At 37.4% G+C, this 144,179-nt stretch overlaps 1 protein-coding gene across 2 annotated transcripts; it reads left to right on the top strand.

Moving 5' to 3' along the window:
- The first annotated feature begins 40,084 nt into the window (after nt 1–40,084).
- Nucleotides 40,085–125,452, top strand: LOC128647719 (uncharacterized). 2 transcript variants are annotated; one of them, XM_053700460.1, is made up of 2 exons: nt 40,085–40,129; nt 124,280–125,452. In XM_053700460.1, exon 2 carries the CDS (start codon nt 124,297–124,299, stop codon nt 125,197–125,199), a length of 903 nt encoding a protein of 300 aa, XP_053556435.1. In that variant the 5' UTR covers nt 40,085–40,129; nt 124,280–124,296; the 3' UTR covers nt 125,200–125,452. The 2 variants fall into 2 exon arrangements, with proteins under 2 accessions (XP_053556435.1, XP_053556434.1); XM_053700459.1 differs by lacking the exon at nt 40,085–40,129 and adding an exon at nt 117,994–118,101.
- Nucleotides 125,453–144,179: the final 18,727 nt, after the last annotated feature.

The following is a 144,179-nucleotide window of genomic DNA, read 5'->3' as shown; positions in this document are numbered from 1 at the left end:
ACTGCAGCAGCTTTTTGGTTTGAGGCTCTAGAGGAGTCTCTAAAGGTTGAGACCCCATTAGATGATATTTTGGATAGATTTAAGGCTCTCAAGCTAGCTAATTCTTTTATTACAGATGCCGCTTTCCAAATGGCTAAATTAGCGGCTAAGAATGCAAGCTTTGCCATTTTAGCGCATAGAGCGTTATGGCTTAAGTCTTGGTCTGCTGATGTGTCATCTAAATCTAAGCTTTTAGCTATTTCTTTTAAGGGTAAGACCCTATTCAGGCCTGAACTAAAGGAGATAATTTCCGACATTACTGGAGGTAAAGGTCATGCCCTTCCTCAGGACAAGACTCTTAAAATGAGGACCAAACAGAATAATTTTCATTCCTTTCAAAACTTTAAAAGTGGTCACTCTACTTCCTCCTCCGCCACCAAGCAGGAGGGAAACTTTGCACAATCCAAGTCAGTCTGGAGACCTAACCAGACCTGGAATAAAGGTAAACAGGCCAAGATGCCCGCTGGTGCTACCAAGACAGCATGAAGGGGCAGCCCCCGATCCGGGACCGGCTCTAGTAGGGGGCAGACTTTCTCTCTTCGCTCAGGCTTGGGCAGGAGATGTTCAGGATTCCTGGGCATTAGAAATTGTGACCCAGGGGTATCGTCTAGAATTCAAGGATTCTCTTCCAAGAGGGAGATTTCATCTTTCACGTTTGTCTGTAAATCAGACAAAAAGAGAGGCGTTCTTACGCTGTGTAGAAGACCTATATATCATGGGTGTAATCTGCCCAGTTCAAAAATTAGAACAAGGGCAGGGGTTTTACTTAAATCTGTTTGTGGTTCCCAAAAAAGAGGGAACCTTCAGACTGATTTTAGACCTCAAAAGTCTAAACAAATGTCTCAGAGTCCCATTGTTCAAGATGGAGACTATACGAACAATTTTACCAATGATCCAGGAGGGTATCTTCACATTCCTAGCCACAAAGATCATCACCAGTTCCTCAGGTTCGCCTTTCTGGACAAACATTACAAGTTTGTGGCCCTTCCTTTTGGGTTGGCCACAGCTCCCAGAATCTTCACAAAGGTGCTAGGGTCCCTTCTGGCGGTTCTAAGGCCACGGGGCATAGCAGTGGTGCCCTATCTGGACGATATCTTGATTCAGGCGTAAACTTACCATCTAGCCAAATCTCACACGAACATCGTGTTGGCTTTTCTAAGAACTCACGGGTGGAAGGTGAACATAAAAAAGAGTTCACTAGTTCCTCTGACGAGAGTTCCATTCCTAGGAACTCTGATAGACTCGGTGGACATGAAAAATTTTCTGATGGAGGTCAGAAAATCAAAGATCTTAACTACTTGCGAGCACTTCATTCCATTCCTCGGCCATCAGTGGCGCAGTGTATGGAGGTCTTTGGGTTAATGGTAGCAGCAATGGACATAGTTCCGTTTGCTCGCTTGCATCTCAGACCACTGCAGCTGTGCATGCTCAGACAGTGGGATGGGGATTATGCGGATTTATCTCCTTGGATAAATATGGATCTAGAGACCAGAGACTCTCTTCATTGGTGGTTGTTACAGGATCATCTGTCCCAGGGAATGTGCTTCCGCAGGCCAGCATGGGTCATAGTGATGACGGACACCAGCCTCTTGGGCTGGGGTGCAGTCTGGAATTCCCTGAAGGCTCAGGGTGTTTGGACTCAGGAGGAGTCCCTACTACCAATAAATATTCTGGAACTGAGAGCCATATTCAACGCGCTTCACGCGTGGCCTCATCTGGCTTCAGCCAAATTCATAAGATTCCAGTCGGGCAATATCACGACTATAGCATATATCAATCATCAAGGGGGAACAAAGAGTTCTCTAGCGATGATAGAGGTTTCCAAGATAATTCGATGGTCAGAGATTCACTCTTGCCATCTTTCAGCAATATATATCCCGGAGTGGAGAACTAGGAAGCGGAATTTCTAAGTCATCAGACTTTTCATCCGGGGGAGTGGGAGCTCCATCCGGAGGTGTTTGCGGCATTGATCCATCAATGGGGCACACCGGAATTGGATCTAATGGCATCTCGTCAGAATGCCAAACTTCCTTGTTACGGGTCCAGATCAAGGGATCCTCAAGCAGCACTGATAGATGCTCTAGCAGTACCTTGGTCGTTCAACTTGGCTTATGTGTTTCCTCCTTTTCCTCTACTACCGCGTCTGATTGCAAGAATCAAACAGGAGAGGGCTTCAGTAATCTTGATAGCGCCTGCGTGGCCCTGCAGGACTTGATATGCAGATCTGGTGGAAATGTCATCTCTGCCACCGTGGAAACTGCCACTGAGACAGGACCTTTTCATTCAAGGTCCGTTCCAACATCCAAATCTAATTTCTCTGCAACTAACTGCATGGAGATTGAAAGCTTGATTTTATCTAAGCAGGGATTCTCTGAGTCGGTCATTGATACCTTGATTCAGGCTCGAAAGCCTGTTACTAGGAAAATTTACCATAAGATATGGCGTAAATATCTTTATTGGTGTGAATCCAAGGGCTACTCATGGAGTAGGATCAGGATTCCTAGGATTTTGTCCTTTCTCCAAGAAGGATTGGAGAAGGGATTATCAGCTAGTTCCTTAAAGGGACAGAATTCTGCTTTGTCAGTCTTACTACACAAGCATCTGGCAAATGTCCCAGACATTCAGTCGTTTTGTCAGGCTTTAGTTAGAATCAAGCCTGTGTTTAAACCTGTTGCTCCGCCATGGAGTTTAAAATTAGTTCTTTTTTTTTTTTTTTTTAATCTTTTTATTAATTTTTAAAGAAACTCCTCATGGTTACAAATTCCACAATTTGTAGGTAATTAACACATTCAAAAACGAAATTCCTTCGAACTACTACTAAATACAACACCAAGATACAGTCCAGTGAAGTGTATCATACTTCACTGGCTCACAATTCATAATCCCAATATTGCCAAATCGTTCAGGCGCCAGGACCCGGGGAGGAGAAAAAAAAAAAGGGGGGGGGGAAGAGAAAAAAAAGAGGGAGGGGGAGGAAGAGGAAGGGAACATACTATCCTATCCCGACTTGCCATAATCTTAATCAGATATCCAGGCTCTAGGAAGCCCTCCTGCTTGTATTTGCTGGAGAAACCACTGGGACTTCTTAAAGGCTGCCACTATTTGCCTCTGGGTAGTTAAGGGGAGAGATATAATCATTAGCTTCCATTTAGTAAAAAATAGTCGTAGTTGCTTATTGTTACCACCTTTTATATTATGCTGATCCTGTATTATTTGATACTGAGCTTTCCTGCAAAATTCCGAAAGCTTAAGGTCCCCCCTATTCTTCCAGTTGGTAAAAATCACATTCCTCCCTACTAATATCATTGTATTCAGAAATTTATGGTTAATTCCAGGTTTAGTGTATTGGAATAAGAAGAAGACCTCGAGCTGTGAGAACTCAATCTGGACTCCCATAACCTTATTACACCAGTAATTAACTTTCATCCAAAATTGCCTAACTTTGGGGCACGACCATAGACAGTGGATTAAGTCTGCCTTATCTTGTCTGCACTTAGGGCAATCCCCTGAAGTTACACTACCGCTCCATTTAGCTACCCGGGCGGGGGTAAAGTATGCCATATTAAGTAATTTAATATGGGATTCGTGCCAGGTAACTAAAGTTGTTGCTTTCATTGATAACCTGACACTGGTAGTAATCCGCTCTTTCTCCACTAATGGTGTCACCTTACCCCATTTTCCAAGTAATTTATGTATATGGATTTCCCCTTGAAAACCAATTAAAGTTTTATACACATGCGAAATTCTATTAAATCCATCTGTATAGAGTTGAATTATTTTACCTAGTTCTCCCTTTTCTAGATCCATTCCTGTTTCAGTTCTTAAATTCGAGATCCAGTGGCTTGCTTGCAAGTAAGCATAGAAGGATGACCCTGCTATGTTATATTTACCTTTCAGCTCTTCAAAGGACCTTAATACTAACTTATTTTCCTGGCATAGTTGGCCCAGTGAGTGTAAACCCGCTTGCGCCCACTTCGAGAAGACCGACATGTTCAGCCCTGGTGAGAAGCTTGGGTTTCCTATTAGTGGTAGAAACACAGACTTACGAAAGTTAGTTTTACATCCTATGCACACTTTCTGCCATGTCTTCACAATATCTTTAATAGTGACATATTGTGCTATATTAGCAGGTAAATCTGTCACTGGGTTGTGTAAAATAGCTTTTAAGTCAAAAGGGGAGATCAGGTGCGACTCCAGGTCATATAATGTAACAAGTCCCTTCTCAGTGATCCAATCTAACGCATACTTACATACAGCTGCGTAGTTATAAAATTTGATGTTTGGACATGCTAAGCCTCCCAAAAATCTCGGGAGTGTTAGAGTTGCAAAAGCTACTCGTGGCTTTTTCCCTTGCCATATAAATTTATTAAACGTCCTCTGTAACAATAGAATATCTTTGTTATATAAGAGCAATGGAAAATTTTGGAGGAAATATAGCAGTTTGGGAAATACAATAGCTTTTATCAGCATAATTCTAGCCGAAATGCTAAGTGGTAAGTTAGTCCAAGTTTGGACTTTTTCTTGTATCCCCTTAATACATTTAGGAAAGTTCAGTCCATACCATTCTCTAGGATTTCTACTTAGGTTTATGCCCAAGTATTGGATACATGAGGTTTCTTGGAACGGATGGCTTATTGCCTGGGATGGTTTATGTATCCATAATAATTCTGATTTACCATTATTAATTTTGAAGCCCGAAAAAGATCCAAACAACTTGAGTATAGCTAAGACTTGAGGTATGGACCGGACCGTATCACTTAAAAATAATAAGAGATCGTCTGCAAATAATGATACCACCATATCCTGTGAACCTATTCTAATCCCTTTCAACTCCTGTCTTAAATAAATTGCCAGAGGTTCTAAGGACAGATTAAAGAGTAAAGGGGAGAGCGGGCATCCCTGTCGTGTCCCTCGCCCCAGAGGGAATCTTTCTGATGTTTCGCCATTCACTATGATGGCTGATAGTGGGTTGCTGTAAATTCTCTGTACAAACTGCTGGAATGCCCCTAGTAGGCCAAATCCATCCAATGACCTGAAAAGATGCTCCCACCCAATCGAGTCGAATGCCTTTTCGGCATCGACTGTAAGGATTGCCAGGTCAGGTTTGGAATGCGCAGCCTTGTACGTTTTATTTGCAAAATAGTCTAGTATCAATTGTACTCTCCTTATGTTCTTAACTGGATTGCGTCCTATCATAAAACCTGACTGATCTGTGTGTATAATATAGTGGAGACACTTTTTGAGTCGGTTGGAAATAATAGTCGTCATCAACTTGTAGTCCTGATTCAAGAGGGAAATAGGTCTGTATGACGCAGGGGAGCTAGGATCTTTTCCCTTCTTTAAAATCAGGACCACATTCGATGCTGTGAACAGTGGAGATTGTGGATTATTCCCACTAAAATAGTCATTAAACAACACCTGTAAGAGAGGAAGGATTGGCTCACGTAGGAGTTTATAAAATTCAGCTGGCAGACCATCCGGGCCTGGAGCTTTGCCTCCTTTAAGATTGGTTATGGCGTCTGATATCTCTTTCAAAGTGATTGGTTCGTTCATCATTTGTAGGTCTTGTTTTGAAATCTGTGGTAGCTTAATCTTCTGCCAGAACTTCTCTTGTCCCTCCTGATCTACTACACTAGGGGAATATAGCCTTTGGTAATAGTCTAGAAAGATCTGCCTAATTTCTGAACTCTTAGTATACCTTACATTCTGAGAATCAATGGCTGAAATAAAAAATTTTTGTTGTCTAATTTTTGTAATTTTAGCTAATATCTTTGCTGAAATACCTTGATTCCCCCCAAAAAAGGCCCTCTGCTTCTGATCCTCTTCTACCATCTTTTGTTTAAGAAAGAGATCACGTTCCCCTCTAGCCTTTCTATATTTGTTCCAATTAAATGTCGAGGTATCTTGAATATAGTGTGCATATGCTTTTTTAAGTGTATTGGCAAGTTGTTCCTCTCTCTGGTCCCTTTTCTTTTTCACCTTAATTAAATATGATTTTATTTCCCCCCTCAAGACCGCCTTTGCAGTTTCCCAGAGGATTTCGGGCTTGTCCAGGTAGTCTTTATTATGGTTAAAAAATTCCTTCCATCTTTCTTGTAACCATGACCTGAATTTAATATTCTGATCAAGGTATTGTGGAAAATAAAAACATGCATTGGTACTCCGTATGGGAGCCCTTTGTTGTATTTCTAATGAGATAATTGCATGGTCTGATACCACGATTTCTTTGATATCTGCTTTCATATCATACTTCATCAGTTGGTTAGAAACTAAAAAGAAGTCTATCCGAGAGAAAGATTTAAATGACCTGGACTCGCACGTATATCCCCTCTGATCTGGATATTGCAGTCGCCATACATCTTTAAGAGCTAGTTTCTGGCAGAATTTATGTAGGATCCCAACTTCCCTGGTCTTTTTATCCGCTGACCTGCTATTAAACCTGTCTAGAATATGAGAAAAGGTCATATTGTAGTCCCCTACCACTATTATATTTTTACCCACAAACTGAAAAAGTTTCAGACCCAATGTATCCCAAAAATCCCTATCGGTTTTATTGGGGCCGTAAAGATTACAAAAAACATATAGATTTTTGTTTATTTCAATTTCTAGGATTTGATACCTTCCATCAGGGTCATTATACATTGTTATAATTTGATAGTCTAAGTTCTTTTTAAGAAGTATAGCTAATCCCCTTTTCCTCTGGCTATATGATGTAAATAGAACCTCTCCTACCCATTTGGATTGTAGTTTAGCTGCCTCTATCGGGGGGAGGTGGGTTTCTTGGATGAAAGCTAGATCTGGTTTATGGGAGCCCAGAAGCTTTATCATAACTTTACGTTTAATAGGTGAGGAGATCCCTCCTATATTCCAGGACAATATTTTAAGTTTATTCATTCTTATTTATTTATCATATCATATATTAAGTTATGGCAGAGAAGGGGGGGAAGGGAGAAGGGAGAGAGAGAGAAAAAAAAAAAAAAAAAAAAAGGGGGGGGGGGGGGGAGAAAGGAAAAGATAAACTGGATCCTAACAGGGATCCTCGGGTCCTGGTCATCAAAATAGTAAGACAATAAAACTTAAACTTAACACTCAGCTGGTTAAGACAATTGACATATTTCGATATTTGTTTCAGCATATACCTAAAAAAAAGGGCAAGGTTATCACGGAAATTATACAAACAAATTGAGCAATAGAACACCATAGACCTAAAAAAAAACAGCATTCTCATCATTAAGACTGGCATTGAACCAATTTTTCCATAGTCTCATCTAAGACATCTAATAACATCACAAGGCTCCATTCCTTATCCTTTCGGGAAACCCTTTGCTCACTAATCAACCTAACACAGAGCATAAACAAAAACATGGCAAAAAAGAGAAAACCAACAGCGTCCGAAGACCTAATAGCAACGACAATCTTAATATTAAAAAATAACATATTTCCAATCAAAACAGATTACTGTCTTAGATATCTAGTAATCTTACTGTATTCCATTCTTATAACAATAAGCTTTAATTTCCTCCACTTTCAAAAATGTGAGTATGGAGCCATCCTTCTCCAGCACTATTTTGGCTGGATATACTAGTCTAGCCTTCAAATTAGCATTAATCAGTCTGGAGCAGTATGGCGCCATTTCTCTTCGCTTTGATTGAGTTTCCATCGAAAAGTCTTGGAATAATAATAATCTCGTTTGGCCTATCTTAATTCCATTGTTCTTGCGGTATAATCGCAAGATGTGGAACTTGTCTTGGAAATTTAAAAATCTTATTATTACTGGTCTAGGTTTATAGACAGGATCAGATTTATCCCGGGCTGGTCCTAATCTGTGTGCTCTTTCTACTGGGATCACTAGATTTTCTATATGGCTGCCTACCATTTGTGGGAGCATAGTGGAGGCAAATTTTAAGAGGTCAGAATACTCGGCCGTTTCAGGGAGCCCAATAACCCTAAGGTTATTACGGCGCAACCTATCTTCCAAATCTTCAATCTTGGCTTGTAATGTGTGTAAGATCTTATCGTGTCCCTCATATTTCTGTTCCTGATTGGAGAGTTTATCCTCCACATCAGAAACTCTCGATTCTAGCTCTAGAAGTCTAGGGGAAAATTGTTTGACTTCTGTTGATAGATTACTAATTTCTTGTTTCAAACCATCAAACTGGGGCATTAATAATTCAGATATTTGATTAAGTAATGCTGCGGTATCGATGTTGCTGAGACTTATATCACTACATACTTCCGGCTCGCTGTTCTTGGTCTTTTTGTCCTTCTGTCTGGGTGGCATCGCTGGTGAATTAGATTTAGAGTGAGACATATATTTGTCCATGGGTGAGAAAATTTAGAAGAATCGAGATCCAGTGCACTGTGTATAAAAAGATAAGTGAAACCCAATGTGTCTTAAGAATGAATCTGTGGTATTATAAAATATATAGAGAGTGAATAAAGTGTGTAAATAGTGAGGAAAGGAGTGAACAAAAATAACAAACAACTTAAGAAGAGGGGGAAAGAAATACAAGAAGACCCCCACAAAGTTCCCCAAGTACCGATTAGTGGGTGCTTTTTATCGCGTCACCACCCGAAATCTGGACCTATAATTTCAAGACCTCCTGGCGCCGTTGTACTAGATCCCCAGCAGTTTTATCTGCAGCCTCGATTAATTGCTAAAATTTTTAACAAACAGCACAGAAACAAGCAAAAGGAAACAACTCTTAAGGAGTTATGTTATCCTGTGCCCGCCGGGCCGTGATTTCACAATTTCTAAGCACTATTCCTAAGTAACATTCACCCTAGCACTTATTTTCACTTATAAAGCTTATAACCTGTTAACCTATGGCTGTGCCTTCCACCGGTATTAAGTGCAGATAACTTTATCTCTCCTCTTCTCCTCAAAAAAAGGGGGGGAGAGGATGTACAACCAATAGAGGGGGCTTTGTCAATACCTAATAGCCCCTAGATTACATATTCAAAACCTTTAATAGGGTACATACTGAAGACAACCAAATACACATATTCCGCATCTGAAAAGCCTATAGAAGGTTAATTTGTATTCGTAAGGATATAACATATATCATTAAATAGCAATCAGTCCAGATAAAGACAATATCTCATAAAGTCTATCTGGTCAGTCCAGCCTCCCAGGGTAGAGTGCCTGGGTTCACACCCCAAACCTGACCAGGTATTGGCCCACTAAAAAAAGAAATAGGCTATGAGTCCAGTATGACTTCACTGATAGGGTGGGTATATCAAAATGGGCCAATAGCCCTATTCCTGGCTGGTTTAAATAATTTGAATGGGGACCGTGTCACCCAGTGCTTCACAGCCAAAGATGGAATTCCCAGCTCCTGTTTGAGACTTGACCAACCCTTATCACTCTGTCATATCCCACTATGTTATGTTATAGGGGAGATCCTCAGGGTCCCTATAGAAAGGTGAGGCCCGGCAGTCTAGCTAAAAGGAGACTTCAACTGCAGCCCCCATCTATGCTTCACAATTTTTGTGCCCTTTTATTATCGTATCCAGGCTTAAGGCGTATGGACAACACACTTATCTTCTGGTTACCTATCCACAAGAGGGTCCTCTTTTCCTTGTTTTTATATAGGATTGTACAGAGATATTCGCCTACTTAAACAGACTGCTTGTCCAGCCTGTTTATACAACTCTTTATCCTCCAGCCTTGAAAGAAAAAGTTAAAAAAAGAAAAATTATTTTTTTTTTTTAGTAGGCAGCCCTGGATAGTTATCAGTCCCGCTACAAATCTGGGTCACTGCCGCTCTAAGGCCACTGAAAAGGCAGGCAGGGTTCTTCAAGTTTGCAGAGGTATATCAAATATGGTAGTTGCACACACTCTTCATAGTATTGGCCTTACCTGAAGCTCCCAGCCACATCACTGATATATTACTCACTGACCAGTCCTATGTCGCCTCGAAGCTGGTAGTTGCAGTGACTCAATGCCCGCCCTTTTCTCGGCTGCTGTTCCGCTGGGTATCGGCCCTTTTATATACCGGCCAGTGTGGTACCACCAAGGGGGATAGTATCTGCCTTCGTCCGGGAACGGCACCTACAACTCCTAGCGACGCTCTTCCGGGGAGTTAGCCCCGGCACCTCTGTTGTTTTCAAAACAGCTCCACCATCTCTTCGTAACTGGTCTGGATTACTGCAGCTCTGTAATCACTGAAGAGGCAGGCAGGTCTCCCGAATTTGCCAAAAGTTATAACAGATGAGGCGGTTATGTACACTCTTCGTGATTTAGCGCAACTTATAGCTCCCAGCGAGGGCAGCGAAATCAACGGTGTACTACTCACTGCCCGTTCCTGTGTCGCCTCAGAGAGACTGTAGTGGCTCAATGCCCGCTCTCTCTCTCAGCTGTCGTTCCGTCAGGTATCGCTCCTTTTATTTGCCGACCAATGCTGCAACCAGCTGGGGTAATAGCTCTCTTTGTCAGGAGACGGTTCCTGCAGCTCCTAGCAACGCTCCTCCGGTGAGTCAGCCCCGGCAATATTGTGTGCCGTCTATTGGCGCCTCTGTTGCTTCTGACGCGGCTTCACCTGATGCTTGCTTGTTCCGGTCTTAGATCATTGCCGGCTTTCTTTAGAATAACTGTGGAGGGATAAGTCCTTAATTGAGTCCAATGCTGTGCCCTTGCCGATAGGGCCTCTAGGCAAGATTTGGCTTCTCAAGGGCAGTAGTTATATTCCGAATCCGAAGGTTTTCGGATTAAGGAATCCAAATGCCTGGGTTCGATGTAACGCTGCTCTTTTCCCTTAGAGCATGTAGCTAGCGTGTTCTCTGCTAGCTCCTCCCCAACCGGAAGCCCCACCTTAAAATTAGTTCTAAATGCTCTTCAAGGGGTTCCGTTTGAACCCATGCATTCCATAGATATTAAACTTCTATCTTGGAAAGTTCTGTTTTTAGTTGCTATCTCTTCTGCTCGAAGAGTTTCTGAGCTTTCTGCGTTACAATGCGACTTGCCTTATCTTATATTCCATTCTGATAAGGTAGTTTTGCATACTAAACCTGGATTCCTTCCTAAGGTTGTTTCAAATAAGAATATTAATCAGGAAATTGTTGTTCCTTCTCTATGTCCTAGTCCTTCTTCTAAGAAGGAGCGTCTGTTACATAACTTGGACGTGGTTCGTGCCTTGAAGTTTTACTTACAAGCGACCAAGGATTTCCGTCAAACATCTTCTCTATTTGTTGTCTATTCTGGAAAGCGTAGGGGTCAAAAAGCTATGGCTACCTCTCTTTCTTTTTGGCTGAAAAGCATCATCCGTTTGGCATACGAGACTGCTGGACAGCAGCCTCCTGAAAAAATTACAGCTCATTCTACTAGAGCGATGGCTTCCACATGGGCTTTTAAAAACGATGCTTCTGTTGAACAGATTTGTAAGGCTGCGAATTGGTCCTCCCTTCATACCTTTTACAAATTTTACAAATTTGATACTTTTGCTTCTTCTGAGGCTATTTTTGGGAGAAAAGTTCTTCAAGCAGTGGTGCCTTCTGTTTAGGTATCTGTCTTGTCCCTCCCGTTCATCCATGTCCTGTAGCTTTGGTATTGTATCCCACAAGTAAAGAATGAATCCGTGGACTCGTCGTATCTAGTAGAAGAAAAGGAAATTTATGATTACCTGATAAATTGATTTCTTCTACGATACGACGAGTCCACGGCCCTCCCTGTCAATTTAAGACAGATTTATTTGTGTGTTTAAAACTTCAGTCACCTCTGCACCTTTTAGTTTCTCCTTTTTCTTCCTATACCTTTGGTCGAATGACTGGGGGGTGGAGTCAAGGGAGGAGCTATATAGAAAGCTCTGCTGTGGTGCTCTTTGCCACTTCCTGTTAGCAGGAGGATAATATCCCACAAGTAAAGGATGAATCCGTGGACTTGTCGTATCGTAGAAGAAATCAATTTATCAGGTAAGCATACATTTCCTTATATATATATATAAGAATCTGTTAAAATCTGACAGCGCTCAACCTTGTGTCTGTAGCTCCTAGTATTGTGGGTACCAGCGCCCCCAAAAAGGTGAATGTAGTGCTAAAAATAAATACACAGAGCGCCTCCTAAAAGGCTAAGACACTAGTAGTGACAAGATTATTTAAATAAAAAATATATTGAAATTCTATAGGGGTATATAAAATATTTTATAAGCTACTTATAGCTAAAATATACAAACAAGATACAAAAGTGGATCCACTTAAAATTAACAATAACATATGCATATATCTATATAAAAAACAATACAATTGTGGGTAAAAATACAGAAAAAATACAGAAATGGATCCTATGTCTCAGGGATCAATTCATTCAAAGATATACCTGTAATAAAACAAATATAACATAGTGCAAAACTGCTATTCAAACTTAGTCAGTAATTGAAAAGAAGCTTACCATATATGTCAACGCGTTTCGGCCCTAAGAACTGGGCCTTTATCAAGACTATTAGTTTTATTACAGGTATATCTTTGAATGAATTGATCCCTGAGACATAGGATCCATTTCTGTATTTTTTCATCGTTTACACACAGGAATAACTTTTTAGGAGCATCTCTTCACATCTTGTATTCACATAAGGGTCACTTTATAAGTGTGCTATTCACTTTAACACATCCTAAATATTCATTTGGATTATTTTTTTACATTTTTTCCTTTTTCTTTTTTCATTTTTGTGTACACACATTTTTGATTATTCACGCCCACTTCATCACATCATCTTTTCAGGATTTTTTGGATATTCACAATAATTTTTTAAATTTGATTTGAAAACCACTACGTTTTTCTTTTTTACACACTTCATCATTTCACCGTTTATCGAGGGATATATAAGGATAACTGTTTTAAAATAGAATCTTCATATTGGACATTCACTCTCTGGAAAGAATTTAAAGTTTGGGACCTACATATTTATGGACACCTACTCAGTAAATTGATGTTTTTATATTTATTTTTTATCCAACCATCAACAGCTGTTTTATTGTAATTTATTTTGTGATTAAGATTGTATATTGTTGTGGTTTTTAACCACAATTGTATTGTTTTTTATATAGATATATGCATATTTTATTGTTAATTTTAAGTGGATCCACTTTTGTATCTTGTTTGTATATTTTAGCTATAAGTAGCTTATAAAATATTTTATATACCCCTATAGAATTTCAATATATTTTTTATTTAAATAATCTTGTCACTACTAGTGTCTTAGCCTTTTAGGAGGCGCTCTGTGTATTTATTTTTAGCACTACATATATATATATAAGTTCCTTTTTTAACTGTCCTTATTAGCCAATGAGAAATCCCTCTCTAGTGCTAAGTCATCCACAAAATTAGCATTGAAATAAAAATAAACAGCTCTAACCACCTTTCTCATACAAAAAAATGTTAAAATAGTGCTCTTTTAAATACATATTGCCAGTTTAATGTACCTTTAGTAAATCACTTAGGAGTACTTAAGGGGCCAGTAAACCTAAAAAATAATGTTATATAATTCTGCACATAGTGCAGAATTATATAACATTATATTAGCAGCAGCTTTATAAAACCTGATATTCCCTGTGAATTTTTATAAAAAAATACTGTTTTCCAGACCCGCTCTCTATGCTCTTCTAAGCGGGTCTGGTTTTTACACAGAGCGCATCTGGCCAGCTGTCTAGTCACAGCCTGGCCCGACCGCGCCATTACACTCAGTGCAGCTCGCTCCTGCTGTCAGACAGAGCAGGAGCGAGCTGCACTGAGTATAAAGGCGTGGTCGGGGCCGGGCTGTGACTAGACAGCTGGCCAGATGCGCTCTGTGTAAAAACCAGACTCGCTCAGAAGAGCACAGAGAACGGGTCTGGAAAACAGTATTTTTTTATAAAAATTCACAGGGAATATTAGGTTTTATAAAGCTGCTGCTAATATAATGTTATATAATTCTGCACTATGTGCAGAATTATATAACATTATTTTTTAGGTTTACTGGCCCTTTAAAGTGATGGAAAATCGAGAATTTACCATCACTAAAAATAAACAGGACTTTCAGTCATCACTTTGTCGAAAAGGTGCTAAACTTACCTTTTCTTCAATGATGTGACATTTCCATCTCTACACCAATAGCCGTGCTAGTCATATGACACTGTTCTGTATGCTAGCACAGCTATTGGTTTACAGGTGGAAACATCACCTCATTGAGAAAAGGGTAAGTTTAGCACCCAAAGTGATGACTGAAAGTCCTGTTTATTTTTAGTTATGATAAATCCTAGCATTCTTGCTATTATTTAAAAAAGTTTCAGCAGTAACAGATAACATTTGTGAAGCACTGGGAATAGGGAGCTGTTTTGGTAGATTAATAAAAATGGTATAAAATGCACAATTACACTATAAAGGTAGAAATACTTTGCACTTTGCAACACCTGTGTTGCTTTATTAGTTTATTTTATTAACGAAAACTATACATGTAGTTTGTGAATTCAAGGTACAAACTTGAACTTTATTGAACAGCAAAAGTCAGTTTAAGAGTTCAGGATATGATTAATTTTAGGCCCCTTACAAATGTGCATTCTCTTGCAGGTGCTCAAGGGAAAAGAGTTCACACATAGAATGCTTTGTGACTTGTTCAAGAAAATACCTGGAAGTTGCTATAGGATGAACTGTTATTAAAAGGTAATAATTGATATTTAATTACAGGGTTATGACTTCAAGCATCAATGAAAATATATTAAAAACGAACATTTTGTGACCCATGATCCTGTACACACCTGCACTGGTGCTTCAGAAAGTGACATATTACAAACAAAAATTCTATAAAAAAATATACTATAAAAATAAAATTCTATTATATTAATTTAGTTTGAACTGTGATATGTGTTTCTGTAACCATTACTTTAATTGAAATAATTTTTTATTGCAAAAACATATACAGGGTATATCACATCTTTTACATTTTCCATATACACATCAACATCTCCATTTTCTGAAAAATGTCTCTCAGTAAGAAGTCTATGATATTTATTATATTTCCACTATCAGAGTTTGAAGATAGCAAAGTTCACCAGTAGAGTAGTTGATGGTTGGATAGTCAGATCTGTAAGTTCTAATAGTTAGTGTGATAATACATGCGCTCCACATTAGCACCATGGATTAGGGAATGTAGCAGATCGTTATCAGAAGATATGAAATTTTCCTTGATATCCCCTTTCTCTCCATGCCACTCTGCTGCATTTTCTTAAAAACTTTTCTATCCATCCCTCCCCTTCATTGAATTATAACAACAATCAACAATAAACTTTAAACTTTCCCCTTCCCCCCTCACTCAATGCATCTTTAAAATATCAACTTGCCTGCTCATCCATTCCATCCGCCGTCGATCCGGGGGGAGAGTCCCCCCTTTCCTACACAGTTATAGCTATCTACAGTCATTTGTCTTCCTCTTACCCCTAGAATGTTATAGATCTTACCTTGGTGTTAAGTTGGTTGTATGTCTACCCTCTCAGTCTATGTCTGGTTAGTGTCCACTTAAGATCCAGTAATTCCAGATCTTTAAAAATTGCTTGTGGTTAGCTTGTATGAATGAGGCTGTTTCAGATAGTTTGTGAATTAGTTTAATTTTTTCCATAATCTCTCCCCATGTGGGTGTCCCTACCTTCCAATAACGTGCCACACATATCCTAGTAGCTGTACAGAGAATGTGTATAAATGTGTTCGTGGCTGAATTGAAGGGTTTTATATGTTAATTTAATAAAGCTTGGGTCGCGGTCAGAGTGATGTTTTCTGAGAGCACCTCACTCAGCAATTTAGATAACTTAGTCCATATCAATTGCACCCGAGGGCATTCCCACCACATATGTATATATGTTCCTGCCTCCTCGTATCCTCTGTAGCAATTTCTACTGCCAGCTTGAGTGTAGTGTGATGTGACCATTGGAGTAAGATACCACCTATAAACAGTTTTGATGCAATTTTCTTTCAGATCTGCACTGATCATACCTCTGCCTGAGCTCTTAAAGATATCTTCCCATTCCTCTTTGGAATGCATTATTTTGATATCTCTTTCCCATTTCTCCATTAAAGGAGATTTAGAAGAATGTTTGGCTGATTGTAGTGTTATGTATAGGGTAGAGATTAAACCTTTATGACGGAAATCAGCACTACACAGCTTCTCTAATGTCGTTGTGTGTTGTCTAGGTTGTTTAGGTAGGGACTTATTTATAGTAGATGCAATCTGTAGATATAGGAACCAATGCAGTTTGTCTGGTAGTATTTTTTCCTGTATTTGTTGGTAAGTAGCTAATTTCCCTTTATGAAGAAAGTCTGCTAGCCTATAGAGCCCCTTATTTGCCCATTTACCAATTAGTCTCTGATGTTCAGGGTCCATCAGTGTCCTTAATGGCCTTATTAATGAGTCAGATGTTAAAAGTTTTAGCTTGCCAGTTAACGAGTGCCACATTGACATCATTTCCCCTGTTACTTTTGAGGCTGTAGTTAGTTTAAGGATATCTTTCGGGTGTTCCCAAAGTATATCTTCTGATTGTTTATAACCTGCTATTAAAGTCTCCACCTTTACCCAAATCAATTCTTTTTGTTTTCTGCTCATTAAGGTGGTCTGTGCTAGTCTCGCTGCTTGATAATAATGAAGTAAATTTGGCACCCCTACTCCCCCTAGTTGTTTATGTTGCATTAACACTTGCGAAGGTATCCTAGCTTTTTTATGTCCTCTTATGAATCTGGTCAGATCCATCTGAAGTTTATTTAACTCTGGGAGTGGGATCTTAATTGGTAGGGCCCGAAAAAAATACAGTAGTCTGGGGAGAACGTTCATCCTGACCGCCGATAATCGGCCGTACCAGGAAAAACCTCCAGCTTTCCAACTTTTAATCTCCTTTCTAATTGTTTTATACAGAGGTACATAGTTTAATTTGTATAGGCTTGAGGTATCGTCCGACAACTTAACTCCCAAGTATTTAATTGCCCCTGTTGCCCATTCAAACACAAAATTGGTTGCAATAGTCTTTTTGGTGTGGTCAGGGAGGGCGATAGATAGTGCCTCACATTTTTCCTGATTGATCTTATACCCTGATATATCAGCATAATCTTGTAAAATACGATATAAATGGGGTAGGGATTCCATTGGTTTGGTCAGGGTAAGAAGGATGTCGTCTGCAAATAAAGAAATTTTAAATTCCTCGCTACCCAACGAAACTCCGTGTATTTCTGAGGTCAAGCGAATCACTGCTGCTAGGGGCTCTATGCATAGGGCAAATAAAAGTGGCGATAAGGGGCATCCCTGTCTTGTCCCATTTTGAATATCAATCCTCTTGGATTGGTAGCCTGCCGCTCTAATGTGGGCAGTAGTATTAGAATAAATACTTCTTATAGCCTGAACAAATGGGCCACTAAATCCTAATTTACTCAAGACCTCAAACATAAAAACCCAATCTATTCTATCAAATGCCTTCTCCGCGTCCAAGGACAGGACCAGAGAAGGCGTTTTTGTCTTATGGAGGTAGTCAACCAGGGAGATCGTACGTCTTATATTGTCAGGGGCCTCTCTTCCGGGTATAAATCCCACCTGGTCTGGGTGAATTAGGGTTGGTAGATGTGATTTGAGTCTATTTGCCAAAATTTTACTAAAAATCTTTATATCTTGGTTGATTAAGGATATGGGCCTATAACTTTGGCACAATTTTGGATTTCGTCCTTCCTTAGGGATCACCACTATCTTAGCCTGTAAAATTTCTGTTGGGATTGCCTTACCTTGTAGGATGTTGTTGCAAAATGTTACAACTTCTGGGGTTAGAATTGATTTGAAAAGTTGATAGTATTCACCTGGGAACCCGTCTGGGCCAGGTGCTTTTCCTGGCTTGAGCTCCTTAATGGCTACAAGGACCTCCCTGGCTGACACCTCCGCATTCAGTTCGTCCTTAACCGTTTTATCAATAGGTGTTAATTTAGCCTCATCTAGGAATCTATGTAGCATCTGTCTTGTCTTATCGTTTTGCGTCGTTTTGTTTCCGTCATAAAGTTGTGCGTAATATTGAGCAAAGCTATCAGCTATTTCTTGGGGATTTGAGGTACATGTGCCATTATCTTTTTGTAGGATTGGTATAGAAAAGGATTTTGTCTGTTCTCTAAGCTTATGTGCTAGATACTTATCTGGCTTGTTAGAATAGAGGAAATAATTTGCTTTCAGCCTGTGAGCTGCCCTGAGAGATGCCCTATTCATAATTGTTGATAATTCTACTCTCTTTGCTTGTAGATCTTGGAACAATGTTTCTGATTGGTCTCGTTGGTGTAGTTTTGTGAGTGTGTCTATTTGAGCCTGTAGAGAGTCTATTTGAGATCTATTAGCCTTGGTAAAAGCTGCCTTTTCTTTTATGAGTAATCCTCTAATAAAAGGTTTATGTGCTGCCCAGGTGCTAATCGGATTAGAAGTGGAACCCGTGTTTAGTGCCCAGTATTCTGACATAGCTTGTGAGATGGAGTTAAGTATACCTGGTTGTTGTAGCACATAAGGGTCATAGTTCCAAGATCGTGTTGTGCTAATTTGGAATGTTTCTCTAATGTGAATTTGGACTATAGAATGGTCTGACCAAGCGCAAGCATGAATAGTAGAAGATGCCAAGTCTGGAAGCCAGATCTGGCTCAAGTAAACGTAGTCCAATTTTGAGTACGTTTTGTGAGCATGGGAATAGTAAGTGTAGTCTAGTGTTCTCCCATATAGAGTGTCCCAGGAGTCTAGAATATTGTGGGATAGAAAAATCTCCTTTATTTTTTTTACCATAGAGTTATGCCTAAGTTGATTTTGGGTCAATTTGGACTGGTCTGCACCTTGAAATTTATATAGTTCTATATTAAAATCACCCCCCAGCAGGATTCTATCTTGTGTCCATTGGGTAAGCAGATAGGAGATGTGTGTAAAAAAAGAGATCTGCGTCTCATTGGGAGCGTATATATTGCATAAAACAATTTGTTTATCGCGCTGCCTACCTCTGACTATTAAAAACCTCCCTTCTGGATCTCTGATCGTCTCCTCCACTACTAAACCCAGGGATTGGTGTATCAGTATCGAGACCCCCCGCTTCTTTTTGTCTGTCGTTGAGTGATAGTGTTGAGTAAAGTTTCTGGCCCAATATTTCGGAATTACTTCTTTGGTGAAGTGAGTCTCTTGTAAGAAAATTATATTAGCCTTAATTTTAAGATATTGGGCCAGTGCCGTCCGTCTCTTAAGGTCTGTGTTGAGGCCCCTAACGTTATGTGATACTAAACGTATGTCAGTAGTCATTACTTACAGTTTGAAGTCTGGGACTCTCGCCCCCGGATCCGCCTCTATCAATTTTCCTGCCGCTCTCCTTAGAGATTCTAGATGGGGACCTTTGTTTCTGGGAAATTCATTTGAGTAGGAGAGACAAAATAGCAGAGCGAGAACAAAAGCAAGAACAGTCAGGTGTAACCATTACTTTAAAGGGACACTGAACCCAATTTTTTTATTTTGTGATTCAGAAAGAGCATGCAATTTTAAGCAACTTTCTAATTTACTCCTATTATCAATTGTTCTTCATTCTCTTGCTATCATTATTTGAAAAAGAAGGCATCTAAGCTTTTTTTTGGTTTCAGTACTCTGGACAGCACTTTTTTATTGGTGGATGAATTTATCCACCAATCAGCAAGGACAACCCAGGTTGTTCACCAAAAATGGGCCGGCATCTAAACTTACATTCTTGCATTTCAAATAAAGATACCAAGAGAATGAAGAAAATTTGATAATAGGAGTAAATTAGAAAGTTGCTTAAAATTTCATGCTCTATCTGAATCACAAAAGAAAAATTTTGGTTACAGTGTCCCTTTAAGGCACAAACACATGGAAAATAGGAAAAACAAGAAAGTAACATAATAAAATATGTTGCATGTCTGTTGTATGTTTATTTCAGTAATAATTCTACTAGTAATATTCAGCAGAAGAATACTTTCTGGAAAGATTACTTTCTGCGTTGTGGAATATATATCCCTAAGCACTAATATATAAGTACCCCTATTACCTTATTCAGTTATTCTCCCACATGGCGCAGCTAATAATCCTGGCAGTGACAACCGCATGAGCAGAGACAGGAGAAACCAGAATGGCGCTCACTCTGCTAAGTGGGGGAGGCTCACCAGGGTTTCCACAGAGGCTTGTAGTGTCTGGAACATGTGCAGCAGCAAAATAAGACGCTCCAGCCATAGAACTTCTAAATTGTAAGAAATGTTTTAATTAATTTATATTATCAAATCCTTCACTCCTAGCTGGTAATTGGTGGATACACACACTTGTTTCTTGTCATTGTCTCATCAGCTAGATCCCAGTAGTGTATTGCCTCTGCAGGGGTTAAACACATAGTTATATGCAAACAAAAGTGCAATAATAAAAAAAACTTTAACATAAAAGAGCATTTTCTAATTGCACATGAATCCTTTTAATATAAGAATGCACCTTGAGCTTAGCATTATAGTGATAGCTGACATGAGTTTTTCAGAGCCCCTTTAAAGGGACACTCTAGTCAAAATTAAACTTTTATGATTTAGACAGGGCATAACATTTTAAACCCAATTTACTTTTATGATCACATTTGCTTTGTTAAAAAGCTAAACCTAGGTAGCCTCATATGAAAATTTCTAAGCCCTTGAATGCTGCCTCTTATCTCAGTGCATTTTGACAGTTTTTTTTACAGCTTGACAGCGCTAGTTCATATGTCCAATATAGATAACATTGAGCTCACTCCCATGGAGTTATTTATGAGTCAGCACTGATTGGCTAAACTGCAAGTCTGTCAAAAGAACCGAGATAAGGGGGTAGTCTGCAGAGGGTTAGATACAAAGTAATCACAGAGGTAAAAAGTATATTAAAAGGACAGTCAAGTCCAAAACAAACTTTCATGATTTAAATAGGGCATGTCATTTTAAATAACTTCCCAATTTTTTTTATCACCAATTTTGCTTTGTTCTCTTGATATTCTTAGTTGAAAGCTAAACCTAGGAGGTTCATATGCTAATTAGACTATTAAGACTGTCTCTAATCTGAATGCATTTTGACCATTAGAGGGCATTAGTTCATGTGTTTCATATAGATAACATTGAGCTCATACACATGAAGTGACCTAGGGGTGAGCATTGATTGGCTAAAATGAACTGAAATAAGGGGGCAGTCAGCAGAAGCAGAAGATAATTACAGAGGTAAAACGTGTATTATTATAACTGTGCTGGTTATGCAAAATTGGGGAATGGGTAATAAAGGGATTTTCTTTCTTTTTTTCTTTCTTTTTAAACAACAACAATTCTGGTGTTGACTGTCACTTTAATATAACCATATTGGTTATACAAAACTGGGTAATGGGTTATAAAGAGATTATCTATCTTTTTAAACAATAACAATTCTGGAGTAGACTGTCTCTTTAAAGAAGTCTAGTGTATGAGAGATTAAAAAGGACAGTGAAGTCCAAAAAAACCCAAACTTTCATGATTCAAATAGAGCATGTAGTATTAAAGAACTTTCCAATTTACTTTTATCACAAATTTTGCTTTGTTCTCTTGGTATTCTTAGTTGACAGCTAAACCTAGGAGGTTCATATGCTAATTTTGTAGACTTTGAAGGCCGTCTCTAATCTAATTGCATTTTGACAGTTTTTGACCATTAGAGGGCATTAGTTCATATTTTCATATAGATAACATTGAGCTCATGCACATGAATTTACCGAGGAGTAAGCACTGATTGGCTAAAATGCAAGTCTGTCAAAAAAAATGAAATGAGGGGACCGTTTGCAGAGGCTTAGATACGATTACAGGTAATTACAGAAGTAAAAACATGTATTATTATAACTGTCTTGGTTATGCAAAACTGGGGAATGGGTAATTAAAGGGTCATGATACCAAAATGTTGAAACACTTGAAAGTGATGCAGCATAGTTGAAAAAAAGCTGAATAGAAAATATCACCTGAACATTTCTATGTAAAAAAGAAAGATATTTTACCTCAAAAGTTCCTCAGTAGCCAAATCCCATTGTAAAGGACTTCTAAGCAGCAAAACAGTATGTCTGTCCCGGGACAGCTAAGGGGTCGAGCCTTGTGCACTCTCATGATATTTCCCTATTCAGTTTAAGTAAGTTTACTATGAAATCTCATGAGATCACAGTAAAAGAGTTCATGACCTCAGAACTGCTGATGCTGATTGGCTGCTGTTCATTTCTTCAATTTTTAATTATTTTTACCTGCAGCTGGACAGCAGCTGAGTATAACTTATTGCACAAAACTTACTCCGCTTAGCTGAGGAAATTGTAAGGTAAAATATCTTCCTTTTTTACATAGAGAGGCTCAGGTGATATTTTCCTGTCAACTTTTTACAGTTATACTGCATCAGTTTCAAGTGATTTAGCATATGAGTATTATGTCCCTTTAAGGAATTATCTATCTTTTAAAACAACAAAAATTCTGTTGTTGACTGCCCCTTTAACGCAACCACACTATCCAACATTCAGATTTTAGCTTGCCCTATACTTTCACTAGAGCACTAATATATTACTCTCAGTTTATGATATGAATGCAAAGTAAAGATGCTTTTAATCTAACTTGAACGTTCTCATTGCACAATATCGCTAATATTTTTGCACTACACTTGTAATCTAGCCTAAATATTAAAAGATCAAATAGTACTATATCTAATACATTAACACTGGATGTTTTAAAGAAAAAAAAAATTCCCCCTTTTTCTAAGCTATGAGATTACTTTGATTTTAAAAGCAGCGAACAACTCAAAAAAGCTGAATCATTTACACCAATTGCATTACTAAATGTAGAGTATAAGACACTGACTAAAAGTCTGTGTAGATTGTTACAATCTCTTCTTAATTCAATTATTCACACATATCAATCTGGCTTTATGAATAATGCACCTCAGCAACATATATTAGGAAAGTTTTTACAATTTCTTCTTTTGATAGAAAAAATATATAAAAGTAAAAATAGTTATAGTCTGTTTACATTTTAATTAAAGGGACAGTCTAGTCAAAATTAAAGGGACACGAAACCCATATTTTTTCTTTTGTGATTCAGATAGAGCATGCAATTTTAAGCAACTTTCTAATTTACTCCTATTATCAATTTCTTCATTCTCTTGCTAGCTTTATTTGAAAAAGAAGGCATCTAATCTTTTTTTTGGTTCAGCCCTCTGGACAGCAGTTTTTTATTTTTTTGAATAAATTTATCCACCAATCAGCAAGGACAACCCAGGTTGTTCACCAAAAATGGTCCGGCATCTAAACTTACATTCTTGCATTTCAAATAAAGATACCAAGAGAATGAAGAAAATTTGATAATAGCCGTAAATTAGAAAGTTGCTTAAAATTTCATGCTCTATCTGAATCACGAAAGAAATTTTTTGGGTTCAGTGTCCCTTTAAACTTTCATGATTCAAATAGGGCATGCAATTTTAAAACAGCTTTCCAATTTACTTTTATCTATCAAATTTGCTTTGTTCTCTTGGTATTCTTTGTTGAAAGATAGGTAGGCTCATGTGCTAATTTCTAAGCCCTTGAAGGCCACCTCTTATCTCAGTGCATTCACACAGTCTTTCACAGCTAGTCAGTGCTAGTTCATGTGTGCTATAAACATAACATTGTGCTCACTCTTGCGGAGTTATTTGAGTCAGCACTGATTGGCTAAAATGCAAATCTGACAAAAGAACTGAAATAAGGGGCAGTCTGCAGAGCCTTGGATACAAGGTAATCACAGTGGTAAGTATATATTTATATAACCACGTTGGTTATGCAAAACTGGGTAATCGGCAATAAAGGGATTGTCTATCTTTTTAAACAAAAAATATATATCTGGCGTAGACTGTCCCTTTAAAGATACCGAAAATACTTTTGTTATCCTTATAGAGGACAATTTATTAACTTGCCTAATGGAATTTAGCTTTAGAAGGAAAATATGTAATGTATATTTTAATCAAAGAGTAGTAATATTGTTCAGGGTACAAGACAAGATTACCCGCTCTTGACTTTTGTTATTTAATTTAGTCATAAAAGTGTTGCCAAATCTTACTGTTTGATTACCACAAAATGTTCAACAAAAGTTTGTATTTAGAGACACAATATTTGCATGGAAAAAAATTAAGTACTCTTTCACGTTACAAATATTATACACAAAGAGATTATACTATATCATCCATATATACAATTTTAACTTAAAGTCATAACCATGAGCACATTTTTACAAAACAATGGGACTGGAAATGCAAAGTTAAAGGGAAAAAATACAAAGCTTTACACATATATAAAATGTCTTAGTCAGCCAATATTTAAGAAAAGCATATAAAGATAATACATCTAGGGGTCGATCCGATATAAATCGTCGCCCGCAAAAGCCGGCGACGCCAATATTTGCGCGGGTTTGGTATCACATATATGGCGTAACCTAGAAGTTACGCCCGTATATTTCTGCCGTCGCCCGTAGTTTTTTGGGCCATAGGCAGGTATACCAAACCCGCGCAGTTTGGTATCCAATATGCAGCGTAAGGACTTACGTGGCGAAAATGGAGAAAACTTACTCCATTTTCACCTCGCCACAAAAAGCAGCCGTAAGAAGCCTTACGCTGACTATTGGAGCCCGTAACTTCCTAAACTGGCTGCTAAAATAAACCTAACACCTAACGCATGCGCAATGTCTATCTCCCTGTCAACCGCGATCTTCTAAAATAAACCTAACACCTAACGCATGCGCAATGTCTATCTCCCTGTCAACCGCGATCTTCTAAAATAAACCTAACACCTAACGCATGCGCAATGTCTATCTACCTGTCAACCGCGATCCCCCCCCCCGAAATCCCTAATAAAGTTATTAACCCCTAAACCGCCGCTCCCGGACCCCGCCGTCATCTATATAAACTAACCCCCTACTGTGAGCCCCTAAAACCGCCGCCATCTACCTTATCTATCCCCTAATCTGACCCCTTACACCGCCGCCACCTATATAAAAATTATTAACCCCTAATCTAATCCCCCTATACCGCCGCCAGCTATATTAATATTATTAACCCCTAATGTAAGCCACTTACACCGCCGCCATCTCTATTAAAATGATTAATCCCTTATTTAATCTACCTACCCCGCCGCCAGCTATATTATCTATATTAACCCTAAGTATATTATAGTTAATATAGGTATTACATTATATATATTAACTATATTAACCCTAATTATATTAGGGTTAATATAGTTAATATAGTTACTATAGTATTTATATTAACTATATTAACTCTATCTAACCCTAACACCCCTAACTAAATTTATATTAAATTAATCTAATTCATTTATAAACTAAAATATTCCTATTTAAATCTAAATACTTACCTATAAAATAAACCCTAAGATAGCTACAATATAATTAATAATTACATTGTAGCTATGTTAGGGTTAATATTTATTTTACAGGTAAATTGTTAATTATTTTAACTAGGTATAATAGCTATTAAATAGGTATTACCTATTTAATAGCTACCTAGTTAAAATAATTACCCAATTACCTGTAAAATAAATCCTAACCTAAGTTACAAATACACCTACACTATCAATAAATTTAATAAACTACAAACATCTATCTAAAAATACAATTAAATTAACTAAACTACAAAAAAAAACAAACACTAAATTACAAAAAATAAAAAAAAGATTACAAGATTTTTAAGCTAATTACACCTATTCTAAGCCCCCTAATAAAATAATAAACCCCCAAAATAAAAAAAATTCCCTGCCCTATTCTAAATTAAACAAATTTCAAAGCTCTTTACCTTACCAGCCCTTAAAAGGGCCTTTTGTGGGGCATGCCCCAAAGAATTCAGCTCTTTTGCATACACATACAATACCCCCCCCCCATTACAACCCACCACCCACATACCCCTATTCTAAAACCACCCAAACCCCCCTTAAAAAAGCCTAACACTACCCCCTGAAGATCTCCCTACCTTGTCTTCACCACACCGGGCTGAACTCCTGATCCGATCCGGGCGATGTCTTCCTCCAAGCGGCAAAGAAGAATTCTTCCTCCGGCGATGTCTTCCTCCAAGCGGCAAAGAAGAATTCTTCCTCCGGCGACGTCTTCCTCCAAGCGGCAGCAAAGTCTTCATTCTTCCGGCGGCATCTTCAATCTTCTTTCTTCGCTCCGCCGCCGCGGAGCATCCATCCCGGCCGACTGCTGAACTACGAATGAGGTACCTTTAAATGACGTCATCCAAGATGGCGTCCGCCGAATTCCGATTGGCTGATAGGATTCTATCAGCCAATCGGAATTAAGTTAGAAAAATCTGATTGGTTGATTGAATCAGCCAATCAGATTCAAGTTCAATCCGATTGGCTGATCCGAACAGCCAATCAGATTGAGCTCGCATTCTATTGGCTGATCGGAACAGCCAATAGAATGCGAGCTCAATCTGATTGGCTGATTGGATCAGCCAATCGGATTGACCTTGAATCTGATTGGCTGATTCAATCAGCCAATCAGATTTTTCTAACTTAATTCCGATTGGCTGATAGAATCCTATCAGCCAATCGGAATTCGGCGGACGCCATCTTGGATGACGTCATTTAAAGGTACCTCATTCTTAGTTCAGCAGTCGGCCGGGATGGATGCTCCGCGGCGGCGGAGCGAAGAAAGAAGATTGAAGATGCCGCCGGAAGAATGAAGACTTTGCTGCTGCTTGGAGGAAGACGTCGCCGGAGGAAGAATTCTTCTTTGCCGCTTGGAGGAAGACATCGCCCGGATCGGATCAGGAGTTCGGCCCGGTGTGGTGAAGACAAGGTAGGGAGATCTTCAGGGGGGTAGTCTTAGGCTTTTTTAAGGGGGGTTTGGGTGGTTTTAGAATAGGGGTATGTGGGTGGTGGGTTGTAATGGGGGGGGGGGGGGTATTGTATTTGTATGCAAAAGAGCTGAATTCTTTGGGGCATGCCCCACAAAAGGCCCTTTTAAGGGCTGGTAAGGTAAAGAGCTTTGAAATTTGTTTAATTTAGAATAGGGCAGGGAATTTTTTTATTTTGGGGGTTTATTATTTTATTAGGGGGCTTAGAATAGGTGTAATTAGCTTAAAAATCTTGTAATCTTTTTTTTATTTTTTGTAATTTGGTGGTTTTTTTTTGTAGTTTAGTTAATTTAATTGTATTTTTAGATAGATGTTTGTAGTTTATTAAATTTATTGATAGTGTAGGTGTATTTGTAACTTAGGTTAGGATTTATTTTACAGGTAATTGGGTAATTATTTTAACTAGGTAGCTATTAAATAGGTAATACCTATTTAATAGCTATTATACCTAGTTAAAATAATTAACAATTTACCTGTAAAATAAATATTAACCCTAACATAGCTACAATGTAATTATTAATTATATTGTAGCTATCTTAGGGTTTATTTTATAGGTAAGTATTTAGATTTAAATAGGAATATTTTAGTATATAAATGAATTAGATTAATTTAATATAAATTTAGTTAGGGTTAGATAGAGTTAATATAGTTAATATAAATACTATAGTAACTATATTAACTATATTAACCTTAATATAATTAGGGTTAATATAGTTAATATATATAATGTAATACCTATATTAACTATAATATACTTAGGGTTAATATAGATAATATAGCTGGCGGCGGGGTAGGTAGATTAAATTAGGGGTTAATCATTTTAATAGAGATGGTAAGTATTTAGATTTAAATAGGAATATTTTAGTATATAAATGAATTAGATTAATTTAATATAAATTTAGTTAGGGTTAGATAGAGTTAATATAGTTAATATAAATACTATAGTAACTATATTAACTATATTAACCTTAATATAATTAGGGTTAATATAGTTAATATATATAATGTAATACCTATATTAACTATAATATACTTAGGGTTAATACAGATAATATAGCTGGCTGCGGTGTAGGTAGATTAAATTAGGGGTTAATCATTTTAATAGAGATGGCGGCGGTGTAAGGGGCTTACATTAGGGGTTAATAATTTTAATATAGATGGCGGCGGTGTTAGGGGCTCACTTTAGGGGGTTATAGATATAATATAGCTGGCGGCGGGGTACGGGAGCGGCGGTTTAGGGGTTAATAGCTTTTTTATTGTTAGACTAGTGAGGGGGGATAGCGGATAGAGGGTTAGACGTGTCGGGCTATGTTAGGGAGGCGTGTTAGACTTGTCGGGCTATGTTAGGGAGGCGTGTTAGACAGTGCGGGTGTTTTAGACTTTAGTCAGGTTTTATAGGCGCCGCCAGTTTCTAACGTGCCGCAAGTCACTGGCGACGCCAGAAATTTGTACTTGCGCAGATTTCTGGACATCGCTGGTTTGTCAGACTTACGGCACGTTAGCATCTGACGGCGACTTATATGGGATAGCTCGAGTTGCGAGCTGAAACTGCGGGCGACGCCGGTTCCCTCGCTTGCGCCGCAAACTGCGATCTATATCGGATCGCGCCCCAAGTGAATATTGCACCCACATTTTTATGTCATGTATATATCATTGAGTTGGTGTAACTAAAATAAGTTAATTCTGTTCTAAAATAAGTTAATTCAGTGGAAAAATGTTGTTTGGTTAATAAAATATCTAAGCAATCATTGTGTACTGTAAAGGATGGGTACTCAAACAATATTATAAATACATTTTTACTCTGATTTTGCTTTAGAAAGAGATCAAAAACAATGTGAGCCCTGATGGATAATATAGTCGATTGTATTACAACAAATAATAGCTCTTAAAAACATAAAGAATTGTACACTTAAAGGGGGATTTTAATTGAGAAGCAGCCATTCCAAATGAAAGGTTTATACAAATAGAATATGATCCAACCTTGTTAGAAAAAGCTAAATCTCCTAATTAGATAGTCTTAAACATTTTAGGATCAAAAAATATTTTAGTCCAGAGTTATGCTATATGGAATACTGTTAGCAATATCAATTGGCTTCCAAGGCAATTCGGCAAGTTTTATTGTGCTAAAACCAGATGCACCATGTGTAACTATGTGGCATCTGGTCATAATTTCTCTAATTATAATGGTACCCATGAATATAAGATGAAATATAAATAAAATTGTACCCACCTTTAAACTACATGAGTATTGTCTCAAAAAATACATATCAGGAGGACAAAGAGAAGTATGCGTCATAATCACTGTGCAGGTTTTCTGAAGAAGTCCGTTTAAGAATAGTAATGTCGCGAATAGTTCACCGGTGAATAGTTCGCCGGCGAATAGTTCCCGGCGAACATAGCATATTCGCGTTCGCCGCGGCGGGCGAACATATGCGATGTTCGATCCGCCCCCTATTCGTCATCATTGAGTAATACTTTGACCCTCTACCTCACAGTCAGAAGACACATTCCAGCCAATCAGCAGCAGACACTCCCTCACAGACCCTCCTACCTCCTGGACAGCATCCATTTTAGATTAATTTGGAAGCTGCACTGTCCATCCTTAGAGAGGAGGAACAGTGTAGCTGCTGCTGATTTAATAAGGAAATTGATAGCTAGGCTAGTGTATTCAGTGCCCACTACAGTACTGAAGGACTCATCTGATCTCTGCTGTAAGGACAGCACCCCAAAAAGCCCTTTTTAGGGCTAGAACATCAGTCTGTTTTTTTGTTTTTTTTCCCTGTGTAATCTAATTGCAGTTGCCTGCCTGCCAAGCCACTTGCCCAATGCCACCACTCATTTCTGGTGTAACAGTAGTGTAAATTATAAAAAAAAAAACTTTTTTGACTGTGAAACATCAGTCTGCTAGTGTAATCTAATTGCAGTTGCCTGCCTGTCAGCGTGTGTGCCAGACACACAGTGTATACTGTGCCCACTTGCCCAGTGCCACCACTCATATCTGGTGTAACAGTAGTGTAAATTTAAAAAAAAAAACTTTTTTGACTGTGAAACATCAGTCTGCTTGTGTAATCTAATTGCAGTTGCCTGCCTGCCAGCGTGTGTGCCAGGCTCACAGCGTATACTGTGCCCACTTGCCCAGTGCCACCACTCATATCTGGTGTAACAGTAGTGTAAATTTAAAAAAAAAAACTTTTTTGACTGTGAAACATCAGTCTGCTACTGTAATCTAATTGCAGTTGCTTGCCTGCCAGCATGTGTGCCAGGCCCATTTGCCCAGTGCCACCACTCATATCTGGTGTAACAGTAGTGTAAATTTAAAAAAAAAAAACTTTTTGACTGTGAAACATCAGTCTGCTACTGTAATCTAATTGCAGTTGTCTGCCTGCCAGCGTGTGTGCCAGGCCCACTTGCCCAGTGCCACCACTCATTTCTGGTGTAACAGTAGTGTAAATTTAAAAAAAAAAACTTTTTTGAATGTGAAACATCAGTCTACTAGTGTAATCTAATTGCAGTTGCCTGCCTGCCAGCGTGTGTGCCAGGCTCACAGCGTATACTGTGCCTACTTGCCCAGTGCCACCACTCATATCTGGTGTAACAGTAGTGTAAATTTAAAAAAAAAAACTTTTTTGACTGTGAAACATCAGTCTGCTACTGTAATCTAATTGCAGTTTCCTGCCTGCCAGCGTGTGTGCCAGGCCCACTTGCCCAGTGCCACCACTCATATCTGGTGTAACAGTAGTGTAAATTTAAAAAAAAAAAAAACTTTTTTGAATGTGAAACATCAGTCTACTAGTGTAATCTAATTGCAGTTGCCTGCCTGCCAGCGTGTGTGCCAGGCTCACAGTGTATACTGTGCCTACTTGCCCAGTGCCACCACTCATATCTTGTTTAATAGTAGTGTAAGTGTACATTTAAAAAAAAAGTTTTTGGACTGTGAAACATCAGTGTGCTTTTTTGTGTCAGGCTCACAGCGTATACTGTGCCCACTTGCCCAGTGCCACCACTCATATCTTGTTTAATAGTAGTGTAAGTGTACATTTAAAAAAATAAAAACTTTTTGGACTGTGAAACATCAGTCTGCTTTTTTGTGTCAGGCTCACAGCGTATACTGTGCCCACTTGCCCAGTGCCACCACTCATATCTTGTTTAATAGTAGTGTAAGTGTACATTTTAAAAAAAATTACAGGCAGAGGTAGGCCACCCCGCAGGTGCCGTCGTGGTCGTGGTGCTGTGATTCCCTTTGGCCCTAGAATAATGCCCAGTGTTCAGAGGCCATGTACCATAAACTCGAAAAGTTCTGAGGACATAGTTGACTTTTTAACACAGGACACCCAATCTTCTATAGCTTCTGCTCTGAACCTTGACGCACCATCCTCCTCCAGCTTATCTTCAGGCAGCACCTCTCAAGTTACCACTCGCCCGCCTGCCGCCACCACCAACACTAGCACCACAGCCGCTTCACTTGATCTGTCAGAGGAGTTATTTACACATCAGTTGGAAGAAATGAGTGATGCGCAACCATTATTGCCAGAGGCTGTAGATAACAGGGATAAGTCTCAGTCAGGCAGCATTACATACATGGACGTACGGTGTGATGATGATGATGTTGTACCCGCTGCAGGAGTTTGGTCTGTCACTGTGAAGCGGGCGTAACCCTTACACTACCTGATTGATACAACATCATACCTGATGTTTTAAAGCATGTTATTCCAAACAATTTAGGAATGTTAGGTGATTTTTGCCCTTGGATTAAAACCAGACTCTGCATCAACTATGTAATTTTCCGTGGGAGTTTTGCCATGGATCCCCCTCCGGCATGCCACAGTCCAGGTGTTAGTACCCTTGAAACAACTTTCCCATCACTATTGTGGCCAGAAAGAGTCCCTGTGGGTTTTAAAATTCGCCTGCCCATTGAAGTCAAAATGGGTTCGCCCGGTTCGCCGGTTCGCAAACTTCGGCAAACTGCGGGAGTTTGTGTTCGCAGTTCGCGAACCCAAATTTTTAGGTTCGCGACATCACTATTTAAGAATTGTTTTTATGCTTGTTTTAATTTAAAATTATGTGAGTATTTTTCATTGTGCTCTATGTAGTGTTTTTAATAAATTTCACTTAAGTTGTTGTGCTGGGTTCTTCCTTTGTATTTTTCATTGGCTGGAAAATTGTCTGTGTGTGGAGGAGCATAAGGTTAGGCAGTGGCCTATGTGTGCATAAGAATGGAAGAGAATATGTGGTGTATGTATGAGAGTGCCTAGGGTGTATGGTAACGGTGGAAAAAGTCAAGATGGTTGCATGTAAAATAAGAAGAGCTCCTGGAGTATCCATATAGTTGTGAAGAATGATTGCTTGTGTGGGGGAATGTAAGGGATAGGGATGTAGATATGCCTGTGAGTGGGTGTAACACTGGGAGAGGTCCTGGTGGATGTGCATAAAGATCGGAGAGCCTACAGTTTTGTGCAATTCAGGAAAAACTCTTGTGGTTTGTGTGGTGGGAGATTGCCTTGGGGTGAATGTGTAAGGTTTGGAGATGGACTGATAATGCGTCCCTAAGGGTGAGTAATCTGAGAGAGGTGATCAGGTTGGTTGGGATTGTAGATGAGGCATTGTTCCATACCCTCCTTTTGTTTGTTAAATAAATGATTTAATTTAAAAAAAATACTTTAGTTATGTAATAAACTTAACAACTCTCCCCTTCCCTACAACATAAAATTTCTTGATATCTAGTGGGGGGCACTGAGGTGTATGCAGCCTCGCAACAGTAAGAACAAGATTGTATATTGACCTGTAGCATTCCATTGCCATATATATAGTAGCTTGCTAACATGTGTCCACATCTCATAATGTTGATTGGCTGGACAGGGAGTTTGAAGAGGAGTTATATCAAGCCCAATGATAATTGAATTAATATGATTGGATTAGGAAAACTATTTAACTGTGTATACCTCACCTGTGTTAAATAAGAATGATTAAGGATCATGTAGGTCAGAAAAGTTGCTATTTTTATGTTTTGGTATTTTTTACACTTTTCAAACTTCTTTATGCTTAATTTTGTGGAGGTTTGCAGGAGGTGCTGAACTTTATTTGTTTTCTATAAAGATCCAAGAGGGTTGTTGCTGATAGTTAACTGAAAAATATTTGTAAAAATAAAATAAAATAATTTATATAAAAAAAAAATTAAAAAAAATTGAGGATATGGGTCTAGTGTCCTATCCTACCACGCAACAAAGCTGATCACCATTCTCAAGATTCACAAAATACCTTAAAGTGATAGTAAACACTTTGAAATTACAAGTGATTTTTGTTATGTGCTGTTATGTCTCTATATCAACCAGGTCTGAACATGTTAAAACAATTTAAAATGTTGTTTACTGCAATTTATTTTTAATAGACAAAGTCCACCCACCACCTTATTTTGAGGAGCCAATCTGGGCTTGACTCTGCCGGAAAGAATGCTAACTGCTGTCATATTGCTAGTAAAAAAGTGCATTGTTTTACGGTTCTTATCTGTTAAATCCAATAAGGGAAATATATGTAGCAGGGTTAGCCGTGAGTAGTCTGCAGGGTGCATTTTCAGCTCTGATAATTAGATAATCAACAATTTTGGAGCTTAATTAAATGAAAAGTTTGAATAAAATTTCTTCTTCTAGGCCAACTGCCGACATGGCAGGTCATGAACATCAAGAGCTCCTGGCTTCGATCATCTTTTAAAAGCTAAAAAGAGGATTTTGACGACATCAAGATCTATGATTTGTGCATATAGTGACAGCTCTACCTACTAATGCTTAGAAATGACTTTGGAGCCTATGGTGTGTTTGACAATGGACCCTAGGGGGCCTAGTTATCAACCTGTCTACTTTACCTGCCTTCGCCGGCCCAATACGCCCGCCTAAGCTCGCCTACCATCGCTGCCGCAGACCTGAAAAATTTTGCCTAAGTTATCAAAAAATCTGTCAAAAAGCCGCGCACCAAATACGGGGCGATGAGCAGCAGACTGTGATAGTTATCACTCATCCGATCTCGCTGCTCTTCGGCTTTTTGACAGCTTTATTGCTAGCCTGTCACTAAGCACCCACACTAAACTACACTGTTCTACCCCCTATACGTGCCCCCGGAGCCCCCCGCATCTAAATAAAGTTATTAACCCCTAAACCGCCGCTCCTGGACACCGCCGCAACTATAATAAATGTATTAACCCCTAAACCGCCGCTCCCGGACACCGCCGCCACCTACATTATACCTAGTAACCCCTATCCTGCCCCCCCCCTATACTGCCGCCCTCTATAATAAAGTTATTAACCCCTATCCTGCAGATCCCGGACCTCGCCGCAACTAAATAAATAGTTTAACCCCTAAACCGCCGCTCCCGGACCCCGCCGCAACCTATAATAAACTTATTAACCCCTAATCTGCCCCCCCCTACACCGTCGCCACCTATAATAAATTTATTAACCCCTATCCTGCCCCCCCTACACCGCCGCCACTGTAATAAAATTATTAACCCCTAAACCTAAGTCTAACACTAACCCTAACACCCCCCTAACTTAAATATTAATTAAATACATCTAAATATTATAACTATTATTAACTAAATTAATCCTATTTAAAACTAAATACTTACCTTTAAAATAAACCCTAATATAGCTACAATATAAATAATAATTATATTGTAGCTATCTTAGGATTTATTTTTATTTTACAGGCAACTTTCAATTTAGTTTAACTAGGTACAATAGCTATTAAATAGTTAATAACTATTTAATAGCTACCTAGTTAAAATAAAGAGAAATTAACCTGTCAAATAAAAACTAACCTAAGTTACAATTACACCTAACACTACACTATACTTTAATAAATTATTCCTATTTAAAACTAAATTCTTACCTGTAAAATAAACCCTAAGATAGCTACAATGTAATTAATAATTACATTGTAGCTATTTTAGGATTTATATTTATTTTACAGGTAACTTTGTATTTATTTTAGCTAGTTAGAATAGTTATTAAATAGTTATTAACTATTTAATAACTACCTAGCTAAAAGAAATACAAAATTACCTGTAAAATAAATCCTAACCTAAGTTACAATTAAACCTAACACTACACTATCATTAAATTACTTAAATAAATTAGCTACAAATAACTACAATTAAATTAAATTAAATAAACTAACTAAAGTACAAATAATAAAAAAAGCTAAGTTACAAAAAATAAAAAAATAAGTTACAAACATTTAAAAAATATTACAACAATTTTAAGCTACTTACACCTAATCTAAGCACCCAATAAAATAACAAAGCCCCCCAAAATAAAAAAATTCCCTACCCTAGTCTACATTAAAAAGTTACCAGCTCTATTACCTTACCAGCCCTTAAAAGGGCCTTTTGCGGGGCATGCCCCAAAGAAAACAGCTCTTTTGCCTGTAAAATAAAAATACAACCCCCCCAACATTAAAACCCACCACCCATATACCCCTAATCTAACCCAAACCCCCCTTAAATAAACCTAACACTACCCCCCTGAAGATCATCCTACCTTGAGCCGTCTTCAGCCAGCCGACCACCGATGGAACCGAAGAGGATATCCGGAGCGGCAGAAGTCATCATCCAAGGGGCGCTGAAGAAGTCTTCCCTCCGATTGAAGTCAACATCCAGGCGGCGCTGAAGAGGTCTTCCATCCGATAGAAGTCTTCATCCATGCGGCGTCTTCAATCTTCATCCATCCGGAGCGAAGTGGAGCCATCTTCAGACGAGCCGACTGTAATAAACAGTCACCTGGTAGAAATGTAATAATATATCCAGTTATTATTTGCATGAAAACATCCTGTGCTAAGTTAAAAAATGTGGTTTGTAGCACTGATTCTAATGAGTACACAACCTCTATAGTGTACTCACATGAAATTATGTGCATTTAATTTGAGATAGTATGCAATTGTGAGACTCTATCAATAAAATATATAGGATGAGATTTGCAAGCAACTGGAATAATATTTGAAATGAGTATGAGGTGAAACTTTCCAGCAAAATATAATAAGCTGTAAGGCTGAAATAACAACTGCAAAATGTATAAGGAGAGTATATGGAGGAACTTTCCAAAATAAGGTACGGTATAAAATAAAGTAGGTAGATACTCATCCAACCATTGGTTAATTCTCTCGACTTATCCGTTTGCTTGCGGGTGGTATGCTGTGGTATATTGAAGATTTATATTGAGAGATAGGCAAAGACTTTTCCAAAATTTGGATGTAAACTGAGATCCGCGGTCCGATATCAGGGTCATTGGATCACCATGTAGGCGAATAACATGTATAAAAAGGTTGGCTGTTTCTACTGAACTGGGAAGTTTATGAAATGGAATGAAATGTGCCATCTTGGTGAAACTATCAACAACTACCATTATGGTAGTGTGATTTTTAGATTGAGGTAAGTCTACTATGAAATCAACTCCAATTTGCTTCCAGGGTCTGTCAGATGCTGGAATAGACAGTAGCAGTCCGTAGGGTAATTTTCATTCTGTTTTGCATGTTTGACAGGTGGAACATCCTTTTATGTAGGTTGATACAGTTTCCCTTATCTGTGGCCACCAGTATGTCCTGGTTATGAGTTCCATAGTGCGGGATTCTCCTGGATGTCCAGCTAAAAGTGAATCATGATGTTGTTGGAGTATCAAGTTTCTGATATTAGTAGGAACGTAAATCTTATTCTTGTAGAAGTATAAACCTTCTTTCTTGTTCAACTTCACCTTGGAATCAGTTGGTGGTGTGATAGAAGACTTCTTAATATCAGCTAAGAAATCTGTGGTAAGTCCAATGAATCGTTCATTGGGAATAATTGATGTAGGAATATCATTTTGATGAGGTATTGTGGTTTGTCGAGAGAGGGCATCTGCTTTTCCATTCCTAATTGCCGGGCGGTATATGATCTGAAAATCAAATCTTGCAAAGTATAAACTCCACCTTACCTGTCTGGCAGAAAGAGTTTTGTTATTTTGGAGGTACTGTAAGTTTTTGTGGTCTGTGTAGATTGTGAAGGGCTTCTTTGCACCTTCTAGAAGGTGTCTCCAAAATTCCAATGATTTGCGGATGGCAAGTAATTCTTTGTCTCCAATCGCGTAGTTCCTTTCAGCTGACGTCATACTCTTAGAGAAGAAAGAGATGGGATGTAAAGGATCTTTAGATGTTTTTTGTTGGGATAAAACTGTGCCAATCGCAAAATCAGAAGAATCTACCTCTAGAATGTATGGTAAGTCGACATTCGGAAATTTCAATATGGGAGCTTCAAATGCTTGTTTAAGAAAATCAAATACTCTAGAATGAGTATGGTTCCATTGAAAATGTAGAGTGGAACCAGTGAGTTGTCTCACGATTGAAGAAGAATTCTTTATAAATTTCCTATAGTAATTAGCGAAACCTAAGAACCTTTGTAATGACTTTTTATCTGTAGGTTTTGGCCAATTCTTTACAGAGTAAACCTTCTCGGTTTGCATTTGAATTCCTTCAGGTGAGATAGTGTATCCTAAAAATGATATAGTGGTGTTATGGAAAGAACATTTTTCTAATTTGACGTATAATTTATGTGTTTTGAGACGTGCTAACACCCAGCGGACATGTTTTATATGGTCCGAAACATTGTTGGAGTAGATGAGTATGTCGTCCAAATACACTACTATACATATGTCAAGTAGGTCACGGAATATATCGTTAATGAAGTGTTGGAATGTTGCGGGGGCATTGCAAAGGCTGAATGGCATCACAAGGTATTCATATAAACCATACCTGGTTCTGAATGCTGTGAGCCATTCGTCGCCTTCTCTTATACGTATTAGGTTATATGCCCCACGCAAGTCCAGCTTGGTAAATATCGTAGCGTTACTTAATCTTTCGATTAACTCCGGAATTAGAGGTAGTGGATATCATTTTTTTACTGTCCTTTTATTTAACTCCCGATAGTCGATTATCGGCCTGAGGGAGGAATCTTTGTTGGTTACAAAGAACATTCCGGCAGCTGCGGGTGATGAGGAAGGTCTAATGAAGCCTTTCCTTAAATTATCTTGTAGATACTGTTTCAAATGATTTAATTCTGGTTGGCTCAGGGGGTACAGATGACCGACAGGTAATGTTGCACCTGGGATAAGTTCAACAGGGCAATCATATACTCGGTGGGGAGGAAGAGTTTCAGCTTCAATTTTGCTGAAAACCTCAATGAAGTCCTGGTAGGGTTTAGGAATTTGTATTTGTTCTGTGTCTGTGTGTAGTATAAAAGGTTGTGGAAAACATGTGTTTTCACAATAAGTAGACTGAAATTTAACAGTTAAATTTGACCAATCAATATGAGGATTGTGTGTTTGTAACCAATACAAACCTAGCACTATTGGAAAATGTGGAGAGGGTATTACATCGAACGTAAGATATTCAGTGTGACCATCTGTTGTGGTGACCAGTATGGGTATTGTGTTATGTGTGATGGGACCGTTAGAAATCACAGAGCCATCAATAACTTTAAGTGAGACCGGTTTTTGCTTTAACACAGTAGGTATTTTATTTTGTAGTACAATTGAATTATCAATGAAATTGCCAAAGGCTCCTGAGTCAACAATGGCGGAAGTAGACAATCTCCTAAGGTACCACTGTAACAGGAGAGATAAATTACAGTAAGATATAGGTTTATCAGAACAACTGGTATTGTTAATGTGTATGAACTTACTCTTTTTGTTCTTGTGTAATATAGGGCAGTCCGTTACTATATGGCTGGGGTTTGCGCAATACATGCAGAGGTGGTTATTTCTTCTCCTCTGCCGTTCTTCAGGAGTAAGTGGCCCTCTGATGACTCCTATTTCCATAGGGGTTGCTTGCTCTGTGTGAGGGGGTTTCATGTGAGAGTAAGTGGAGGTACTGGCTTTTAAGGGTGATTCAGAATGTCCTCGTTCTGCCTTCCGTTCTCTGAGCCTGCAGTCGATTTGTGTTGTGACTTTCATAAGAGCATCCAAGGTGCTAGGTAGCTCAATGTGAGCTAGCTCATCCTTTACTAGGTCTGACAATTCTAGTCTAAACTGATTTCTGAGAGAAACCAAGCTCCAAGCTGAATCAGAAGCATATAGCTTGAATTCAGTGATATACTCCTCCACTGATTTTTTCCCCTTGTTTAAGGCTCCTCATTTTCTGTTCTGCTGTTAGTTGGATGTCAGTGTCTCTATATAGCTCATCCATTGCTAGGAAGAAATCTGCCAATTAATTTAATAAGGGATCATTTGTTTCACACAAATGATCTGCTCAGATTCTGGGTTCAGACCTTAGGAATGAGACTGTAGATAAAACCCTAACCCTATCTGAGGGGTAAGTTTTGGGTTTTAGATTGTACAGGAGATAGCATGCGTTCTTAAACTGCCTGTAGCATTTTCTATCACCATAAAACAAATCTGGGAGACTAATCTGTGGTTCAGAACTGGGGGTTTGTTGTTCTTTAACATCCTTAATCAGTTTCCTAAGAACCTGATTTTTCAACTTGAAAGTCAAGGATAGCCTGCCCCATTTTGTCTACCTTTTGATTTAGGTTATAGACAACTTGGGGTAATTCAGCAGGATCCATTTCTTTTTATGGCTTAGTATTATGTAATAAACAGTCACCTGGTAGAAATGTAATAATATATCCAGTTATTATTTGCATGAAAACATCCTGTGCTAAGTTAAAAAATGTGTTTTGTAGCACTGATTCTAATGAGTACACAACCTCTATAGTGTACTCACATGAAATTATGTGCATTTAATTTGAGATAGTATGATTCAAGCAAATGTTGCTACTTTAGCAATATGTGCAATTGTGAGACTCTATCAATAAAATATATAGGATGAGATTTGCAAGCAACTGGAATAATATTTGAAATGAGTATGAGGTGAAACTTTCCAGCAAAATATAATAAGCTGTAAGGCTGAAATAACAACTGCAAAATGTATAAGGAGAGTATATGGAGGAACTTTCCAAAATAAGGTACGGTATAAAATAAAGTAGGTACTGATCAAAGGCAACAAGATCACTTGTAAAGCAAAGATAATGTGAGCGTTTCTGGCAATGAGAAATATTAACAGTCTAGAGGAGGTTAAGTACCTTGAGACGCTGAGAGCGTGAATGACACAGTAACAGGCAGTTCCGGTTCAGTCTGTTCAGGAAGCAGGGAGGAGACTAACACTAGGAGTACAGGCTGACAAGCAGTGTGACGTCACAGCAACTTCGGTAGCTCCGGTTAGGAACACAAATTGTAAGTAAAATATGTAGAGCAGTAGATGTAATATTTCCCAATATGAAAATACAATCCTTGGTATAGTTTGTTATAACACAGTCTGCCACTTACATGTATCCTGTGAGATGCAAAAACGAATATTGTCTCTGTACCTCCGTGGTGATCAGTCTCCCCTGAGATGTAATTCCAGTATGACAGGATGCCGTTTGACAAAGGCAGGAAATGTTACAGAGATGCTGTATACGGAAGGGAGTCACAAAGTCTTAGATACTGTGCTGTAGTCCTAGGAAATGCAGAGTTAGAGTTAACAACGATATCAATGAGAATAACAAGGCTCAGTGTTACTCCTGGTATGAATAACAAAATACTAAGCAAGGAGTGCTTAGTGGACAGGTGATTTATGGGAGTAAGTAGCTTGTGATTGGTTAATAAATAATTAAAGGAGCAGTACATCCTACAACCCTGACACCGACGCGGAGCCATCCTCTTCTTCCCGACGACTAACGACGAATGAAGGTTCCTTTAAGGGACGTCATCCAAGATGGCGTCCCTTCAATTCTGATTGGCTGATAGGATTCTATCAGCCAATCGGAATTAAGGTAGGAAAAATCTGATTGGCTGATGCTATCAGCCAATCAGATTGAAGTTCCGAATAGCCAATAGAATGCAAGCTCAATCTGATTGGCTGATTTTTCCTACCTTAATTCCGATTGGCTGATAGAATCCTACCAGCCAATCAGAATTGAAGGGACACCATCTTGGATGACGTCCCTTAAAGGAACCTTCATTCGTCATTAGTCGTCGGGAAGAAGAGGATGGCTCCGCGTCGGCTGGTCTGAAGATGGCTCCGCTCCGGATGGATGAAGATTGAAGACGCCGCATGGATGAAGACTTCTATTGGATGGAAGACCTCTTCAGCGCCGCCTGGATGTTGACTTCAATCAGATGGAAGACTTCTTCAGTGCCCCTTGGATGATGACTTCTGCCGCTCCGGATCTCCTCTTTGGTTCCATCGGTGGTTGTCTGGCTGAAGACGGCTCAAGGTAGGATGATCTTCAGGGGGGTAGTGTTAGGTTTATTTAAGGGGGGTTTGGGTTAGATTAGGGGTATGTGGGTGGTGGATTTTAATGTTGGGGGGGGTTGTATTTTTATTTTACAGGCAAAAGAGCTGTTTTCTTTGGGGCATGCCCCGCAAAAGGCCCTTTTAAGGGCTGGAAGGTAATGTAGAATAGGGTAGGGAATTTTTTTTATTTTGGGTGGCTTTGTTATTTTATTAGGGGGCTTAGATTAGGTGTAAGTAGCTTAAAATTGTTGTAATATTTTTTAAATGTTTGTAACTTATTTTTTTTATTTTTTGTAACTTAGCTTTTTTTATTTTTTGTACTTCAGTTAGTTTATTAAATTTAATTTAATTGTAGTTATTTGTAGCTAATTTATTTAATTAATTTAATGATAGTGTAGTGTTAGGTTTAATTGTAACTTAGGTTAGGATTTATTTTACAGGTAATTTTGTATTTCTTTTAGCTAGGTAGTTATTAAATAGTTAATAACTATTTAATAACTATTCTAACTAGCTAAAATAAATACAAAGTTACCTGTAAAATAAATATAAATCCTAAAATAGCTACAATGTAATTATTAATTACATTGTAGCTATCTTAGGGTTTATTTTACAGGTAAGTATTTAGTTTTAAATAGGAATAATTTATTAAAGTATAGTGTAGTGTTAGGTGTAATTGTAACTTAGGTTAGTTTTTATTTGACAGGTTCATTTCTCTTTATTTTAACTAGGTAGCTATTAAATAGTTATTAACTATTTAATAGCTATTGTACCTAGTTAAACTAAATTGAAAGTTGCCTGTAAAATAAAAATAAATCCTAAGATAGCTACAATATAATTATTATTTATATTGTAGCTATATTAGGGTTTATTTTAAAGGTAAGTATTTAGTTTTAAATAGGATTAATTTAGTTAATAATAGTTATAATATTTAGATGTATTTAATTAATATTTAAGTTAGGGGGGTGTTAGGGTTAGTGTTAGACTTAGGTTTAGGGGTTAATAATTTTATTACAGTGGCGGCGGTGTAGGGGGGCAGGATAGGGGATAATACATTTATTATAGGTGGCGACGGTGTAGGCGGGGCAGGATAGGGGTTAATAAATTTATTATAGTGGCGGCGGTGTAGGGGGGTCAGGATAGGGGATAATAGGTATAATGTAATTGGCGGCGGGGTCCGGGAGCGGCGGTTTAGGGGTTAATACATATATTATAGTTGTGGCTGGGACCGGGAGCGGCGGTTTAGGGGGTAAACACTTTATTTAGTTGCGGCGGTATAGGGGGGACAGATTAGGGGTGTTTAGACTTGGGGTACATGTTAGGGTGTTAGGTGTAGACAGCTCCCATAGGAATCAATGGGATGTCGGGCAGCAGTGAACATGAATTTTCGCTATGGTCAGACTCCCATTGATTCCTATGGGATCCGCCACCTCCAGGGCGGCGGTTTGAAAACCAGGTACGCTGGGCCGGAAAAGTGCTGAGCGTACCTGCTAGTTTTTTGATAACTAGCAAAGTTGTCAGATTGTTCCGAACTTGTGTGCAGAACATCTGTAGTGATGTAAGCTTCGATCTGTGTCGGACTGAGTCCGGCGGATCGAAGCTTACGTCACAAAATTCTACTTTTGCCAGTGTCTAGGGCTTGATAACTAAGGCAAATCAACCTCGCCACAAATACGTAGCGTATTTGAGGTTGACGGCTTGATAACTAGGGGCCTAGATCTTTAATAAGACCACAAGGCTGCTGACTATGGACGCCATTGTCAGAGAAGTTGATATCAGCTGAAAAGACTCTGAGATCTTTGAAACCTTAAGTGCCAACACACTCTCAGGAAACTGAGCACAGCTAACATTGGGGTGCTTTTCAGACAAGGCAACCATGGCAAAACACTCCTACAAGACAATCGAGAAACTTCTATCTGCTCACCTCACTCGGATTGAGGAGGAGATAATATAAGCACTATACCATTATCCACATGAGAATCATATAGTACAGATAACAGACCTAGAAAGAACCATACAGAACTCAGCAATGACCCTTCTAATTCGGAGACCAAACACATCTGATATAGCAAGCCTTGAAGAGTAGACAACTACATCGGAACGTGTACTTCTTATCGCGGCCCTCCCTAAACAGAAGCAGCAACTGTATACAATGGAAAATACAGACGTTGCATGCTAAATCCTGCACTGAGGTGGCTGATCGCTGGGGCATCAGTGGATAACTCTGTAACAAATGAGTATGCTACCAGCTATACACAGAGACAGGAGACTCCAAAAAAGCTGCTTTGGAAAACAATAGATAAAGAAGCGGTCATACTAGGTTGTAAGACTTTGCCTGCAGAGACTGCTGATCAAAGGTCTGCACTTACCCCAGTATACCCCCACTCAGTAATAGAGCTCTGTACAGAAACTGGGAGATGGATCCCTAATATTCGAACCGGTGTGGGGTGATGATAGCATATAGATATTATGCCCACTTTTGGACATTCAGGTTTTGGTTCTTACATGATTCTTGTTGCCCAATAAATATGTTTGTCAGTTTATGCACTAAACCAATTGTTAAGGCACTTGTTAAGATTCTATAGTTTATATATTTACCCAATATATATTAGGTATGAGTATTTAGCAATATTCTATCTGTGTTTCTATGATCCTCAAGATTACAAGAACAAGGGTCCAAGACGATCACTATACTGTTACAAGGAGGTCTTTAGACCTAGGTACCCTGATAACTATAATACCCCTGAGTCCACCTATAGATAGCTAACATGAGATGTTTGGACCTATTAATTGGATATAAATAGCATATAATCTGTTTCTTATTTATCAGAAGTTGTTCACGTTACCTCACCTGATACTTAAATTATCCTATTTGATTATTTATATACAGTGTACTAACATAAATTTTGTTCAGCATATATGTGTGACCACTAAAAGCAGGTGATGAGCTTCCCCTCCTGAGATTGGTGGCCTACAGCATTCAGCTCATTACAAGTGCTATAAATATTCTCCTTTCTATTTACGTCTTTAGAACAGCCACCTTACCTCATATGTACTTTTGCTGTTATATATTTTAAACATTGGCCTTATGTCCTGCCTCCTAAGTTGTGTAAAAGACTGACCTCTGTTTTTACTTAGAGACTTGCTCCTTTAGCACGTCCCAATGACACGGTTCTATACATGTGATATCTGAGATTAAGCACATTAACAAATATGCTAGTGTTTAAAAAGGTCATAAACCTGAGCCTCTGGTTTAATGTATACCTACATGTTTAATATATAAATATATACTGGTGAAACCCACCAGTCCACCCCGGCTTATAAGCTCCTACACTAGAGTTCCTAATATATGCTGGTGGTATAGTTCAGTTTTATACTACTTGTAGTATGTATTTGTTTAAAGGATATGTGCAATATGATGCTGAATGTGAGACAATATGACAATAATATGCTTACGACCTTATGTAACACTCATAGCTCTTATCCCCTACAGTTATTATGCGTAGCTGCGCCCATCTGTAATAATTTTGGATATGTTATAATCTATATGTTTGCATACTATGCACTGTAAATGCCTATTATGATAAGAGGGGTAGTACATATGTTTCTCAGCTAGGTATTATACCTTATATCTTACTAGCTATATTATAATTTGGCTTTGAGTTAACCAAGCCTTGCTACCTTTGCTCTCACTAGTTCACATACCCCTGACAGCAACATTTACCTCACCCCAAATACTGACTTTGCATAATATAAGACCCCATGAGTCGTTAAGTCCACTCGGCCCAACAAACACAATCAATCATAACATCCAAACACACCCTATTTACAAAACCCAGATTCCTTAACAATAACCTATAACTACACAACACCATTTTTGGTATAAAATTAGGCCACCCAACCAAACCCATGATGCTAGTCCAAACTCACACCAGAATATATATATATATATATTCTTTTTCTGGACACAGCAAAGGCAACCTGCTCTGTCCTTTCCTTCCTTTCTTAACCAGTCTTTTCGCTCTAAGGAACCCCATGCCCCCAGAGCTACCAAACTGCTCTCTCACCCCACGGGGAGGCCATTTAATATTAAACAAATGGCCATAATTACTCTGTGCAAGAGGGAGGCGAACTAGCACCCCCGTACTAAGCGTATAACTGTGACAATAAGGTAAATCTTAACTTTCCAGACCAGGGAGGGAGGGTGGGCGAACCTGTCACTGTCAAATTCACTGAAAACTGTGACGTCGTCTTCCCGCTCAGCTGTTGCCTGCTCCCATCTTCAGACTCTGCCTAGCAACCACCTCCCCACCAATCAGGCCTCAGTTCCTCCAGGGGTCAAAGGCCCCTTCCCTCTAAGCTAGGCGATCTTTCCAGGCAATATTCTATATAGAGCAGACAACACAAACGGAAGGCACCCGGTCTCCAACGAACTGCCTGGGGAGACACAGTTCCACCTAAAGGAGGAAGTCTAAACCTACTGAAGTTGAGGCCGGTTGGTCCCGGCCGGGGACACGCAAGTAGTGCTTTGAAGGCCATATCAGATGTCAGACCACGGATTACCCAGTGAGTTCCGAGTGAGACAGTCGCCCTGGTAGCGACGAAAAACTTACCGACAAACTCCAAACAAGACAACAGTGACCGTTACTTGCTCGCAATACCCGGCGCGGATGGGAGGTGTCCTGACCGCAGTCTGGAAGATCGTGTAGCAGAGAGGGAGTCTTGGAGTAGCGGACTGAAACACTGAACGAATCTCACTCAAGAAGCGCAAGTATTGTATATTGGTGGTCTAAGTCGGATGTGTCTGTAAAAGGGGCTATAACTATATGCACTTTTTTCTCTCTTCTCTGGCTTGTAAAACAGCAAGATACAAGGGGTTGGGGATAAAACAAAGTCTCCTGTTTATTTCAGACAAACAAATCTTAAAGGCAAAGTTGTGCAGTGGGAGAATAAATTGTAACCTTGAATATTTCCCCTGCCGGGGGGAGAAAAGGGGAAAAGAAGGGCACAGAAAAGATAACAGAGGGGATCGCCCCATTAACTGTTTTAGACTATGTTACTTTAATAAACGTGCCCTTAGTTATCAAACTTTTGAAAGCAGAAAAAGCGGCTTATACCAGTGGAATATTCCGTAGAGGGTGCACTACGGCATAAGAAAACAAGCTGTAATCTTGGAAGCTTTTTGTTTTTTTGAATATCACATGAACTTTACTGGACTGTGGTAACCAATAGAATACGCTTTAAATGAATAAGTCTTTCTAAGAAGAGAAACTGTACAGGAAAAAATGTGATATAAGTATTAACTTTACAAAAGTCAATTATTGAAGTTTGGGAGCGCTAAAAAAGCTTTAAAGACAATATGGAGATTTAAAATTTGCACAATATTTATTGCTGGTGGACAATCTAAAAACATATATAAATCAAAAAATCATAAAAAACAATAATATAAACAGTATAATCAGTCTAGGGTAGGATGAAGTAGTGCTAATATATTAAAGTATGGGACGTCTCCCTTTTAAACTTTATATTTTTGGGTTTCTCTGTATCTTAACCTTTACGTCTAGATTATTGCAACACTCTAGTTAAACAATGGCTATGTAACCACCTTAATCCACCTTATATTTGCATCTGAAAATGTAGTGTCTTTAAAAAGATATTTTCTTGACTAATTGTCAGAAATAAAATGTTCATAAAAATTGCTTTGATGTTTAAAAGTCTTTTTCCAGTATAAAAATATATTTGTAGTCCAATAAATTTCCGCTATTTCTTAGAGGGGTAACCTTGTAACACTTCAGTCTTTTTTATGCAATTTGTAACAAGTGTTTCTAATGAGCTTACCGGGTCTTCTGACACCTGCTGTGTCTGGCGGTTTGTTTGTTTATCTTACCAGGAAGATGTTTATGCCTTTTCTCTCTCCAATCTTGTACGATACAAGACTAGCCTGTAAGCTTGGTTCCTCAGAGCCTATTTCAGTCTGTGTGGCTCTGATGGTTCAGCACCTTCTGTTCAAAATATCTCTGGCTGTCAGTATTTGGCAGCAGGCTTTCGAGTCAGGTGAATACTTCCGCTACACGCTCCGGCGTGTTTGGCGGTTCCTCCGATACTTAGTGTACAAACGGCCGTTTGTTTCTTTTCTTCTTCCCCTGTACTCAAATTGTGATTGAGATCCTGCAGGGTATATGTGAGCTGTAATGGTTGCGTCTACGCGTTTCGCCGGTTGGCTTTATCAAGACGGATGGTTTGTGTTCTGAAGCCCGGTGTTTTTAAAGAGCCCTCTTCTCTTTCTGATTGGTTGATGTTTCTTCCTTTTTCTATTGGTGATCTGTTTAAATGGCTTTTACTGAGGATTTAAGGTGGACTATCGAATTGTATCTATCTTTGCAAATAGTATAGATACATTTGTTCAATTTATAAGGTGGATTTTTCATTTGTATCTATCTTTTTCAGATGGTATATAAATTTTTTGTTATTTTATTCGATTTATAAGGTGGATTATTAAAATCTTCTATTATATACATCAATGTTTCTAGTCGACTTATATAATATATTAATATATTGTTTATCAATTTCTAATGGATTTTCTATATATCCAAGCCTAAACGCAGATTATTTTTTTTATTTCATAAAAACCATCTAAAAAACATGGGAATTAAATTACTCTTTATAAAAAACTTGATTCAAAATTTATTACCTATCTTACTATCTCAAATTCTATAATGAAATCGTTAGTTTCTAAATAATAAAAAATTCAGAAATAAGTCACTAAAAATTATTTATAATTTAACAACACTATACCAAATATATAAGGACAAATCTAGTAAAAGAACTATGTAAAGAATAAAAGCTAGAATTATATAAAATAATGAAAACTATATATACAACACACTAATTAATACGATGACAAAAAATTGATGGCTATACATTCTAACAAAAGAATGGGAAAAATATATCATAAAAATGTGATAATTATATGAAATAACAAACATCCATTTTGAAATAATCTGCGTTTAGGCTTGGATATATAGAAAATCCATTAGAAATTGATAAACAATATATTAATATATTATATAAGTCGACTAGAAACATTGATGTATATAATAGAAGATTTTAATAATCCACCTTATAAATCGAATAAAATAACAAAAAATTTATATACCATCTGAAAAAGATAGATACAAATGAAAAATCCACCTTATAAATTGAACAAATGTATCTATACTATTTGCAAAGATAGATACAATTCGATAGTCCACCTTAAATCCTCAGTAAAAGCCATTTAAACAGATCACCAATAGAAAAAGGAAGAAACATCAACCAATCAGAAAGAGAAGAGGGCTCTTTAAAAACACCGGGCTTCAGAACACAAACCATCCGTCTTGATAAAGCCAACCGGCGAAACGCGTAGACGCAACCATTACAGCTCACATATACCCTGCAGGATCTCAATCACAATTTGAGTACAGGGGAAGAAGAAAAGAAACAAACGGCCGTTTGTACACTAAGTATCGGAGGAACCTCCAAACACGCCGGAGCGTGTAGCGGAAGTATTCACCTGACTCGAAAGCCTGCTGCCAAATACTGACAGCCAGAGATATTTTGAACAGAAGGTGCTGAACCATCAGAGCCACACAGACTGAAATAGGCTCTGAGGAACCAAGCTTACAGGCTAGTCTTGTATCGTACAAGATTGGAGAGAGAAAAGGCATAAACATCTTCCTGGTAAGATAAACAAACAAACCGCCAGACACAGCAGGTGTCAGAAGACCCGGTAAGCTCATTAGAAACACTTGTTACAAATTGCATAAAAAAGACTGAAGTGTTACAAGGTTACCCCTCTAAGAAATAGCGGAAATTTATTGGACTACAAATATATTTTTATACTGGAAAAAGACTTTTAAACATCAAAGCAATTTTTATGAACATTTTATTTCTGACAATTAGTCAAGAAAATATCTTTTTAAAGACACTACATTTTCAGATGCAAATATAAGGTGGATTAAGGTGGTTACATAGCCATTGTTTAACTAGAGTGTTGCAATAATCTAGACGTAAAGGTTAAGATACAGAGAAACCCAAAAATATAAAGTTTAAAAGGGAGACGTCCCATACTTTAATATATTAGCACTACTTCATCCTACCCTAGACTGATTATACTGTTTATATTATTGTTTTTTATGATTTTTTGATTTATATATGTTTTTAGATTGTCCACCAGCAATAAATATTGTGCAAATTTTAAATCTCCATATTGTCTTTAAAGCTTTTTTAGCGCTCCCAAACTTCAATAATTGACTTTTGTTTGGTTTATACTAAAAATTGGTAATCATAGGGAAGAATACCTGTGAGGGAGCTTAAGGATAATAACTTGGCGCTTATCTTAAATTAACCCACGCAACTTATCTATTCTTCCCTAGCTCATTTTTTATGAGCTTAAGTAATAGCAGCCTAGGAATGGAGAAAGATATATTTACCTGGAGAGAAGAGATTCTAAAAGAAATTATGGAAAATGAATTAAATATAATTGAGGTAGAACCTATAGACATAAACACAAAGATGGCTAAATTAGAGAAAAACATGACTAGTGAACTAAAACAAAAAATAGAATTACACTTCTTAAATAAATATATAGCAAACAAATGGGCCCCTAGAGGCCATAGAGTTAAGAAAAAATGCACATTTGATTTAAAAAAAGAATTCCAGATGGAATGGGATACAGCTTTAAATGAAACTACACAAACCCTATTAGACATTCTAAAAAGGTCTAGAGAAGAATCACTGAAACAACTAAGTGAGAATATTACCTCAATTAAAAATGAACTAGAGGAAGTGAAGGAAAACAGTGAGTTTAAATTTAGACAGAAAGAAATAATCTCCAATCTAAATAAACTGAATAAAGATCTATTAGAGACCAAATGGAGAAAATACAAAAGGGATGAAGAAGATTATCAAGAACTGACAGATGAGATGGAAACAGAATCAGAAGAAATAACAGCAGAACAAAACACTGATATAGATTCACAACACACCACTTCTATCCCTAATAAACAACAAATACATGTAAAACAAAAACAAAATTATTATGAAGATAGAGGTAACTATAATCATAGTAATCACAGATTTGAAAATAGGCTAAATGAAAGACAGGGTAGATACACAGAATGGAGAACCAATTATAATAATTGGAACTATTACCAACCAAGAGAGTACAGAAACCACTACAATTACGATAGAAGATACAATACACACTTTAAAAATCACAATCACTATGAAGATAAACATAGACCTAATGAAAGAGAAACATATAGAAGAGAATACACAGAAAAAGGTGAAAGACACTACAACCACTATAAAAACGACTATAACAGCCCCCAAAGGCAAGATAGTTATCACTATAGAGAACACTCACAAAAAGATAATCACAATGGAAATTTTAGAAATAGAAATTCTGAAAAAACACCAAAAGAAAATATAAATCACAATTGGAAAATAAAAACAAATAATAAATTTGAAAAATTAAGCACAGTTCCAAATTCCCCAAAAAATGAGGAACATTTTTTAGAATTAGATCCAACAAGACCAGAAACAACACAAAACAAGTTAGCACTAAAAGCACCACCACTAAGAAAAAGAAGCAGAGAGGAACAAGAGGAGGAAGAACAGTTAAAAAATGTCAAAAAAACAAAATAAAATCACCATCAGGTATCTTCAATCTAAGTAGTAAAGTATTAACTAAAGAAGAAGAAAAAGTATTAGAACTAGGTCTAAGTTTTGCCCCGACAACAAAAATGAATAAATTCAATACACATATTCATATAAGTCAATTTGTGCGAAAATTAACTTTGAAAAGATTCTTTGCAAAAAATCCAATAGAGAGACAAATAACATCTCATGGTATAACAAGAAATGTCATTTCAACTACTCCAGAGATTCAACACACAGACCTAAAATTAAAATCTAAATTTTATCCAAGTGCTGAGAAAGGTAGAAACCTCGAACTATTTGAAAAATTAGTGCAAAAAGATATTGCAAGTGTAAAAGACAATAAATTTAGAAATAGAAATCTATCTAAAAAAGAAAATGAAATAATTAAAAATTTACAAAGCAATAAAGAACTGACAATCAAAGGAGCGGACAAGGGAGGAGGCATAGTCCTCCTAGATACAAAAAGTTATATTAACGAAGCCAATAGACTTCTAGGAGATACAGAAACATATAGAGAAATAAAATTAGATCCAACCAAAAATTTTCTATCAAAGTTAACAAACATACTAAAAGAGGCCTCAACTGAAGGCATAATCCATAAAAAAGAGTTTGATTTCCTCTGTCCTAAATACCCTAAAATACCGATATTCTATTACTTACCAAAATTACATAAAAATCCCATCAATCCACCCGGTAGACCCATAATATCGGGAATAGGTTCACTAACTGCAAATTTATCAAAATATATTGACAGTTTTTTGCAAAAATACATAAAAACACTACCTTCATACCTCAAAGATACAACCGATATATTACAAAATTTAAATAAATTAAAATGGGAAGATAATTATATCATCAGTACATGTGATGTATCATCGTTATACACAAGTATCAAACATCAATTGGGCATTAAAGCGGCAGAAATGTATATGACGAGAGATGATACACTCAATCAAAAACAAAAAGACTTTATAATTCTAGGTATTAATTATATCTTAAATCAAAATTACTTTTCCTTCAATGGAAAATTCTATCTCCAGACAAGAGGTACTGCTATGGGCACGAGATTTGCGCCGAGCTATGCAAATCTCTTCTTAGGCAAATGGGAAGAAGAGTTCATATCCAAGCATGAGCTCGGCGCAAATCTCGTGCTCTATAAAAGATATATCGATGACATCATCCTTATATGGAAGGGGACATCTAAAGAATTGGAAAAATTCATAGCAGACATGAACCAAAATGACATAGGAATTCAATTTACATATCATATCAGTAAAGAAAAAATCACATTCCTTGATCTGGATATAGAAATTGTAGAAAAAGAAATAATAACTAAGACACACTTCAAAAAAGTAGATGCCAACAATCTAATACATTTTAATAGCTGCCATTTAAATAAATGGAAGGAGAATATTCCTAAAGGCCAATGCCTCAGGATTAAACGAAATTGTACAAGAACCTCCGACTATTTAGAACAAATAGAAATATTAGAGAAAAAATTCCATGATAGAGGGTATGACCCTAATATAATAAAGAAAGCTAAGGAACAAGTAGATCAAAAAGAAAGGAAAAATCTACTTACTTATAAAAATAAAGATTCAAATCCAAAAAATTACAGAGAAGAGAAAGAAGATAAAATTAATGTTGCATTAATCACAGACTATAACAGTGACCATCATATTTTGCAAAGAATTGTCAAAAAACACTGGCATCTGGTCCAAACAGATCCTCTGATAGGAGAAAAAATGAAAGATAATCCAACAATCATATACAGGAAAGCCAAAAATTTTAAACAGATACTCGCCCCTAGCGAATTTAAACAGATACAAAAAACACACATGACACAAAAAGATCTAACTGGAAACAAATTAGAAGGTTTTTTTCCCTGTTTTGGGTGTAGATCCTGCAAGTTTAGCAGTAAATGTAAGAAAGTTATATCCAACACTAACGGATTAATACATCACATAAAAGAAACAATAAGATGTCAGGACAAAGGGGTCATCTACATTATACAGTGCACTTGCCAGTTACAGTACATAGGAGAAACTACAAGGACCCTACGAGAACGAATACGAGAACATCTGTCCTGTATAGCTAAGGGAAATCTAGAAACTCATCTATACACTCATTTCAGAGAAATACATAAGAATAACTTAAAAGACTTTAAATTCTGGGGTATAAAGAAATTGAAACAAGAGTGGAGAGGGGGAAACTTTGAAGAAAAACTATTAAGAAAAGAGGCAGAATTAATTTACAACATGCAGACTTTATATCCATCAGGACTAAATTCTGAACTGGACCTTTCCCCATTTCTTACCTCATAATGATGAAAACAAATAGAACTAGTAAGATTCAATATTTCAACAAGACCATAAAAACCATCTAAAAAACATGGGAATTAAATTACTCTTTATAAAAAACTTGATTCAAAATTTATTACCTATCTTACTATCTCAAATTCTATAATGAAATCGTTAGTTTCTAAATAATAAAAAATTCAGAAATAAGTCACTAAAAATTATTTATAATTTAACAACACTATACCAAATATATAAGGACAAATCTAGTAAAAGAACTATGTAAAGAATAAAAGCTAGAATTATATAAAATAATGAAAACTATATATACAACACACTAATTAATACGATGACAAAAAATTGATGGCTATACATTCTAACAAAAGAATGGGAAAAATATATCATAAAAATGTGATAATTATATGAAATAACAAACATCCATTTTGAAATAATCTGCGTTTAGGCTTGGATATATAGAAAATCCATTAGAAATTGATAAACAATATATTAATATATTATATAAGTCGACTAGAAACATTGATGTATATAATAGAAGATTTTAATAATCCACCTTATAAATCGAATAAAATAACAAAAAATTTATATACCATCTGAAAAAGATAGATACAAATGAAAAATCCACCTTATAAATTGAACAAATGTATCTATACTATTTGCAAAGATAGATACAATTCGATAGTCCACCTTAAATCCTCAGTAAAAGCCATTTAAACAGATCACCAATAGAAAAAGGAAGAAACATCAACCAATCAGAAAGAGAAGAGGGCTCTTTAAAAACACCGGGCTTCAGAACACAAACCATCCGTCTTGATAAAGCCAACCGGCGAAACGCGTAGACGCAACCATTACAGCTCACATATACCCTGCAGGATCTCAATCACAATTTGAGTACAGGGGAAGAAGAAAAGAAACAAACGGCCGTTTGTACACTAAGTATCGGAGGAACCGCCAAACACGCCGGAGCGTGTAGCGGAAGTATTCACCTGACTCGAAAGCCTGCTGCCAAATACTGACAGCCAGAGATATTTTGAACAGAAGGTGCTGAACCATCAGAGCCACACAGACTGAAATAGGCTCTGAGGAACCAAGCTTACAGGCTAGTCTTGTATCGTACAAGATTGGAGAGAGAAAAGGCATAAACATCTTCCTGGTAAGATAAACAAACAAACCGCCAGACACAGCAGGTGTCAGAAGACCCGGTAAGCTCATTAGAAACACTTGTTACAAATTGCATAAAAAAGACTGAAGTGTTACAAGGTTACCCCTCTAAGAAATAGCGGAAATTTATTGGACTACAAATATATTTTTATACTGGAAAAAGACTTTTAAACATCAAAGCAATTTTTATGAACATTTTATTTCTGACAATTAGTCAAGAAAATATCTTTTTAAAGACACTACATTTTCAGATGCAAATATAAGGTGGATTAAGGTGGTTACATAGCCATTGTTTAACTAGAGTGTTGCAATAATCTAGACGTAAAGGTTAAGATACAGAGAAACCCAAAAATATAAAGTTTAAAAGGGAGACGTCCCATACTTTAATATATTAGCACTACTTCATCCTACCCTAGACTGATTATACTGTTTATATTATTGTTTTTTATGATTTTTTGATTTATATATGTTTTTAGATTGTCCACCAGCAATAAATATTGTGCAAATTTTAAATCTCCATATTGTCTTTAAAGCTTTTTTAGCGCTCCCAAACTTCAATAATTGACTTTTGTTTGGTTTATACTAAAAATTGGTAATCATAGGGAAGATTACCTGTGAGGGAGCTTAAGGATAATAACTTGGCGCTTATCTTAAATTAACCCACGCAGCATAAGTATTAACTTTAACACTATGTTGACATTAGTTCCAGCCTCTTTTGACGTATTAGAGACAAAATCTGAACGATCTTGATTTGGTAGTTGCTTGTTTTTTTTTATATATGTATTTTTTTTTTGTGTGTTGTGATAGTCCACGACGGTGGGCAACAGAGCAAGCGATTAGTAGAAACAGTAAAGAATATTGTTTTTTTTTCTCTTGTATAGAGTAAGACAGCAATAGTTAACAATATTGAGAAATAATTCAGGGTATTAATTATCTGTAATATAATTTAAACATCATCCTACCCTTCTATGTTTTGGTGAAAGTAGATACTATAGTCATAGGCCAGAACATTAGATATTAACATCAAACAGTGCCATACGTAAGGTTATGTTAAAGTTTCAGTATATTGTTTTGAGAAATACAATCGCAGAAAATATTTTTCATTGCTATTTAGATAGATGGTATTAATTAATCAAGGTATATATGTGGCCAGAAAATGCGGTTAGCATATGGGTCAATTGTGAAAAGTTGCTATTTAAGTTGCAAAGGGAAATTCTGACAGAGTGATACTATATAAGCTATCTGAGAAGGTCTGGTTCTTTATCAATTATAACAAAGTTTAATGTGTAAGACATCTAAAATTCTGTTAGACAAGTGGTATTTTCAGCTTATCAGATGATGACTTTTTGCAGAGGGCCTTGATTTGAACTGCATTTACCAGGAGCCGAGTGGTATTTTGACTCAGGGGGAATATAAGGTGGGGAAGAGGCATATTATATAGAACACACTAGCACAGATAGGAGATATTTATTGATTCATTCTTTCTTTCTTTTTTTTCACTACACAAGCTACATCACCTTTTCTGGACATAAGCTATCACAAGATATAAAGCACTGTTTTAAATTAATGCAGCATTTAATAGGACACACTTGTCTTTAAACACATTTAGATTAACACTTGGGGAGGTAGTGACTCACTGTCTAAAATGTATTAGCACAGGCAGGAGCTGCCTTTTTTCATTCACATTCCTTCTTTCCTCACTACATAAGTGATTTCAAATTCAAAACATAATTTACTATAAATTATCGTGCACTACTGGAGTAGGACGGTACCTAAAAAGGGCATATTATCTTTAAAACACGTGTAAGATAACTGACACTAAATAAGTAGAGGCACTTGGGGGTCAATTTTTTTTTTTTTTCTCTTTTTCTCTTGTTCTTCTCTTTCTTTCTCTCTTTTGCTCGTCCCCCACTTTTAGTATTAACATCTGTATACGATACCCAGTTAATTAAGTCAAACCGGTTCTAATCTGACCATCTACATACGCACACAGTCATACTGATGGAAAAATACATACCTAACCTAAAAACAAGGTCTCCAGCTATGCCAGCTAAGAGAGACAAAAAAAATAAGGCAGCACAAGAGACAGCATTAGAGGGATTGTTGGAAGCCTCAGCAGATAGTACAGAAAAACAAATCTCGAATAATCAATTAGCTGAATTAATTTTACCACAATTTGACTCTATCAAAAAAGAGATTATTACACTATCAGCAGAAGTTAGAGCTTTTTCTAATAGAATATCTGAGGTGGAAGATAGAGTATCCGACCTTGAGGATAGACTCAGCACATATGAAACAAACTGGTCAAATTATGAGGGAAAAATTAAATTAATGCAACTAAAAATTGATGACTTAGAGGATAGATCCCGCAGGAATAATATCCGTATAGTGGGACTACCTGAAAGTCCCGATATGGAGGACTTAATGTTATTTGGCTCAGTTACTTTACCTGCTTTGTTAGGGATGCAGAAAAATTCTGACAAAATTAGAGTAGAAAGGGCCCACAGAGTTGGAAACACTAACAAACAGGCAGATGGGTCTATACGTCCAAGAATGGTGTTGATAAAATATTTGGACTTTCAGGATAAATTGACTATAATGAGACAGTACAGGAAAATGAAGGCTTTCAAAGTAGGCACCAAGCAGGTGTTTTTATTCCAAGACTTTTCTGTAGAAACTTCTTCTAAAAGAAGGATGATGGCACCCTTTTGTTCGAGTTTGATAAAAGCAGGAGTAAAAGCTACATTAAGATATCCTGCAAAAATTATAATAACAAATGCAGAAGGTGACAATATCCTTCTAAAGTCAGCTGCAGAAGCTGAAAGATATTGTTCAGAGAAGGGCATAGAGGTAGCTAAGGACACAAGGTAAATAGATTGACTTTGTATGTATAGATATTTATGCCAGCAGGTAGGCTTATGTATGTCTGCGGGTACATCTTACCCCCTTCCCCCTCCGTTAAACTTTTTTTTTTTTTTTTTTTTTTCCTCTCTTTCCTCTCTCTTTCTCCCCCCTGTTTCTCTGGGCCGGACGTGGATTCACCTCCCCCCCCAGATGGTAGTACTTTAGAAAATAAAATTTTAGAAAACTCATTTTTAAACATTGAATGCTGAAGTTCGCTTCATGGAATGTTGGAGGCATTACCTCCCCTATTAAAAGAAAAAATATCTTTAAATTACTTAAACGACATCACGCTGATATTATATTTTTACAAGAGTTACATTTAAAAGAATCAGAAATAGCTAAATTAAAGGTTAACTGGATTTCTGAAATATTTGCGACTCCTTGTAATAGCAGAAAATGCGGTGTCGCCATTTTATTCAATAAGAATTTAGTCTACAAACTCATCAGGTCAGAATTAGACCCTTCAGGGAGATTCATAATTATGCAAATAGAATTTGAACAGAGAATATGGACACTCTGTACTATATATGGTCCTAATGGACTCGATAGTGGCTTTTGGGCCAAAATGGTGAATAAACTCACACCCTATCTGGGTCAAAACATAATTTTAGCTGGGGATTTAAATGCTTCAATGTATCCATTGTTAGATAGGTTCCATTTTAAAGGTAACAAACAGCACTTGAGGGAGGCAAAAATGTTAAGAGAATTTGCCAAAAAACTTAAATTAAAAGACGTCTGGCGATTACAACATCCTGATGAATGTAGTTTCTCCTGTGAATCAAAGGGCTATAAAAAATTTTCACGTATAGACATGTTTTTGGTAGAGGAAAATGTGCTCTCTTGCGATCTTGTCTCCCAGGTAGCAGAAATACTAATATCTGATCATGCTATAATTACATTAAAAGTAGAAAGTAAGGGAAAGCGAAATACTGGTAACATTAATTCCTTTTTTTTCCCTAAGTTTATGATATTTGATGAGAAATTCCATATTTGGCTTACAGAGAGATGGAAAGAGTATTACACATTCAATAAGGCATATCTATCTAGAATAGAAACTTTCTGGGAAGCAGGGAAGGCGGCCCTAAGAGGGGAGATTAAAGCATACATGATTGCAAGAAAACGCAAGTGGAAGTGCAGAGAGATACAGCTAGCTAACCAACTTAAAAATTCGTATCGTAACTATATCAGGGATCCCAAGGCAGACACATGGAAAAAGTATAGTCATGCGAAAAATGAGAGGGAGTTATATCTGAAAGAATCTTGGGCACGAGAGGATATGAAAACCAGAGCATTCTGTCAGGGGTATCAGGGCATATCTGCTAAGTATCTAGCAAAGATTATTAAATTTAGGAAAAAAAAGAACATAATTCCCACAATTAAGGAGGGTTCCATAGTACACACACAATCATCTGAAATACGGGAAGCTTTTTTTAGGTTCTATCAAAAATTATATTCCAAGGAGGAAATTGATCAGAATGAGAAAGTTAAATTCTGGGAATCGGTTAAAATGCCAAAAATGACTAGTGAAGCACTTCAACACATTAACCAAGAAATCACTGAAGAAGAAATTAAGAACGCGATAGAGAAAATTAAAGCGAATAAAGCCTCTGGTCCCGATGGCCTTCCAGCGGAATTCTATAAAATATTGAAGGAGGAGGTAGCGGGAATATTAGCCAGGCTATACAATAGCTATTTTCTGCATAATAAAATTGACTCACCTTATTTTACAGATTCCATAATCTCACTAATTTATAAAAAAAGGTAAAAATCCGGTAGAATTGGGGTCATATCGCCCCATATCATTACTCAATTTAGACTATAAAATTTTCACATCAATTTTAGCTAACAGGTTAAAAAGAACAATAGGGGAACTGATACATACTGACCAAACAGGTTTCATACCTGGACGGAATCCTGTACGTAATATGCGCAGGGTTCTAGTTATGATAGACAATTTTTATAATAGAAACCTGGATTCTAAGAAAGAGACAGTAAAGGATTTAGCCATCCTATCTATAGATGCAGAAAAAGCATTTGACGCAATTGTATGGGACCATCTATTTACTGCCCTCAACAAATTTGGTATAACGGGGAATTTAGCAAATGTAATTAGCAAAATTTACAGTAAGCCGAGATCGCAACTCCTAGTAAATGAAGAATTGTCCAAATATATTACACTACAGAGAGGGACAAGGCAGGGCTGCCCATTATCCCCATTATTATTTGACATTGCGCTTGAACCACTGGCTGCCTTGTTAAGACAAGAAATGTCTGGAGTTCCGCTGGGGGGCCAGAGGGTAACTATTTCACTTTATGCGGACGATATTGTTCTATTTCTTCAAGACACTAATGTAAGTATCGCCAAATGTTTAGGAATTATCAAGAGCTTTAGTCAGTTTTCGGGATACAGAATCAATTCCAAGAAATCGGAGTTACTCTGGATCAAGAAAATGAGGCAAAGTTACATTCAACATACATTTAGAGAAGTGGATTGCATTAATTATTTAGGCATTAAAATCAGCAAAAACCCCAAAGAGTGGTACTATTTAAATTACGGGGAATTCTTCAATAACCTACAAGGGAGACTAGAAAGATGGAATATATATTATTTGTCTTTATCTGCAAAAATCATGCTGATAAAAACAATAGTATTCCCTCAGCTATTGTTTCTGATGCAAAATTTACCATTCCTTATCTCCAAACAAGATATGGGCAGATATAAAAAAGCATGTAATAGCTTTATTTGGGGGAAGAAGAGACCTAGAATAGCTATTGAGAAACTTACACAAAGCAAGAAATACGGTGGCCTTGCACTGCCCAGTATTAATCACTATAATATTGCTGCACTTATTAAATTTGGAATAGACTGGATTGTAGAGGCAAATTACGTCACTTACTACGAGATAGAGTCTGCAATAATAGCTCCATTTGATCTTAAGGCAATCCTACATCATTCGTACCGTAGATTACCAAGTAAAATAAGTAATCTGATTACGTTTTCCAGTGTGGTACAGGCGTGGCAAAAATTCTGTACTCTCAAGGGCCAAGATTTTCAACTATCAAAGTATCTACCTATTGTAGGGACCCCAGACTTTACACCTGGGTTTCACAACGAGATATTTAAAAATTGGAGGCAAAAAGGGATAGTTTATTTTTCTCAGCTTGTGTTAGGAGATAGGGGGACAATACAAACCTTTGAGGTTATAGCTAGGGATTTTCATTTACCAACAAATAACTTCTTTGCATATTTGCAAGTCAGAAGCTTTCTATCAGAAATGTTACGGAAGTACAGATTGGTTTGGGACCCTGGAATTGAATCAGGACTTAAATTATATAAGGCGGGGAAACACGCATTATCCTACTGGTATCAGGGAATTCAGGCAGTATCAGGGGAAACATATGTGGAGAACCTAAAAGAGAAATTAACAAAGAACCTTGGACCAGTACATAAGGAGGAAATTATACAGAGTTTTAAGCGGGCCAGAGAAGCAACATCATTAGTAAGTTGGAGGGAATCTCAGTTTAAATTGATGAACAATTTTTACCTTACACCTTATAAAATTGCCAAATGGCGGCAGGGAGAGCAGAAAGAGAATTGTTCAAAGTGTAATTTTGAGAAGGCGGGGTTATACCACTGCCTTTGGGAATGCCCGAAGATTGGGCAGTTCTGGCGCAAAGTGCAATACTGGTTAAACAGATTTTTACAGGAAAGAGTTGAAATCCTCCCAAGTGATGTATTTTTTTTAAGGAAAGACTTCAGATCAATAGGGGACAGGTTACTTATAAATACGTCCATTTTGGCCGCACGGAACTTAATTTTTAGGAGCTGGAGGTCACCAGGTCCCCTTAGATTCGGAGAATTCACAAGCAGCATGAAATTTCAGATGATTGTAGAAAGACATGATCTAACACGTGCGGCTGAAAAACAGTTCAGAAGGTTCTTTGAGAAATGGAAAGAGATAGTTTTATCATGGCCAGGCGAAACTCAGAGGTAGTTTATTGCTCCATTAAAGAACTGGCCCTTGTTGATCACGCTGATTGTAGAGGAAGTGTTGCCCCATAATTGGTTATAAAAGTTAGGAGGGGGGCCCCGGCCCGGTGCGGAGGCCTCGGGGGGGGGGGGGGGGAGGTGGGGGGAGAGAGGAGATATATATATAATTTTTTTTTTTTCTTCTTTCTTTCTTCTTTTCTTCTTTTTCTTTTTCTCTTTTATTTATTATTATTTTAATTTTTGTGTGCCCTTGTTAAGAATGTAAAGTGCTATATACAGACATCGAGAAGTAATTTTGGTTTGGAGGTTATTTTTAAAGAGTATATGGATCCAAAGGATGAAAGGGATATAAAAAAAAAAAGGAAAGAGAAGAAAAAGAGGGGATAGATTGAGCAGGAACATGTCGTGCTGGTTTAAGGAAGGTACAAATTATGTTTCAAAGTGTTGTCATTTATTTTCTGTACATAAGAAGGTATCTTGTATAAGACATGTTATTTTTTTGCTCTTCTGTTGTTATTTAGCCTGTGTTATCTGATCATGTGATTTTCTTTTCTTTGTTGTTATTTGATGGATTCTCAATAAAAATGATTTAAAAAAAAAAAAAAAGCAATGTATAGCACAACACATCACATCACAGGACAGGGTAGAACATGGTCAAACATGTTTTGTATTGAAAATACTGTACTTTTTCAATGACCACCTCCAACCTAATGACTAAACAGTTCTCTTATACACCTGTATAACACCTCCCTAAGCTAATCATCCAATCATAATGACTATACTATAATTGTTAATTAACTCACCCAAAGTGAGATACAAAAGGTTAAATTATATACTTAAAGGGACAATATTAAAAGAGGAGGCATGTATAGAGCGTTTTGACAGACTCTTGAGAAGGACAAAACAAAACAAAACAAAACAAAAAAATGTGATAATAAATGAAAGAAAAGGGAATATTATCTCAAATGTAAGCTATACATTTATAATATATATACTCTCATGAGCGGATACTTTATCTGCAGCAAATAGATATAATATAGAACTATCAAATCTATTACTTAATATTCAAAGTCAGTGTATAATCATTTGGGTCTGATTTATTTTACAATCAGTTTAACGTCCCATTCAGAGTTTAGACCTCTAGGCACTCCAGTCTCCAATTGGAAAATCTAAAAAACTTCCCTTTGTCTAAGAGTTTCCTCTCTATTGCCCTCTCTGGGGTGTCTGGGAATGGCTTGGATACACTGGAATGTCAGGAGAGAAACATCTGAATTGTGTTCTTTCTTAAAATGTAGTGATATGGGGGTAGTGAACTTAGGATCTTCAATTGACCTGAGGTGCTCTAAGAAGCGATCTTTCAGGGGGCGTGTAGTGATTCCTACATACTGTTTGTTACACCCCCTGCAGGTCAGAAGATATATTACAAAAGATGAATTACAAGTGGAATATTGTTTAATCTGATAAACCTTACCTGTAACTTGAGAGGTAAATTCTTGACCAAAAAATGCACATGAACATGATTTGCATCTAATGTTGTTGTATTTATGAAAACCAGTTATTAGAGAAAGTCAATTCACCTTTTAATCACTGGTAGCATTGAAGGCGACAGCATATTACCTAAAGTTTTAGCTTTGCGAGAAATGAAGCCACAGCCTTCCTGTACAGTTTCCCTAAGTCCATCATCAACTTCCAAAATGGACAACGAGTTACGTATTATATTACAAATTTTATGATACTCACTGCTATACGTTGTGATGAACTTAGGTTTTTTTCTCCAAGGAATTTGGCTTCCTAGTTTAAGAAAACAGGGAATCTCTTTCTAAAATATCAACTTGATTTTTAGCACTTTCAAGGTTATTTTTCTTATAACCCCTTTGTAAGAAACGATCAGTAAGCTCATTAGCATGAAATTCATATTTCTCAGGTTTAGTACAATTAAGTTTAACTCTGATGTACTGGCTCTTTGGTATGGACACTACTGTGTGTCTAGGGTGACAAGAATTGGCATTCCCAACCACCTCTTTACGGTATAGTTCTACTTCAATAATTTGTTTCTCAACATTGGAATGTAGTTCTATATCAAGATAAGAGACTCTCTCCCTGCTGTGTATATGAGTGAATTTTATATTTAAATCATTTTCCTGTAGAAATGCCATAAAATGCCTCAGGACCCTTCCAAATGAACAAAAGGTCATCAATGTAGCGACCGAAATACAAGATATGCTCTCTGAAAGGGTTATCATCCCCAAAGACACGGAACAGCTCCCACCAACCCAAATAAAGGTTGGCATAAGAGGGGGCGAATTTCTAAATCTTAGTAAATCTAGTATTGCACATTTGTCAGAAAACTCGTCAGTTACTGCTGTATCTTGAACAACTACTGAATCATCAAAGGTAGTTTCATCTCGATTGGCCCCCAAGCAATGTTTCTTAAGAACTAAAATTCTAACAAACAAAGATCTATGATAGTATTAAATAGATCAAAATGTGTGGTGGGAGCAAAATTTAAACTCAATGAGAGAACACGTAGATTTTTTGTCAAAACCTGTGAGGACAAATTTACAACATTATCATAATCTGCTAAATATATCTCCTGGACTGACTCCCTCCCTTTCTCTGGGGGTATCTGTGTGTCTTGTTCTGATTCTCTGTCTGCAGAAAGGGCTGCTCTAGCGAATCTTCGCCCCCCTCTACGTATTTTTTTCTTCTTAGTTTCGAGGGGGCCCTTCTCGTTTTTTGAAGGAATGTCAGTATTTGTACTATGTGTATCTTCACTATGTTGTAATACATAGGAAGAGGATGACCCTTAAAGTATAACCTGTACCCCACTGGCCTCCAAATCTGAGGAATCATAATCATATTCATATCTGTATCTGCAAAAGTAACATTTTTGTTTGGTTGAATATTACCTCTCTTAAACTGCTTGTTCCTTCTCCTATTCTCAGAGAAGGGAAATCTGTATACTTTATCATTATCATAATCAAATTTATCCCTGAGTATTTTCTGTTTTTTAAACTGCCACAAATTAGCTTTGAATTCAACAATAACTTTCTGTATTTTATCATCATACAATTTAAATTCAGGTCCCTCTGATAAGGGATGAATAAAGTCCTGTAGTTTTTGTTTATCATAACTCAATTGCAAATGTAGTTGTTTCTTGTATTCTATCAAAATGTCAATAAGTGCTAAAGAACACTCAGTAAGAATATTATTCCACTTGTGAATAAAGTCAATATCTGTCACATGAAAAGAAGGAAATGTTCTTATCCGCAAACCTCTGGGGATGCGTTTGGCCTTTTTGTAAATGCCAAAAGTTTTGGTGTCCAATTCCAACCTAGAGTCTTGCTTTAAAAGTTTGTCCATTCTGAAAAATAAACTATCAATATTTCCATTTTCTTCTTTTTCAAGTAAATCACTATTAAACAAATCCTCACAGTTGCTGCTGTCCTCAACATCAGATTTTAAAACAAAACTAGCTGTAGCCATAGTGATGTGTGTGTGTAAATTGCCAGAAATTAAAGTGATAAATACAAGGGCTTGTTGGTGTTTTAACCATGGATAGAGCGTGTAAAGTTACATGTCAATCTTCACAGCGTCTTACAGGGCATAAACAGGAAAGTCTTAATTGCATAAACTTAATCCGTATAAATAAGAGAAATGGTTATGAGAGTTAATCCGTGCAAGTTTACCCCAGTGATGGATCAATAAAGACCGACAACAAAACAAGTAGTGCTCAGAATGTAGCTCTCACCAACAAAAAGTATCGCAAACTCCATTCAGCCGCCTTCACGATGACTGTTACAATCCAATGTAACACGCTAATAGCTCACATGGTCTCCTGCTGATGACGTCATCCACCGGTGCCACTCCAGAGCGCTCCATCAAATGCCCTCAAAAGATACAGCAGACAACACAAACGGAAGGCACCCGGTTTCCAACAAACAACTAATACAGGACTCCCAGTCCAATAAAAGCAGAAGAATTTATTAAACATCAGCAATGTATAGCACAACACAACACATCACATCACAGGACAGGGTAGAACATGGTCAAACATGTTTCGTATAGAAAATACTGTACTTTTTCAATGACCACCTACAACCTAATGACTTAACAGATCTCTTATACACCTGTATAACACCTCCCTAAACTAATCATCCAATCATAATGACTATACTATAATTGTTAATTAACTCACCCAAAGTGAGATACAAAAGGTTAAATAATATACTTAAAGTGACAATATTAAAAGAGGAGGCATGTATAGAGCGTTTTGACAGACTCTTGAGAAGGACAAAACAATGCAAAAAATGTTGATAATAAATTAAGAAAAAGGAATATAATCTCAAATGTAAGCTATACATTTATAATATATATACTCTCATGAGCGGATACTTTATCTGCAGCAAAAGACATACAAATAGATATAAGATAGAACTATCAAATCTATTACTTAATATTCAAAGTCAGTGTATAATCATTTGGGTCTGATTTATTTTACAAAAAGTTTAACGTCCCATTCAGAGTTTAGACCTATAGGCACTCCAGTCTCCAATTGGAAAAGCCAAAAAACTTCCCTTTGTCTAAGAGTTTCCTCTCTATTGCCCCCTCTGGGGTGTCTGGGAATAGCTTGGATACACTGGAATGTCAGGAGAGAAACATCCAAATTTTGTTCTTTCTTAAAATGTAGTGATATGGGGATAGTGGACTTAGAATCTTCAATTGACCTGAGGTGCTCTAAGAAGCGATCTTTCAGGAGGCGTGTAGTGAGTCCTACATACTGTTTGTTACACCCCCTGCAGGTCAGAAGATATATTACAAAAGATGAATTACAAGTGGAATATTGTTTAATGTGATAAACTTTACCTGTAACTTGAAAGGTAAATTCTTGACCAAAAAATGCATATGAACACGATTTGCATCTAATGCTGTTGCATTTATGAAAACCAGGTTTTAGAGAAAGCCAATTCTCCCTTTTAATCACTGGTAGCATTGAAGGCAACAGCATATTACCTAAAGTTTTAGCTTTGCGAGAAATGAAGCCACAGCCTTCCTGTACAGTTTCCCTAAGTCCATCATCAACTTCCAAAATGGACAACAAGTTACGTATTATATTACAAATTTTATGATACTCGCTGCTATACGTTGTGATGAACTTAGGTTTTTTCTCCAAGGAATTTTGCTTCCTAGTTTGCGAAAACAGGGAATCTCTTTCTAAAACAACAACTTAATTTTTAGCACTTTCAAGGTTATTTTTCTTATAACCCCTTTGTAAGAATCGATCAGTAAGTTCATTAGCATGAAATATTCTATATAGGCAGTATAGCTCACATAGCACTTTTCAGCTCACGTTACCCCCCCCTCCAGCCCAGAGACATAGCTTACAAGGTAAGCATAAGAAAATGCATCCCTTAAAAACCATACCTTTAGCTTTCTTCATTCCCCACAAACTCCCCCTTAGCTAACTTTCGGCTAGATTACGAGTTTTGCATTATGAGCGGTGCGGTGCTAACTTGCAAGTTATTGTCACCGCTCACTTACCTACAGTGATGGTATTACAGGTTTACAAAAACCCGGCGTTAGAAGGCAAGAAGTGAGGGTTGAACAAAATTGAGCTCCATACCACACTCCAATACCAACGCTGCGGTGAGCTGGTTTTACGTGCCCTAATCTGCTGCCCCTGACATCGCTGACACCTAAATTATACTTATTAACCCCTAATCTGCCACCCCCGACATCGCCACCACCTACATTATACGTATTAACCCCTAATCTGCCACCCCGACATCGCCGCCACCTACCTACACTTATTAACCACTTTTCTGCTGCCCCCATGTCGTCGCTACCTACCTACACTTATTAACCCCTAATCTGCTGCCCCCAACGTCGCCGCCACTATACTAAAGTTATTAACCCCTAATTCTAACCCTAACATCCCCTAACTTTAATGTAATTAAAATAAATCTAAATAAAACCTACTATTAATAACTAAATAATTCCTATTTAAAACTAAATACTTACCTGTAAAATAAACCCTAAGCTAGCTACAATATAAATAATTGTTACATTGAAGCTATCTTAGGTTTTATTTTTATTTCACAGCTGTTTGTATTTATTTTAACTAGGCCGAATAGTTAGTAAATAGTTATTAACTATTTACTAACTACCTAGCTAAAATAAATACAAATTTACCTGTAAAATAAAACCTAACTTGAGTTACACTAACACCTAACCTTAAACTATAATTAAATAAATTACATTAATTAAATACAATTAGCTAAATTACAAAAAACAAACACTAAATTACACAAAATAAAAAATAAAAAATAAATTATCAGATATTTAAACTAATTACACCTAATCTAATAGCCCTATCAAAATAAAAAAAGGCCCCCAAAATAAAAAAACCCTAGCCTAAACTAAACTGCCAATAGCCCTTAAAAAGGGCCTTTTGCTGTGCATTGTCCCAAAGAAATCAGCTCTTTTACCTGTAAAAAAATATATAAACAACCTCCCAACAGTAAAACCCACCACCCACACAACCAACCCCCCAAATAAAAACCTAACTAAAAAAACCTAAGCTCCCCATTGCCCTGAAAAGGGCATTTGTATGGGCATTTCCCTTAAAAGGGCATTTAGCTCTTTTTCTGCCTAAACCCTAATCTAAAAATAAAACCCACCCAATAAACCCTTAAAAAAAACGAACACTAACCCCCGAAGATACACAGTTTTTGAAGACCGGACATCCATCCTCATCAAGCCGGGAGAAGTCTTCATCCAAGCGGGCAGAAGTCCTCAACGAATCCAGGAGAAGTCTTCATCCAAGTGGCAAGAAGTGGTCCTCCAGGTGGGCAGAAGTCTTAATCCAGACGGCATCTTCTATCTTCATCCATCCGGCACGGAGCGGCTCCATCTTCAAGACATCTGGCGCGGAGCATCCTCTTCAATCTTCTTGAAGAATGAAGGTCCCTTTAAATGACATCATCCAAGATGGCGTCCTTTGAATTCCGATTGGCTGATAGAATTCTATTAGCCAATCGGAATTAAAGGTAAAAAAATGCAATCAGCCAATAGGATTGAGCTTCAATCCTATTGGCTGATTGGCTGAAGAGGATGCTCCGTGCCGGATGTCTTGAAGATCGAGCCGCTTCACATCGGATGGATGAAGATAGAAGATGCCGTCTGGATGAAGACTTCTGCCAGCCTGGAGGACCAGTTCTTGCCGCTTGGATGAAGACTTCTCCTGGATTCGTTGAGGACTTCTGCCCGCTTGGATGAAGACTTCTCCCGGCTTGATGAGGATGAGATAAGGGTTTAGGCGGAAAAAGAGCTAAATGCCCTTTTAAGGGCAATTCCCATACAAATGCCTTTTTCAGGGCAATGGGGAGCTAATGTTTTTTTAGTTAGGTTTTTATTTGGGGGGTTGGTTGTGTGGGTGGTGGGTTTTACTGTTGAGAGGTTGTTTGTATTTTTTTTGCAGGTAAAAGAGCTGATTTCTTTGGGGCAAAGCCCAGCAAAAGGCCCTTTTTAAGGGCTATTAGCAGTTTAGTTTATGCTAGGGGGTTTTTATTTGGGGGGGGGGGTATTTTGATAGGGCTATTAGATTAGGTGTAATTAGTTTAAATATCTGATAATTTATTTTTTATTTTGTGTAATTTAGTGGGTTTTTTTTTGTAATTTATGTAATTGTAGTGTAAGGTTAGGCGTTAGTGTAAGACAGGTTAGGTTTTATTTTACAGGTAAATTTTTATTTATTTTAGCTAGGCCGTTAGTAAATAGTTAATAACTATTTACTAACTAGTCTACCTAGTTAAAATAAATACAAACTTGCCTGTAAAATAAAAATAAAACCTAAGATAGATACAATGTAACTATTAGTTATATTGTAGCTATCTTAGGGTTTATTTTATAGGTACGTATTTAGTTTTAAATAGGAATTATTTAGTTAATGATAGGAATATTTAATTATTTATTTTAATTATATTAAAGTTAGTGGGTGTTAGGGTTAGACTTAGGGTTAGGTTTAGGGGTTAATAACTTTAGTATAGTGGTGGCGACGTTGGGGGCGGCAGATTAGGGGTTAATAACTGTAATGTAGGTGGTGGTGACATTGGGGGCGGCAGATTAGGGGTTAACAAGCGTAGGTAGGTGGTGGAGATGTTGGGGGCGGCAGATTAGGGTTTTTTTTTATTTTTTTTACTTTTTTATTATATACCAAAAAGAAACAGTTTAACAGAGAGTTCCATTAGAACAAAAAAAAACAAAAAGAGGGAGCATGGATTACAGCATTCGTGGACAATTATAGATCTACACAAGTTCAAAAACTATAAGTGCCCATCAACCCATGAATACATATCTAAACTGAACTACATTTTAGAATTCGATAACAGGCTGAAATAAAAATAAGCACCTTCACCCCTCCAGCAAAACATATTCTATATTGGCATATTTTCCAAACCTAAAATCCCACAGACAACAACAGAGCAAAACAAAATAAATAAAACAGAAACAAAACAAAACAAAAAAAAAAGGGACTCAGCTAAGTTGCCACTCTCCTCTTACATTCGCTTCTAGGATGTAAAGGGAGTTCCTAAAAGGCTGCAAGATCATTTTTTGAGTTTCCTGTTCTAGTGTCTTGATAAATATTCCCCACTTAATCATAAAAAGCCTAATATTATTGTCTATATGTACATGCACTGAAGCTTGCTCCAAGAACAATTGATGTACTATCCCGTTTTTAAATTCAGAGAATTTGGGTTCCTTATTTGACTGCCAGTATTTCAATATGAGTTTTCTTCCCATTAAAACTACTGTATTTATTAATAAATAATTCGAGCCTGCTTCCTCCTGAGTCAGCAAGAAAAAAACGACACGCCTGTTTACCTGAAAATGTTGATTCAGAACTTTAGAAGCCCAGAATGAGATGTTCCCCCAGAATCTTTGTATTATTGGACATAGCCAAAAGAGATGAATCATATCTGCTGCAAAATATTTACATTTGCTACAGAAAATCTTCCTATTCCCTTTATCCCAACGGGCCTGCCAGCCCAGTGTGAAATAACTTTGATAAAGGATCTTGACCTGTTGTTCCCTAAAATATTCACCCTTCATCGCTTTTACGACTCTGTCGCCGGAGTTTTTCATTAGATCTAATTCCACCTGATTATTACAAACTGAATCCCATTTTAGTGCTAAATACCTTAAATTGCTTTGTTCTTGAGTTATTAGTAAAGCTTGATAGGAGTATGAAATCGAGAATTTCCCTACCTGATAGATATTGATTATTTGTCTAAGTGTGGCATTATCCCATTCAATTGCCTTCATTTTCTTACACTGTTCTACATAATGACGTAGTTGCAAGTATGAGAAAAAGAGATGATTTGGCATGTTGAATTCTTCTTTACAGTCATCAAAGGTTTTAATAGAATTCTCTTCTCTCTTGAGAAGTTGCCAGTATAATTTATCCCCAAGTCTGACCATGCTTTAAATCTCTCTGAGTCGTAACCTTCCTGAAATTCAGGGTTACCACTAATCGTTAAGAAGGGTGATCCTCTGTAGTTGATCCCTATTCTAGAGCAAAAATGGCGCCAGGCCCGTATTGGTTGATCTATGATTAGCATCCTTTTTGTTTCTTTGGGGATTAATTTCGGGGGCATATGTACCAGAGCTTTGAGAGCATAAGGAGCTGCTAGGGCTTCTTCAATTTTCAGAATGGAAAATTGGCCCTTCTCGGTAAACCAGTCCCAGACAAATTTTAAATTAGATGCTATGTTATATGATTCAAAGTCAGGTACCGCCATCCCTACCACCTCTTTCCTTGCGAACAGCCGTTTAAGCACGATCCTAGGCTTCCTGTATCCCCAGATAAATTGTGCCATCAGTTTGTTGATTAATACCCGGTCCTTCCTTAGCAATAAAATTGGTAGAGCCTGGAATAGATAGATAAATTTTGGTAAGGAAACCATCCTAATTAAGTGAATTCGGCCTGATAATGAGAGGCCGATTTCTCCACCGTTCTAGATCTTCCTTGAATGCTGCAATAGCAGGTACAAAATTTAGACTATACCATCTTTCAGAATTAGATGCAAATTGTATCCCTAAATATGTAATATGATCTTTAGCCTCTTTGAAAGGGATTTCTGGAGAGTTTTTTAGTTTGATAAGCCACATAAGTTCAGATTTTTCCTTATTAATTGCGAAACCAGAGAAGGAGTGAAAAGAATCTAAGGCTTCCATAATTATAGGTAAGTTATAATTAAGATTTTGAGCAAAAATAAGAAGATCATCCGCATAAATAGCTTGATTAATTCTATGGCCTTCAACATTAATCCCTAATAGATTCTCCCGGAAGAATATAGCTAAAGGCTCTAGCGCTAAATTAAAAAGAAGTGGGGATAGCGGACAGCCTTGTCTTGTCCCACGGTAAAGAGAGAATTGCTCTGACATTAATGAATTAACACTTAATGTTGCCCCTGGATTAGAATATAGTACTGCAATAGTCTGAGAGAATTTACCTTTAATACCAAAATTGGTAATAGTCGTGAACATATGATCCCACAGTAGCGTATCAAACGCTTTTTGTGTATCTATCGAGATCACTGCTGCATCTTCTGTTAATTCTACTCTTCTTTCCTTCTTTGATTCGCAATAATTGATTGCTATCTCTAATTTCCTAAGATTATTGACAAGTGTTCTGCCTTTAATAAAACCAGTTTGATCTGGGTGGATCAATTCCCTTATCACTGTTTGAAGTCTATTTGCTAATATATGTGTTAATATTTTATAATCAGCATTAAGCAGAGAAATGGGCCTATATGACTCCATTGCTTCTCTGTTTTTACCTTGTTTATATATTAGTATTATTCTGGATTTTGTAAAATATTTAGAAGGTATTTTATTTTCCTGAAAAAAATAATTAAAAACCTTATGTAGAGTAGGGGTAATCTCATCCACAAGTAATCTCATCCACAAGGATCTTATATAACTTATATAGTTCACTGGGGAGATCATCCGGACCTGGTGCTTTGTTTAATTTCAGTTTAATGATAGAGTTTTTAATCTCCTCTTCCGATATTGGGGAATTCAAAAATTCTAGCTTCTCATTAGCTAGCTGGGGTAATTTAACCCTTTCCCAGAACCTATCTTTATTATGCCTATCAATGGGCTGATCCTGATAAAGACGCTTAAAATATTGCAGAAATTCCTCTAGAATATCCTGAGGGAGCGTGCATAATTTCTGTTTACTCTTAAATGAGGAAATAGTGCTATTCGCTTTCCTTGTGTTTACTAATCTGGCCAGAAATTTTCCTATCTTGTTCCCAAACTGCATGAAATTACTGTTCCTCTTTAGCTCATGCTGTGTCTCTTTAACCATATACCAATTATCTCTCTGTTTTTTCGCTTCTAGATAATTCCGCCAATTACATTCGCTATTATCTGTAGCATACGTTTGATATTTATTAATCAACTGTTTAGTAAGTTGGATCCAATACGAATCATTTTTCCTTTTTACTTTAGTTACATATGCTAATACCTCACCCCTTATTACTGCTTTAAAAGCTTGCCAGATCATTTCTATATTTGTTACAGAGCCTATATTATTGTTATAATATATGTTTCATTTTTCTATCAAAAATCTGCGAAATTTTAAGTTATTATATAAATATGTTGGAAAATGTAATCTATAATTCCCAGGATTTGGTTTCATAATTGACATAGAGAGAGTAATTGGGGCATGGTCTGATATAGTAATTGGCATGATTTCTGCCTTTTTTGCCAAAGAGAACAGTTTGTTACTGATTAAAAACATATCTATGCGTGATAAAGATTTGTATGCAGTAGACAAACAAGTAAATTCTTTGCCATCTGGGTGCATATTCCTCCAAATATCCAATAGGCCTAGATTGAAGCAGAATTTTTTAAAATTTTTGACATCTTTAGATCCTGTTGGGGCCTCATTCCCCTTCGAGCTTCTATCTAAGGCTCTAGAAGCTATCAAATTTAAATCCCCTCCCAAAATAATATTTTGGTTATACTCCAATAATTTAGCTTGTAAAAACTCCCAAAATACGCTTTTCTTTATGTTCGGGCCGTAGACATTACATAGCACTATTTTCCTTGCACCTAATTCCAGTTCAAGTATTATATATCTTCCTTGTTGGTCAATATCTTGTTTCAGAATTTTATACTTTAGAGATTTTCTAAACACTATAGCTACTCCCCTCTTGCGTTGTACCCCTGCTGAGTAGATTACTTCACCCACCCAGCCCCATTTAAGTTTCTGACTTTCAAACTCATTTAAATGGGTCTCCTGTAAAAAACCTATATCTATTTTAAGCTTATTGAGATATTGTAGTATTCCCTTCCTTTTGATTGGGGAGGTGAACCCTCCCACATTCCAAGAGCCAAATCTACATACCTCCACCATACTTGAACTTCATTTGATGTTCCTAGATAGAGATATATTTAAGCTGGGGGGGGGGGAGGTGAGAAAAAAGAAAGAAAGAAAAAAAAAAAAAAGGGGCAAGAACAAAAACAAAAACCCACCAGTTTATCACAACATTTATACATAATAACCCCCAACAATTTATCACCATGTTTGTGTTTCTCTTCATTAATCACCTTGGCAATAACATCTAATATACCTGCCTACGACAATAACCTGTACATCACCTACATACTTCATTGTTCTATTTTCAAAAAACTTTCCAAATCTTGAGGATTCTCAAAAATCCTGAATCCTTCTTTGGTCTGGATACTTATTCTAGCTGGATATAACAACCTAACTACCCTTCCTTCCTGAATCAAATGTGAGCATATAGGTGCACAGAGCTTCCTCTTGTTAGAAGTCTCAAACGCAAAATCTTGAAAAATTTATATTTTTTTACTTTGAAAAAAAACTTCTTTCTGCGCTCTAAATGCTTGCAAAATTTTGACTTTCTCCTGAAAATTTAAGTACTTAATAATGATTGGCCTAGGTCTATTTTTACCATCTTCTTCATCCCTTACCCTGCCTAACCTATGTGCTCTTTCTACTGTGAAATTGTGAGTCGACTCATTGATGTTTAATAAGGTTGGTAATTGAGATGAGGCAAAATGGATTAACTCCTTATCAGATATTGCTTCCGAGACCCCGATCACTCTTAAATTATACCTCCTAGACCTGTTTTCTAGGTCCTCAACCTTATCGCTAAGAAATTTAACTTGTTTCTGAATATAAACTAAATCCTTATCTTTCTCTATATCCCTATCTTCTAGGTCTGAAATCCACTGCTCAGCCAATCCAATTCTAGTTATCATCTGCTTTAGCTCCTGCGACAATGTGTCAACACTTATCTGGATTGCCTCAAATCTGGGTAAAAATAAATCACTTATTTGTTTTAATAATTCAGAGTTATTAACTACTTCTGCCGCATTATCTTGCAAAACCTCCTGGCTATTTTCAGTGCTGCGTCTAATTATCCTTTTCTCTTGCTGCCTTCTGCTCGCCATATTTGCTGATTTATTATATGCAGAAGAAAGAAGATATTTATCCATTAAGGACGGTTATAAAGAGTTTTAATCTTTAAACCCTTAGGCTGACTCTAAAGATAACCTGAGCTTAAATATACAATTCAAATTCAGATATATCGCATATTCCCATATCAAGCTAGTTTTTTTTTTGTTTTGTTTTTTCCCTTTCCTCCTTCTCTTTATTTTTCTTCTTTTCTTTTTCCTTCCCTTCTCTTTATTTTCCCTCTTTCTTTCCCTTTTTTCCTTCCTTTTTAGAGTATTAATACTCCCTACTCTGTGCTGACGAATACGGTCTATCTAGCCCACAATACCGAGTTTCATAGCAAAATAAACAAAAGTCAGGCTGTTAATTGCTCTTAGCTAAATAGAGGAATAAGCAGTTATTAAATAATGCACATAGATATTCTAAGCATTCTGATATAGATATAAAACTTGCGACTCTTGCAGCCGTTATCTTCTCCACAGATTCTTTCGGAATAGCCAGAAAATAGGAGAGAAAGATTGCTTTCTACTTGATGGATTCTCAGCAGGTGTATTATTGATCCTTATAAAGTCGCAACCTCAGGTGCCCGTGCTATACGGAGAAAACAAAAGAGAAACCGCCTCATGTGTGTATCAGTTGCTCCCCATTTCAGCCTAGTAATACAGTGCTCTAGGTACTCACAATTTGCTAAGGCATTCTATCGTGCCGCTAGACGCAGGCTGGACCTTCAACAGCAGCCCAGCTCGCTTATCACTTGGCAGTCACTGAACTCCGCTTGCACCAGACGCAGGGAGTAAGGCCATATAGATATAACAGAAAATATAAGATACGTGTGTGAGACTGCTTCTGTACTCCTATTGTATCAAGTATAGCTAACACATCATACTCACAAAAATTGCGGCACCTTAACGTGCCTATTCATGCAGGCTGGACCTTTTTCAGCAGCCCAACTCGCTGTTTCCCAGATCTCTACCATTTAACCTCGTGCAAGACAGGAGAGAGAAAAAAGAAAAACATGCGCTCCACATGTGTAAAACCATAGAGACATAGCACTGTTCTATCACTCAAGAAGTAATGCACAGGGTACTCACAAACATTGCGGCAGTGATATGCCAAGTTAGACAGACTGAGCCTTTTACAGCAGCCCAGTACGCTGTTTAACAACCGCTCCTTCTAAACTTGCCAGATGACTTTCAAATGAATATAGACTTATATGAGCCCTTTCTGCAACTGTTAATTTCAGGCGTTTAAACCTACAGGTCCCTTTTTTCCCTTTCTCTTTCTCCTTATTTTCCTCCTTTCTTTAAGACAGTCTTGAAATGTATATATTGGGGGTCATAACACATTAAAATACAACACCCTCCTTTCCACAGATCCTAATATTCAGAAAAGGGGTATCAGCACCTCTTGATTAGTGCAGTACAGCAGCTACAAACTTCCAAGAGAAAAGAAATATCTGGGAACCGACCCCTGGTGAAGGTGCCGCGGGGGTTGGCATTACACAGGGCAGTGATTGCAGAAAAGCTTACTATACTTGGCACACGCAGTCACTAATACCAAAGAGAAATCTTACTTTACCTTGAGATGCCTCCCCCACCGCAGACTTCACCTAAGGAGCCAGACTTGTATGCCTGCGAGTTGGCCCGTTTGGTGAGGTCTGTGCCCAACGGCTGTGGACCCTGTCAGCCTCAGATCTCTCCCTGCAGCCTCCTCGTATCGGGCTGTATCCCAAGCGAGAACGCCTGACTCGTGGCGTCTCGCGCAGCCCAACTTGGCGCGTTGTTGGTGCGCCTACGTCACGCTTACGTTAGTGCGTGTAGCCTGCCCCTTCCGTCTGTCCAAATGTAAGTGAGATTAGGGGTTAATAACTGTAATGTAGGTGGTGGCAACATTGGGGGCGGCAGATTAGGGGTTATTAAGTGTAGGTAGGTGGCGGCGACATTGGGGCGGTAGATTAGGGGTTAATAACTGTAATGTAGGTTGCAGCGATGTTAGGGACAGCAAAGTAGGGGTTAATAAAATTTAACTAGTGTTTGCGATGCTGGAGTGTAGCAGTTTAGGGGTTAATATGTTTATTCTAGTGACGGCGAAGTCCGGAGCGGCATATTAGGGGTTAATCATTTTATTTTAGTGTTTGCGATGCGGGAGGTCCTTGGTTTAGGGGTTAATAGGTAGTTTATGGGTGTTAGTGTAGTTTTTAGCACTTTAGTTATGAGTTTTATGCTACAGCTTTGTAGCGTAAAACCCATAACTACTGACTTTCAGTTTACGGTATGGATCTTGGCGGTATAGGCTGTACCGCTCACTTTTTGGCTGGACAGGCAGACTCATAATACCGGCGATATGGAAGTCACATTGAAAAAGGACTTTTGGAAAGCTGCGGTAGTTATGTTGCGTTACGGCCAAAAAAGTGTGCGGTACAGAAATACCTGCAAGACTTGTAATACTAGCGGTAGTGAAAAAGAGCCTTAATGCTGCTTTTTCACTCATACCACAAAACTCGTAATCTAGCCGATTATCTTCTTAGAGGTCCATGAGAGGCCTTTATCTACAATTTGGGGACAACAATTCGCTAGTTGTTTTATTATATGTTATGAGGATATATATAAATCTGTATATTGTTAAAAAATATTTTCAAAAATGAGGCGCTGTACTGGTTATTCAGTTTCTTCATACAGAATACAATATATTGAGACATTATTATAGTTTTTTTTTATTATGTAGTCCTATAACGACCCTTACAGAACACTGTGTCTTGTATTATGTATGTTGTTCCATAACATTTGTCCAAAGTGATACATGTTAAGCTTACAAATCGTATTATATTGAATATCTGTATTTCTTTATTGCCTCAATAAAAATTATATGAATAAAAAAATAAAATGTCTTTTTCTTTTTTGTTTTTTTGTTTTTTTTTTAAACTAATTTGTTTTGGTTAGTCATTTCAGTCATTAAGGGGACACCAACATTATAATTAAACTTTAATAATTCAGAGCATGCAATTTAAAAAAAAAAAAAAAAAAAAAATCTAATTTACTTTTTATACTTTATATGCACACTTTCTGAGGCACCAGCTACTACTGAGCATGTTCAAGTGTTCACAGTGTATACGTATATGAGTCTCTGATTCCCTGATGGCTGTCATATAATACAGGGTGGCAGGGAAATTGAAGGAACTTTTTAAATTTGTCAGAAAAAATCTGTTTTGTCGGTAACGACCCGAAAAGCTAACGCCGGCTTTTTTCTGGCCGCACCATAAAAATAACTCTGGTATTGAGAGTCCACATAAAGGCTGCGTTAGGCTCCAAAAAAGGAGCGTAGAGCATATTTAACGCCACTGCAACTCTCGATACCAGAGTTGCTTACGCAAGCGGCCAGCCTCAAAAACGTGCTCATGCACGATTCCCCCATAGGAAACAATGGAGCTGTTTGAGCTGAAAAAAAACCTTTAGGTTTATTTCTGTACTCAGTGCACTGATATATTTTGTATGTTGTTTTTTGACCGTTATAATAATACACATTTTACCTCTGTGATAACCTTCGGCTAGATTTAGAGTTCTGCGGCCAAAGGGGTGCGTTAGCTACGCGTGCTTTTTTTCCCCCGCACCTTTTAAATACCGCTGGTATTAAGAGTTCACAGAATGGCTGCGTTAGGCTCCAAAAAAAGGGAGCGTATAGCATATTTACCGCCACTGCAACTCTAAATACCAGCATGGCTTACGGACGCGGCCAGCTTCAAAAACGTGCTCGTGCACGATTCCCCCATAGAAAACAATGGGGCTGTTTGAGCTGAAAAAAAACCTAACACCTGCAAAAAAGCCGCGTTCAGCTCCTAACGCAGCCCCATTGTTTGCTATGGGGAAACACTTCCTACGTCTGCACCTAACACTCTAACATGTACCCCGAGTCTAAACACCCCTAACCTTACACTTATTAACCCCTATTCTGCCGCCCCCGCTATCGCTGACCCCTGTATATTATTATTAACCCATAATCTGCAGCTCCGTAAAACGCCGCTACTTACATTATCCCTATGTACCCCTAATCTGCTGCCCTAACATCGCCGACCCCTATATTATATGTATTAACCCCTAATCTGCCCCCCACAACGTCGCCTCCACCTGCCTACACTTATTAACCCCTAATCTGCCGACCGGACCGCACCGCTATTATTATAAAGTTATTAACCCCTAATCCGCCTCACTAACCCTATAATAAATAGTATTAACCCCTAATCTGCCCTCCCTAACATCGCCGACACCTAACTTCAAACATTAACCCCTAATCTGCCGACTGGAGCTCACCGCTATTCTAATAAATGTATTAACCCCTAAAGCTAAGTCTAACCCTAACACTAACACCCCCCTAAATTAAATATAATTTAAATCTAACGAAATTAATTAACTCTTATTAAATAAATTATTCCTATTTAAAGCTAAATACTTACCTGTAAAATAAATCCTAATATAGCTACAATATAAATTATAATTATATTATAGCTATTTTAGGATTAATATTTATTTTACAGGTAACTTTGTATTTATTTTAACCAGGTACAATAGCTATTAAATAGTTAAGAACTATTTAATAGCTAAAATAGTTAAAATAATTACAAAATTACCTGTAAAATAAATCCTAACCTAAGTTACAATTAAACCTAACACTATACTATCATTAAATTAATTAAATAAACTACCTACAATTACCTACAATTAACCTAACACTACACTATCAATAAATTAATTAAATAAAATACCTATAATTATCTACAATTAAACCTAACACTACACTATCAATAAATAAATTAAATACAATACCTACAAATAAATACAATTAAATAAACTTGCTAAAGTACAAAAAATAAAAAAGAACTAAGTTACAAAAAATAATTTTTTTTTTACAAACATAAGAAAAATATTACAACAATTTTAAACTAATTACACCTACTCTAAGCCCCCTAATAAAATAACAAAGCCCCCCAAAATAAAAAAAATGCCCTACCCTATTCTAAATTACTAAAGTTCAAAGCTCTTTTACCTTACCAGCCCTGAACAGGGCCCTTTGCGGGGCATGCCCCAAGAAGTTCAGCTCTTTTGCCTGTAAAAAAAACATACAATACCCAAGCCCCCCAACATTACAACCCACCACCCACATACCCCTAATCTAACCCAAACCCCCCTTAAATAAACCTAACACTAAGCCCCTGAAGATCTTCCTACCTTGTCTTCACCTCACCGGGTTCACCGATCTGTCCAGAAGAGCTCCTCTGATGTCCTGATCCAAGCACAAGCGGGGGGCTGAAGAGGTCCATGATCCGGCTGAAGTCTTCATCCAAGCGGGGCAGAAGAGGTCTTCCATCCGATTAAAGTCTTCATCCAAGCGGGATCTTCTATGGTCATCCATCCGGAGCGGAGCGGCAGGATCCTGAAGACCTCCGACGCGGAACATCCATCCTGGCCGACGACTGAACGACGAATGACGGTTCCTTTAAATGACGTCATCCAAGATGGCGTCCCTCGAATTCCGATTGGCTGATGGAATCAGCCAATCAGAATCAAGTTCAATCCGATTGGCTGATCCAATCAGCCAATCAGATTGAGCTCGCATTCTATTGGCTGTTCCGATCAGCCAATAGAATGCGAGCTCAATCTGATTGGCTGATTGGATCAGCCAATCGGATTGAACTTGATTCTGATTGGCTGATTCCATCAGCCAATCAGAATATTCCTACCTTAATTCCGATTGGCTGATAGAATCCTATCAGCCAATCGGAATTCGAGGGACGCCATCTTGGATGACGTCCCTTAAAGGAACCGTCATTCTTCAGTTGGACGTCGCCGGAAGAAGATGGGTCCGCGGTGGAGGTCTTCAGGATGGAGCCGGTCGTCATCGGATGAAGATAGAAGATGCCGCTTGGATCAAGATGGTTGCCGGTCCGGATCGCCTCTTCTTCCCGGATAGGATGAAGACTTTGGAGCCTCTTCTGGACCTCTTCAGCCACCGGATGATGGATCGCCAGCCCCCGCTTGGGTTGGATGAAGATTTTGGAGCCAGGACGGATCGGTGATACCTGGCATGGTGAAGACAAGGTAGGATGATCTTCAGGGGCTTAGTGTTAGGTTTATTTAAGGGGGGTTTGGGTTAGATTAGGGGTATGTGGGTGGTGGGTTGTAATGTTGGGGGGGGTGTTGTATGTTTTTTTTTACAGGCAAAAGAGCTGAACTTCTTGGGGCATGCCCCGCAAAGGGCCCTGTTCAGGGCTGGTAAGGTAAAAGAGCTTTGAACTTTAGTAATTTAGAATAGGGTAGGGCATTTTTTTATTTTGGGGGTCTTTGTTATTTTATTAGGGGGCTTAGAGTAGATGTAATTAGTTTAAAATTGTTGTAATATTTTTCTAATGTTTGTAAATATTTTTGTTATTTTTTTGTAACTTAGTTCTTTTTTATTTTTTGTACTTTAGTTAGTTTATTTAATTGTAGTTATTTGTAGGTATTGTATTTAATTAATTTATTGATAGTGTAGTGTTAGGTTTAATTGTATTTAATTGTAGGTATTTTATTTAATTAATTTTTTGCTAGTGTAGTGTTAGGTTTAATTGTAACTTAGGTTAGGATTTATTTTACAGGTAATTTTGTAATTATTTTAACTAGGTAACTATTAAATAGTTATTAACTATTTAATAGCTATTGTACCTGGTTAAAATAATTACAAAGTTGCCTGTAAAATAAATATTAATCCTAAAATAGCTACAATATAATTATAATTTATATTTTAGCTATATTAGGGTTTATTTTACAGGTAAGTATTTAGCTTTAAATAGGAATAATTTATATAATAAGAGTTAATTTATTTCGTTAGATTTAAATTATATTTAATTTAGGGGGGTGTTAGTGTTAGGGTTAGACTTAGCTTTAGGGTTTAATCCATTTATTAGAGTAGCGGCGAGATCCGTTCGGCAGATTAGGGGTTAATTATTGTAGGTAGCTGGCGGTGACGTTGTGGGGGGCATATTAGGGGTTAATAAATATAATATAGGTGTCGGCGATGTTAGGGGCAGCAGATTAGGGGTACATAGGTATAATGTAGGTTGCGGCGGTGTACGGAGCGGCAGATTAGGGGTTAATAATAATATGCAGGGGTCAGCGATAGCGGGGGCGGCAGATTAGGGGTTAATAAGTGTAAAGTTAGGGGTGTTTAGACTTGGGGTACATGTTAGAGTGTTAGGTGCAGACGTAGGAAGTGTTTCCCCATAGAAAACAATGGGGCTGCGTTAGGAGCTGAACGCTGCTTTTTTGCAGGTGTTAGGTTTTTTTTCAGCTCAAACAGCCCCATTGTTTTCTATGGGGGAATCGTGCACGAGCACGTTTTTTAAGCTGGCCGCGTCCGTAAGCCATGCTGGTATTTAGAGTTGCAGTGGCGGTAAATATGCTATACGCTCCCTTTTTTTGGAGCCTAACGCAGCCATTCTGTGAACTCTTAATACCAGCTGTATTTAAAAGGTGCGGGGGAAAAAAAGCACGCGTAGCTAACGCACCCCTTTGGCCGCAGAACTCTAAATCTAGCCGAAGGTTATCACAGAGGTAAAATGTGTATTATTATAACGGTCAAAAAACAACATACAAAATATATCAGTGCACTGAGTACAGAAATAACCCTAAAGGTGCTAAGTAGTGTAATATAATCACATTAATACGTGGTATAATCCATATAAAATAGTTAAAAACAATTCATAAAAAATAGACTTTCCACGAGGTATGTTGAATAGGAGTCTGTTACAAATAAAATTACAGTACTTGCGTGTTTGTTTGCTGCTGTACAAATGGTAACAAACACAAGTGAAGGAGACTGTGGTGTCCCAAGTTTTTGATAAGAACTCCAAACAAACAGTATTTCAGACCCTCTTTTTTCTCCTCGTTTGCGGCTATGTGTTAATAATCACTGGTGCCTTGGTTCCACATGAGAGAAGAAAACTAGAAGTACAAGAAACACACAGCGCAGCATGAGTCAAGGTAGTGGGCAAGAATTTAATACAAACACAGCCCTGCTAAGATTGCATTTACAGGATTAAAAATGAAAAAAGGCATTTCACAGACACATCAGATGTTTACATAACTTACGGCCACAGGGCCACCACCAGGGGGGCCCCATGAGGCAAGAACAACTAAAAAAAAAACCATTTTTTTTATATAATTTTGGCAGCCACCAGTGGGAACTTCAGCAGAGTGCTAATTGAGCATGGGACATGTTATTACAAGGAGTAAAGTATTAGCATTTGAGAGGATTTCTGAGTGTGCACTAAACCCCTATGCACAGTGTGAGACAGACTTGACACTTTGTTTGTACAGTGTTTGCCTGAGTCAGACAGCATTGCAGAGGAGGTAGGACTTACATAGTAAATGTTTTTTATTTCTTTGTGCAATTTCAGATTGTAACTTCAGTGTGGTAGTAGTTGTATGGTGGGGCCAGAGGTCCATAAAAACACATTTTTTTATCAGCAGTATATTTATGATTATTTGACAATGCTGTAGAAATTCTATATTTAAAGCCATGCAGAAATGTTTCCTCCTCAATACACAAATGGTAGGTGCCCTTTTGGCAGATATGCATTTTTTATTTTTATATATATATATATATATATATATATATATATATATATATATATATATTACATTCCAGTTTACTGCCCCTTTATGCAAGGACTTTCCAGATGCAAGGAGGCATTTTATCTAAGATTTTTACATCTGTATAAAATGTTATACTCTCAGACTAAGATTGCTCAGTGTTTGAAATGAGACAAGTTAACTTAAAACTGTTCAGTTTACACTACAGCTGACTTAATTTTGAAATACATACAAAAAGCCTAAATCCTGCATTTAACCAGATCTAATGGTATGAGTACCACAGCTTATGGTTCCACCAAGACCATATAGAGTACAGCATTTTCAAAATCCATAAGTACAGCTGACAGTTGGGAACATTTGTACACTATATTTGAACTGGTGCTCTTGGTTGGGGAAAATGGGGAAAAAACAAACAAACATATGTCAACCTTTTAAAAGTACTTTTCTTCATCTAGCCATCTACCCAGATCATTAATGTACAATTTTGAATTCACAGAATTATTTTTGTTTGCACATTTACAAATATGATTCTTTAAAAAGTGATCTCTTAATTTCTGCAATTTTTTTATCATGCATGTCACACACTGTTGATTTAGGGGATGCAATGTGCAGAAATGTTACTTACTGTGAGTGTTTCTGTGGGTGTCTGTGTTTATGTCTTTGTGCTTTTGCTTGTGTCTCTATGAGTGTGTGTGTATGTTTTTTCTGTCGGTCTCTCTGTGAGGGTGGGTGTGTATCTCTTTGTGCATTTTCTGTGGATGTCTGTGAGGGTGTGTGCGTATGTCTTTGTGCTTTTTCTATGGGTGTCTCTTTGAGGGTGTGTGTATGTATGTCTTTGTGTATTTTCTCTTGATGCCTCTGTGAGGGTGGGTGTGTATGTCTCTGTGTTTTCTGTGGATGTCTCTGTGAGGGTGGGTGTGTGTATGTATGTTTGTCTTTGTTTTCGGTGGATGTCTCTGTGAGGGTATGTGTTTTCTGTGGTTGTCTCTGTGAGAGTGTGTGTATGTCTGTGCATTTTCTGTGAGTGTCTCTGTGAGAGTGTGTGTATGTCTTTGTGTGTTTTCTGTGGATGTCTCAGTGAGGGTGTGTATGTATGTCTTTCTGTGTTTTATCTGGTTGTCTCTCTGTGTGTGTATGTTTTGGTGTGTTTTCTGTGGGTGTGGGTGTGTATGTCTTTGTGTGTTTTCTGAGGCTGTCTCTGTCGGTGTTTCCTTGGGTGTATGTGCAAGTTTGTGTTTGAGTTTATGTGTGTGTGTGTCCATTGTCTGTTCCTTTTTAGGACATTTTGACCTTACTACTGATTATTCACATCTTTCTACAGACTTTGAGACTAATGAGACTTTTCTGGAAGTCACAAATCCAACATTTAACCTATAAATTATTGTTTAGGCAGTTCAGGGCCCTTCCTTTCAGTCACTGCATGCTGTTGTCATCATTTAGTTGGCATCTTCCTTGACAAAAAGATAATCACAACTCCATATTGTTTTCTAAATCTCCTTTTTTGACAAAACTGTAGTCTACCTCATTACTTGTCAGGTCAATGTAAACAAGTGCTGAGTGTCTGTGTCTGAGTGTGTTTGTGTGTTTCTTTGTGTGTCTGCTAGGGTGTCTATATGTGAATCCTTATGTGTGAGTGTGTGTGTTTCAGTGTATGAGTGTGTCTGTGTGTTTCTGTGTTTGTGTGTTACTACCTACTTTACAACATTTCCAAGTTTGACTACACTTAAGAATAAAGTGCATATATGTTTTAGTCACTTGGTCAAAAATTGCACATGTCAAGGGGGGCCCTGATCAATGGTTAAGTCAGGGGCCCCAAAATTCCTAGTGGCGGCCCTGTACGGCCAGGATCACACTCCATTTATGGCTGACAATTCATAAGGTACATCAGTTGCAGGGATACAGTCTCTAGTAATGCCACACTGTTTCACCCGGTTAGTGCCCGGTTAGTGCTCTGGAACAATAATAACTAATAGACAAATTGTTCGTTAAATTGATTATATGACTTATTTGCATGAATGATCGTTCTAGCTATTCGTCTATTATTAAATTTATGGGCTTGTCTGTAATAACTATCATTGCGATTATATGTAAATTTGTTTCTTGTCAACTTTGTGTGCAATATCTATCGCTTTTGGACCTGGCAAATGAAGTATGCGGCATTGTAGCCAGCTCCCCTTACATCACTTCTAGTCCCAGTATTTTTAAACTAATCTAACACTACCTAGTGATATACCATATAGGTATTAACTCCTGAGGAAGTCTGCCTTTCCCATTTTATCAAAAATATCTTATTTTATTATCTAACATTGACATATTGACATATTGTTTATGAAGGCTGCTATATTGGGAGCTTTCTTATTTTTCCAGCTTCTTAATATCATCTGTCTAGCCACTAGGATAGCTGTATTGACTAAGTATTTATTATGTATATCTTTTTCCTCTACCAAAAATATAATCTGTTCTGATTTAAATTTAATTTAAATTGGTAAAAATTTATTAAGCCAATATTCTACTTTACACCAAAATTGTTGTATTTTAGGACAGATATGAAACATATGGACCAAATCAGCATTAGATGAGCTACATCTCAAACATCTAATAATTTCTTGACTTTTCCATTTAGCCATTGAAAGAGGGGTTAAATAGGCTCTATTCAGTAATTTAATGTGTGCTTCTCTAAATGATATAGCCCCTGTAAACTCTAAAATTGATATGAAGCTCTTTTTAAATCTCTCCTCCTCTAAGTTCCTGAAGTCTCTGTTCCATTTAACATATAGGTTATGAACTTTATCTTTAGCGTCTAGAGATATTATACTTTTGTATAGGTAAGAAATTGAATGCTTCCCGGACCGATAAAAATTTATAATAGGATCTATAATTCTCCAGTTATTAAAACCGATTTCTATCAATTTATTGGTATTGATAAATTGCCGTACTTGTAGGTATGCAAAAAACTGTGTTCTTTTTAAATTGTATTCTTTAGCTAATATATCAAAAGATTTAATGGAATTAGATTGTGTCTCGATTAGTTGACAAATTTGAGTTAGCCCTTTTTTGGCCCAGTCGGTAAAAGCATAAGTTTCAGCACCACTTATAAATTGGGGATTCCCCCTTATAGGTAAATAGTGTGACATTCTATAGTTTATCTTCAGCTTATAAAATAATTTTCTCCAAGCAAGTGTGATATTATGAATTGTATAATGGAGATTTCTTCTATCTGTAGCTTTTGTCAAAGGGAAATGTAGCAGGGCCTTAAGAGATAATGGATACATTGCTGCCACCTCACTTTGGTAATTTGTAATATGCTCTGCCCCTATTAACCAATCTAGCGCATTTTTAGCTAGACACACATAATTATATCATTTTAAATTGGGTAGGGCCAAACCCTATCCGTTCTCAAATGAGCTAAATTTTTCAATGCTATACGAGGTTTCCCTTTTCCCCAAAGGAATTGTATACATTGGGAATTAAATTTACACAGATCTTTAGTCATAATGAAAACAGGAATATTTTGCATAAGAAAAAGTATTCTTGGGAAGATCATCATCTTAATCAGAAACACTTTAGCAGATAAAGATAGTGGTAACTTAGCCCACCTTTTTAGCGAGTCTATGCATTTCTGCCAGATAGGTTCTTAGTTTATAGTGTACCAATCATCAGGGCTTTTAGATAACATTATCCCAAGATATCTAATTTTCCCGGCTACCTGTGTAAAGGGGTTTAAGGTCAGACTGTTTTTTTTTTATAATCCACAGAATTTCTGATTTATTTAAGTTTATTCTATAGCCTGAAAATTTACTGAATTCACTAATTAGTTCAAGAATAACCAGTATATTTTTTCTAGAATTACTAATATAAAACAATATATCATCTGCATACGTAGATAAAATGAATTTCTTATCTCCCAGCAATATCCCCTCTAGTCTGTCCCTGCAGAATATTGCCAGGGGTTCAAGCAAGATGTTAAAGAGCAGTGGTGACAACGGGCAGCCCTGTCTGGTACCTTTCTGCAGTGTCAGACCATCAGAGATTAGGCCGTTCATCTTTATATACGAAGTTGGGTTTTGATATATTAATTTAATATAATTTGTAAAATTACCTGTTATTCCAAAACTGCTCAGAGCTGTGAAGAGATGATCCCAATCTAGCCTTTTCGGCATCGACCGTTAACAGGGCAAAATCAGCATATTTATACCTCTTATCTTTCTTATCTGATAGCATCTGTTCAATTAAGAACATGGCTGTTCTTATATTTTTCTGTGAGGTTCTGCCAGGCATAAATCCAGTCTGATCTGTGTGGATTATTCCCCCAAAAAAGTTTTAAGCCTATTTGCCATATAACTGGCAATTATTTTATAGTCAACATTTAGCAAGGAGATAAGCCAATATGCATCAAGCGATTCTGGATCCTTATCTTTCTTATAGATTAGAGTAATGTTAGCCTCTGTAAAGTATCTTGATGGTTTAATGTTGTTAATAAAATAATTATTATAAAGACTTGCAAGTGTTGGTATAATATCTTCTTTTGCAAAGAAAGGAAGTGTGGGACAGAAGCGCTCCAAAAAAATGAAGCCTACCTTGCAAATTTTGTGTAGACAATTTTTTGCCGTGATAGTATTATGTTTTAAAGTGATAGTACTATGTTGTAGAGTGATCAATATTACTGATAAGTTTATAGTATTTCTAAATGTTCCCAGTACAAAAAACAGATGAGACAAGGAGACAAGAAGTGATTTGTACAAAATGTAACAAAAGATTTATTAAAATGCTAAAAATTGCTAATATAGCACACTAAAGTTTCTATAAGATGCCGGCATCTAAAATAATCAATATATTTAATACTAAGCGTACCTTATCAATGATATGTTATCAATTGTAGGTAGTAATCTTACATATTAAATAGCGCTATTTTTGTATCTTAGGTAACGATTAGCAAAAAACAATAAAACAAAGCCAATACTTGTATGTTAAGCTAAAATGTTCCCAAATGGTTTGTGACTAATTCGTTGGTGTATAGTGTCTTGCACCAATATCAGAAATAGCAGAAATAGCAGAAATAGATTCTTCAGCTGTGCACAGCTTTGTAACTCACAGTTCTCCGCTATACAAACGTGTATTGACAGTCCGTTGGGAGCTCCGGTATAGATGGTGACGTCAGACCTCTTCCGGTCCATTCAGCAAGCGTTGTGAATCTCGCCCACTTCAAGAAATCCTGTGTCAAAAAACACAGAGCAAGTCTTCAATTTCCAGCTTGGATTATAAAGGTGTTGATTCTGTTTGAAACCTTTAAAGCAACAGCTTAGGCAGGATCAGTTGTAGTCTCTTTGTGTAGTGTCTTTGATCTGGATTGCTTGGTTAGCATAAATCCTAAACCAGGTAGGCAATGATAGTAGCTTAACACTTGGAGACGGAATTATACATATAGTTTATGTCTACAACGTTTGACACAAACAATGTACCTGCAAGGTGTTTTGAATATAGATAAAGAGAACAGACTTAGTAGCACAGGAATTATTCATATGCCCTAAAAATTGATACAACAAAGTTAGGGGATGAACCTGATTGTTACAAGTATATAAAATATATAGTACAGACAGTAAAAACAAATTCTACGCCTTTCGGTAGTCACAGCTACCGAATCTATTTCTGCTATTTCTGATATTGGTGCAAGACACTATACACCAACGAATAAGTCACAAACCATTTGGGAACATTTTAGCTTAACATACAAGTATTGACTTTGTTTTATTGTTTTTTGCTAATCATTACCTAAGATACAAAAATAGCGCTATTTAATATGTAAGATTACTACCTACAATTGATAACATATCATTGCTAAGGTACGCTTATTATTAAATATATTGATTATTATATATGCCCGCATCTTATAGCAACTTTAGTGTGCTACATTAGCAATTTTTAGAATTTAATAAATCTTTTGTTACATTTTGTACAAATCACTTCTTGTCTCCTTGTCTCATCTGTTTTTTGTACTGGAAACATTTAGAAATACTATAAACTTATCAGTAATATTGCTCACTCTACAACATAGTACTATCACTTTAAAACATAATACTATCACGGCAAAAAATTGTCTACACAAAATTTGCAAGGTAGGCTTCATTTTTTTGGAACGCTTCTGTCCCACACTTCCTTTCTTTGCACAATATTTTTTGGATCATTTCTTAGGAATCAATGATCCCCTATAGGAACAGATAGCAATACACCTTACAGCTAGCACTCACACCCCTCCCCTTCTTTTTCTTATAATATCTTCTTGTAATAATTTATAAAATTCACTTGGGATTAGGTCTGGGCCAGGTGCTTTACCATCTGATAAGTTTTTTATAACATATATAATCTCCTCATTCATTATTTCCTTATTTAATTGTTCTAGCTGTTCTATGCTTACCCTTGGGGTAATTATATTATCCCAACAATTTTTTTTAGCTTCTTGATCAATTTTCTCAGATGAATATAGTCGATTATAAAAGGCTTGAAACTGAGATATTATGTCTTTGGGGGAAGTGAATCTTTTCTCCTTAACCTTAATAGCTCCTATAAAGTTATTATTTTTTTTTAACTTTTAACTAGATTAGCTAATGTCATTTTGTGAAATCTGTTGATTTCTGAAGGTTTCTCTTTCTAGCTTTGCTTTTTGATACTCAGACCAGTTTATCTTAGTGGGGTTTTCTATATATCTTGTGTACTTATTTTTTTAGTTGATTCGCAAGTTGTGTTTCCCTGATACCTAAACGCTTTATCCTTGCACTCATATATGCCTTAATTTGCCCCCTAAAAAACGCCTTGGCTGACTCCCAAAAAATTTCTATCTTAGATAGGTAATTTTGATTAAAATGAAAAAATTCTCTCCATTTGGTTCAAATCCAGTTTCTGAATTTAATATTTGCGATCAGATAAGATGGAAAATAGAAGCCTGTCTTTCTGTTCTGTTCAGGATTAAGATAGCTAATGTAGAGTGAGATGATTGCATGATCTGAAATTAAAATATTTGCAATGTCTGTGGAGACTTCAGCACCCAGAAGAGATTTGCTAATTAAAAACATATCTATTCTTGATTTTTTTTTTATGGGATTTGGATTCACATGAATAAGTTCTCTCATCTGGGTGCTGAAGCCTCCAAGCATCTTTTAATTTAAGGCTTTTAGCAAACTTACTAAGATCTTTCGCTTCTCTTAGGTGCCTATCAATCTGGGATACTTTAAAGCGATCAAGATAAGGATTAAAAACACTATTGAAATCACCTCCTATTTTTAACTGTGAGTCCATGTACTCAATAAGCTTAACATATAGATTATTCCAGAATACTGGGCAGTGTTCATTGGGGGCGTATACATAACATATAGTAAAATCAAGACCTTGTAGAGCTAATCTTAAAATCATAAATCTACCCTTTTTATCTAGCACCTTAGATTTGACCTCACATTCTTGTTCTTTTTTCAGCAAGCAAGCCACTCCTCTTTTCCTCCCAATTGCAGAAACTGCTATCACTTCTCCAATCCAGCCCATTTTTAGTTTCCCTGCTTCATACTCATTTAAATGTGTCTCTTGTAGGAGTACTATATCAGGGGAAGATTTTTTAAGTTGAAATATTTTTCTTTTTCTTTTGATCGGAGAAGATATCCCTCCCACAAAAGGATTTTAATTGACTTAGTCATTTATATTATAGGAACAAGTGAAATTCCCAATATTAATGATATACTGCATATAAGAGGAGTAGAGAGTGGATGCGAGCAGGGGAGGAGAGAGCAAGAGAAAGGGAAAAAAAATAAATAAAAAAAAAATAATAAAATCGCGTAGCACCAACATAACATAACAAAACAGCCTGGTGCTTCTAGTTTCTTCCTGATCTTATTAATTTTTACTGCTCTGATGTAACTTGACATTTTTAATGTATTGTTTTGCTTCTTCGGAGGATTTTCAATTTGGCCGGGTATATCATTGTAGCTTTTATACCTAGTTCAATTAGTTGTGTACACAGGGGGGATATCTCCCTTCTTTTATTTAGAGTTTCTGCAGCAAAATCCTGAAATATCAAAATTCGTTATCATCAAATTCAAAAGGATTACTTTTACGGTAAAGAGTAAATATTTTATATTTGTCCTGAAAATTTAGGAATCTTGCTATAATTGGCCTTTTTAAGCTTGGAGATCCATCTTTAAATACTACAGGCCCTACTCTGTGAGCTCTTTCAATACTCAAAGGGAGCTGTTCTAGCAGAAAACCTAATGCCTTTGGTATTTGCATAGAGATTAACTTGATAATATTGCCATATTCCTGAGTTTCAGGAAATCCAACAAATTTTAAATTGCTTGAAGTGTCTGAATTAATTTAGCTTGTGAGTCTAGAGATGATTGTTGACTAAATTGAAGGTCATCTAGATCCGAAATTCTAGATTCCATCTCAGAAAATTTGTTAGAAAATTGTTTTATTTCATTAGACATAGACATTATCTCTTTTTATATATTGTCAAATTGCGGTAAAAAAATATCGGAGATTTGTTTAACCAGACTCTCTGTATTAATTTGATGACTTATATTAGGACTTTTTTCTATTTGTTCTATCTCAGTTAATCCAAGACTATTGCGTGGTTTCCTGTCTTTGGTTTGTTTAGGAGGCATATTTTCCAGTGTTATTCTTACTACCTATCATGAATCTATCCATCTACTAATATTGGGATGCAAAGAACTTTTGTGCCACACAAAAGTGATAAAAAAAAAAAGAATAAAAAAAAAAAGTAAGTGTATTACGTTTACACTTTATATTGAGTAGGATCTAACCAATTATAGTTATATAATTTTTTATTTATTGTTTTCTCCCCTTCTTCCTTTTTTCTTTCTCTTCTCTTCCCCTTCCCTTTTCCTTTCCTTTTCTTCTGTTTCTGCTACAATTGTTAGTTTTTTTTTTGTTTTTTTGTTTTTTTTCCCCAACCTGTTACCCGTTTAAAAGTATATGCTATAGAGAGTATTCCTAATATGTTCCAGTAAACTAGTGTACTAACAGACTTCTCTATTTGGTGCCCTATAAGTTTCGCCCAGTTCTAATACTGTTTCCACCAATTATATTGGTTTTTAAGATTTACTAGCCTATAATTCTAATTTAAATTATTATTCTCTTCCAAATCTATCACTATTTCCACTTATACATCTGGACCATGAGACTAAACTTTAGCATACAAAAAATCTTATTAGGCAAGCGTACATACAATTAGCAAAACTTATACAGTAACCATTTGATCTAGTACAAACACATGGTTTTGCTATAATTGATGACTTTTGTAATCTATCCCTTATTTAAGGTTACTTTATGTATATCTCACCAATAATGTTTGGGCACAACAGTTTGCCTTGCTCAATAATGGCAATTTTTGAGACTCCAAATATTCCCTATGACCCAAATATAATATTCATAGACAATAATGATGTAAAAAGCATAGTTAGTGACTATCCCACTGTATTCTGGCCTGGGCTACTTTACTTTAAGATATATTATAGAGCATTTTAACTTAGTCTAGTAGAGGTTTTAATTAAGATGTAGTATAGGGTATAGACAATTCTTTTTCTCCTTATTTATAACTTTTTTAGTTGTGCTACAAACAAGTACTTGGAATCAGCAACTGTGTCTACTATTGAAACACAGAATATCTCTTCATATATCCCCCATACCCAATATTCATAGTCATAGTCATACGTAATAGTAAAATTTTAGAGGCAAATTAGTAGTCCCTTATAGATCAGAGTTGTCTCTTCTTATCTGTATATACACTTAGAATGCTGACTAAGCAAATATACATAAGGCTATAACTCTAATATAGTTGCACTCCCCAACTTGCAACATAAAATTCACAAGATTGTCAATATTCTTATATATATATTGAGCCTTGATATTTAAGTACATTATTATTATTATTATTATCATTTATTTGTACAGCGCCGCCAAATTCCGTAGCGCTGGGTACAATGATGGGGGTATACAATGACAAAGATTTGTGATAAAATACAAAACATAACAGAACTAAACAAATCTAGCAAATCTAGCACAGGAGGAAGAGGGCCCTGCTCCGGAGAGCTCACAGTCTATAGGTTTAGGGTGCAGAGACATAAGGTTGGGGTATACTTATCTGACATGTGATCTTGCTGCTTGTTGTGTAGTTGTGGGGGACAATACCAAAGAAAAAGCCCACCACGGTCTGTCCTCCGCCTCTTTAAACTGTTTGATCCGCTTTTGACCAAGGCGTGGGGCAAGAGGGGTAAGTGATGTACTTTTCTTTATCCGCCTGCTTCACAATGGCCTTTGCGTGCTGCACCACCTCTGTTTTTTTGCAGACCCCAATCGTGGGGTTAGTAGCCGATACAACTCCTATCCTGTGTGGCCTGACCTGGAGGGGGTCTGTATTACCCGTCCCTCCCCAATACAGGCCTCCCTGGGGTTATGGGAGAATCGTTGCTAACTTCTCAGCGGTTGTCAGCGTTTGGCCACAGACTTCACTAGTTGGAGATCCACCTACAGATGCAGGTGTGACGTCTGTACTTGTTCCGTCCTTTAACTAGGATTCCGCTCCACCAAAAGATTCACACTATGCAGCACAGGCTGTGGCTCCAGCGACTAAGCCCAGATGGCTGTTAAGGCTTCCGCGGTCGTCTTCCAACTCCTTTCTCTCTCCTCGGCAGTAGTCCCGTGCTAGAGCGAGCCCTTCACCAAGGATAACCGTAGTAGGTGGTGGAGGTTTCCCAAGCAGTGTGTTGGGTGAACTCTGCCTTCTCACTCCTGTGTTAGCTCCTCCCACTTCCAGAAGCCGTCTATTCAGCAGACTTACTCAGTATGCAGTATTTTTCTGTTAGTTTAATAAGTATATGGGGAATTTTGAGCAAAATTCACTTGCATACAACTGGCAAGATAAACACCTTTTAACCTTCCCACATCATGGTTTTAAATGACTTGTCCAGCCACACACACAACACAACCAGATATGCCTGTGCACTACCTGTCTGCCAGGCACATTAATGGAACGCCGATAATCTCACCCCTCCAGGTGACTCTTCTTCACCACACACATAGCCATGCCCCAAAAAAGCTAGTGGGCCACTGCCCAAAGTCCCTTTTAGGACCATTAAATACAGTGGAATTGTATAATTAACAAGTGCATGATAAAAAGACAATGCAATAATACTCTGAATTTCACATAAGCAATAGATTTTTCTTTCATGTAATTGGCAAGAGTCCATGAGCTAGTGACGTATGGGATATAAATCCTACCAGGAGGGGCAAAGTTTCCCAAACCTCAAAATGCCTATAAATACACCCCTCACCACACCCACAATTCAGTTTTACAAACTTTGCCTCCTGTGGAGGTGGTGAAGTAAGTTTGTGCTTAGATTCTACGTTGATATGCGCTTTTCAGCATTTTGAAGCCCGATTCCTCTCAGAGTACAGTGAATGTCAGAGGGTTGTGAAGGGAGTTTCACCTATTGAATGCAATGGTTTTCCTCACGGGCGATTTATTTTTTATAGGTTCTCTGTTATCGGTCGTAGAGATTCATCTCCTACCTCCCTTATTCAGATCGACTATATACTCTCATATTCCATTACCTCTACTGATAACTGCTTCAGTACTGGTTTGACTATCTGCTATATGTGGATGCGTGTCTTTCGGTAAGTATGTTTTAATTACTTAAGACACTCTCAGCTATGGTTTGGCACTTTATGTTTTATTACAAAGTTCTAAATATATGTATTGTACTTATATTTGCCATGAGTCAGGTTTATGTATATTTCCTTTTACAGACTATCAGTTTCATATTTGTCAAAATATTTTTCTTACCTGGGGTATAGTCTTTTTTCATTTGACTATTTTGTCATTAAAGTTCGCGGGCAAAATTAAACTAGCGAGGGCGCAAAATACCAAAGTTTATTGCGTCATTATTGGCGCAAGAATTTTTTTGGCGCGAAGGTACGTCCGATGACGCAAATTTGTCATTTCCGGCATCTTAATTGATGCCTAGTTTCTTGCACAAGGTTGCGTCTTCAATGACGCGAGTGTGTCATTTACGGATGTTGGTAGCGCCAAAATATTTTCAGTTTACGATGTGCGTCATACTTGGCGCCAAATAATTTCATTATTTTTAACCCCATTCCTATATGCTTCTTGCCTTCTCCTCTATATTAGAGGGCTATGCTGTTTGCATTTTTTTCCCATTCCTGAAACTGCCATAAAAGGAAATTGATAATTTTGCTTTATATGTTGTTTTTTCTCTTACATTTGCAAGATGTCTCAATCTGATCCTGTCTCAGAAACCACTGTTGAAACCCTGCTGCATGATAACAGTTCTACCAAAGCTAAGTGCATTTGCTGTAAATGTGTGGAGATTATATCTCCAGCTGTGGTATGTAATAGTTGTCATGATAAGCTTTTACATGCAGAGAATGTGTCCATCAGTAATAGTACAATGCCTGTTGTTCCTTCAACATCTAATGTACATGATATACCTGTGAATATAAAAGATTTTGTTGCTGATGCAATTCAGAAGGCTTTGTCTGCCATCCCGGTCTTTTAAAACTTCTCATAAAGTTGATGAAATTTCAAATGACCGACAACATACTGAATTATCCTCCTCTGATGAGGATCTATCTGATTCAGAAGATCCTTCCTCAGATATTGACACTGACAAATCTACTTATTTATTTAAAATGGAGTATATTCGTTCCTTGTTAAAAGAGGTGTTGATTACATTGGATACTGAGGCAACTAGTCCTCTTGATATTAAAACTAGTAAACATTTAAATTCTGTTTATAAACCTCCTGTGGTTACTCCAGAGGTTTTTCCAGTTCCTGATGCTATTCCTGATATGATTTATAAGGAATGGAATAGGCCTGGTACTTATTTTATTCCTTCTTCAAGGTTTAAAAAATCGTATCCTTTGCCAGCAGTTAGATTGGAGTTTTGGGAAAAGATCCCCAAAGTTGATGGGGCTATTTCTACTCTTGCTAAATGTACTACTATTCCTATGGAAGATAGTACTTCGTTTAAAGATCCTTTAGATAGGAAACTTGAATCTTATCTAAGGAAAGCTTATTTATATTCTGGCCATCTTGTCAGGCCTGCCATTGCTATGGCTGATGTTGCAGCTGCATCAACTTTTTGGTTGAAAAGTTTAGCGCAACAGGAAATGGATCCTGATTTGTCTAGCATTGTTTGTTTGCTTCAACATGCTAATCATTTTATCTGTGATGCCATTTTTGATATCATCAAAATTGATGTTAAATCTATGTCTGTAGCTATTTTAGCTAGAAGAGCTTTGTGGCTCAAATATTGGAATGCTGACATGGTATCTAAGTCTAGATTACTATATGTTTCTTTCCAAGGTAATAAGTTATTTGCTTCTCAGTTGGATTCGATTATTTCAACTGTCACAGGAGGGAAGGGAGTTTTTTGCCTCAGGATAAAAGACCTAAGGGTAAATCTAAAGCTTCTAATCGTTTTCGTTCCTTTCGACAGAATAAGGAACAGAAACTTAATCCTTCCCGCAAAGAATCTGGTTCCTATTGGAAACATTCATCAAGTTGGAGTAAATCCAAACTGTTTAAGAAACCAAAGCCAGCCCCCAAGTCTGCATGAAGTTGCGGCCCACATTCCAGCTCAGCTGGTAGGGGGCAGATTAAGATTCTTCCAAGACATTTGGGCAGATTCTGTCCAAAATCAATGGATTCAGAGTATTGTCTCTCAAGGGTACTCTCACACATCCCAGTAAATCCAGTAAAGGCTCAGGCTTTTCTGAAGTGTGTTTCAGACCTGGAGCTTTCAGGGGTAATCATACCTGTTCCGTTTCAGGAACAGGGTCTTGGGTTTTATTCAAATCTATTCATTGTCCCAAAGAAAGAAAATCCATTCAGGCCAGTTCTGGATTTGAAAATTTTGAATCGTTATGTAAGAGTACCAACTTTCAAAATGGTGACTATAAGGACTATTCTTCCTTTAGTTCAGCAAGGGCATTATGTGTCCACAATAGATTTACAGGATGCATATCTTCATATTCCAATTCATCCAGATCACTATCAGTTTCTGAGATTCTCTTTTCTAGACAAGCATTACCAATTTGTCACTCTGCCATTTGGCCTAGCGACAGCTCCAAGAATCCTTTTTCAAAGGTTCTCGGTGCCCTACTCTCTGTAATCAGAGAACGGGGTATTGCGGTGTTTCCTTATTTGGACGATATCTTGGTACTAGCTCAGTCTTTACATTCTGCAGAATCTCACACAAATCAACTAGTGTTGTTTCTTCAAAGACATGGTTGGAGGATCAATTTACCAAAAAGTTATTTGATTCCTCATACAAGGGTCACCTTTTTAGGTTTCCAGATAGATTCAGTGTTCATGACTCTGTCTCTAACAGACAAGAGACAATTAAAATTGGTTTCAGCTTGTCAGAACCTTCAGTCTCAATCATTCCCTTCAGTAGCTTTGTGCATGAAAGTTTTAGGTCTCATGACTGCAGCATCGGACGCAATCCCTTTTGCTCGTTTTCATATGAGACCTCTCCAGCTTTGTATGCTGAATCAATGGTGCAGGGATTATACAAAGATATCACAATTAATATCCTTAAATCCCAATGTTCGACTATCTCTGACTTGGTGGTTAGATCACCATCATATAGTTCAAGGGGCCTCTTTTGTTCGTCCAACTTGGACTGTGATTACAACAGATGCAAGTCTTTCAGGTTGGGGAGCTGTCTGGGGATCTTTGACAGCACAAGGGGTTTGGAAATCTCAAGAGGTGAGATTACCAATCAATATTTTAGAACTCTGTTGAAGCGAGAACCGTTCATTTGTTTTCAGACAGACAATATCACAACTGTGGCATATGTCAATCATCAGGGTGGGACTCACAGTCCCCAAGCTATGAAAGAAGTATCTGAGATACTTGCTTGGGCGGAATCCAGCTCCTGTCTAATTTCTGTGGTTTATATCCCAGCTATAGACAATTGGGAAGCGGATTATCTCAGCCGTCAGACTTTACATCCGGGGGAGAGGTCGCTCCACCCAGATGTGTTTTCTCAGATTGTTCAGATGTGGGGTCTTTCAGAAATAGATCTGATGGCTTCCCATCTAAACAAGAAACTACCCAGGTACGTTAGCAGTTCCTTGGTGTAACCAACCTGCTTATATCTTCCCGCCTCTGGTTCTTCTTCCAAGAGTGATTTCCAAGATCATCATGGAACAATCTTTTGTATTGCTGGTAGCTTCAGCATGGCCTCACAGGTTCTGGTATGCGGATCTTGTTCGGATGTCCAGTTGCCAACCTTGGCCACTTCCATTAAGGCCAGACCTTCTGTCTCAAGGTCCGTTTTTCCATCAGGATCTCAAATCATTAAATTTGAAGGTATGGAAATTGAATGCCTAGTGCTTAGCCATAGAGGTTTCTCTGACTCAGTGATTAATACTTTGTTACAGGCTCGTAAATCTGTTTCTAGGAAGATTTATTATCGAGTTTGGAAGACATATTTCATGGTGTTCTTCTCATAAATTCTCCTGGCATTCTTTTAGAATTCCTAGAATTTTACAGTTTCTTCAGGATGGTTTGGATAAAGGTTTGTCTGCAAGTTCCTTGAAGGGACAATTCTCTGCTCTTTCTGTTTTATTTCACAGAAAGATTGCTAAACTTCCTGATATTCACTGTTTTTTACAGGCTTTGGTCCATATTAAGCCTGTCATTAAATCAATCTCTCCTCCTTGGAGTCTTAATTTGGTTTTGAAGGCTTTACAGGCTCCTCCGTTTGAGCCTATGCATTCTTTGGACATTAAACTACTTTCTTGGAAAGTGTTGTTCCTTTTGGCCATCTCTTCTGCTAGAAGAGTTTCCGAATTATCTGCTCTTTCTTATGAATCTCCTTTTCTGATTTTTCATCAGGATAAGGTAGTTTTGCGGACTTCATTTAAATTTCTACCTAAGGTTGTGAATTCTAACAACATTAATAGAGAAATTGTTGTCCCTTCTTTGTGTCCTAATCCGAAGAATTTTTTGGAGAGATCCTTGCATTCTTTGGATGTGGTAAGAGCTTTGAAATATTATGTTGAAGCTACTAAAGATTTCAGGAAGTCTTCTAGTCTATTTGTTATCTTTTCTGGTTCTAGGAAAGGTCAGAAGGCTTCTGCCATTTCCTTGGCATCGTGGTTAAAGTTTTTGATTCATCAGGCTTATTTGGAGTCGGGTCAGGACCCGCCTCAAAAAATTACAACTCATTCTACTAGATCAGTCTCCACTTTGTGGGCTTTTAAGAATGAAGCTTCAGTTGATCAGATTTGCAAAGCAGCATCTTGGTCTTCTTTGCATACATTTACTAAATTCTACCGTTTTTATGTATTTGCTTCCTCGGAAGCAGTTTTTGGTAGAAAAGTTCTTCAGGCAGCCGTTTCAGTTTGATTCCTCTGCTTATGTTTGAGTTTTTTTCTTTTCATTATGAGAATAAAAACGTATATTTTGGGTTGTGGATTTATTTTTTTCAGCGAAAAATGGCTGTTATTATTTTATCCCTCCCTCTCTAGTGACTCTTCTGTGGAGTTCCACATCTTGGGTATTACTATCCCATACGTCACTAGCTCATGGACTCTTGCCAATTACATGAAAGAAAACATAATTTATGTAAGAACTTACCTGATGAATTCATTTCTTTCATATTGGTAAGAGTCCATGAGACCCCCCTTTTTATGGTGGTTATGATTTTTTGTATAAAGCACAATTAATTCCAAATTCCTTTGTTGATGCTTTTTACTCCTTTCTTTATCACCCCACTACTTGGCTATTTGTTAAACTGAATTGTGGGTGTGGTGAGGGGTGTATTTATAGGCATTTTGAGGTTTGGGAAACTTTGCCCCTCCTGGTAGGATTGTATATCCCATACATCACTAGCTCATGGACTCTTGCCAGTATGAAAGAAATTAATTTATCAGGTAAGTTCTTACATAAATAGTTTTTTCCCCTGTATTTCTTTCCCATTTTCTTGTATCATGTGACAGACAGTGTCAGCCAATCAAAGGCTAGTATATGTATACCCTGTGAGCTTGTGCACATGCTCAATAGGAGCTGGTGCCTCAGAAAGTGTGAATATAAAAATATTGTGCAAGTTCAGACATGGTGGTGTCCATTACTTTATAGAAACTTTATAATCTCAGTGGAATTTAGAAAACCAATTTTGTTTTAAATAACAGGAAAAGGAGACAAAAGAAATAATGAAAGTATATTGCAAAGCTTTTTAACTATACATAAATAAAATTTTGGGCTAGATTATGAGTGGAGTGCAAATGTTTGTGCCCAAGCGATAAGGGGTCTATTGGGAGTGTTTGTGTTCGTAGTGCTTATGGTTCGCATTAAGAGTTGAAAGTAAACACAATCACTTGAGAGCAATCACGATTTACGCTAGAATGATTACCATGACTTCAGAGCTCTGGTTAACTTTTTTGTGAAGCTAAAAAGTGTCACAAAACACATATACAAATATACATTACAAAGTACACTTACATTCATAATAATAATCTAATAAAAAATCTAAAAAAATATTGCACACAAAAGTTAGAAAGGCTCAAAAATCTCAGGTGTTAGCAAAAAAGGCAGGTAAATGGCTTTAGCATAGAGATACATACATATACATCTTTAAAATGTATATGTATGTATATATATATATATATATATATATATATATATATATATATATATATATATATATAAAAGTGCATTGGAGCCCTTTGTAGTTAAAGGGACAGTCAAGTCCAAAAAAAAAACCTTTCATGTTTCAGATAGGGCATGTCATTTTAAACAACTTCCAAATTTACTTTTATCACCAATTTAATTTGTTCTCTTGGTATTCTTATGCTAGTTTCTTAGACCTTGAAGACCGCCTCTAATCTAAATGCAATTTGACAGTTTTCACCACTAGAGGGCATAGTTCATGTGTTTCATTTAGATAAAATTCAGCTCATGCACGTGAATTTACAGAGGAGTGAGCACTGATTGGCTAAAATTAAAGTCTGTCAAAAGAACTGAAATAAGGAGGCAGTGTTCAGAGGCTTAGATACAAGGTAATTACAGAGATGAAATGTGTATAATTATAACTGTGTTGGTTATGCAAAACTGAGGAATGGGTCATTAGGATCTATCTTTTAAAAAAAGAAAAATTCTGGTGTTGACTGTCCCTTTAAGTAGATGAAAACATGTAAAAGCATATTTGTGCAATATTAATTTTTAATAGGGTTTTAACAATGTATTTACTGTAAATAATTCACATTCCAATGTTCTGTACATAGCAGAATATGTTTTAAGTATTTTTAAATAAATATTTCTATATATATCTATATCTATACCTATATACAGAGGTGGAAAGATATCACTATGGTTCACTAGTCAGGGGCTAAAAGCTACTAGCCCAGAGGGAAAAGTTAGTAGTCCACTCAATGTTAAAGATAGAAAAATCCACATGTCTAAGCAGTCCATTGCAATTTCTAAGATGTCCGGGACCACTGGAAATTTCAAGCCCTGCCTATATATATATATATATATATATATATATATATATATATATATATATATATATATATCTACATATTGTACCAAAATACCATCAGATATATGTATTTCTGAATAAATAGAACATATTCTTCTATATGCAGAACATTGGAATCTGAAATATTCATATTTCTCCTGTTAAGTGTGGTCAGTCCACGGTCATCATTACTTCTGGGATATTAACTCCTCCCCAACAGGAAGTGCAAGAGGATCACCCAAGCAGAGCTGCTATATAGCTCCTCCCCTCTACGTCACACCCAGTCATTCTCTTGCACCCAACTAATAGATAGGATGTGTGAGAGGACTGTGGTGATTATACTTAGTTTTTATATCTTCAATCAAAAGTTTGTTATTTTAAAACAGCACCGGAGTGTGTTGTTCCTTCTCAGGTAGAATTTGAAGAAGAATCTACCTGAGTTTTTGGATGATTTTAGCCGGCGTAGCTAAAATTCATTTTGCTGTTCTCGGCCATTCTGAGGAGTGAGGTAAACTTCAGATCAGGGGACAGCGGGCAGGTTCACCTGCAAAGAGGTATGTTGCAGTATATTATTTTCTGAGGAATGGAATTGACTGAGAAAATACTGCCAATACCAATATAATGTAAGTTCAGCCTTAAATGCAGTAGTAGCAACTGGTATCAGGCTGTTTATGTATATATGTGTACACTTCTGTATTCTGGGGAATGGCACTTCTCTGGGTAATACTATATGCATATAATCTTTAGCCTTACTTGCAGTGGGAACGTCTAGCAACAGGCTGTTAATGGCATTTCATGATATGTGATTTTAAACGTTTTTGCTGGCATGCTAAATTGTTTAAATATCTGAGGTACTGGGTGAAAAATTGTTTTTGGGCACTGTTTTTCCACTTGGCTATCGTTTATTTTAATCTGAGACAGTTTACTGAACTTCCCTCACTGCTGTGAGTGAGGGGGAGGGGCCTATTTTGGCGCTTTTGCTACGCATCAAAAATTCAGTCAAAAGTCTGTTTCTCTTCCTGCATGATCCGGATCGTCTCTACAGAGCTCAAGGGTCTTCAAAAATTATTTTGAGGGAGGTAATCACTCACAGCAGACCTGTGAGATTGTGCTTTGACTGTGATAAAAAACATTTATATTTTGTACATTTTTTTCTGCCATTAAGGGTTAGTTATCCATTGCTAATGGGGGCAATTCTTTGCTAAATTTATGCCTTTACTGGGAAAAATCTGATTGTTATAATTTTTCCAGTTCATTATTATTAAACTGTCATAATTTTTTTCTGTGCTTCTTAAAGGCACAGTGCGTTTTTCACATTACTTGTAATTTGAGTGAAAAGTATTTCCAAGCTTGCTAGTTTAATTGCTAGTTTGTTAAACATGTCTGACTCAGAGGAATATCTCTGTGCTATATGTGCAAAAGCCAAGGTGGAGCCCAATAGAAATTTATGTACTAATTGCATTGATGCTACTTTGAATAAGAGTCATTCTGTACAAATTGAACATCATTCACCAAACAACGAGGGGGAAGTTATGCCGACTAACTTGCCTCACGTGTCAGTACCTGCATCTCCCGCTCGGGAGGTGCGTGATATTGTAACGCCGAGTACTTCAGGGCGGCCATTACAAATCACACTACAGGACATGGCTAATGTTATGACTGAAGTTTTGTCTAAATTACCAGAACTTAGAGGTAAGCGAGATCACTCTGGGGTGAGAACAGAGTGCGCTGATAATATTAGGGCCATGTCAGATACTGCGTCACAATTTGCAGAACATGAGGACGGAGAGCTTCATTCTGCGGGTGACAGATCTGATCCAAATAAACTGGATTCAGACATTTCAAATTTTAAGTTTAAGCTGGAAAACCTCCGTGTATTACTAGGAGAGGTTTTAGCGGCTCTGAATGATTGTAACACAGTTGCAATACCAGAGAAAATGTGTAGGTTGGATAAATATTTTGCGGTACCGTCGAGTACTGACGTTTTTCCAATACCTAAGAGACTTACTGAAATTGTTACTAAGGAGTGGGACAGACCCGGTGTGCCTTTCTCACCCCCTCCTATATTCAGAAAGATGTTTCCAATAGACGCCACCACACGGAACTTATGGCAAACGGTCCCTAAGGTGGATGGAGCAGTTTCTACTTTAGCTAAGCGTACCACTATCCCGGTGGAGGATAGCTGCGCCTTTTCAGATCCAATGGATAAAAAATTAGAGGGTTACCTTAAGAAAATGTTTGTTCAACAAGGTTTTATATTGCAACCCCTTGCATGCATTGCGCCTGTCACGGCTGCAGCAGCATTTTGGTTTGAGTCTCTGGAAGAGACCCTTGAATCGGCTCCATTAGATGAGATTACACACAAGCTTAAAACCCTTAAGCTAGCTAATTCATTTATTTCTGATGCCGTAGTACACTTAACTAAACTTACGGCTAAGAATTCCGGATTCGCCATTCAGGCACGCAGAGCGCTGTGGCTAAAATCCTGGTCAGCTGATGTTACTTCTAAATCTAAACTACTTAACATACCTTTCAAAGGGCAGACCTTATTCGGGCCCGGTTTGAAGGAAATTATCGCTGACATTACAGGAGGTAAAGGCCATGCCCTGCCTCAAGACAGAGCCAAACCTAGGGCTAGACAGTCTAATTTTCGTGCCTTTCGTAACTTCAAGGCAGGAGCAGCATCAACTTCCTCTGCACCAAAACAGGAAGGAGCTGTTGCTCGATACAGGCAAGGCTGGAAACCTAACCAGTCCTGGAACAAGGGCAAACAGGCCAGAAAGCCTGCTGCTGCCCCTAAGACAGCATGAAGTGAGGGCCCCCGATCCGGGAACGGATCTAGTGGGGGGCAGACTCTCTCTCTTCGCCCAGGCTTGGGCAAGAGATGTCCAGGATCCCTGGGCGTTAGAGATCATATCTCAGGGATATCTTCTGGACTTCAAAGCCTCTCCCCCAAAAGGGAGATTTCATCTTTCAAGGTTGTCAACAAACCAGATAAAGAAAGAGGCGTTTCTACGCTGTGTACAAGATCTTTTACTAATGGGAGTGATCCATCCGGTTCCGCGGTCGGAACACGGACAAGGTTTTTACTCAAATCTGTTTGTGGTTCCCAAGAAAGAAGGAACCTTCAGACCAATCTTGGATTTAAAGATCCTAAACAAATTCCTAAGAGTTCCATCGTTCAAAATGGAAACTATTCGGACAATCTTACCCATGATCCAAAAGGGTCAGTACATGACCACAGTGGATTTAAAGGATGCCTACCTTCATATACCGATTCACAAAGATCATTACCGGTATCTAAGATTTGCCTTCCTAGACAGGCATTACCAGTTTGTAGCTCTTCCATTCGGGTTGGCTACGGCTCCAAGAATCTTCACAAAGGTTCTGGGCTCTCTTCTGGCGGTGCTAAGGCCGCGAGGAATTTCGGTGGCTCCGTACCTAGACGACATTCTGATACAAGCGTCAAGCTTTCAAACTGCCAAGTCTCATACAGAGTTAGTACTGGCATTTCTAAGGTCGCATGGGTGGAAGGTGAACGTAGAGAAGAGTTCTCTCTTACCACTCACAAGGGTTCCCTTCTTGGGGACTCTTATAGACTCTGTAGAAATGAAGATTTACCTGACAGAAGACAGGTTAACAAAGCTTCAAAATGCTTGCCGTGTCCTTCATTCCATTCAACACCCGTCAGTGGCTCAATGCATGGAGGTAATCGGCTTAATGGTAGCGGCAATGGACATAGTACCCTTTGCACGCCTACATCTCAGACCGCTGCAATTGTGCATGCTAAGTCAGTGGAATGGGGATTACTCAGATTTGTCCCCTACTCTGAATCTGGATCAAGAGACCAGAAATTCTCTTCTATGGTGGCTTTCTCGGCCACATCTGTCCAGGGGGATGCCATTCAGCAGACCAGATTGGACAATTGTAACAACAGACACCAGCCTACTAGGTTGGGGCGCTGTCTGGAATTCCCTGAAGGCTCAGGGATCATGGACTCAGGAGGAAAGTCTCCTTCCAATAAACATTCTGGAATTGAGAGCAGTTCTCAATGCCCTTCTGGCTTGGCCTCAGTTAACAACTCGGGGGTTCATCAGGTTTCAGTCAGACATCACGACTGTAGCTTACATCAACCATCAAGGAGGGACAAGAAGCTCCCTAGCGATGATGGAAGTATCAAAGATAATTCGCTGGGCAGAGTCTCACTCTTGCCACCTGTCAGCGATCCACATTCCTGGAGTGGAAAACTGGGAGGCGGATTTCCTAAGTCGTCAGACTTTTCATCCGGGGGAGTGGGAACTTCATCCGGAGATCTTTGCCCAAATACTTCGACTTTGGGGCAAACCAGAGATAGATCTCATGGCGTCTCGCCAGAACGCCAAGCTTCCTTGTTACGGGTCCAGGTCCAGGGACCCGGGAGCAGTCCTGGTAGATGCTTTGACAGCACCTTGGACCTTCGGGATGGAATATGTGTTTCCACCCTTCCCGATGCTTCCTCGATTGATTGCCAGGATCAAACAGGAGAGAGCATCGGTGATTCTGATAGCGCCTGCGTGGCCACGCAGGACCTGGTATGCAGATCTAGTGGACATGTCATCCTGTCCACCTTGGTCTCTGCCTCTGAGACAGGACCTTCTAATTCAGGGTCCTTTCAAACATCAAAATCTAATTTCTCTGAAGCTGACTGCTTGGAAATTGAACGCTTGATTTTATCAAAGCGTGGTTTTTCGGAGTCAGTTATTGATACCTTAATACAGGCTAGGAAGCCTGTTACCAGAAAGATTTACCATAAAATATGGCGTAAATACTTACATTGGTGCGAATCCAAGAGTTACTCATGGAGTAAAGTTAGGATTCCTAGGATATTGTCCTTTCTACAAGAAGGTTTAGAAAAGGGTTTATGTGCTAGTTCCTTAAAGGGACAGATCTCAGCTCTGTCCATTCTTTTACACAAGCGTCTGTCAGAAGTTCCAGACGTTCAGGCTTTTTGCCAGGCTTTGGCCAGGATTAAGTCTGTGTTTAAAACTGTTGCTCCACCATGGAGCTTAAATTTAGTTCTTAACGTTTTACAGGGTGTTCCGTTTGAACCCCTTCATTCCATTGATATCAAGTTGTTATCTTGGAAAGTTCTGTTTTTAATGGCTATTTCCTCGGCTCGTAGAGTCTCTGAGTTATCAGCCTTACATTGTGATTCTCCGTATCTGATTTTTCATTCAGATAAGGTAGTTCTGCGTACTAAACCTGGCTTCTTACCTAAGGTTGTCACTAATAAGAATATCAATCAAGAGATTGTTGTGCCATCATTGTGTCCGAATCCTTCTTCAAAGAAGGAACGACTTCTGCACAATCTAGATGTAGTCCGTGCCCTAAAATTTTATTTACAGGCAACTAAAGATTTTCGCCAAACTTCTTCCCTGTTTGTCGTTTATTCTGGACAGAGGAGAGGTCAAAAAGCTTCTGCTACCTCTCTCTCTTTTTGGCTTCGTAGCATAATACGTTTAGCCTATGAGACTGCTGGACAGCAGCCTCCTGAAAGAATTACAGCTCATTCCACTAGAGCTGTGGCTTCCACTTGGGCCTTTAAGAATGGGGCCTCTGTTGAACAGATTTGCAAGGCTGCAACTTGGTCTTCTCTTCATACTTTTTCCAAATTTTACAAATTTGACACTTTTGCTTCTTCGGAGGCTGTTTTTGGGAGAAAGGTTCTTCAGGCAGTGGTTCCTTCCGTATAAAGATCCTGCCTGTCCCTCCCGTCATCCGTGTACTTTAGCTTTGGTATTGGTATCCCAGAAGTAATGATGACCCGTGGACTGACCACACTTAACAGGAGAAAACATAATTTATGCTTACCTGATAAATTCCTTTCTCCTGTAGTGTGGTCAGTCCACGGCCCGCCCTGTTTTTTATGGCAGGTCTAAATTTTTAAATTATACTCCAGTCACCACTGCACCCTATAGTTTCTCCTTTCTCGTTTGGTTCTTGGTCGAATGACTGGGTGTGACGTAGAGGGGAGGAGCTATATAGCAGCTCTGCTTGGGTGATCCTCTTGCACTTCCTGTTGGGGAGGAGTTAATATCCCAGAAGTAATGATGACCCGTGGACTGACCACACTACAGGAGAAAGGAATTTATCAGGTAAGCATAAATTATGTTTTTCATGTCGGGTTAGCGCACAAAAAAACAGCAAAACATTGTACACTATACTAACATTATAGCCGGGACTAGCCTTGTTGCCTGGGGACTAAAGCCCAGATTGGCTCCTCCAAATAGGGCAAATGCTGGGTGGAGTTTGACTACTGATAAATAATAGCAGTGAAAAAGATCTTGATTTGTATTATAAATGTTAAGATTTGGCTGATCTATTATTCTATAGCAACACAACAGGAATATATTGTAATTACAATGTGTTTACTGTCTGTTTAAGGGTCACAAGCACATTCAGGTAGATTGTAATCTAGGTCCATGGGAAGTTGTATCACTGCTGTGTAATGTCAATGTTATTGCTTTTGCTTTTTGTAACGTTTGTCCAACCTTGGTGCAAAAAAAGACACTGACAACTAAAGTGTTAACAGTTTTATCTTTAGCTTTGGTGACTAATAACTTTCTTTTTTTTTTCTTTTCCCTCTGGGTATGGTTTTAATTGGTTTGAGACTACAACAGCATTATAGTACCCAGATCATTGTATTCAATTTACTTTTTTTATTCTAATTATACAAATTTATACTAATTAGCCAAAATGATTGAGTGGAAAAAAAACATTGACTCAGATGAGGTAGAATGCTGCATTACTAATATTTCTTTAATGATATGTTGTGGCTGCAAGTCAGGAAATAGATTTCCTTATGCTGTTTTTTTGTGGTTCAGTTTAATGTTTTTAATCTACAAGAAAATTAACATTATCCCTTTGTAAGGGAAATCAGCAAGATGCCACAGCAAACCCACATAGTGTTCATTCGTCACACCAAACCACAAGAAAGAGAGAAATTACATTTATTTTTTTATTTTTTTATTTTTTTTAGTTAGCTTTCATAAATTGTACACACTCTAGCATACATTTCATTGGGAAACATCTTTAAATATAATATAAACCTGCAAATCTGTCATTGTGTGTGAAATATTTAGTCACAAAGAGGGATGAAAATCTGCTGTTATAATTTCTACTGTCACTGCCCATACCAATGTGCATCAAAAAATCACTGCAATAGAATAAATGATCAATTGTCAAGATTCCCATGTGTCGGAGAAAACTTGAGTCACACTTTGTGTGAATGAAGAAATGCAAAAATATTTCAGGAATTTCAGCAATTCTGTTGTAAAGCAACTTTAATCTAGTTTCCCATGATCTTTCCTATACTGCATAAAATATAAGAGTTTAATGATAAAATATGTTCTCTAATATTTGACAAGTCCTGCAGCTGAAAATAAATATATTGGTTGCTTTTTATCCATTATTTAAAGTACACTTACATAAGACATTAATTTATTATATGCTAGTGGTTTTCAAGGTGTGAGAATGGCCATCACCAGGGGGGGCGCTAGAGTTTATGGAAATTTAAAGCAGCTTCTGACTTTGGCAAAACATAGAACGTTTTTTCAATAACTCACAATAACACTTGCCATGTCTTGTCACTGAGATAAAAGACACTCAGAGGCTGCATTGAGATTGTTGTCTTGATCAGTAACTTCTGTTTAACAAAGGTGTAACAAGCATGCAAATTGAGATGTTAATGATGCGCTCATTTGGTTTAAAGTACAAAATATATGCAAAATCACTTGAAAGCATAACTTTAAAAAACTGACAAGAAAATATCACCTAAACATCTCTATGTAAAAAAAGGAAGTTATTTTACCTCAAAATCTCTTCAGCTCACAATAGCAAGTGCTATGTGAACAGAAATGTTATAGCTTCCGTCAGCTGTATGTTGAAAAGAAAAAGAAAAAAGCCAATCAGCTTCATCAGTGCTCATGTCAAATGTTACTTTATTTTGATCTCATGAGATCTCACTGAACTTACAAGATTTCATAGTAAACTTCCTTAAACTGAGCAGGGAAATAACATGACTGTGCCTGCACATGCAAGATAGTTGCTTCCTTGCAAGTCCTGGGGCTAGCATCCTAATTGGCTGCTAAAAGTCCCTTTACAATGGGATATGGCTACTGAGGAAATTATGAGATAAATTATCTTCTATTTTTACATAGAGATGATATTTTCTAGTCAGCTTTTTGCAGATATGATGCATCACTTTCAAGTTCTTCAACATTTGGGTATCATGTCAGAATCAGCTCTTGAGAGCTGTGTGTAGGCTGACCATACGTACAGTTTTGAAAGGGACAGTTACGTTATTTTATGTTTCTTCCCCCGTCCCGTTGTTTTTTTAATAATGTACATTTTGTCCCTTTTTTTATTTTTTCCGATTGCGGCCAGCGCCAGTCTAATTTTTTAGAACACACCGCATACACCACTACTAAAAAATGTTAAAGTCCCAGCCGGCGGGGAGGGCAGTTTGTTTTTCACTGCAGGGTTGGGGTTGGGTGGCCGTGCCCACATGATCCACACTGCGTTTATGCCACCCGCGCTCAAAATTAGGGGCGTGATAGAAAGTGACAAGTCAGTCGAGAGCTGTCAGACTGACCTAAGGAGAGAGACTTCGAGACGAGGTCACGAGAGGGAAGATAGTTAGAACTACTAGCTAGTCGCCACGCAAGGTCATCTAGGAGTAAGGGGTCGGACTAGATCTGATATCGATCTAAAGATCATCTGCCTCTGCCATCATCAATTCTGACCATCAGAGAGATAATTTAATAGATCAACTTCTGCAAGAGATGTGCACGGTAAGAGTCTGATCTGTGTGCCTGTCAATTAATTTAACATTATAAAATGATGCTGCTGCAGTGCAACAGCATGCTAATTATGTTGTACAGTTATCATTATCAATCAAGTAACTATTTCCACATTTTTCTCAGTTCGTCCATGTAACATTTTTGGGCAACTCAGCTCAAATCTACAACTACTATTATACTAATTAATCCAGATCTTCCAAACGCCTGTTCAGAGACTACACTTTTACCCTGCCTTTACCAAAAATCAGTTAATATTTTGTGGGAAATTGCCTTGACAACATAGAGGATAATTTGGAAACATTGAGTTAGCTAAAGGGCATGTGAATAAAAAATATACACATTCCCAAATTAGATCATGGGGACATTGTGAAAACACTGGGGATTGGTATTTAGAAGTTATGATGAAAACTCACTTTTTTAAAGCATGTTTGTGTTTGGCAAATGTAAAATTGTATGATAAATTTGAATACTTTATGATAGTGGAGATAGTGAGACCAAAAATAAAAGAAAAATTGTTGGCCCAATAGTTTATATTCATGTCATAAGAGTTAACTTTTGTTAAAATCATACTTTTTTTCCTATTAATAAAGAATATTAACTCCGTCCTGTTTTTGACATCTCAATGTCCCGTTTTTGTCTCAAGGAAATATGGTCAGCCTAGCTGTATGCGAACCCTGGATCAGATGTAAACTCCTCAAATTAAAGGGATATGAAACCCCACATTCTGTTGCACGATTCCAATAGAACATGCAATTTTAAACAACTATCTAACTTACTTCTTTTATCTTGGTATCTTTGGTTAAAAAGCAGGGACATAAGCTTAGGACCTTGCTCATTTCTGAAGCACTTTATGGCAGCAGTTTTGCAAGAATGTTACCCACTATTTCCTGCCCTGTAGTGCTCCAGACACCTACTTAGGTATCTCTTCAACAAAGAATATAATGAGAACAAAGCAAATTTGATAGTAGAAGTAAATTGGAAAAAAATATTAAATTAGTATGTTCTGTCTGAATCACAAAATATTTTTTTATGGTTCCATATCCCTTTAAAGCTAAAAATAAATATTAAAATTTTCTTTAAAGAGAAAAATAAAAATAAATAAAGTAGCATCGATTATGGGAGGGGGAGCTGTCTTGTAAAGTTTGTCAGAGGAGAGGCCCACAGCCTAAAACGTTCAAAATCCCTGTTATATGCAAACAAAATGAATGGGAAGGTACTGCATTATACATAATGGGCTAGATTACGAGTGGAGCGCTAATGTTTGCGTGCTATCCTACAAACTAGATAAGTTTATAGTTTTAGGAAATATCGGGCAGACTTGCTGGGCCTGTGGAACTTTTCTGCTGTCAAAATCTATGATTTTATCTGATAAAAATTATTTTTAATAAAATTTGCATTAAACGCTAAATAAAGTTTTTGATGAAAAGACCAGTGAGTGCCTTCCTTCATCGTGTATATTTACCTGCTGGCACCCTGGCATTAGGATTTTGAAAGTGAGAGTGCTCTCTATCTACATATATATATATCTATTTAAAAAAAATACAAATCCCAAAGCTAATGTTGCAAAAAAATAAAAAAAATAAAATTACAGAAAAAAGTAAACAAAGCTATCCAAAATAAAAAAATTAAAACTAAACTAATACCCCCCTCCAAAATAAAAACACCCTCTAATCTAATACTAAACTACCAATAGCCCTTAAAAGGGTCTTTTGTAGGGCATTGCCCTAAGTTAAACAGCTCATTTACATTTAAAAAATACTAAGTCCCCCCTAACAGTAAAAAAACCCCACCCACCAAACCTCCCAAAATAAAAACCTAACACTAAAAAAACCTAAACTACCCATTGTCCCTAAAGGGGCATTTGTATGGGCATTGGCCTTAAAAGGGCATTCAGCTCTTTTACTGACCTTAAAAGGGCAATCAGCTCTTTTACAGCCCAAAAAAAAATAATCTAAACAAAGCCACCCCAAAATATAAACAATAAAAGCCTAAAACTAAGCCCCAAATAGGTATGCGAAGGCAGCAAGGAGCAGAGGTGTGGAGCGGTCTTCCCAGATGCGTGGATCTGGAGCAGCGGTCCTCAGCGGCGGTGGTCCTCAGCAGCGTGGAGGCTTCTCTTCATCCGATCTCAGACGTACACTAAGAATTGAATGCAAGGTACCGCATTCAATTTGGGGTACCTTGCATTCCTATTGGCTGAAATTTTGAAATCAGCCAATAGGATTAAAGCTACTGAAATCCTATTGGCTGTTCAAATCAGCCAATAAGATTTCAGTAGCTCTCATCCTATTGGCTGATTTAAAAATTTCAGCCAATAGGAATGCAAGGTACCCCACATTTATTGGCGTACCTTACATTCACTCTTCAGTGTGCCTCCGCTTCGGATGAAGACAGAAGATGATGGAGCCATCTGGAAGAATACCTTCTCCGTCGGACTTCAGGAACGGCGAGTACCTATTTGGGGTTTAGAGTTAGGATTGTTTTGTTTTTGTTTTTTTTTCTTATTTTTAAAATTAGGCATTTAATGGGCTTGTAAAAGAGCTGAATGTCCTTTTAAGGGCAGTAAAAGAGAAACCCAGCGTTTGCTAAAAAGTTAACAATTTTTTTATATGAGAATATCTGGAGGCCAAATAGTAGCATGAAATATACCAAATGGGTCTAGATCAGGGGTGTCCAAACTTTGCTCTCTAGAGGTTTTGGAACTACATTTCCCATGATGCTCAGCTAGATAAAATGCTGGCTGAGCATCATCGGAAATGTAGTTCCAAAACCTCTGGAGAGCAAAGTTTGGACACCCCTGGTCTAGATCAATACCTTGTGTTGTCTTCTTTAAAATATATCATGTTTTCATAGGTAAATCAAAAAATCAAAAGCTCTATTTCTGTTTAAACTGAGTGATACCAAAATTCAAACAATTCTCAGTTACTTTGTGCAAGTTTTTTAAATTCATGGTAGCAAAGGGGTTAAGCTTCCTTTTCATGACCATCCCTTTTACCACCAATTTGTATTTGACTTGTCCCTCTCACAAGCTGGCCTTCACTCGCGCCTCTCTTTTGCCCTGGTACAGCTTCTGCCACAGGCTGATCTCCACTTACTCTGTTTCTTCACAAAAGCACAAAACGTGCAGCAATGTTTGATATGTTATAACAATTTGTTTACATCTATTTAAGTTTTAAGATATTAACCTGAAAATGTTTATTTGTAGAGGTTGTAATTGAGTAAAGAAAGAAATTAAGATAAAGGGGTAGATGCATTCTACGCCCATTGTAAGACCGCTGCTCATTAACTTCTCCGCCAACTTTTAGGTGGTGGACTAAAATCATCCCGATCGATACAATCGGGATGATTGACACCCCCTAGCGGCCAATTGGCTGCAAGTGTGCAGGGGGGGGGGCATTGCACAAGCATTTTACAAGAAATGCTTGGGCAATGTTAAATGCTGACAGCGTATGTTTTCGGGATTTAGTGAGGTTGTGCGGACATGATTTGCTACAGTGAATCATGTCCGCTCGACCTTTAATAAATCCACCCCATAGCGTTTGCCAAGGGACTATGCGAAGAGAAAAAAAGATCAAGAAAAGTGCCTTTAGGGACCCCAAATTACAACTTGAGGTTAGTAGAGGAGAGCGGTTAACAGAGGAGACACTGAAGAAAGGGTTACATAGAGTCTGTGTAGAAGGATCATATGTAAAACCAGAACTGAATAAATCAACAAGGTAGGAAGACGTACTAAGGACAAAATTATACCTGATTTAGTTGCCTCTAGCTGACCCTTTCTTGGCAAACAATGAGCTTTAAACCGTACAGCCAATCAGCAGCCATATTATTGTAGGCATCAGTCTCAATGGAAGCTTGTTGTATAATACCATAATAACACAATCAAAATATCTGGTAATCTGTGTGCGCTAAAAAGAATGCAAATCAGTGAATTGGCTGTGTTTTTGTTTTGTTTTTTAATTTCCAGTTTCCATTTAATGCACTCAATATCCTATTCAACCATTTTGTTTGCAAAAAACATGGCAATATTGTAACAATATGATCAGTGCTAGCCTTGTTGTCAGAAGACTCATGATTGGCTTCTCCAAAAGAGGTAAGTAGTGGGTGGAGATCAGCTATTGAGATGTTTATTTGTTGTAAAAATGTTTAGACTGGGCTGATATGTTATTGTTTAGCAAGACAGCAGAAGTTTAGTTTTCCTTTAACTATTTGCTGCGTCAAAGCAGTATATAAATTTAAGGTATGTGCTAAAGTAGGAGGGAAGGTAGATAATTCTCTAATCTCATTAATTATTATATGGGCTTAGACAAGTAATACAGTTTTAACATTGAATTATTTAAAAATATAAAGAAATACTGATTGCTTTAAAGTTATGGGAATATTTCCATTAAAATATTTCACAAAAGGGGCAAACACCAGAAAAATAAGATTGCTGGAACTTTGTTAAAATATAATTTCCTTGGAAGCTAAGCTACAGCTATTTGACATCATGACCCAGAATTCCACCCATTGCTAGATAAAATAATGTGCTTGGACAGACAGTACAATATGCTCCTTAACCTCAGTTTTTAATACAATATATCATCTGTCTCCTTTGAACTTGTTCCCATAAGGCTAGTGCCCTTTATAGTAGCAGTTTCATGGTTTGGTTTCACCTTAGGTTCTTGTCTTGCCACATAATAAATCAGACATGTTCAGCAGAGAGTTGTAAAAGTTTTCTCTTTGAAGTGTTACTTTAGCTGTCTAATCTCTGGCAGTAACAAGCCTTGTCCAGCTATGGTACGTCCTGCTTCCTCTGACCCTTTCTTTGTGGTTATTTAACAACTGGATTTTGTAGTCCAGATGTTTTAAGTACTAAATGATTGTGTACTTTTTACATTTCAATCCCACCCACGTAGCTGCTGTATCAACCGATTTACAGTATACAGCATGCGTTGTGTGCAGTGTGCTCCTGAGAATCCCCATTACACAAATTCCAAATAAGAAAGCTCCATTTTATAGGGAAGAAGCATGAAATTCCCATAAGTCTTATAAATAGCGTTTTCATTTAATATAAAAATGTCTATCAGAAAGTGCAAGTGCTTAGGTTTTTTTTTTTATTAATTGTTGCTGTCTTACAGATTTCAGGGTCATTATGTTATCAATCTGTCAGTGATGAAAATAGCTTTGTTAATATCAGGGCTCGGGTTTACAGTATGTCATGCAGTTAATTTGAAATGGATATGTTTTCGAAGCTATTCCAATTCCTGAATAAATAGCAGCCATCTGAATTCATTTGGCTGCCCTAAGTATGTATGCAATATAACGGTTTTATGGTGGTTAGCAAAAGGAAAATCAGTTAAATCAATTAGTCAACACTGCACTCCCTTTTTTTTATTACTGCTTAAATCTAACATAACCGTACACCAGGGGGCGCAAAACAAATCCTGTAAATCCTGTGGGTGCAGATTACAAAACATACAAAAATAAATGGACAGATAGATAGATAAAATATATAGGAAAAACACTTGTACTATATAAACACACAGATTCCCCCAGTGATATTGTGCTCATCAATCAAAGTCCTTTCTTTTTTTATTTTCTAATATTGTCTCACCATTGCGAAAGAAGGGTAAAGACATACTGGGGGAGATTTATCTATCAGCTGATGATGCTTGCTCCGCTCAATGTTTCTGGCTCGCCGGAAAAAAAAGTTAAGAAGCGGCTGCTTCGTAACTCATGGTGGCGGACTGCAATCATCCCGAGCAGATACGATCCTGGTGATTGACACTCCCTGCTAGCGGCCGATTGGCCGCGAATGTGCAGGGGGCGGCATTGCACATGCATTTAACCAGAAATGCTTGTGCAATGTTACATGCTGGCTGCGTATGCTGTCAGTATTTAGCGATGCATTGCGGATATGATTTGATATAGCGAATTATCAGTCAAATAAAAATGTATCTTGAAGGTCTTCAAAATCACACATATTGTAGTCTGAAGAAAACATTGTCATAAAGGACACTAAAGCCAAAATTTAATTTTCATGATTCAGATAAGCATAATGTTTTAAGAGACTTCCATTATTAAAGGGCCATGATATCCAAATGTTTAAACACTTGAAAGTGATTCAGCATAGCTGTAAAAAGCTGACTAGAAAATATCACCTGAACATCTCTATGTAAAAAAGAAAGATATTTTACCTCAAAATGTCCTAAGTATTCATACCCCATTGTAAAGGACTTTAAGCAGCAAATCGGAATGCCTGTCCCGGGACAAGCAAAGGAGTGAGCCTCATGCACACTCATGTTATTTCCCAGTTCAGTTTAAGGAAGTTTACTATGAAATCTCATGAGAGTTAAGTGAAATATCATGAGATCACTGTAAAAGAGTTCATGACCTCAGCACTGCTAATGCTGATTGGCTGCTGTTATTTTCTTATTTATTTTTTTACCTGCAGCTGGACAGCAGCTGAAATATAACTTTTTACACAGGACTTACTCTATTCAACTGAGGAAATTGTGAGGTACAATATCTTCCTTTTTTACATAGAGATGCTCAGGTGATATTTTCCTGTCACCTTTTTACAGTTATGCTGCATCACTTTCAAATGATTTAGCATATGAGTAATATGTCCCTTTAAATTGCTCACAGTCTTTTTATATGCACACATTATGAGGCACAAACACACTTACTGAGCATGTGCAAGAGTTCAGTGTATATGTATATGATTCTGTCAAGTGCAAGTGCATTGTCTTTTTGTCTTTTATTATGCACTTTTTCGATTGTGCAATGTGTTTTTTTCTGCTCAATGCATTTTGGTATACAGGGATGATATATCAAATATTATATACATGGTTGAAATACATAAATAAATAAATCCCTCAAACTGGGTCACACAATATTTCTAAATGTACTAAAATGTGCGCACGATTTACACACCGGGGCTTTGTAGGTATAAAACTGGCCATATCAGAAAACAACAATAAGCCATTACCTGAGAGAAATGTGCTATAGACTGCCCATAAACTTAGACAAGAATTACAGCATTTCACAAAGTGAACATGATAGCAAAATGTTGTAACGTTAGGGATGTAATGTCAAATGTGACCCTCTTTAATGTTAGCAAAGTAACCCCTAGGACTTTAAGGGTTAACAGCCCTGTAAGGCCATGAGTGTATGTGGTATCTGAAACAATGTTGCTATGTAGTGGGTTGGTTCAGACTTTCCTATATGCTAGGCAGACTGTATCCTCTTCCTGATCTGGCTGTTGCTGCATTCTGGTGTGAGATGGAGCATTATCGCCATTCTTCGGTACAACCTAAGCTATACAGAGCTTCATTGCCACCTGCAGAAGGAGAAAGGAGCGAAAGTGAGGTAGTTATTATTATTATTCGTTATTTATAAAGCACCAATAGATTCTGCAGCTCTGTTCATGGGTACAAAGATATAAGTAAAACGGTGAGACAATACAATATAAGACAACATTTTACAGACAAATACAGGGGGAGTTGAGGGCCCTATTCCAGTGGGAGCTTACAATCTAGATCTAGTTTCTGGTACTGCCAAGCCTGCATCACCCCCTTCCGAAGTTTGTTCCCCCTGTTGGGCTGGCTTCATGTAACCCAGCTGCATATGATCCTTGGGGGCTGGTGGGCAGTCTGGGGTGCGGGGAGTCTGCGCTTTTCAGGGTCATCAGCCTGGTTTGGGCGGGTAAGAGTGAGTTCCAGGAAATTGCAGTAGGGTCTAGTGTTAATAATGATTCTGCAGTTGGTCGACACTTTAATCACATACATTTTACTAATATTCATAGTTTTAAGGTTTCTATTATAGACTGCACCATTGTGCCACCTGGGGAGGGGGGTAACAGATATAAAATATTTGAGAAAACTTAGCTCTTTTGGATATATAAATTACAAACTAGATCTCCTTTAGGCATTACTCTGAAATGGGATATCAGTCATTACACTAATTGATGTGAGCAAATACAATTTAATTTACAAATATAATTTACTTTAGGTCCCTTTAGAACTTTTAGTAGTGTAGTGGAATGGCACCAGACAGGAGGGGAACAAAGAATGCACTTAAAAATGTTAAATGGAAGGTAAAATACTTTCAGGTAATTAAATTCCATCCCCAGATAATCAAATGAGAATTATTAAAGGGATAGAAAGTAAAAATTAAACCTGCATGATTCAGATAGAACATGCAATTTTAAGACACTTTTAAAATCACTTCTATTTTCAAATGTGCTTTGTTCTCTTAGTATCTCTTGTTGAAAAATAATACGCTCATATTATAAACCAGTGGAAGCTGCTGCTATTTGGTGCCTGCACACATTTGTATTTTGTGATTGGCTAACTAGATGTCTTCAGCTAGCTGCCAGTAGTGCAATGATGTTCCTTTAGCAAAGAATAACATGAGAATGAAGCAAATTTGATAATATAAGTAAATTGGAAAGTTGTTTAAAATAGTATGTTCTATGCAAATCATAGAATATTTTTTGGGGGTTTACTATCCCTTTAACAACAACGTGTAATTATATTTAGTGAATTGCCTTCTGGCACTTTTGTAAATACTGGGTTAAAAGTTCTTCAAGGGTTAAACAAAGCTTTATATTGTCCATATTGTGAGAAGAAGTTATTCTATATTTTGGCAGCGTAGCATAAAAATATATCACATAATCTCTCACCTGAAAGGGATAAAACTGTGCTGAGTGCATTTCCTTGTTTTATGAGGTTTTCTATTTGTATTACATGTGTTTTCAGCACTTAGATGATTAAATATTCTTATCTATATCCTTTTTCTACAAAGTCAGATAATGACTTAAAGCTGCACTAAGAGAATTACTCATTCATAAAAGTAAAGAAGTGAGAATTTGAGAGTTTGAGTTTTTTATCTCAGAATTTAGCTTCTTTCAAAATAATCAGTGGCAGGGAAATGCATGGAAACAAACTTTGTGTGTGTGCAGAAACATATGTTCTTAAAATAAAACAACCTGTAAAATATTTTAAAATGGCCTATTTTGGAAATCTTTGTTTTAAAAATGTATATGTCACTTTAATCTTTGAACTTAACCAAATTAGTTTAATATTTTAGACAGTCCTGACAAATATCTGCAATATATACTAAGAATATTATTGGAAAAGAAAAATGCTATCATTGCTTGATTGTTATCTGTCCTGGTTTTGGTTGTGAAGTGCCAGATGGGAATTTTTATGTAAACATCTGCACAGATAAAAAAAAATGTCTTTGAAAAAGCAGAAATGTCTGGGCCACAAATATGCCCCCCTACTGTTATCACCCCTGGTTTTCACACCACCACTATGCCCAGTCCCTCCCCAGCTCTATTAACCTTGTCTATAATACACCTGACCCTGTTTGCTGCATACCCAACTCCCCACATGGCATGTTTGCCTACATCACACTCACTTTTGTTACTCTTATGATGGCCCAGCCCACAAAATACCAGGAAGTGCCCTCCCTATATGTACTTTCTGGAGATGTCACTGTACACCCCTCCTAACTGTCCCTATTTGAGAGGGCTGCCAGGTGGCTAAAGACACATGCATGCTCAACAAGCTCACCTAGGATTAATTTTTAACAAAGGATATCAAAAGAACTAAGCATTCACTACCTCCTTAGGCAATGTATAATAGAAGAAAATTGCAAAGTTGCTTAAAATTATATTCTCTGCACAATCTATCTAAATGTAATTTAATCTTTTATGCAACTTATATAAGTAACAACAAGTGCTACTGCTACAAGCCAGCAGAAGCAGCTCAAAAAGATTACTTTATTTATTTATACTGCCAGGATTAACAATGAACAAAAGTGAAGCTAATAAATGAATCAGTCAGCTAACAAGGACATTGCTAAACATAATTGAATAGTGTAAATTTGAAAAGTAAAGATTTCCTAGTTTTAGAATAATGGGGTTAACAGCAAAAATTAATCAACTGAATGATGTACAAACTTTCTGTTACTCCTGAGCTAGTCCGTGCAACATATTAGAAAGGACCCAGCATATAGAACAGACAGTCTCTCAACACAAAGCAGTGTTAGAGTTCACCATCCATGAGTATCATGATAGAGGCAGGTGGTTGTAATCTCCTGAATGCTCCATCTCTCCAAGTTGGTTAGCATTCACTTGGTGGATCTAGTGGCTCTGAACACCACTCCTGCTCTGGTGTGGCCCTCAGTTGGAGTAGGTATATCACCGTTAGACATCACAAACTCAGATGATCAAGAGCAAACTGGCAATGACGGCCCGTGGCCTTCCAACTCTAGATCAATCAACGGAGTACTCAAGGCACGTCACTCATTTCCGGGTACGTTCCAGTTCTCTGCCTAAACGCAGAAGCCAAAAACACATTTGTAATCCTTGTTCCTGTGATTGGATTTTTACTTATTTTGTAATAAAGAATTTTTATTTTACATTTGGATCCAGGATTTTCCTTTTTTTCTTTAACTGAATAACTCATCTACCCGATATAGAAAAAATCTGAACAAATAATTTTTTACGTTTCCCCAAAAACAAATGCACATGTCTAAGTAAATTACACATATTAAGGGCTAGATTGCAAGTGGTGCGGTATATATTGTTTTAGCAATCACGAAAACTCCGCTAGAGATAACCTTTTTGTGCTAGTCAGGTTGTGTTCCAAAAAAAACATATTTTGCACAAAAGGTAACCCGACTAGCGCAAAAATCCTTACTTAAGTTTTCTCGTGCACATGCATGTTTTCAACTCAATGGAGAAAATGTAGAAAAAAAACGAACACTCATTGAGAAAACAACATAGCATATTCGCATAAGCAAATGTAAAATATTTACAGTTAATAGATAGTTAAAATCTTTATTAAATATGAATATTGGATACATATGTTGTTACATCTTTTCATCTACTTAATGGCAAAGGGCTCTAATGCACTTATACTGTATATATATATGTGTACATATATATTTATGTATTTATATGTGTATATATGTCTGTCAATACATATATACACATATAAATACAGTAATATATATTTACACATGTATAGACATATCTATATACAGTACATACAAATTTAGTAATGTATGTGTATGTATCTCTATGTTAAAGTACTTTGGCTGCTTTTTTTTCATAACACCCTAGATCTCATATCTTTGACAGGGGTCAAGTCCTACAAAAAAAGTGTGGGAACTCACCAAGACTTCCACCCCCCCACATTTAATATTGTTATATATATATATATATATATATATATATATATACACACACACACATGCACACTGTATTTGTATATATATAATCTATAAACGTTGGTTAATGAAAGCAAATTAAATCCAGTGAAGGGTTAAAGGGACACTCAGGTTAAATTTAATTTTCATAATTCAGATTCAGCATGTAATTTTAAACAACTTTACAATTTACTTCCATTAAAAAAAATGTGCACAGTCTTTTATATTTACAATTTTTGAGCCACCAGATCCTACTGAGCATGTGCAAGAATTCACAGACTATACGTATATGCATTTGTGATTGGCTGATTGCTATCACATGGTACAAGGGGAGTGGAAATATACATAACTTTGAAATTTGTTATAAAAAAATCTACTACTCTTTTGAAGTTCAGACTAAGTGCTATTGCATTGTCTTGTTATCTTGCATTTCTTGATTATGCAAAACCAATGTGTTGACTGGTCCTTTAAATGGTTGCCTTTGGGCCTGATAATCCTCCTCTGTCACAGCCACTTAAGGTGCAATAGTCCTATTTCTGCTGAGGGAGCGCTAAATAACCCCAGAGCAAGCCAATACATTTATAACTTTTTTGTGCAATATTTTTTTACATTTTTTTATTAGACAGTGTTAATGTGAGTGTAAGTGTTCTTTGTAATGTATTTTTTAAGTGTTTTGTGCAATTCTTTTGTTTTGGAAAACAGTTAACCACAGTTCAGAGATTGCGGTATGGATTGAAGAGTAAATGGCGATTGCGCTAGCGCAATCATGATTTCGCTCAACTTGTAATATCAGCACAATCAAAAAGGCTCACGAAAAGACTATGGGGCCGATTTATCAATGGGCGGACATGATTCGCTGTAGTGAATCATGTCCGCCCGCCATATAATAAATCTACCCCCAAGGCTCTATTTCTGTTTAAATGGTGTGAAGCCAGATTGAAAATGGAAGCCAGATTGCAGGGGTCAAGTGATGGAGGACAGGAAGCTGGTTAGGCAGTCGTGAATCATGTCCGCCCCGCAATTAATAAATCTACCCCTATATGTATAGTTTGGAGATCCACTCTTCTGCCCTCATAGCATTAGATTAATAAGAAGAACATATCTAATACCAAGTAAGATATCAACTGTAATATGGACTCAACAATTTTATTTTCTAATTGTAGTCCCCCCTCTGCTAATATACTTCATTGTTTAAGTAAAAGACCAAAAATAAATATAATTTTTCATAAGATTTTCTTTTGGTTTTCCAAAGTTATGAAACAATGGCATCTATTTATCAAGTCGTCAACTTACTTGCATTCGACGGCACCAATACACTCGCCTAAGATCGCCTAACATCGCTGCCGCGGACCTGAACAGTTCGCCACCTACATTATACTTATTAACCCCTAATCTGCCGCCCCCTACACCGCCGCCACCTACATTATTCTTATTAACCCCTAATCTGCCACCCCCTACACCGCCGCCACCTACATTATACTTATTAACCCCTAATCTGCCGCCCCAACACTGCCGCCACCTACATTATACTTATTAACCCCTAATCTGCCGCCCCCTACACCGCCGCCACCTACATTATTCTTATTAACCCCTAATCTGCCGCCCCCTACACCGCCGCCACCTACATTATACTTATTAACCCCTAATCTGCCGCCCCAACACCGCCACCACCTACATTATACTTATTAACCCCCCGCAGGTCCCTGAGTATCACAGCAGTCCGTGGACTTCCAGGGGCTCGTGACTCAGGGGTTGCAACCACAGCACATCATGCTGGTGAGTAACATCCCACACACCAGTATGATATGTATTTGATATATAACATCCTTTAATGTCACACATTCATGTACACAATGAGGAGCATGGTGTTTGGCCTACTAACAAAAACATCTACAATTATATTTCATATTAATGCTACTTAACACAATGCAATTCATGATATGAGGTGGAATAGTGCAATATTAACATGTCTCAGAGTAACACAGAGTTTTCAGTAAATGGACACTATAGCCATCACAATACTTTTAGCTCAGAAAGCAGGTTCTGTGCCTACATCAGGCTAAAGTAAATTGTGTGACCATAGTGTCACTTAAAGAACACATTTTTTCCATCATTGACATGTACACATAACTATTGTATGAAACACATACCTGTATACTGTGCAGATTAAAATCCCTCATATCACAAATCACATTGTGCACATGCATGTTATAGAGTTTGGCATGAGAATGAGTATAGGCCCTAGCATGTAGCAATGTATTTTGTATGCCCACATGGACATATATATGATTGTACTAATCCCTCTCATCATTTGACTCCTCCACAGAACCTCCTGTCACCAGGATGCAAACAGGCATGCCGCCACCTCCACCACCACCACCAGTCACAGGCATGCAGCCACCACCACCACCAGTCACAGGCATGCAGCCACCACCACCAGTCTTCAGGCAACCACGTGAACATTATGCTCCCAGGCATGAGCAGGCTTGGATGGCTTCAGTAGAGGACCCGGAAGTGATGCCACCACCATTGACATCTGACCCCTGGCAAGATTCCTGGCCAGAGGAATATTCTTCTTTTGGCTTTGAGGGGGAGCCAAGTCAGCCACAAAGGGTCCATGTCTTTACCCCCCCAACACAATATCAGGGCAGTCATGGCTTTTACACACAGGGTATGTCACAAGAAGTGCAAACTGGACAGGCTGAGTGGTCACAAACTGGTCACCAATGGGACTACCAATCCACCCTGAGAGCTCCACCATCCTCTTCCCTTGGGAGAGCTCCACCATCCTCTTCCCTTGGGAGAGCTCCACCATCCTCTTCCCTTGGGAGAGCTCCACCATCCTCTTCCCTTGGGAGAGCTCCACCATCTACAGATGAGCATATAGCTGGAATTACTCAAGCACCAGCAGATGCAGCTGAAGATGTCCCACAAGCACCAGCAGATGCAGCTGAGGATGTCCCACAAGCACCAGCAGATGCAGCTGAAGATGTCCCACAAGCACCAGCAGATGCAGCTGAACCTGCACCTCAAGCACCTAGAAGCCCTGCTGCTCAAGAGCCTGTGGATGCACTGTATTCTCCCCTGGATGAGGAATACATTTCACTCCAGAGGAGGCTCATAACAAGCTGCAAGAGCAGACAAAGAGGCCAACAGAGGTTTCACAGGAGCCAAGAGAGGTTACTCAAGCGTAGCATAGAGCTGCAGAGGGACATGGCAGCATCATTAAAAACCAGTCGCAGATGATGATAATTCTGTCTGCTATGCAGATGCAGATGGACAATAGATGGCGGGAACAAAATCAACTCTTGGGTGTGTTGGTTGAGCACTTTACACACCAGCAGGACACTGCCTCCAGCCTATCATCTGTGGCCAGCACATCAGCAGAAACAGAAGAATCTTCTCAAACCAGGAGAACAAGGCAATCCACTACAGCCACCTCAGCTTCCTCATACAAGAAGCCAAAAAAGAAATAAATATTCTTATAGTTCACCATAAATCTTGTCCTCTGTTATTTACCATATAATTGTCATCCACATCCATGTGAGGTGTGTTTTAGTACACTAATATTGTTAAAACATATAATAAGGCCTGTGTGGAAAATGGCCCCAAAAATGTAATATTATCCTGGTTATGACATATTCTTGTACTATAACTCACATCCACAATAGTTGTTTTTGAAGGGTACATATAGTAATATTCACTTGTAAGATGTAAATCAATGTATCTCACATCCAATATAAATTGACACATTGGTATATATAGTAGTGATGTTACTGATAGGGTGGGCATTATCAGGTGTTTTAAGTCTGCATGTGAGAGATTGTGGTGTCTGTGATTGGTTTGACACAATTGCAAAGAGGCAGCCTTCAAGAAGGTGTTATAAATGATCATATGAGCCATCCTAGGTTTTGCTTTCAACTAAGAATACCAAGAGAACAAAGCAAGTGTTCTAATTAAATCTGGAAGTAGTTTGAAATAACATGCCCTATTTAAAAGAAGAAAGTTTTCTTTGGACTTGACTGTCCCTTTATATATTTTGGCATCAGTGCCAAGCTGTGTTAGCATTAGAATAAATTACACTCCAGTGGGTTCTAAAGAGATGAAGGTAATCCAATTTAAAGTAAATAAGCAAGTATATGTCCTCAATGTGATAAAGTACCCACAAGCTCAATCCATTTGATTATGTTGTGGCTTGAAACTATTTCAAATACACAAATAAACCTTAAAAAAGCAATATCATAGTATACTGTCCCTTTAACCTTGAGATGCTGCTTAAATGTATATGTTTGTTAAGGCTTCCAGGGAGTTACGTTGGTTTTTTAGTCAGTGCAAGGGCTGCTGCGCCTGCAATTTGTGGCGAGATGAGAATGGAGTAGATTTTCTGAAATCTGCGCGCGTAAGTCCTTACGCTGGATATTGGATACCAAATTGCGCGTAGTTCTATGTTAGTCTATGGGTAAAAAAAATACGGCCGAAGGGTGAAATATACACGCGTAACTTGTATTCTACGCCGTATATGTGATACCAAAATTGCGCAAAATCTGGCGTTGCCGGCTTTTGCGGGCGACGCTGCATATCGGTTCGGGCCCAAGGTGGCAGCATTCTGCAGAGGCTTATATGCAATGTAATCACAGAGGTAAAAAGTTTATTAACATAACAGTGCTAGATATGCAAAACGGTGGAATAGGTAATAAAGGGATTATCTATCTTTTTTAAACATTTTCAAGTAGGCTGTCCCTTTAATTCAGAAATGGATGTTAAGCATTTTTTTAAAAATGGGAAAGTTTCATTAAATCTTTTCATAATGTGCAGAAGCAATATATCTAACCATTTTTAACATTTTATGGGCTTCATTTACTATTGTGAACCTTGTCTTCCCAGCCTTGAGGCAAGCGAGCAGCATTCACTGCCCACATTTAACATTGCACAAGTTGCTGCTTGTGCAATGCAGTCCCCTGCTCACCTGAGAGTGGGTGCTATTAATCATCCGGATTATATATGGATAAAGCAGTTATTTGAAATGACAACATAATAGTGAAGGAGAAATTAGTAAACATATTAACATACTAGAGCAGATAAAATTAATAATTGGTAACATATTAACGGCCTGATTACAAGTGGCTATCTAATGATAGAGTGGGTCGCGATAAGCAATATTGCTTGATCGCAATAATGTTTGCGTGCAACTTGATATTACAATTCCATGGTAAATCACATTCACCAGAGAAGGGTTAGAGCAACCGATATCACTCTATCGCAACCTATACCTAAAACCTATACTAAAAGTTATTGGTTGGGCTCTAGCGAAACCTGAAACTGCTCAAGAATATTTAGCGCAACTTGAGACCTGAAATAAATATAAGGGTTAATTATTTTTTTTTACAATTTACATAAAAAACACATTCAAATAAATATTACAGTCATATATCCATTTTTGACAAAAAAATTATAATTTCATAATGACAAAAGGGTTTTAAAAGTGTTAAAAGGGGTATGGTATATGGGAAGGTGTTTAACTGGAAAGGGCTCCAATGTATATACAAATGTCTTAATATGTTAATGTATACATGTCTATATATGTGCATGTATATGTATACATGTGTATTTATGTGTTTACATTTGTAAATATATATGTGCACACATACCTACATATATTCACATAAAAACACATATATAGACATATATAGACATTTATATATATATATACACTTTTTAGCCCTTCCCAGTCAAATACCTTTGAACAAGCAATATTATTTTTAATAACTTTTAATGTTTTAATGTGTTTTTTATAAAATTACTTTACATTCCTATGTTTTTCACTTAGAAAAGAAATGTTCTTTTTTGCTATATATAAATATATGTATATAAAATAAATATATATATATATATATATATGTATATTTTTGATATCACATTTTCTTCTATGTGAAGAACATAGGAATTTAAAGTATTAATAACACACTTTCGGCTTTAGCGCAGTTGATCTAGCATGGTGTCGGGTTGGCGCTAGAGCTATAACTAATAGGATATTCTGTAGCGCAGCCCCATAGACGTTATGGGAGAGGGATTTTCGCAACCATATATTACTCATAAAAAAATAAAAAGTTCCATATGAAATACAAGTGTATACGTGCAAAGATTTCTGCATGGTTTTCACAAGATCCTTATGAATTAAAAACTAAAGTGAAGCTAACATAATAAATATATATAAAACCCTATATCAAACTAATTGAGCAGGTACAGATTATTATGTAAGCAAATGGTACAATGAGTCTACTTGTCTTGCTGGAAGATAATTGCTTTAATTTATTCTTTAAAAACTAACAATGAGTGTCAATCTCAGAATATTGTCTTTACATTCTTGAAGATTAACTTGATCCTTAAATTAAAGGAATCCATAATGCATCTTCTATTTAACACTCTTCAGTTTTAATGAAGAGTTTGATCTCCTTATGACAAGTAAATCGCAGAGTATGTAAAAGGGTCTAATGTTGGTTTTGGATCAATACAAGTTTTTTGAGTAACACTGTCTATGTGAATGAAATACCATCACAATGCTGACATCCATACAGGGGTCACATGTTCTCTTGAACCCAAAGCAAGAGGTGTACACTCTGCTACTGGGAAAAGTGAATCAATTGAGTAAAAGTAGCTTTACATTAAAGGGACATTAAACACTAAATACATGCTAGATAGAATGATGACTAACATGTAGATGTATTTTTTAAAGTTTCATTAGTTGCTTAAAAAGTGACAAAATAAGTGTAAAATTTTAGTGTCTATAAAACACTGGGAGCTGCCATGTTGTAACTTGTGTTACCTTCTCTGCTGTGGCCAATTAGGGACAGTTATACATAGGTCATTAGAGTGTGCAGCCAATGGGGGGTAGTTATCAAGCCGTCAACCTCAAATACGCTGGAATTCCACAGCGTATTTGTGGCGAGGCTGATACGCCTTAGTTATCAAAGGCTCGAGACCGGCAAAAGTAGAATTTTGTGACGTAAACTTTGATCCGCCGGACTCAGTCCGACACAGATCGATTCTTACGTCACTCCAGATGTTCTGCACACAAGTGCGGCACATTCTCACTACTTTTGCTAGTTATCAAATGACTAGCAGGTACGCTCTGCACTTTTACGGCCCAGCGTACCTGGTTTTCAATCCGCCGCCCCTGGAGGCGGCGGATCCCATAGGAATCAATGGGAGTCTGACCATAGCGAAAGTACAAGTTCGCTGCTGCCAGACATCCCATTGATTTCTATGGGAGCTGTCTGCACCTAACACCCTAACATGTACCCTGAGTCTAAACACCTCTAATCTGTCCCCCCCTACACCGCCGCAACTAAATAAAGTTATTACCCCCTAAACCGCCGCTCCCGGAGCCCACCGCAAGCTACTCTATACATATTAACCCCTAAACCGCCGCTCCCGGAGCCCACCGCAACTATAATTAATGTATTAACCCCTAAACCGCCACTCCCTGAACCCGCCGCAACCTATATTAAATGTATTAACCCCTATCCTGCCCCCCCTACACCGTCGCCACCTATAATAAATGTATTAACCCCTAATCTGCCCCCCCTACACCGTCGCCACCTATAATAAATTTATTAACCCCTATCCTGCCCCCCACTACGCCGCCGCCACTGTAATAAAATTATTAACCCCTAAACCGAAGTCTAACCCTAACCCTAACGCCCCCCTAACTTAAATATTAATTAAATAAATCTAAATAATATTTTTATTATTAACTAAATTAATCCTATTTAAAACTAAATACTTACCTTTAAAATAAACCCTAATATAGCTACAATATAAATAATAATTATATTCTAGCTATCTTAGGATTTATTTTTATTTTACAGGCAACTTTCAATTTATTTTAACTAGGTACAATAGCTATTAAATAGTTATTAACTATTTAATAGCTTACCTAGCTAAAATAAACTGAAATGTACCTGTAAAATAAATCCTAACCTAAGTTATAATTACACCTAACACTACACTATACTTTAATAAATTATTCCTATTTAAAACTAAATACTTACCTGTAAAATAAACCCTAATATAGCTACAATATAAATAATAATTATATTGTAGCTATCTTAGGATTTATATTTATTTTACAGGTAACTTTGTATTTATTTTAGCTAGTTAGAATAGTTATTAAATACTTATTAACTATTTAATAACTACCTAGCTAAAAGAAATACAAAATTACCTGTAAAATAAATCCTAACCTAAGTTACAATTAAACCTAATACTACACTATCATTAAATTAAATAAACTACCTACAAATAACTACAATTAAATACAATTACATAAACTAACTAAAGTACAAAAATAAAAAAAGCTAAGTTACAATCAGCCAATAGAATGCAAGCTCAATCTGATTGGCTGATTGGATCAGCCAATCGGATTGAACTTGAATCTGATTGGCTGATTCCATCAGCCAATCAGATTTTTCATACCTTAATTCCGATTGGCTGATAGAATCCTATCAGCCAATCGGAATTGAAGGGACGCCATCTTGGATGACGTCCCTTAAAGGAGCCTTCATTCGTCGGCGGGATGAACATTCAAGACCCGGCTTCGATGATGACCTCGCCCGGATAGAAGACTTCTTCAGCGCCTCTTGGAAGATGACCTCGCCCGGATGGAAGATTTCTTCAGCGCCGCTTGGAGAATCACTTCATCGGATGGAAGATTTCTTCAGTGCCCCTTGGAGGATAACTTCTGCCGGTCCGGATGTCCTCTTCAGTTCCATCGGTGGCTCGGCTGAGTGAAGACAACTAAAGGTAGGATGATCTTCAGGGGATTAGTGTTAGGTTATTTTAAGGGGGGTTTGGGTTAGATTAGGGGTATGTGGGTGGTGGGTTTTAATGTTGGGGGGGGGGTTGTATTTTTCTTTTACAGGCAAAAGAGCTGAACTTTGGGGCATGCCCCCACAAAAGGCCCTTTTAAGGGCTGGTAAGGTAAAAGAGCTTTGAACTTTATTTAATGTAGAATAGGGTAGGGCATTTTTTTTATTTTGGGGGGGTTTGTTATTTTATTAGGGGGCTTAGATTAGGTGTAAGTAGCTTAAAATTGTTGTAATATGTTTTTAAATGTTTGTAACTTATTTTTTTTATTTTTTGTAACTTAGCTTTTTTTATTTTTTGTACTTTAGTTAGTTTATATCATTGTATTTAATTGTAGTTATTTGTAGGTAGTTTATTTAATTTATTTAATGATAGTGTAGTGTTAGGTTTAATTGTAAATTAGGTTAGGATTTATTTTACAGGTAATTTTGTATTTCTTTTAGCTAGGTAGTTATTAAATAGTTAATAACTATTTAATAACTATTCTAACTAGCTAAAATAAATACAAAGTTACCTGTAAAATAAATATAAATCCTAAGATAGCTCCAATATAATTATTATTTATATTGTAGCTATATTAGGGTTTATTTTACAGGTAAGTATTTCGTTTTAAATAGGAATAATTTATTAAAGTATAGTGTAGTGTTAGGTGTAATTGTAACTTAGGTTAGTTTTTAGTTTACAGGTAAATTTCTCTTTATTTTAGCTAGGTAAGCTATTAAATAGTTAATAACTATTTAATAGCTATTGTACCTAGTTAAAATAAATTGAAAGGTGCCTGTAAAATAAAAATAAATCCTAAGATAGCTACAATATAATTATTATTTATATTGTAGCTAGATTAGGGTTTATTTTAAAGGTAAGTATTTAGTTTTAAATAGGATTAACTTAGTTAATAATAGAAATATTATTTAGATATATTTAATTAATATTTTAGTTAGGGGGGTGTTAGGGTTAGTGTTAGACTTAGGTTTAGGGGTTAATAATTTTATTACAGTGGCGACGGTGTAGTGGGGGGCAGGATAGGGGTTAATAAATGTATTATAGGTGGCGACGGTGTAGGGGGGGCAGGATAGGGGTTAATAAATTTAATATAGGTTGCGGGGGTCCGGGAGCGGCGGTTTAGGGGTTAAACTATTTATTTATTTGCGGCGAGGTGCGGGATCAGCAGGATAGGGGTTATTAACTTTATTATAGAGGGCGACGGTATAGGGGGGGCAGGATAGGGGTTACTAGGTATAATGTAGGTGGCAGCGGTGTCCGGGAGCGGCGGTTTAGGGGTTAATACATTTATAAGACTTGCGGCGGGGTCTAGGAGCGGCGGTTTAGGGGTTAGTAACTTTATTTAGTTGCGGGGGGCTCCGGGGGCGCCGGTATAGGGGGTAGAACAGTGTAGTTTAGTGTGAGTGCTTAGTGACAGGCTAGCAAGAAAGCTGTCAAACAGCCGAAGAGCAGCGAGATCGGATGAGTGATAACTCTCACAGTCCGCTGCTCATCGCCCCGCGGCTTTTTGACAGCTTTTTTTGATAACTTAGGCGTATTTTTTCAGGTCCGCGGCGGCGAAGGTAGGCGAGCTTAGGCGGGCGTATTGGGCCGGCGAAGACAGGAAAGTAGACACGTTGATAACTACCCCCCAATGGCTGTGCTGGATTTAACAGTGTTCTGCACTTCCATTTCTAACAGGAACTGAAAAACTCACAATTTCAGAATGGAATTACAGGCAAAGAGGACAAAATAAATAATGAAAGTATATTGCAGAGATGTTTTATATATACAGTTTATCATTTTATATTACCATCTCAAAGTGTTTAATGTCCCTTTAAAGGGACAGCCTACTCCAGAATTGTTATTGTTTAAAAAGATAGATAATCCCTTTATTACCCATTCCCCAGTTTTGCATAACCAACACTATTATATTAACCCCTTAAGGACGAGGGCATTTTTCAATTTCCTTCCCTTAAGGACCAGGGCTATTTTTACATTTCTGCAGTGTTTGTGTTTAGCTGTAATTGGCCTCTTACTCATTTACTATAAACACACATATTATATACTGTTTTTCTCGCCATTAAATGGACTTTATAAAGATACAATTATTTTCATCATATCTTATAATTTACTATATAAAAATTATAAAATATGATGAAAAAATGGAAAAAACACACTTTTTCTAACATTGACCCCCAAAATCTGTTACACATCTACAGCCACCAAAAAACACCCATGATAAATAGTTTCTAACTTTTGTCCTGAGTTTAGAAATACCCAATGTTTACATGTTCTTTGCTTTTTTTTGCAAGTTATAGGACAATGAGTTCAAGTAGCACTTTGCTATTTCCAAACCATTTTTTTTATAATTAGCTATAGTTAGATTGTAACACTGATATCTGTCAGGAATCCCTGAATAACCCTTCACATGTATATATATATATATATATATATATATATATATATATATATATATATATATAGTAGACAACATATATATATATAGTAGACAACCCAAAGTATTGCTCTAGGCCCATTTTGGCCACCATTTCACCGCCAAATGCGATCAAATAAAAATATTATTTACTTTTTCACAAACTTTTTCACACACTTTAGGCTTCTCTATGAAATTAATTACAAACAGCTTGTGCAAATATGGCACAAATGGTTGTAAATGTTTCTCTGGGATCTCCTTTGTTCATAAATAGCAGACATATATGGCTTTGGCGTTGCTTTTTGGTAATTAGAAGGCCGCTAAATGGTGCTGCGCACCACACGTTTATTATGCCTAGCAGTAAAGGGGTTAATTAGGTAGCTTGTAGTGAGCTTGTAGGGTTAATTTTAGCTTTAGTGTAGAGATCAGTCTCCCACCTGACACATCCCACCACCTGATCCCCCTGACCCCCCTCAAACAGCTCTCTTCCCTCCCCCATCTCACAGTTGTCACCGCCATCTTAATTACTGGCAGAAAGTCTGCCAGTACTAAAATAAAAGGCATTTTTTTTAATATATATTTATTTTGCAGTGATGGATCCCCCTTAGCCCCCAACCTTCCTGACCCCCCCCATACAGCTCTCTAACCCCCCCCCCTACCTATCTTCCACCATCTTGGGTACTGGCAGCTGTCTGCCACTACCCATTTTGCCCTGGTGCAATTATTTTGCCTCCCCCCCAAAGGTAACTCAGTATTAAGCAATAGTAATAATATACATGCTGCTCTGTATAATGATTTGGGGATACATAGATAGATAGATAGATAGATAGATAGATAGATAGATAGATAGATAGATGGATAGACTGTCAATAAACACTAATAAACAGCTCATCTGCATTAGGATTGTACACATTCTGCATATGCCTATGTATAGACTGGCTACTATGGGCACCCTCCAGCTCTTGCCACTGCACCTGCTGCACCAATGGCAGATCCACCCCTGATAGAATGTAATAAATTGTGTTATAACTGCTAACAAATATTCATTTTACTGAGGTCCATGATGATCAAAAAACTCACCAGCACTGTGGAGAAATCTTGCATAATTTGTATTATATTGTAAGTGTATCTCACTCAAATCCAGGACCCGGCATACCTAGATAAACAGCTCTAAAGCTAAAACGTGCCTCTCTAAAGTTATTTGAGAGACCTCACAGTATTGATGAGACTTCTTAGATAATCTCACCAGACCAGAGAGCTTTAGATAATCAGTCCCTGAGACAGATAAGGTTGGCTAAAAATAATGTCCCAGGATGCCACCCATATTATTTGCACTCTGTTGTTTTAATAGTTAGAGATTTTGGATGATAGGCATTGAAACATCTAAACCATATGTCTCTATGTTATTTTTTTAATAAAATACTTCTACAAACAGCTGTTAAAACATGTTATTGCCTATACACAATTCTGACAATCTACAAGAAACTTCCTGCTTGGGAAACAAAAAAACACACATAAAATAGAAAAAAAAATGTTAAAAGACTGCTGGGAAAGTATACCACAGCGCAAACATAAGTTGAGCATTAATGTTTCCAGTAGATTTAAAACAAAACAGTGTTGCAAATCAATGATACCGTGCTTCTCTTTGTCATATATTGCTATACATTGTTGTGTGGTACAAAAAAGTATCCCACACCAGCTGCAGATTGAGGGAGTCACATTAACTACATAAAATAAAGCACTTATACCCTTGAGGGCTTTAACTTATTATTGCTTTTGAATATGTTTATATATGTATTGTATATATGTATGTTTAATAATTTTTTTGTAAAGCATTGCCAGAATCCATAGCACTAGGTAGGAGTACACGGTGACAATGGTTCCTGGTAAAATATATACGTATTTATATATATATATATATATAAAATTACAAAAAAATAATAACTTTTCTAATGTTACATTTCAGAGTTGCCCCTGTCTTCAGACATACTGTTTGTACAATCACCACTTACCCCCATTTATAAGTGCACACATCCCAAATAAGATAATCAGATCTGCCCCGACTGGAACCTCCATGGTGTTCTCCTTGTGCATCGCAACCACTGTCATGGATAAAATGATGAATAACTTCTTATGTGTGTTGTTAAGATTACTGGGCAGTTGAGTATCGTGATGCGGATGTGTGCACTTATCAAATGCACTTATAAATGGAGGTAATTGCACATGTGTCAACCCTGAAACCGGAGACTGCATTTTTTGTGGTTAAAGTATATATATAGATAGATATACAACAACAAAAATACAAAATATATATAAATATAGTATATATATATATATATATATATATATATATATATATATATATATATATATATACAGGTATATATATACAGGTATATATATATAATAAATAAGCATGAAAGCTTATATGATAGTAACAAATTATTTTAACTATAAATTTGTACTGAAATAGATTTTCTAAACTACAGCACGCTGGTTGTAACTTAACACTTAATATGGAACGGCTGCTTGCACAGCAGTGTATTTTAATATCATTTTATGGCTGTGATCAGTTGAAACATCTGGACTTCACTAAGATTCTCTCTGTGGGTTGTAAAGCAAGACGAGTAGTAATGCACAATGATGTGTGAAAATAAATAACTATATAAGTCAACAATAAAGTGAAAAAGTATGGTTTCAAATAAAATGTTACATATATGGGGAGTAGATTTAACAAAGGTCGAGTGGACATGATTCGCTATAGCAAACCAGCTCGACCTCACTAAATGCCGACAGCATACACAGTTGGCATTTAACAATGCACAAGCATTTCTGGTAAAATGCTTGTGCAATGCCACCCCCTGCTCACTGGCGGCCAATTGGCCGCTAGCAGGGGCTGTCAATCATCCCGATCAGATCAGGATGATTTCAGTCTGCCACCTAAAAGATGGCGGAGAAGTTAAGGAGCAGTGGTCTTATGACCGCTGCTTCTTAACTTCAATTTCAGGCGGACCTGAAACAACGGGGCTCCGAAGCAGCATCTGCTGCTTAAAGAGCCATGATACCCAAATGTTGAAACACTTGAAAGTGATGCAGCATAGCTGTAAAAAGCCGACTATAAAATATCACTGGAACATCTCTATGTAAAAAAGAAAGATATTTTACATCAAAATGTCCTAAGTATTCAAACCCCATTGCAAAGGACTTTAAGCAGCAAATCAGTTTGTCTGTCCTGGGACAGGCAAGGGAATGAGCTTTGTGCACACTCGAGTTATTTCCCTATTCAGTTTAAGGAAGTTTACTATGAAATCTCATGAGAGTTAAGTCAAATCTCATGAGATCACAGTAAAAGAGTTCATGGCCTCAGCACTGTTGGTGCTGATAGGCTGCTGTTCATTTCTTAATTTTTTCACTTGCAGATGGACAGCAGCTGAGAACTATAAGTTTTTACACAGGAATAACTCTGGTAATCTAAGGAAATTGTGAGGTAAAATATCTTCCTTTTTTACATAGAGATGCCCAGGTGATATTTTCCTGGCAGCTTTTTACAGTTATACTGCACCAGTTTCAAGTGATTTAGCATATGAGTATTATGTCCCTTTATTAAAGGGACCTCATGGAGTGGAGCAGTGGGGTTTACATTGGTGTGTAGTCCCACATTGACAAATATTAAGTAAGGTTGGAGAAAAATGTAAATAATCTATAGCGGTTATAGTTAGAGATGTGCACAGGCAAACAATTTGTTTTGGCCGAAAGATTTTTTTTTCAGATTTTTATCAATGTTCAGTTCGGTCAAATTTAATTCATGTGGGAAGTTTTTCTCGGCCGAACTTTGGATTTGAATTCTTTACTTTTACTTCCAAAGGTAACAGCAAATTACATTATAGAAGTCAAACTAAAAGAACATACAACTCACTGATTAAATTTGAGTCAATGACAAACTCACAGAGGCACGGAAGTCACCCAACTGCATGTTCCAATAGCTCTATTTCTTGAAAATGTATCAGCTTCCCCTAGACTCCCACCTTTCTATGCTAGGCTAAGGCTTAACTGGATAAGCATATATGACAAAAATACAACATTTAGTGCCTGACTGGCTGTCCTTAAAACAATCAATAGTATTCCTATGGAAGAATTGGACAGGAGATGATAGACACATGAATGGTCAGACCCATCTACATCCTTACAAACAAAGGGGCTGATTAGAAAAACAATATTGCTCACTGCTCCTTCCTGCACCTTTTTTGGCGCCAAACATCAAGAAAAAATGAATAAATCAAATTGGTCAAGCAACCATTCATTCTTCATCACATTTCATCCAATAATGTATTCAGCTGTTCATGTATCAGATGACTCGCAAAATTGGCATCAATGCACGCATCCAAAGCCAAATGCACATATCTAGCTATTATAGTTCTGTATTTAGGTTTTGTGCTGTACTTGGCTTTCAGAAATATTTCTCCCATTTATATTTAACACAACAAAAAAAAACACTTAGGGCTAGATTTCAAGTGGCATATTAAAGTAATCGCGGGTTGCGATAAGCAATTTCATGACCTCGCTAACTAGCATGCATATTACAAGGATTAGGAAGACTTAGGCCTGATGATTGAAAAGGCTTCAAGATGGCGAAATATACCAAAGAATCCTCCAAAGGATCAAGTGAGCCTGTTAAAATATTCCATGCTCCCGACATAGCGGCATTGCCGAGAGGCGTTTACTATGCATGACTTTTGGGTAGGTTTTTTATTTTATGGGGCATTTAGATTAGTGTTAGGTATAATGGTGATTTTTGTTTTTTTGGATACTGTAGTTTGGTATTAGGACTTAATCTTACCTGTATGGGGGTTGATTAGGTGATTATTGTTAGTTAGTATTTATTAGGCCTTAATCTCCAATCTATCATTCCTATATGGGGGTTGAATAGGTGATTATTGTTAGTAAGTATTTAATCTCTTAAACGACCCTAATACCTATATTGGGGTTGATTAGGGGATTAGGTTTGGGCAGTTTAGGGGTTAATAGTGCATTTATATGCAATTGTTTTAAATATTATGCATTCATATGTATGATGCATATTCTTTTAACTATTGTATATATATATATATATATATATATACTGTATATATATATACTGTATATATATATATATATATATATATATACATACATAGTAACATAGTAACATAGTAGATAAGGTTGAAAAAAGACTGAAGTCCATCGAGTTCAACCTATACAAATCTAAAATACTTTCAAAAAGCTCCAGTTAGGCTTAAATAACCCCATTAAAATGTGACCCATTTAATACTAGCAATCATATCCATGAATTTTGTTTATATACAGAAATTTATCCAGACTATTTTTAAATGTATCTATGGTATTGGCATTCACTACCTCCTTTGGTAATGAGTTCCACAATTTTATTGCTCTTACAGTGAAAAAAATATGTATTTATGTTTTCTTGTTGTGTCTTTTATTGTTAACATACATATATATTTTAAAATGTATATCTATGTTACAAAAGGCCTTAGTATTACAATTGTATGATTACATAACAGGCATGCAGTTTTGTAATACTATAATTACAATGCAACTGTCTTTTGTAACATAAATATCTTTTTTTAAAATAATAAACACATCAAGCAAGAATATCTACATTTTAATGTATATATCCAATACTTAAACTAATATGTGTTATACCTGACCATGCATTTTATTTAAAAAATTGTAGATATAGTATAATGTAGTCAGGCCTTGCATTGATAACATGCAGCATTAATTACATTTTAGTTTATAACTTAACAATGCATCATTTTAAATATTGAATATTTATGTGTAGGGCCTTAGCTTCTACAGTTAGTTTGAGGTTGACAGTTTAGGGGTCAATGTTTAAATGATATGCATAGTTATGTACAAAGCATTTTGTTTAAAGTATTGTATAGCTCTATATAGTAAAATGTATTTAATTTTCTATTATTTTAAACATAAACATATATTTTCAAATATAAAATTATGTTTGAAATAATAGCAAGCATCCATTAAATACCTTTTAAGATATCTAAACTACTTCTACATTGTACATGATAATGCATATTTTGTCAAGGAGATGTGGTAAATGCTGGAGGGCCGGCAAAACCTCATTGGCCTAGCTTGGCTCCTGGAACTGGCTCTTGGAAATCATCGAAGACTGGAATTGAGCCCCGGTCCGCCGCTTCTCAAAAGAGGTGCCGATTGAGTAGAGATACCACTTGTTTGGAGGTGCTACCTTTTGGGTGGATTGGGGGATTGGAATTGATGTGTTTTCCATTCCTGAGTTCCAGGAGCCTAGCTAGGCCGGCCAGGTTTTGCAGGACCCCCATGCGGTCGGCTGCTGGTGTTTTAGCGCATGTCTGTGACATATTATTTAAACATTGATTATAACTTTAGAGACATAGCTTCATAGTTATAATGGGGAGGTTTATTATTTAGTATAGTTTATTATAGTGAGTTATTTTTTTGACAGTAGGCAGTATGTGGGAGTTAGCTGGGGCATTCCAGGGGAGTGTAGGTTAGACATGACTTAAGTGTAGGCGGTATTAGGGACTTAGCTGGGCATTCCGGGGGGGTGTAGGTTTAGGTGGTCAGGGGGAGTTAGGTGGGTGGGGCAGGGAAAGTGTATGTTAGCTCTGATGTAGGTGTAGGCAGTTGGTGGGAGGTAGTGAGGTGGAGCAGGGGGAGTGTAGCTTAGGCATGACATAGTTATAGACGATCGGTGGGAGGTAGTGAGGTGAAGCAGGGAGAGTGTAGCTTAGGCATGAGATAGTTATAGGGATTCAGGGGTAGTTAGAGTCACATGCTAGTGGGAGTAGCCTACACTTTGATTCAGACACATCGACACAAGATCATTATATTTGAATCAGAGAAGTGCAGGTTGCAAGGAGGTTAGCAGCAATGTTTGTCTTGCCAGCTATCAGCTGTCGAGACTACATCACCTGATATAGTTAGAGTAGGTATAATAAATAGGCAATATATTGGCTCCCATTGACTTCTATGGGAGAGACATTGCCGCTTGCCGGTATTGCTCGGACATGGTCCTTTTCTTGGAATATCTCGACAGACCCCTGTCCTCGTGCTGCGAGGCCAGTGAAGCAGTTTCTCAATGGTCTGTCGATGCTTTGAATATCGGGGCCCCAGTGTAAAGGGTAAGGTTAAAAAAAAGTTGCACCAAGCACAAAATAAATACGTTAACATAAGTATTACACTCATATATACAATTTCTGATAAAATATTTTATTTTTATATATATATATATATATATATATATATATATATATATAAATATATATATTAAGTAAAAAAATGATAAGGATTAAAGGGACAGTCAACACCAGAATTTTTGTTGTTTAAAAAGAAAGATAATCCCTTTATTACCCATTCCCCAGTTTTGCATAACCAACACAGTTATAATAATACACGTTTTACCTCTGTAATTACCTTGTATCTATGCCTCTGCAGACTGCCTCCTTATTTCAGTTCTTTTGACAGACTTGCATTCTGACCAATCAGTGCTCACTCCTTGGTAAATTCACGTGCATGAGCTTAATGTTATCTATATGAAATGCATGAACTAACACCCTCTAGTGGTGAAAAACTGTCAAAATGCATTTAGACTAGAAGCGGCCTTCAAGGTCTAAGAAATTAGCACATGAACCTCCTAGGTTTGGCTTTCAACTAAGAATACCAACAGAACAAAGCAAAATTGGTGAAAAAAGGAAAATTGTTTAAAATTACATGCCCTATTTATATCATGAAAGTTTTCTTTGGACTTGACTGTCCCTTTCAAATGTATATGGTATATAAAAAGGTTTTTGACTGGTTTTACATATATATATATATTAGGGCTGGGCGATTAACCGCATATGCGGTTTTAAACCGCAAGAAACCGCTGTGATATAAAAACCGCGAGAGTCTGTGGTTTTTCTGAGAGGGCGGGGCCTGGGGGGACATCACGTCACAACGATTGTGCCATGTGCCGGTCAGTCCCGGGTCCCGGGCACCTTCATTCCGGGAAAATGCAGTGTCCCGGAATGGAAAGCCGCCTGCCAGTGACGTCACACCACAGGCAGCTCAGCACAGTGATCCACTACCTGCGTGGCCTTTTCCTCGCTCAGCTCCCCGTGTGCTGCAGCGGGATAGGCTTTGGCAGGATTTCACAGCAGAGACTAATGCGATATGTAGTTCCTATCGCTAGTAATTCTGGGATATGAAGGCTTCGGCAGGATTTCACCACAGACTCGCAGAGACTAATGGGGTATGTAGTTCCTATTGCTAGTAATTCTAGGGTATGAAGACTTCGGCAGGATCTCACCACAGAGACTATTGGGCTATTTCATTTTTATCGCTAGTGCTTTTGGGATATGTAGGTTTCAGACGGAGCACAAGGCCACAGGTACAGCGTGGGTATTTTTGGGATGTGTATTTTTGGTATATATGGGATACGCAGGCATCAGCAGGGTTTCAGCACAAGCTCTATATAGATCACGACCATGTGTTAGCAGCAGTAATGTTTGCTTTATGTAGTTCCGTGCTTGGGTGGTGTTCCGCTGTACAACTGTACAGAGCATATTCTAATATTTACCACATATTGTATATAGACTAATTATACTGCTTACTTTCATGTAGATACTGTTTAGTATGTTGTGTACATAAGTAATTGTGCCACAGTGTGGAAAAATTATATATAATATGAAACTAACCACGTTTTGTTTATTATTGCTTTTATCTAAGTCTTCTAATCTGCAGTAGCTGTATCTAGCAGCAGTCATGTGAGAGTGCTTTAGTAATTTTTAAGAAAATCACGATTAAATCGCAATTCATTTTTGCCCATATCGCCAAGCCCTTATATATTTATATATATATATATATATATATATATATATATATATATATATATACATATACATATTTATATATATTTAAGACCGAGGAGCTCTTAAGGGAATAAATGATACAAAGAATAAATGACAAATATAAAGTAGTGACCACAAACTTATATTCCATCTAGTCCATATTTCTAAAAATATACAAATGACAAATATAAAAATAGTGACAGCAAACCTATATTCCATCTAAACATGAATGGAGACATATCTCCTCATATTGTGGTAAACTTAATCCTGGAAATATAAAGTGTAGATGAATAGATATTAGTAACTTATAGAAACACAAGCGATAAGATCAAAATCATAATCCCAATTGTAGAGGATCAGTTACTGAAATTTAGATACTGATCATGCAAATGGACATAAATTAACAGAAACTAATCTTTAACATTGAATACCAGCCGTCAAAATAGGATAACACATTTGATAGGCTGCACCAGGTCCAAACATAAAGCATGACATACGCATCAATCACAAAAATATGTACAGGTACAAGAATATTTAGATAGGGCAGGGGAGGACATAATATGGCCATACGGGCACCCTAAAGTAAAGGGAGTAAAACAATAGATCAGGACTCTCATATATACAGAGTAAACTAGTCATGGCTCTCATTAAAGTAACAGGCATCTCATATGATGTAGGAAGACACAAGGTCTACAAAAGCAGTGCCAGCCACCACAGTGTTTAGTCCATTAGGTTGCATTGTGTTCAAACGGTGAATCCACATTGATTCTTTTTGAAGAAGAATCTTATTGCGGTCGCCTCCACGTCTCAGTGGAGGGATGTGATCAATTAGAATGAAACGTAAATTGTTCACTGTATGGCCAGCTTCTAAAAAGTGTCTAGCCACTGGTTGGTCACTTGTCTTGTTCTTCAGGGCTATCCTAAACGCTGACCTGTGATTGGCAAATCTTGTCCTGGCATCGTCGGTCATTTTACCGACATAAAAACGCCTGCAGCAGCAGTAAAGAAGGTATACCACGTGTGTTGTAGTACATGTGATGAAGTGTCTAATCTTAAACCTCCTATTGGTGTGGGGATGGGCAAATGTTGTGCCAGATAGCATGGAACTTCAGGTCGTACAGCCCGTACACCTATAGCAGCCATTCTTCATATTCCGCTGCAACCAATTGGATGAGGTATAGCAGCGGGCCGGATCTGTGATCATTAAAGCATCCTTTAAGTTCTTATTCTGCTTGTAGCCCACTCTGGGGTGGTCCCACTCGTCAAATGGGAGGGAAGGATCACTCTTGATAATGTGCCAGTGTTGGTTAAGACTTACGCCTATCTTACTCATAGTCGGACTGTAAGCTGCAGTGAAGGTCAATCTTTGCGTGTCACTTCCTTTTTTCATATGGCTCTCAGACCAATGATCCTGGATTCAAAATGAAAAGTTCTTTTGATCCCCATAGTCAGAACTCTAGTATCAGAACATACATGCGACTGGTGTCCCAGGATATTCTGAAAATGGAACACGTGAAATATCGTAACAACTTAACAGCAGAAGATAAACAAGCTCTGATCTCCCTGTCATCAGATCCATAAATTGTGATTAGAACGGCAGACAAGGGAGGAGCAGTTGTGGTTCTTGACTATTCCTATTACCAGAGTAAAATGTTACAACAATTGAGTGACCTGAATACTTATTTGCCACTGAAACACGATCTAACAGCTGAATTTAAAGCAATTATTAAAGAAACAGTGACAAAGGACTTCACAGCTGGTTGGATTGATGAGAATACCAAGAAATACTTGTTAGTGGATTTTCCCTCTTGCCCAATCTTCTATACATTACCCAAAATTCACAAAGACATGATTACACCACCCGGGAGACCAATAGTCTCTGCACGGAATTCCATTACATCCAGACTAGCTGTGTTTGTGGACCGCTTCCTTCAGCCACTGGTTAAAACATACGGTCCTATCTCCGTGACTCATCTCAACTAATACTTGACCTAGCAGAGGTAGAAATGGAGGATTCCTGGATTTTGGCTACAGCCGATGTTAATAGCCTCTAT

This window comes from Bombina bombina, chromosome 2, assembly GCF_027579735.1.
Source record: "Bombina bombina isolate aBomBom1 chromosome 2, aBomBom1.pri, whole genome shotgun sequence".
NCBI lineage: Eukaryota > Metazoa > Chordata > Amphibia > Anura > Bombinatoridae > Bombina > Bombina bombina.
This window is presented reverse-complemented; position numbering and strand designations above follow the sequence as displayed.

Excerpts from the sequence above, each read along its gene's own strand:
- LOC128647719 (XM_053700460.1), top strand. The coding sequence starts at position 124,297 with ATGCAAACAGGCATGCCGCCACCTCCACCACCACCACCAGTCACAGGC.